At 44.9% G+C, this 144179-nt stretch overlaps 2 protein-coding genes and 1 pseudogene across 2 annotated transcripts; 1 reads left to right on the top strand and 2 right to left on the bottom strand.

The window, feature by feature from the left end:
* The first annotated feature begins 30087 nt into the window (after positions 1-30087).
* LOC147427224 (uncharacterized) lies at positions 30088-127330 on the top strand. Its single transcript, XM_086498798.1, has 17 exons — positions 30088-30534; positions 30622-30745; positions 42781-42911; positions 43355-43528; positions 43616-43776; positions 43857-43941; positions 44026-44105; positions 45659-45797; positions 45880-46113; positions 46647-46706; positions 124265-124347; positions 124456-124637; positions 124733-124824; positions 124907-126028; positions 126117-126406; positions 126486-126647; positions 126729-127330. The coding sequence occupies exons 1-17, from the start codon at positions 30238-30240 to the stop codon at positions 126844-126846; spliced, it is 3534 nt and encodes a 1177-aa protein (XP_086354924.1). The 5' UTR covers positions 30088-30237; the 3' UTR covers positions 126847-127330.
* On the bottom strand, positions 35599-36490 carry LOC147427226 (uncharacterized). The gene is made up of 2 exons (XM_086499307.1): positions 36330-36490; positions 35599-36292 (listed from the first exon to the last, which is right to left on the bottom strand). Exons 1-2 carry the CDS (start codon positions 36488-36490, stop codon positions 35599-35601), a joined length of 855 nt encoding a protein of 284 aa, XP_086355433.1.
* On the bottom strand, positions 86633-86833 carry LOC147427225 (copper transport protein ATX1 pseudogene; annotated as a pseudogene).
* Positions 127331-144179: the final 16849 nt, after the last annotated feature.

Below are 144179 nucleotides of genomic sequence, written 5' to 3'. Positions count from 1 at the left end.
CATGTAGTAAGGAAGATAATGAGGTAAGGGAAACATGCAACTATGCTCACTTCTCATTCCAGAGGTGGTGAATCTACACACCTTAAGATACAAGTAGCAAGATGATAGGAATATGAGAGGGGGAGAGAGAGTGTGTGTATGGTGGCAAATCTGTACACCTCAACATAAACAAAATGGAAAGAAATAAGCATAAACCATACTCACAATGAAGTATATCCCAAATGACACAAGGTATGGCACCAAGATGAAGTGTGTTGATTACTTGCAAAAGATGAATACAATAGGTAGCATAGGGCAAGAAAATGAGAAGGGGACAAGACCGTAGGATGCATAAAGAAGGGATGGGAGTTGATGGCGAGGAACATCATGAGTGTAGCCATCATTGTTCTTCTTGAAATCATGCCTTCAATCCTTCATTAAAAGTGTGTGGAGATATGGTGCTCATTTTGTGCATGGTGATGGTGATGGTGCTGTGATTATGTGATTAGGGTTCATGCTACTAGCATGTAGCACAAGGGTGTGTATGTGTAGGTGTGTGGGTATGTGGATATGGGATAGTGTGCATATGGGGTAGTGTGTGTGTGTGTGTGTGTGTGTGTGTGTGTGTGTGTGTGTGTGTGTGTGTATACAGTGTAGTCTCCTTTACAAAAGAGAAGGCCTTTATTTATAGGCCAAGAGAGTGATTATGGAAGAGATTATGATCAAGAGGAGTTATTACAGAGTAACCTCCACTAGAGGCATTCCCCCAATGAGAGAGCTCCATGTGCCCTACTTAATGATCAATTTCCTCTTAATCACCTCCATCATGGGCGAGCTTTGTCTCCATGCCACCTTCCATAGCTTGAGTCCAAGAGTTCCTTATAATATTTGAGAGAATTTTGATAAAGTCAGAGAAAATCAAGCAATAATGGAGAGAAACCTAGAAAAAATTATGTATGTGGAGTTGGATAATCATGACTTCTTCCCATGTGGACAGATAGGCTCCACCAGCTTGGCCATATCAGCTCAACGCCTACAACTTTGTTGTTGAAAACTTTTTCCAATTTGGAATGGAAAAAATAAAGAAAAATCCCACAAAAATATGTCTTTTTGCCTCCAAAAGTCTTCCAGGTGGTCCCCTCTTGACTTCATGTGCAATCCTTGTGTCCACAAGTGAACTAGGCTTGAATTTGATATTATTTTGTTGATTTCAACTCCATAATTCATAAGATTCTCTTCCCTTTCACTATTGACTTTTATTCTTCATCTATAATGACCGTCAAGTAGTAATCGTCGACAGGTAAAATCAGCATCCAATGATTTTTTTCTTTTTCGTAGGGTTTGTTCCTACCTCTCCTTATTTCCAAGCTCCAAATGTGTCGAAACCATAGCTATGTACAAAATATAAACATAGATTTAATGCATCGGGTCCCTCCTCCTCCATAAAGCCTTGAAACCTTGCCGTCAAGTGTGTACCAAGAGAGAGGTGGGCCAGAATTTGAAAAGCGGCCCTCCCCATGAAACTAGAAGCACTCATGCCTCTAGTTCCATACTTGAATTAAACTATAGCAAATGAGTTGATATCTAGTTGCGTTTTGAACTAGCCATTTCTTGTGGCCATTAGTGAGATCTTTGGGACATTCACCTGTTTTCAAGAAAATAAATATGTCCTGACAAGGCTCCCTGGCTAGAGCATCAATGATCAACAAGTCAAACTGACTTTAAGTAAATGGGAAGCCTACATTTTCCAAAATTTTGTGCCAATATCCTAACAATAATACTTCTTGCTTCATGCCAAAAAGGATAAAATTTGTAACCACCATAAGTAAAAGGATAATTGAGTACGTTAGCTCCATCCAAGACAATACTTAGGATCATGATCCCAAGATTGTACCAAGAGTCTTCCATCTAAGGCTTTCTTGCTAATGTGGCAAGTTCCAAATGTCTTAAGAACCTAGCTTACCGCTATTACTGAAGCGAGTAAAAGAGTCACTATCCTCTTGGGTGCTATCAAAAAGGTCCATTGCCTTTTTTGACATTGGTAATAAGTCACGAACCTTGTAGCTCAAAGAAAAGCTTGATGCATGTTGTACCAAAGTGCATAGCATATACAAAAGATAGGTTGCAATCCACATGTTGAAAAACACTTCATCTAGATTATATGCATGCAGGACCATACTGCCATCTTTCTCATGTTGAGATCCATTTTCTATGACCCTTATGTAGTGCTAAGGGTTCTTTAGAGATTTCCTTAAATGCATCAAACATAATATATATATATCTAGGTTTCCAAACGTAGATTGCCAATAAATTGCCTTTGTATCCATTTGCTTAAGAATCTCCTTAGGGTGGACTTCACAATCCCACTCCTTGGTAACAACCATTCCATTTTGGTATGCGATTGCTTCCTTTGATTGGTGTTGGGGTATAAAGCCCAATGTGGTCGCCCACGTAAGTGGGCGGGCCGCCAGGTATGTACACATATTCTTTTGTAAAAACCTAATAAGAACTCACTATGCTCTACACATTGTGTTCTCAGAATTTCATTCTGAGGTCATCTCGGCCACCGTTCGGCTTCGACAAAGGTCTGCGCAGGCCATTTTCGACTACGTGGTCTCAGCGGGTGCAGATCCGACTCTGTAAATTTGGGGTTTTCGGCCTACGACTGCAGGTGCTGAGGATATCGACATTCCCAGAGTGTTGATTTGTGGCTGTCTACACATCGAAGGACGGCTCACAGTTCTTGGAGGCGTGTCACATACGACAAGGGCACATCTACACACAGACTGTAGGCAACATCCACTAGTTCATCAGGTAGCTTGTGTTTGTTGCTTGATATTCCAGATTTCATCCTGACATTGCAGGTACTTCCACATGGGATGTATTGTCAGAGATGATGTATGTTTGTTGAGGGTTTGCTGGCTGTGAGTCACGCAGCAAACAACCGCCGCAGTGGTTACAACATATAGTGGGAAATTTGTGGATGTATGACTTTGTGGGAAGTCTATGTACTGTCAGATTTACTGCAGCCTTTGTTGAGGGTCGAGTGAGGTTTTATTGAGCTGGGGGATTCTCGAATGTTGAGATCCTTTCGGTGATACAGGTCTTGGAGCGATCCCTCGAGCACCCTTAGATAGGCAGCTAGGATGTATTGACTGTGAGTTAGACAGTTGGGATTGCATCTTTGCTTTACTGCCATTGAGGCATTGTCACAGTCTATACTTATAGGACAGTGAGAGACAGTACAGGTGCAGGACAGGTTTACCCGCAGCTTACAGTGTCAGAGAGACAGTGTTTTTTGAGCTGTTTTTTAGTCTGTTTTTTGAGTACACCAGAGCCATTTTACAAAGGAGACTTTGCCGAAATTTATGCAGAATCTGAAGCTTTCTTGGTTCATTTGACAGGTTTGATATTGGTTCAGAGGTCAGTTTACAGGGGAAACTCTGCCTAATTTTTCCTAGGAAAGTAAACCACTGTGAAGCGTAGCTATGGCTGGATCACAGGACACTGCTCTTTACAATATCAAGAAGCTGGATGGAACCAATTTCCCATTGTGGAAGAAGCAGATTTGGCACGTGTTGGTACAAAAGAAGCAAATAAAACCTATAAAGCTCAAGGGGATAAAACCAGAAGATATGGACGAAGATGAATGGAGCGAAATGGATGAATTGGCACTTTCTACCATTATGCTGACTTTGGCAGAAAGCGTTTACATGAATGTAGCAGACGAGATGTTGGCTTATCAAGCATGGTTAAAGCTGAGTGATCTTTATGAGAAGCAGAGTGCAGCTTCACAGGTATACTGGCTTAAGAAGCTTGTTGACTTGAAGATGAAAGAAGGGACACCTATGTCCAATCATCTGAATGAATTCAACACAATCTACAGTCAGTTGTCAGCTCAAGGTGTCAAGTTTGATGAACCTGTTAGAGCTATGTTCTTGTTGATCACATTGCCGGAAAGTTGGGACACTTTTCGCACAGCTTTGAGTAATTCTGCACCTCCAGATGGTTTGAACATAGCAGGTGTAGAAGGAAGTCTGCTTACTGAAGAAACCAATAGAAAGACAATGGACAAAGGCAAAGGAACAGCCTTAGTTGTCAGGGGAAGGACCAAAGAAAAGTACAAAGGTGGAAAGAGGAATCAGTCTCGTAGCAAGTCCCGCAGTGCTAAAGGCAAGAGTGACATAGAATGCTACCATTGTGGCAAGAAGGGTCACATGAAAAGAGACTGCAGAGAATGGAAAGCAGAAAAAGGCAAAGAGAAAGCTGAAGACCATGGTGAGAAGAACAAGTCCTCATTGAAGATTCAAGAAATAAATGTGACAAACACTGTTGCAGAGGATGACAGTCTAGTGTCAGGAGACATCTACTTCTTGAAGAATACAATGGACTCAGCTCTTCTTACAGCATCTGATGGAAATGCACTGAGTGACTGGATTATAGACTCAGGGGCATCACTTCATGTGTCTCCAAACAAGGAGTGGTTTACCTCTTATGTGACCACTAAAGATCATGTTCGGCTAGGCAATGGGCAGGCATGTGAGATCTTAGGTGTTGGAGATGTTCAATTGAAGTTTCAGAATGGCTCTTCTTTCACGCTGAAGAATGTGAGACATGTTCCCGCAATTACAAAGAGCTTGATCAGCACAGGTTTACTTGATGATGCTGGCTACGTCACCACTTTTGGACAGAACATGTGGAAGATATCCAAGGGTTCTATGACAGTAGCACATGGAGTAAAGTCTGGAGGAATTTACATGATTTATGTATCAAATGTCTCTAAAAATGTAATCAATGTAACCGAGCAGCCGAACGTTTCTTTGTGGCATAGCCGGTTAGGACATATGTCCAAGAAGGGAATGGAAATCTTGTCTCGTTCTGGTTATTTGCCTGGCTTTTCATTTAATGATTTTGAATTCTGTGAACATTGTTTGTATGGTAAGCAAACACAGCAGCCACATAAGCATAGAAGCAGTAGAAGAGATACACAGTTGGCACTTGTTCATAGTGATTTGTGTGGACCTATGCCTAACCTATCTCTAGGGGGAGCTTCTTACTTTATGACATTTATAGATGATTACTCGAGGAAAGTATGGGTTTACTTTCTCAAGCACAAGGATGAAGCGTTTAGTGTTTTCAAAACGTTTGTGACACTTGTGGAGAATCAGAGTGGCAAGAAGCTTAAATGCTTACGCGCTGACAATGGTGGAGAGTATGTTTCAAAGGCCTTTCAGGACTTTTGTGAGTCAAAAGGTATAAAACGTGAACTTACTGCTCCTTACAATCCTCCTCAAAATGGTGTTGCTGAGAGGATGAATAGGACCATACAAGAGAAGGAAGTATGTTGTCTAATGCACAACTGCCAAATGGGTTTTGGGCTGCAGCTGTATCAACAACTGTTCATCTTGTAAATAGATCTCCGAGCAAGGTTTTGCAGAAGGATTCAGTGCCAGAGATGGTATGGTAAGGCAAAATGCCCTCATACAAGCATCTCAGAGTCTTTGGCTGTGAGGCATATACTCACGTTCCAAAGGAATTTAGGAACAAACTTGAGCCAAAGAGTAGAAAGTGCATCTTTCTAGGCTATGGTAATTCTGGTGAGATGGGGTACAGACTTTGGGATTCCGAATCCAGAAAGGTTGTCCGCAAGAATGATGTTCACTTTAATGAATCCAAATATCATTATAAACCAGAGAGGGTTGAGGAGATTAGAAGAGTTGTCTTCCAAGAAGATGGACCTGCACGTGCAAGACAAAATGTCAGGGCTCAAGAGGAGCAAGGACAGGATAGAGTGGAACCACAGGTTGTGGCTGAGCCTGAGCCACCTATTGTGCGTAGATCTGGACGTGTCACGCGACCTCCTGATAGGTTTGTTCCATCTATGAACTATGTCATGTTGACTGATTGCAATGAGCCTTCATGTTACAAGGAAGCAGTGCAAATGAAGGACTCCGGGAATTGGCAATTGGCCATGCGGTCAGAGATGAAAGCTCTGCATAAAAACCAGACATGGAAGCTAGTTAAATTACCACGGGGCAAAAAGGCTCTACCTTGTAAATGGGTTTACAGGTATAAGATCACCGCTCATGATAGTCAGCCAAAGTACAAAGCAAGGCTTGTTGCCAAGGGCTTTAAGCAAGAACAAGGCATTGACTTTGATGAAGTCTTCTCTCCGGTGGTCAAGATGACTACATTGAGATGCTTTCTTGCATTGGTTGCCATATTAGATTTGGTGTTGCACCAAATGGATGTCAAGACAACGTTCTTGCATGGTGATTTAGATGTGGAAATTTACATGCAGCAGCCAGAAGGGTTTGTTGAGAAAGGCAAGGAAGATTGGGTATGCCAGTTGTTAAAGAGTCTTTATGGCTTAAAACAATCACCGAGGGCATGGTACCATAAATTCCACAAGTTTATGCTTTCTCAAGGCTACAAACGTAGTGAGTTCGATCACTGTCTAGATACAAAGAAGGCTAAGGATGGTAGTTGGCTGATCCTTATTTTGTATGTGGATGACATGTTGATTGTTGGCAAGCACTTGGAAGAAATTTCAGCTTTGAAGTCAAAGATGGCAAAATCGTTTGACATGAAAGACATGGGTGAGGCAAGTCATATACTTGGTATGCGCATTGAGAGAGATAGATCAAAGAAGTTGATTTGGTTATCTCAAACAGAGTATATTGACAAGGTTTTGCAATGTTTCAATATGGAGAAGGGAAAGGCATTGAGTGTTCCATTGCCACCATATGTGAAACTTAGCAAACAAGATTGTCCTGTGTCTGAGGAAGAACAGGCTGAAATGGATAAGATTCCATATGCGTCTACAGTGGGTAGTTTGATGTATGCAATGATTGCTACTCGCCCAGACATTGCATTTGCAGTGGGAATAGTAAGTCGATACATGTCAAACCCAGGCAAGAAACATTGGGAGGCAATGAAAGGAATATTGAGATACTTGAAAGCTACAAAGAGTATGTGTATATGCTATGGGAGTCAGGAACTAAGTGTAAAGGGTTTTACAGACTCAGATTATGCAGGTGACTTAGACAACCGAAGGTCTACGTCAGGGTATGTCTTTACATTGGCTGGTGGAGCAGTATCATGGCGCTCTAGATTACAAGATTGTGTTACTCAGTCTACTACAGAGGCTGAATATGTTGCAGCATCAGAGGCATGCAAAGAATCAATTTGGCTTAATCGACTAGTAACAGATTTGGGAATCAAAGAAGAGATGCCTGTGTTATATTGTGATAGTCAAAGTGCTATACAATTGGCTTGCAATCCAGTTTATGACTCAAAGACAAAGCATGTGGATGTGAAGTATCATTTCATCACGGAAATGCTCGAGGATAAGCAACTTCAGCTTGTCAAAGTTCACACCACAGAAAATCCTGCTGATCTACTTACAAAAGGACTTCCCTCAGAGAGCTTTGCGCATTTTCGCAAGCAGTTAGGTGTAGGGTAGTACATCACTTCTCTACATCTCTTGTATATTAGCTTGTATAGTAGCTTCTCTCACACTTAAAGTACCACATTGGACTTTAAGTGGGAGGTTGTTGGGGTATAAAGCCCAATGTGGTCGCCCAGGTAAGTGGGCGGGCCGCCAGGTATGTACACATATTCTTTTGTAAAAACCTAATAAGACACTATGCTCTACACATTATAGTAGAGCGAGTTCACCATATCGTCGTGCTCTTCTTCTCGCACTCTCTCTCGCGTCGCACTTCCGCTCGTACTCCTTCAATTGGTGTAGTGCCAAAGGCTTCATGCTTCCTTCTTGCAATTGTATATCTGATGGATCCACCTTATTGTGGCCTGTGAGAAGAGATCCATTATTTCAAGAGAGTTGTCACTATCATTCATTGTTGTATATTCTTCCTCCTCTGATGTTGTAGTATAATTTCTAGAGAGTGCACTAGTCTCTAGGTCCATCCCTTGTTGCTTACTGGCCTTCGTGTTGTGTGGGATCTCCTTGTCCTTTCTAGCTTGCATATTGAGAATTCTTGTGTCCAACTATTGATTTGCTCTCATGGCCATGAGCCATGGTCTGTCTGAGATAATTGGGTAGCCCTCCCCCTTAGGGATTCTCATGCCCTACATAGAAACATCATTCGCAAGATCACAAGATTCTATAGACTCACCAATTGTGAAATCTGAAATGCCAATTTTTTATCGTGGCTTAGACTTCCTCTTGATTGACTCTCCCTTGGCCTTCATCTTTTCTTCCTTTTGTGAATCTTTCTCATACTTAGAGTGCTTAAATCCCATGCTGTCTACCTCTTCAGCCTTGGTCTTACTCTCCTCTACTCCCTTGATGTGTTTCTCCACTTTCATCTTGTTAAGACTAATGACACTCACTACCTGGTTTCCAGCTAGTGGTGGTGGTAAAGGTGGAATGAAGGTATGTGGTGGTGGTTGTGGTTGCACAGGTCATTGTAGGATTTTCACATGTGGTGCTTGTTGTGGTGGACTTGGTGGTTGTGGTCTTGCTCTCGGTTGTGAAATATGGTTTTGTCTAGCTCCTCTATTGAAACTTTGCCTCCTTGGGTGTGGGCAGTAATACATGCCATGGCCATCTTCTCCATCATTATAGCAGTAGTACTCCTGGTTTTGCCTTTGTTTTCCTCTCCCTTGCTCTTGATTGCAATTGTGTGCATGCTCTTGCTGCACCAAATGCACAGATGGATTCTCAAGTTGAGTAGTGATGCGACTCAACATGTCTTGCTACTCTTCTGATGCCTCTTGTGGTTGGGTTCTCTGAGTGGCTGTCGCAGTTAGTGGGGTTAGTCGGATTGAGCTTCATTCCTCTGACTCATTGACTCTTGCTTTCATACACGGTTTCTTATCTTTAAGTCGGGCTACTTCCATTGCCAACTCATACGTTGTAGGGAATCTCCCCTTTACCTTCTCCTTAAGCGGCGACCACAAGCCACCAATGAAACAATCCTTCTTCAGGAAACTAGGCACTCCTTCACCTTCCTCCAGTGAGGCAACCCATCGCTCCCACAAATCCACCAACTTGGATTTGTAAATGGCATACTCTAGCAGACAACCCTGCTTTAACTCTATCAGTAGCTGCCATAACTTTTCTGAGGTTGTCACTCCACCAAACCTCTTCACAAAGGCAGCATGTAGTAAGTCTCATGCATCCTTGGTAGCTTGGGGCAAAGCATTGTACCAAGACTTGGCCTTTGCTTTCATCAATAGAGGAAGATTTGTAGCCATGAGGCGTCGTCATCGTTGTTGGAAACCACACAAGCGATGTCAAAGCTATCCAAAAAATCAGTGGTGATGTCTTCTCCCTTCTTGCCACTGAATGTGGGAAAAGAGACACTTGCCATGGTAGTAAATCAATGAGCAGACAATTACAAACTTTTTTTTTTTTTTTGGAATGACTTAGCGATTCATAAAGGTTTATACATGGGTGGAAGACTTGAGCAGGAGCTAAGAAGAGTGCAAGGCTATAATAGAATAAAGATGCTTACATCAAAAGAGTGGTAGTAATTAAGAATGGTCAAGATGGTGGGACGTGGGGATCTAAGGATTTCATCAAGCATCTCTGCTCCGAATAGGAAAACAATCTTTTGCTAGTAGAATATCTTCCTATCAATGTACACGTTTACATGCATGTGTTGCAAGAAACGAAAAGGAAAGACTTCTGGCCTATTGTTATTATCCATGTTCGATGTCAAGCAAGGTTTTGACCACTAGAGTTTCATACCTTAAGTGTTGACAAGGTGACACCTTCACCACAAGACTCTACCTATTTTTGAATTCCACATAATCCTCCATATTGGGTTCAAAACAGACTAGGCGAGAAGAGTCTACCTCAATTGGCTTTCCATTTTGCATGCGGCAGCAACGCTTGGGTGGTCATACTTGACTTGAACTCTCTAGGCCTAGAGAGAGCGTAGGCCCACTTGCTTCCACCAAATGCTTTAAGCTTTGTGGCTTGGACTTTGTGGTTGACGTAGTTGATGCCTCTTCTCTGACCGTTGAAGAGAAAACACTTGTTGCTCTTGGATATTGATGACACTACAACCTAGCAGTAGCACTTTGATGAAGGCCTTGAGTGCTTCTACAGCCTCCTCTTCTTCAGTCCTTCAATTTGAAAAATCTTGTAGCCACTCATCCATGATTGATAGCATGCATCACTACTATTTGTTGATTGAAGGTCTTTGCAAAGACCTCCACCGTGGGGGCAACAAATGAGAGGTGGAAGTGCAAAACAGACCGGGTGGCCTCTACACCAAGACTATCCACGATGGCCTCATCATGGGAGGTACGCTTTAGGGGCACCACCTAGCAATATATGTAGCTAGGACGCATACATATACACAATCAGACATGCCATGGAAAACAATTTCAAGATCCACTCCCAAGTCTGGGATGGGGTGGTCGGAAAACAAGATGAGAGGAATGATGAGTGAGTTAGAATGGGCTTGCTACTCGTGCATGTAGTAAGGAAGATAATGAGGTAAGGGAAACATGCAAGTATGCTCACTTCTCATTCCAGAGGTGGCGAATTCGCACACCTTAAGATGCAAGTAGCAAGATGATAGGAATATGAGAGGGAGAGAAAGTGTGTGTGTGTGGTGGCAAATCCGTACACCTCAACATAAACAAAATGGAAAGAAACAAGCATAAACCATGCTCACAATGAAGTATATCCCAAACGACATAAGGTATGGCACCAAGATGAAGTGTGTTGATTGCTTGCAAAACATGACTACAATAGGTAGCATAAGGCAAGAAGATGAGAAGGGGACAAGACCGTAGGATGCATAATGGAGGGATGGGAATTGATGGCGAGGAACGTCATGAGTGTAGCCATCATTCTTCTTCTTGAAATCGTGCCTTCAATCCTTCATTAAAAGTGTGTGTAGATGTGTGCTCATTTTGTGCATGGTGATGGTGTTGTGATTATGTGATTAGGGTTCATGCTACTAGCATGTAGCACAAGGGTGTGTATGTGTAGGTGTGTGGGTATGTGGATATGGGATAGTGTGCATATGGGGTAGTGTGTGTGTTGTGTGTGTGTGTGTGTGTGTAGTGTAGTCTCCATTTACAAAAGAGAAGGCCTCATTTTATAGGCCAAGAGAGTGATTAGGGAAGAGATTATGATCAAGAGGATTTATTACAGAGTAGCCTCCGCTAGAGGCATTCCCCCAATGAGAGAGCTCTGTGTGCCTTACTTATTGACCAATTTCCTCCTAATCGCCTTCATCATGGGCGAGCTTTGTCTCCATGCCACCTTCCATAGCTTGAGTCCAAGAGATTCCTTATAATATTCAAGAGAATCTTGATAAAGTAAGAGAAAATCAAGCAATAATGGAGAGAAACCTAGAAAAAATTATGCGTGTGGAGTTGGATATTCATGACTTCTATACATGTGGACAGATAGGCTCCACCATTTTGACCATATCTCCCAAACCGTAGCTCCAAAAATGATTTTAAAAAATAGGGGCTGAAAGATCATCTCAACGCCTACAACTTTTCTGTTGAAAACTTTTTCCAATTCGGAATGGAAAAATAGAGAAAAACCCCACAAAAATATGTGTTCGTCTTTTTCCCTCCAAAAGTCTTCCAAGTGGTCCCCTCTTGACTTCATGTGCAAGCCTTGTGTCCACAAGTAAATTAGGCTTGAATTTGATAATATTTTGTTGACTCTGACTCCATAATGCATAAGACTCTCTTCCCTTTCACTATTGACTTTTATTCTTCATCTATAGTGACTGTCAAGTACTAACCGTCGGGTAGAATCAGTATCAAGTGGTTTTTTTCCTTTTTTTATAGGATTTGTTTCTACCTCTCCCTATTTCCAAGATCCAAATGTGTCAAAACCATAGCTATGTACAAAATATAAACATAAATTTAATGCATCAGGTCCCTGCTCCTCCATGAATCCTTGAAGCCTTGCCGTAAAGTGTGTACCAAGAGAGAGGTGGGCTAGAACTTGAAAAGCGGTCCTCAATAGATCGAGCATTATGTTGAAATGTGAATCTGGGATCATTCGCGTTCAGAATAGGCCATAAATCCAACCATTATAAGTCAACATAAAATGATCCCATGATTGGCGTTCCACATGAAGCATATGAGAGTGCCTAGTAGTATTTCTGCGATATTCGGAGCGTTATCAAAATCCCCATAGAGAAAAGCATTAGAATGTCAAGAATACACTCGACAAGCGTGCTCACATGCTCAATCAACAAAAGTTGTGTATGCTTATAATCCCCCAAATTCAAATACTTCCCCATTAATAATACATTGGACAACCATCCATCTCCCATATGGGTCATTGAAGACGAGTGTTGGGAAGAGCTCATGTCAAACGAGCATAAGCACTCCAAAAAAACGAGCCAATCCTGCATAAGCAATCCAATAACCCACAAATAGGAGTTTTTTCCAGAAAAATGGTGTTGGCAATGCTCTTGAAGAACAACTATGTCCGCCTTACATGTATGTACATAGTGCCAGGTAAGTCATCACTTGTCATGGTTGCATAACCCCCGCACATTATATGAAATGCAATTCAAAGAACTATGCATTCTGCATAGTATATACAGTGGGCAAGGAAACCATAAAACGAGACTCAAGCATTGGTGCCCATTGACACATCCTCATCGACAATGAGCATATGAGGTAGCACAACATGACCAAGACTGGGAGTGCTCAAAATAGGGCACCATGCGATGAAGAGGCTTCACCTGTAACCACTTCTTTATAGGAGCAAACAACGTTATCCCAGGCCTCAGCCAAAGAAGTGTTATCATTACAAGGGAGTTTTTTTAAAGGGATATTTTTCAATGGGGACACATAGTTACGAGAAGATGCCAAAGTGCGGGCTTTAACAATTTTCTTCGGCACCAGCCAAGCCTAAGAAACTACAACCTATTCTTTGCCTTTATCTTGACCATTCGGAGAAGTAGGGATCGATCACAATTGTGCTTGCTTTCCTTTGCCTTTATTCGTCTTAGCCATGGCGGTGGAAGCCTACAAGCCTTTGCTCAGAGGCTCAACATAAGATTTCAAAGGTTGTGGAGACGGAGTGGAAGGGACAATTGAAGGTGGTGGCTGTACATTTGGTTCCAAACATTCAGATATGCCCAAATTTGCCACAACAAAAGCAAGAATTGGCAAACTTACCCCATTTGAGTTTGAACGGGCACTTTCCAACCACTGTATCCCCCGAGTCAACTGAGATACATGCTTGTGTAGGGATGTTAGTGTCCCACAGAATACAAAACCAATTTGTGATGGCATCCAACTTAGGAGGGCAAATGACTTTGCCCAACTGAGCATCCAACAAGGGGAAAAAAATGACTCCAAGTACAAGGAAAATCCACCACCTCGACCCACATACGAAACTTATGATGACGAATAAAACTTTGATAATCCTTGGTGAGAGTCCAAGGCAATACATGACTCATCTGCGTATTGAAGAAAAGAGGAGGCATTATGCGCAAAGCATCCGTGTCAGCAAGCAATACTTCATAAAATCCTCATGTGCCAAAGTAAACTCCCCAGACTGCTTGCCGTTTGAGCAGGAAATCCACCCATTGGCCTACATCCTGAGCCGTAGGCATTTTCCTGGGAAAGAAGAGAATCACTATGTTAAGGGCATGTTGCACAACAAGATCCATAAGCTCTTGCACATGTATCAAATTGCATGTGATGCACATAAAAAATAAATACAAATATCAATCAATTCATTTGCTTCTCACAAGTAAATCTAATTGAATATGATGTAAATTCAATATAATTAACTCTTGATATCTTTTTCTTTTAACAAAGCTAATCACATATGATGCATGAAAAGAAAATTGAAGATTCATAAAACAAAAAGTTAAACACATAAGAATTTGGAACCATAATAGCTCTTACTTTTTTATTGTTTTGCTTCAAAATGTATAGAAAATAGTTACCAATTTGTTGAAGACTACTCTTGATGTAGAATTTGATGAACCTATCATGAAGAGTCCCCCAAAATCTTAAGGACAACTTTTCAAGCACTAGAATCAAAGTTTTGAGCAAAAAGTTATGACAATTTTATGTTTTGCTTAATTGTAGATTTTTCCTACATGTGCACTGTGTGAAGCCATGGGAGGTCAAAATTGCCCTATTTTTTTGAGAAAAAAACAACCACACCTTGATATTATGTTGAAAAGACACAAGAAAACATGATATATATATTATATATATACACACACACACACACACATATATATAAAGTGCAACACGATGTACTTTCAATGACAAGCATGTGTGGTTGCATCCCTTGTCTATGATCTATAAATGATTGCTTAGTAGTATATTGGGTGGTTGTATGATCAGCTGTACTTACTTTTAGCAGTTGCTCCCACCAAAATTGCTTCAAAACAATCTCTTTTTTGTTACTTGTATATCCCTTTGACTTTCCTGCAACTTTTAAGAGGCAAGGTTTGATGACCACACAAATATTTACTTACAAACACAATGGAAAGTCCCAATCGTCAATTTTTTACACCAAAATGGAAATTTAAGTGTTCAAGGACTACTTCGGTTAATCATGCCATACACTATCAGAGCATTATGACCTTGATGAACATTCACTTATAACTTTATTTGAGTTTCTTTGTTTGACTTGCCATTTCGACCATCAATTGTGTATTTGTTAAGTAATTTAATTTGATTTATTGATATTTTTTGAATCGATAAGTTATTATCATTCATCAAAAACAAAAGCTCGTAAATATAAAATCCCCACCAACTTCCAAGTTTGATTCTTATGTAGCGAGTACATTTCTGATTGCATAACTTTCTCCCACTTTGCCTTGTCATCCATTGACATGACTTCCTTATAGCAGGAGGGCTCTCTGCAATCTGTCAACATAATGTAGTCCAATGAGGAAGTAAATCTATCAGGAGGCCTTGAAACTCTTATAGATCTTCTAATAACTGGTTGAGCCGGTTGTCCCTCAAAAACATCTTGTATTGCTGGCCTTGTTGTCTACCATTAGGCACTTCAACCCTATTGTGAACAACACAATCTTCTTGTATGCACAGGCTTCTTATGCATCTTCTCTTCATTGAAGTATACGTCATTTGCTGCAAACAATCTTTTCAGTTTCAGGATCCCATAACCAAAATCCCATCTCGCTAGGATTTCCATAGCCAAGAAATATGCATTTCTTTGACTTAGGAGCCAACTTGCTCAGGAGCTCCTTTTGAACATGGAAATATGCTTCGCAGCCAAAGACTCTATGATGCTTGTAAGAAGGTGGCTTCCCATATCAAAGTTCTTCGGGTACCTTCTCATCTAAAGCCTTGTTATGAGATCTATTAATAAGATGGCTAGCAATTGCTAACGATTTTGCCTAAAAGCCATTAGGCAACTCTGCATTAGACATAACTTCTCTTGTATGGTACAGTTCATCCTTTTAGCAACACCATTTTTTGGAGGGTTTTATGGAGAAATCAAATCTCTTTTCATGCCATTGGAATCACAAAAAATATTGAAAGGCTTTAGTGATATACTCACCACCATTGTCTGACCTTAAGTACTTGACTTTCTTGCCAGACTGATTCTCCACTAATGCCACAAAAATTCTAAATTTTTGAAAGGATTTCATCCTTCTTTCTGAGAGGATATACCCACACTTTCATTGAGAATTCATCTATGAATGTAACAAAGTACAATGAGCTTCCCATGGATACGTTAGGCATAGGTCCACATACATCACTATGCACTAACTCTAATGGTTTACTTTTTTGAGTGCCACCCCTTTTGTGTGCTGACTATGTCTGTTTACCATAAACACAATGCTCTCAAACTAAAAAGTCTTGAGAAATTGAAGCCAGGAACATAACCAAAATGAGACAAGATTTTCATTCCCTTTTGAGACATATAGCCACAAAGAAACGCTTGGCTGCTCGGTTACACAAATTACATGGTTTTTAACATTAGATACATGTAGCATATACAAAGTTCCAGACCTTGAATCATGCACTACTACTAAAGAACCTTTGGTGATCTTCCACAAACTATCACCAAATGTGCAGTAATATCCTACTTCATCCAATTGGCATGTAATAATCAAGCTTTTGGTAAGCTTCAGCCCATGTCTCACATTCTTGAGCATGAATGAAGAACCACTCTAATATTTTAGTTGCACATTGCCGACACCAACTATGTTGAAAGCAAGATCATTGCCAAGACGAACAAGACCTTTACGGGATGCATCATATGTACTGAACCACTCCCTGTGAGAAGTCACATAAAAAGATGCACCTAAGTCAAGAACCTAATCCGCTAAAGCATAGTCATCAATTGGAAGCCAAAAATGTTGAATCTATGGTAGATGCAAGATGGATATCTCCATTAGAATATTAAAAAAAAATGATCTCTTCAATCTTTATTCTTCTTTCTTTATAAAAACTTGCCTTCTTCTTGCTTCTTGTCTTTACCTTTCTCTTGTTTCCAATTTTGACAATCTTTCTTCATGTGACCCTTTTTGTGACAATGATAGCACTCAATTTCTTTTTGGCCTCGTGATTTTCTACGAGATTTTCCTCTTGCCAATCATACTCATCCATATTCTCAAGTTTTATTCCCTTCATCTTTATCAATCGGATCTGCTTTTTTTTGTACTAAGACATTATAAATTTGTTCCTTCCAAAATGGGAAGTTAGTGCCATACATATCCTCGGGCTTTATCCCCTTCATCTTTATCGATCGAAACTGCTTTTTCTATACTAAGACATTGTAAATTTGTTCCTTCCAAGATGGGAAGTTAGTGCCATCTAACTTCTCAATGTTGAATAAGGAGTTCTCCGATGATGAAGCCATCACTCGATAAGGAACAAAAGTGATAGATCTATTGAACTAAACAAGATGATATAAAACTTAATTTTTTCTCCGTTGCAAAGCTGACTTCTAAAACAATAAACAAATGTATACAATAATTAAAACGTTGATCAAAGTAGCTAAACTGGCAAGATAGAATCTCAAGAAACTATCACCGTCAGTGTCTCCAACTCTAGAAGAGTGTCTCTGACCAACTAAACACAATGAAATGCATACGCATAAAGATGACAGCAATGCCAACAATGGCCGGTCAACAGATGCAACCCAATACTCTACTAATTGCATAAACATACATCCATCCAAATCCCATACAACGGGCATCCACATCTTCAACCATCAATCCAAGCAACCAACAGTTTGCATTTTCAAAGATCAACATGATTGCAGTAAGCACCATTCCTCAACCATCACCTGCTACACATGTGGTTACCCCTAAGGATAGGGTGTTGCAAGTGGAGCCCATGAGTGTCCTCACTAGGTCACAACAAGCAACCCTAGGCCTCGGTCTCCTTGAAGGTCCAACTCTTCTATTTCCTCTTCAACAACCTAGTCCATGTGTAACATCTGACAAGCCACCTCCCAATGCCAACAGCGATCGACCTCTATCCTATCTGAGATTGATGGAGACTTCCTTGGAAGCAATGGCCAACCTACAACAGATTAAGGTACTTGAGAAACCACTAGTAGAAAAAAAAAAGCTTACAATCGAGACAATCTTGAAGAACACCTTCCAACAAGTGTCACTCTATGACATGTTGCGGCTAGATGCAAGTTTTCAAAGTGACACCCTTGCACTTATTCAGTCCCTTTACCCCAGAGCAGGTCTTAGTGGAGGGCACCTCCGAGTGCAACCATCAGAGTCAAATATGATATCCTATCCCACTGCTCCCCTCACTGATTATAAAAGCCATCATCTCTCACGTGTCCATCTTTGGGCATCAATTCTCATAATTCATTGTGAATGGTGGATTTAGAATCGACATGATGCCTTAGTTCACTATGTTGGTCTTAGGTATGCAACCTACCTATCTTGCTCCCTTCATAGTTATGTTGGCTAACCATAGGATAGTCTATCGCTGAAGGAGGATTTCCCTTGCTTATCGGTAGACCATGGTTGCGGCGCACTAAAGCACTGCATGATTGGGGACATAATGCAATGTGGATACATATTCTTGGCTCCCCAATGAAACCCATTCAGCTTGAAGGAGGAGGCATAGATCTAGTGTTGCAACATAGTTCCTTGTCAATGGATTTCAACCCTGAACTGGAGCAACCAACTCCACCTAATGGGTCAGAACAAGACCTGTCAGAGTGGTCGGAATCTACCAAGTCTATGCCTTGTTATGGAGTCTCTATTCAATATTCTCATGAGGATACACCTTCTTCCAAATTTTATACATTACCTGAGCCTAGTGAGCCACTTGAGCCAACAACAAGTGTGGAGGATCTACAGGAGTTCACACACACCTCAATCTCAGTCCCATATGTGTCTGACTCTCCGACCAAGCCAAAGTTCTCTTCTGTGTCTGGTGAACTACCCTTCACCAAGTTTCCTTAGGATGGTTTACAACAAAACGATATTGATTTCAAGATTGAGGTAAACCAACTCATGATGTCTCTATGCTCATCGATGCGGCACCTTCTTTACCTACAGAGAAATCTTCAGCAATGTCATCTCCATACCTAGTAAAGGAAGCCAAATTCAGGGATTCTATTGATGCACACCCGGCTCTGCTAGACCAGAGGCTGAGCAGACAATCATGTTGGATGTGGTCTATGTTACAGAAGATAAGATAAACCCCTTTGGAAGTTACAGAAGAGTCAAGCTCCGATGAGTTTGCAAGAGCTTGGTTTGACAAACTATTGGGAAGACCAATGAGTGTACCGCTATCTGATCCTCCCATATGGAATTGGCATACCACAAAAAGCAGGTTTCCTTCAAAACCTGTAGGTTAGCTTCAGTTTTCTCCTCCAACTTCTCTATTTGCCTTCTATGAAATACCTCCCCATCCCCTACTTTCTCGCCCCTACTCACCCCCTCACCATCCCTCACCCATACCCTTTCTCTCCCCTTGTCCCTACCCATCCCTCCCCTCGCCCCTACCCATCCCTCCCCTTGCCCCTCACCACCCTTCTCTTGCCCCTACCCCACCCCTCACACACTCTCGCCCCTACCTACCCCTCGCCCCTACCCACCCCTTCTCATCCCTTGCCCCTACACATCCCATGTCCCTCACCCCTACCCATCCCTTCTCTCACCTCTCACCACCCCTCTCTCGCCCCTACCCACCCCCTCACAGACTCTAGTCCCTACCTACCCTAAACCCCCTTGCCCCTACCCACCAAGCTTGTCCCTACCCACCCCCTCTCATCCCTCTCCCCTACCTACCCCCTCACCCCTCTTCCCTAATCACCCCCCTTCCCCCCAACTCCCCCTACCTACCCCCTAGTCCCCCTACCCACCCCCCTCACCTTGCCCCACCTCCCCTTCTCGCCCCTCACCACCCCAGCCTCTCTCCTCACCTTTACCCACCCCCTCACACACTCTTGCCCCTACCTACCCCTAACCCCCCTCGTCCCTACCCACCCTAGCTCGTCCCTACCCACCCCCCTTCCCCCTCACCTCACCCCTACCAACCCCCTCTCGCCCCTCACCACCCCTCCCTTTCTCCTCGCCCTTACGTTGTTTCCCCACTATGCTCATGCTCATCAAAAGAGCCCCCACCACACAACATTCATGTATGTAGAAGTACAACCCATCTTTCTTGTTTATGCGTCACGACTAGGTGTGCTTGTAGTAGTTGAGGAGGAGTAGTTGGTGGACAGTACCAGATTCCAAGCACCCTTCCCTTCCCTTGCCTTCTTCACAAGCACAATTGTTTTTTTCTAAACCTTCCTGTGAAAAGAGATACATGGTATCCTATGAGCGTCCTTCGTCCTTGTGCTACATTCACACTAGCTTTTGTGACTTGGGGGGATTTTGCTGCAAACTAGCATCTTCTTTTGTTAATTCAAATCTCTTCTCCACACGGCTCTTCATTTGGGTTGAATTGCATTTTTTACTGCACACCCAGTATAGAGAGAACGACACTCTTGTTTAGTGTGCTCTCTCACCGGCACGATGAATGGTCTTATGGCAGGAAACTTATAGTAGGTCTACAGTGTCACTAGCACATAACATACAATTAGTTATAGTTGGGTTGGAGTTCACACTGGACGACGGACTCTCGCCTAGGCAGCGAAACGTGGCAAGTGATACGGATGGTGGTCTAGTGGACACCGTTGTCGGGGGATATGTGTTTGAAAGGTAAGATGGGAAGGTCCGGGGCCTCTGGTTGTGACAGGTGTGAGAGAGAGAAAATAGTAGACATAACTAGCTCTGACAAATCATCGTAATCATCAATAAAACTTCAGTAAAGCCTTGAGTATAGATTAATCATCAATAGCCAAGGTGGGTCGTTAACAATTCCATCACTTGGATTAACTTAAAACTAAGGAGCTTAATCTCCCTTTATAAAGATTAAGTGGGCCGTTAATGGCTGTGACTTATCAACATGATTAACAAAATTTAAGCTGATGACGGTAATCGAGAACTCCTCCATGTTGCTCTCCTTGCTTCAGTTGCCAACAATAAGCTTCAAATTTCTCCTTTGATTGTCTTGATCTGGTTGCCCTTATGCCCTATATTCCCTTGGTATTCCCTCTTTCCACGCTCAAGAGAGAGAGAAAGATTCCTTCTCTTGAATTGTCGTGCCTCCTCTCTCCAAGGTAGAGAGAGAGAGAGAGAGAGAGAGAGAGAGAGAGAGAGAGAGAGAGAGACTTCCCTTCTCTATGCCTTGCAAGCTTGAGCTCTTCTCCTCCGATCCCCCTTCATCCTCCTATGCAACCCCTTGGCGGCTTTCTCCAAGGTCAAGAGAGATCTTAGTCGGGAGACCTTGGTCGAGAGAGGGAGAGAGATCTTCTTTGCCTTCTCATCTCTCTTCTTCCCGTCGTTCTACCTTCTTCTCATCATGTAAATTCTTCATTTTTCATGCCTTCATTCCTCTCCAATAAAATCCCCTATCTCATCTTCTATTTTTAGCTATCTTTCACTTTGGTTGTCACGCCGCCGTGACAAGGCGTGTGAGCCTCGTTAATAAGGGACATGGGCAAAACTCATGGGTTCAACAGTTGGATATGGATCAGTCGTTGATCTCCAGCCAATGTAAATATAAATTAGGGTTCCCCTCCTGCGTGTCGGCCCGTCGAACCCACGACCTCCCCCTCCACAGCCTATAGGCCTAACCACCTGCTCTATCGCTCATTGCTAAAAGCTATGCGCCTTTGCGCAATCAAAAACCTGCCCCCCCCCCCCCCCCCTTGCTGTGTTGATTCGACGGCCCAAATCCGCGCTCGACCATTAAATTGCCCCGGCCGTAGATCCCGCAAGTTTGACCCCCTGTCACTTATAAACAAGGGAATGTGAGCCTTGGCAATGATGTGGCAACCCGACGTGGCAACTAGCATGAAAATGGATGCCTCTTGAGCCAAATAGGGTTGCCATGCCCTACTGAGAAACTCTCACATCTACTACAAAGTCGTTCGAGCAGCGTGGTGCCCGTTGCGAGCGCAAACCCGACAATGCATTCTCCCTTGCTCGTTGCTTGCACGCCACCACTTCCCATTCATTAACCTTTGGGCCCCTTTTTGGGCAGCCATTGACCCTTTTCCTTAGGCAACGAGAATGTCGGGCGGCCTTTCTCAAGCCTTATGGACACATCATATTTGGCATATATATCTACCAAGGGATTGCCTTGCACAAACCTCATTTCCAACAGCCCCTAACTAACAATATCATCGTGAATTTTGTTGCCCATTTCAGTGTCTTGGATGGTGCCGCTTGCCTTCATGATTCAAGAATAGGTGATTGCTTTTGGCAAAAGGTCTTCCCTTCGCATTTGATTAGATTTTCCCACAAAACCTTGCCACAACGAGGTTGGGAATAGCTTGCAATTGACGTGTTCCAAGAGACCACATTTTCAAGAAATATCTCATCAAGAACTTTACGTGCTTTCGTAATGGCACCTAGTTTAGCATACATAATGACCAAGGCATCACTTGACCGCCTTCCACTGCCATGTTGAGCATTCTTCACAATCAATGCATTGCAAGAGATGACATTCTAGACTAGATGCTCCTTGAGCACCTTTTGCCTCTATTAAGTGCACCATATTTGGCATACATATCATTGAACTTGCTTGTTACCGAGCCCTGATCACTGCTCGATAAACATATAGGCTTCAAAGAAGATTAACTTGCATCCCTTTTCCCTTTTTCCCATCATGGAAGCGAAGTGGCACAACATCGTGGCCATATCACCACCATCGCGGTTTGAAGATAGGCTTAGCTGGATTGGGATATTTTGCTAGCCGTTGATGACTCTTGAGGAGATACATATGTGGTTGGTTCTAGTCTTTGGACGCTCTATCACTATCATCATCGTCATGTATTTTATATGGTTGAGCGTCTTGAGTTCGTGCACATCACGTCTTCACCATCCCTACACATTTTGAGCCTCGACACTCCCATTGTACTCGTGAGTTTTGGGCTTGAAGCTGAGTCTGCTGCCATGCCAGAGTCTGTACTGGTTCATTTGAGTTAGTCGAGCCCCATGCTGTTCAAATTCTACTTTTGAGTCGCTGTGTTTGCTCTGTTGTTCGTTGTCTATAGTTTTTTCAGTGTTTCATGTTGTTGGAGTGAGATTTCACGCACATTGCACTAAGGATCACCCATTGTAGAGAGCATGATACAATATCTTCGCTACTTTATAATAAATCACTTATATCATGTGCATTTAAAGGGTATTAAAAAAGCCCCTATACCTAGCTCTCACGTAATAAAACAACCCCTTTTTTCCTCTCTTTTTTTTGCCATACTCACAATTGTGAGTTGAGAGACTTGATACTAACTCAAAAAAAATACAATTTTCCTCAAGCACTACATGTGCCTTGAGGGGCTAGGGTTCCAACAAAGGCTTGAACATAGAAAAAGATACTCTTACCCTCTTGAGTGTTCTAAGCAGCTCATTGCAAACCTCCATTCTTCACCCTTGTGAGCTGCCCCTCTTGCTCCTTTACCATGCATGAGCTCAGTGCTTTGACACACAATATCGTCAAAATGAGCTACATCCATTTTGCCCTCAAAAACTCGAGGGTTCCTAGTTTTCCAAACTTGGTTCAGGTAGCAATATCTAATAATTTGTGTGCACACCAAAACGGCTTGGATTTGGATACCACGCCCTTCCAAGATCAAGTCATTTGCATAGAAAATGATCTTCCAAGTCCTTCTAACCCATTTATAAACCTTAGCGGCTAGCCCTCGCAAAGTAGGCACTGGCCGAACAGATGTAGGGGGGCTGCATCGAATGACATTATAAGGATGCAAGGAGCTGAGTAACTCAAAGTTGAAAGGATCGAAGACATCAAATATGTATTTTGGCCCTTTAATCTCCCGAATGTTATTACCACTCCTTTACTAGCGTTCTTCTGTCCAATTTTTCATCCAAATTCTATTGAGTGGGGAAAACCAATCCATTTTTTACACTAGCACCTTATAGGTACTCCAAGTCTTGGGAAGTAGGAACACCTTGTCTTTCAGCCAATGCTAGGCTCTCCAATCTAATTATGCTTCGTCGGCAGGTGGAAATGAGGATGAGAGCACTTCCAAGAGTCAACCAATCAAAAGCCTTTTGTATAACCCCAACTTATGATGCAACACATTAAGCTTCCAACAAAAGCTTTTGCCATCCCAAAGATGAGAGAGTTTAGAAATTCCTTTGTTAACCAACCATGGAGGGAAGTTGCACGGTTGTTAACCAACCATGTAACTTTCCTCCAAAAGGGGTTCAAGGAGTCCCTTCCAAGTTTGGAGAGCTAGGTAGACCAATTGTGGGAGGAATCCTTGAAATATCTAAAGTTCTCCCCCCATTCTAGGGTTGAAGCTGCTTTGTTACACTTTCATGGTAGTTCTCCTTTGCAACCGCCAAGCTTCAGGGATGTCTAGAAAGGTGTTAAAATCTTGTCTGGCACAGTTGCCTTCTTCCATATGCCCCCTTTTGAGGCAAGTTGTGCATCGTTTATCGTATCCCATGCCATGATAACCCATTCATGTTTTTGGTCCGTCCAAGAGACAACAAGTTTGGCACATGAGGCTTCTGCATGCACCATGGGGTCCATAATCCCGATTCTTCCTTGATTCTTGGGTTTCGCTACCCATTCCCATTTCCTTCATTGGCAAGAGGTTGTGGATTTCATGTTTCTTTTCCACAAAATCCGTTTGATAGGCTTCAAGAATTCTTTCCAATTGGATTTGTTCAGTTTTAACAGCGAAGACACAAATGCAATGTATGATATCATGAAGGCATTAATCACCGTGACTCTACTATGGAAGGGGAAGAGTGCAAACTTCTATCTTCTCATTTTATTGTTTATTTTGGTCAACATCTATTCAATTCTTTGCTTATTCATAATGCCCACACCAAGTGGAGCACCAAGGTGCCTGAACATAGTGCCCTTGCTTATAACTTATCATGACCATCTTGCGGGGTTGAACAAGTTGCTTCTTAGTACTACACATTGAGGCAGAGGCAGAGGCAAAGGCAAAGAGCTGAAAATCTCAAGGGCTCTTTTTACTGTTTTTCACTTGGCTTAAAGAAAGAGCAACGAGTCATCCACAAAAAGCTTTGCAAGGAGTTGTTTACCTCTAGGCAGTGAGAGACCTTAAATTTCCCCTTTTTCCGCACTGTCCTCAAGTGAAGTCATTAGCAGGTGAGAGCATTAGCACAAAGAAGCGAGGCTAGGGGGGACAACCTTGCTTGATCAAACACTTGACCTCAAACCCTCCCACTATCTTGTTGTTGAAGAGGAGCTCATAGTGACTTTCTTCCCCCAGCGTGTGAACTATCACACACATTCTGGGTCCAAAGCCTAAAGCTTTCATGACTACCTCAATGTAGGACCATGTGATTCTATCATAAGCCTTATCTAAGTCAAGCTGAAGGAGGATACATTCTTGCTTGGTGAAAGAAGTGTATTCAATGCCAACCATGGCAGCCAAGATGTTGTCATATATTGACCTTCCTTTTATGAATCCATGTTGGTGGGGGGTGATGATTATGTTCAAGGTTGGAGCCAGTCTTAGAGCAATCACCTTAGCAATGATCTTGTACGCAACTGACATCATGGAAATAAGCCACAGGTGCTTTAGCAAAGACCAACACACCAAATTGGGAATATGTTTGATTAGCCCTCTTTTCAGGCTGGCATCCAAATGCCCTTCCAGTAGAGCCCTGTTAGCTAGGTGTGCTATCAAGATTTTAATATCCTCCCAGAACTCTTTGAAGAATGCTGCAGTTAGTTCCATCCCACCCGGGGGAATTTTCCTTCCCCATCGTCTACAAGGCACTCCAACATTCATCAACAAAAATTGGACTCTCCAATGGTTTTGATTCCGTAGGTAATAAAACACATTTGATTGTACCAAGCAGAAGGGCTCTGGCCTCCTCGACCTCCTGAGTGCAGACTTTTGGCTGACCAATAATTTGACTGAGATGGTCGAGCATGAGCTTAGCCATAGCATTTTGGTCTCCTACTTTGTTCCCCCTCTCGTCAATGATTGCTACAATAGAGTTCCTTCTTCTTTTAACTTTAAGAGCATAAAAAAATGAGCCTAGTTAGCAGCTTCCAGCTTGAGGGCCAGCTCTCTGATTAGCAGTCATATCTTATTGATCTTCTCGGCTTGCAAATCTGTGAGACGCACTTTTGGCCTCTAGACATCTTTTGTGCTCTTCCTCAAGAGCTCTTCCTTCTTGCTTTCTTCTCGCTAGTTCCTCTACTTCTTTCTTCAGCTCCCTGTTTGCATCCTCTTGAGTCTTTTTTACTTTGGGCCCTGCTTGTTTTATTGCCGATTGGATGCTACGCACCAGAGCGGGCTAGGCTCAAAGGTTGGAGGTTCACATCTTGCCTCAACTTGCAGAGGGCCATCTTGGTTAAAGACCTGAAGAGATGCTCCCTTGAGACTAACATTTTCTTCTTCCCCTCCGAGGAATATTCATCATTCTTGACCGTGGCTATGTGTAGATTAAGGGCAAAGTGATCCGACATACTCTTGGAGGTATCAACATCTAGCGTCACAAACGAGGGAAGCTAGTATGCTTGGTGGGAGATGTAGCACATTTCTAGAAGGGACGTCGTGTTGGCATATTGAAGGCTTGTGTATGTCAAGCCTAGAGAGCTACTCCACGGACCTTTGCTCCACAAATCAAGCACCGCCTATTTCTTGCAGAATGCTTGCCATTTGAACTGTTCAACACCAGCCAACAGACTAGCTGATTGTGTCTTGTCCTTGCGAGCTTCAACCATGTTGAAGTCTCCTATGATGCACCAATCACCTTCAATAGGTTGTTCCTTGAGATCCACCTAGAGTTTTTTCTCTCCCCTCATCATCACAGGGAGCATATACATTGATTATGGCGAAGGACTGGCCTTCCCACTTGATCCTTATTGCAAGGACCCTACCTGAGACGTGGTTAAGAACAACCTATGGCTCCAAATCCCTGTCAAAATTGGAGAGCACCCACTGAACCCCAGAGTGCCATCACCATTGAACACTAACTTCTTCCTTATAGCCTGCTTCTTGCAATGGGAAGTGTCAAGATGGTGCTCTTGGATTAGCCAACAATTTGTCATTGCTTTTTTGACCTGTTCCCAGAAGAGAGTACTTTTCTTTGCAGACTTTATGCCTTTCACATTCCAGGACTGAATATGTAAGTTGTCCATTAAGGGGAGAGTGAGTCAAACTCCTCCATGTTTGAAGAGCCATCTCTTGCCTCTCTTTCACTGTCCACCTTTGCCACATTTACCTGAGAAGCGGATAGCTCCAAGGTAAGCATGCCCTTTGAATTTCAATCCTGAAGCACCTCAAAAATGTTACCTGGATTAATGGGGGCCTCTTGATGATCTGGGGGGTTCTCCTTGCAATGGAAGTTGCTCCGCACCAATGTTTTTACTCGCTTGCACTTAATCACTTAGATTTATTGGCATCCCTCGTCAGAATCAACTTGGGGGCCGTGGGTAAGACAATTTTTTGACGCGGCTTCATTGCATTGAATTGCAAAGTTGGTGAGGCTTGGTTGTCGTTACCATGTTGAGCAATCGAATGCTCCTGTGGGGAGTGTCCTTATGAGTTCCCATCTTGCTAGACTCAGGCACTTCATTATCCTTGTTGCTCTCACTTTCTGCTTGCTTTGCAGTTTCAACGTCCATGTTGGATATTGTAGATTCTTTGTGTGAGGTCGCTTGTGCCTATTCAACTTTATCCTCTTCCCTAGAACCATTTATATGGCAGTCTCTAGCAAAGTGGACAAACCCATTGCACTTAAAGCATGCTCCAAAGAACATATCAAATCTAAGAGGGATCACTTTCAAACTAGCACCTACATTGATTACCATGATTTTTGGAGGGGATTTACGTATATCCCAACAGATGCACATCTTATTTGTCGTTGTGCCCAACTTCGTGTGCGCCGATACGAACGGAGGAATACCCAAGGTGCTTGCAAGGTCTTCGAGGTTATCCCACAACCAAACAGGTAGGTTGACAAACTCAACTTACACAGGACACAAATCCTTGAATGCCTCCGAGGATTCAAAAGCCGGGTTCCATGGTAAGACACAAAATGGGAGTGGTCGAGGTACAACGGGCTTTTTTGCTAAGATCTTGTCAATCACAACTGAGCCATTGAACCTAACAGTGTAGATCCTTTGGTTAGATATTGAATATAATCAATTGTTCGGCCATGGTTGAGAAATGTCAGGCTAGAAATGCATCTGATGAGCTTTACCTGTGAGGGTACCCTGCCCATAAAACCAAATTCCAGAGACAAACTGGCCACTACCGCCAACTGTCAGTGTGGAAGGGATCGACAGCGTGCACGCGTTACCCACTTCAATCACTTGCGGTAAACTTTTTTTTTACGTCTTGAAAAGCCGTCTCCCTGATTGTAGGGATTTGGTGGGATTCACCCCTCCTTGCCCCTTCAATAGGTCTCTTGAGGTGACCCTCTTGTTGCACCATGCCTCTTTCTAGTTCACCTCTAGTGGGCCCGTGCAAAAGGACCTCAGGTTGGCGGCCCTTTATTGACCCTCGCCCCTCGACCAGTGCCTCAATGTATGAAGGCTTAGGTGTGTCTCCATACTACTTATTCGTCATTGCGTAGAAGTTAAGTTACCATCGGGGACTCTGGTGGGAGCATAGGTGCTTGGTGTAAGGTCAGTGGGAATGACACCCAGGTGCTAATGGCCTAGCACCATAAAATAAGAAACACTGAAGATGGGGTAACACTAAAGATACTTTACTAAGTAACACTAAAGATGGGGTATTTAACGCGCTAATTATGAGAAGATGATCACTCTCAAGATGAAATGAGAGACGAAAAGAATATGCAGAACTAGATGCGTCGAAGATAACATGCAAGAGCCGGGCAAAAATGGTCGCAAAGAAAAACTAGTCGCTATACGAGCTGCAGTAGGAGGATCCAAAGCCGACTCGCAGCTGGAGAATCCGCTTGACAAACTGCCTACTAAGCAAAGAGCAACGATAGAGGAGCTCACACTGTAGAGGGTTGCAAGGAATTAACACTGGCCCCTGGATCAACCCGCTTCAGCACCCAAACCGCACTTAGTCACAACCCTCTTAACTTAGATCAAGCCCGCTCACCTCCGCTCTTGCTACGCCATTGCTTGCCAAAACCTACCCATAGATATGTTCCTAGCAGTGTATGCATCATTAAGAACAAACAACCCTTTTTTCTTAAGAAACACACAATTTTTTTTTCCAAAATGAAAAAAAACCCCTTTTGTAATTGTAATTTTGTTAAATCTTCTTAATATAAGAAACCCTTTATGTTGGACTCGCGTGCTATATTAACATATCTATGCGTGACCCCCTTTGAGCTGTGGGGATAGGATTTGAATCTGCAATTTTCACGTCATGAGCCTGATGAAGTAGTCTATCACTTCATCAAGTATGTTTTTGGTTGCATTTTAGCTCTTTTTTCATTTGTTTGAATCTATGGACATAATGCTGGGTGGTTGTGATAGGGTCTAAGTGCACCAATTCCTGCGTAAAAAAGCTTATGCTTGGGTGATTTGTCTCAATGATATGATGGTTTAATTCACACAAACAAACTTTCAATGTTTTTTATGGTTGCTCTGTACACGAGAAAGTGATGAAGAAGGTAAGCTAACCTAGCTAGTTAATCTAGCAAAACCATTTCATTTAAGCTTAGCCTTGTAATCAATGAATGCACGCAATGTTTCAAACTCAAGGTAGTCAAATTGGAATGATAGCAATTGGTCGATATTGGTGCTGAATTGAACATCTTTAGGTTGAAGTTGTTTCTATTGGATTTTTCCTTTTCAAAGACGAACCCATATCGAGCCTAGCACCTTGACGATGATAACTTTTGTTGTTTTACAGAGGAGGTTCCCAAATGTCGATGGCGCAACGTTTATTCTGATTCTTGAGCTCCCACTATGCCACTTTTTGATACTTCTGCTTAGTCAAGGAATGATACTTTCTTTTGTGTCCAAAAAAAACGTTGGAAAAGTAAATTCTTTACAAGACTCATCATAAAAAATGCTGAGCGAGCTAAAATCTTCACAAAGTGCAACACTCTTAGCACGTGCCTTATGGTCAACAACCTGTTGTGTTGAGCAAAGGCTATGCACTAGAGAATTAGTGGCATCAAGCAAGTCATTAGGTCATTGCACTAAGAAGACATCATGAAAGAGGCATTTTTTTGGCCTTGATTTCTTGTGAGAAAATCGGAGTTTATTTTCTAATCTAAGATATATACTCGGATTTAAACTAAAATGCTTACTAATAAACAATGCTTAATAAATGAATCAATTCACACTTTAAGGTAGAACACTTCTTTATGTAGAGATGAAAAGTCCTTTGACCTTCCAATTCCATGAGGCTTTTCACTTCCTAGGCTCACCTTTCACTTATGCATTTGAGATGTTTTGAAAGAATTTTTATTTTTATTTTTCCGAGATTGGGGATCCCTACTCAGCGACGGTCAGCGTCTAATGAATTTACAGAAGGGATTTGGCATTTTCACCTCGAAAATCTACATTACAAACCGTCCAAGGAGATGGACAAGTGCACTTCAGTGTGAAAACAGCATTGTTGGCGCCAGTTTTTGTAAACATGAGCTGAGACGTGTGTATTGGTTTATGGAACTGCCGAGGCTAGCCGTGGACAGAACGCAGAGTTCTCTAGCGAGCAGCACATACAGAACTCGCTCCTGGTTTAAAAACTGCTAAAGAATCCCATGGAGCCTCTGTTCTTGAAACTGAGATTCTCTTGAAATGATGGAAACAAAAGCCCATCGGCACCGATCACACAAACCCATTTCCAGCTGCCTTCCGTTCACAGCAGCGGCTCAGCCCCTTCTTCCTGATGCGCCGAACTGTATGCGGTGCTCCACGGAGCTTGTGCCGCTTGAAACAACTCGTGTTCCTCAAGTCAAGAAATGTGCTTACGGATCTTCCATATCTTCAGTATTGTGTAAACGACCTTCTGCTCAAAAGGCAGCTCTTGAAGCATCTTGTGCTCCCAAAATCAAGAAACGTGCAATTCAGTCAGGGATCATGGACTTTCTTGCAGTTCTGTCTTTTTTCTCTCTTTTTTTTTTTGTTTGCAGAGGATGATCTGTAATGTGACGGCTTATTTTAAGACTTGTAACTTAACAGGTTCCCGACAAAAAACTAGCAGCTGTACAAGACAAGGCATTGGCAAAGAGCACTGAGATTAAATCGATACAAGCAGTCAGCAAAGTGGGGCTGAACGACTGTACAGCAGTTGGGAAACCTCGAGGTTAGAAGGAACTCAACATTATTATCTCAACCATGAATTTGGCTCTTTGCAAACTTGGAAGTGTTATGTTTTCTAGAAGCTTCATTTTATCTCTGTTTTTCTGGGCAGAAGGAACATTATTTACCAGTAGCTAATATTGGCAGAATAGGTATACCAACAGTGCAGCTAGTGGTAAAGTTAATAATGACATGCACTGTGTTCAAAATGACCATTATGACATTGATGATTTTGACTTGCGACTTGTGAAGAAAAGGGCCTTGCTCTTCTATCTTATAAGAATTTGTTATAGTTTGGCATCTCTTTGGATTTGTCCAATCGGTCTTAGTATCTCCCAAGGACAGGTGATAGGAAGCGAGGGTTTTTTTGTGGCTGTGTCGTGATGGAGTGAGGTAGTTTTCTCACGTCTGGTTATGTTTTGCCATGTTAGTGTCAAAGTGCAGTAGAAGGTGCGGTGACGAGGAAACACTTGGGAGAGAGAGAAGAGAAGAGAAGAGAAAAGACGCTAGAGAGAGAAGATATGGAGAAAGAGTGACACAAGCCCCGCGGTGCTTTGTAATAACTCAATGCCAGTATGCCCCCTCTCTTCTGGCAGCCAGTGGTGCATCTAGGCGCATGTCTTTATAGAATAGTCCTTTCATGCATCCTATGCATGTGTCAACATGGCATTGAATTTCCGAATTCTACTTCAGATGGTAAAGTAATTGCTTCTAAGTGCCCTCTCCCTATGTAGGAAAGTAACACTAGTGCGCGACCCACCGACCCACGTCTCAATAACCCATCTCAAATAAAATGGGAACATGCAGGGTCAAAAACGTAAATATAGGGTGCCCAACAAAAAGGCCACAAGTGGCACAACGGATGTTATGTGCAATGCAAGTGATTGATGGTGAATGCTCAGGATGAGTGCTCAGTGAGTACTCAAGGTTCCTTTTAATGATTGAGAGACTTCCTTTTACTTCATGAGTTGTGCAAGACTAGACAGAGAAAGAGAATGATACAAAGAGTGACTTGTAGCGCTAGCTGTGAGGATGACTCAAGTGCTAGCCGAGCATATCTGTCTCTGGGAAGGTCCCATAAATTATGCATGAAGGAGACTGATTTAGTAAGGGCCTCAACTAAGAGAGGAGGGGCGGGCAGCTAGCTCAGCCCGAATAATCTCATGTGGCACTGAGGCCTTAGCCCGAATCATCCGGGAGATCATAGAGACTAGAGGCCTCTCCATACATCTCCATCCATCAGTGCTACGAGATCTACCCTGGTGGTCCACTGAGGGCCCCCCAAATCTGAACCCCATAGAGCATAGCTGAAGCCACTAGAGTGTCAAAAAGCAACAGCTTTGTTTGAGGTTCCTGAAACTGAACCTGCGAACTCATCTTCTCCAAACCTCCCAAGGTTGCATAAGCTCTCGTCAATCTAGTCTCTCCTGCTCTCTTCAATGAAATTGCCGGTCCACTGAAGACTACCCCAAGATAGGTGTATGCATCTGTATACTCCACCGTCTCTTGGCCATATGTAAAAGTAGGTGCTGACCTCCTGACCCACTGTGGTGTGGTGTTAAAACACCATAACCTTGATTTTCCCCAGGTTAACAGACAATCCACTATCGTGGGCAATTGTGTACAAAGCATCTAAATGACGCTGCATCCCCTCCGGGGAGTCGGAAATAAACACAATATCATCAGCATCTAACAGTAGTGGGATTCATGTCCCTGCTAACTATGCTCCTCTATCACCATCTCTCTCAATGTAGTCATCAACCTCATCCACCTACTTGCCAAATAGTGTAGGAGATAGCGGGCAGCCTCGTTTCACCCCAATAGTGGAGTGAATCAAATCAGAAATCCCCTTTGGAGTGTGTACATGCCCCACTACTGACTTGTATAAGTCATGATACCCCAAATCAACTTTTTTGGAACCCCCATCTCTTGCAGTCTCTGCGCATCAATCTAGCTTTGGGCATTGTATCGAAGGTTTTGCGGAACTCCACAAAGCAACAATAGACCCGTCTCCTACGTGATCTCCCCTCAATAATGGCTCTGAGTGTCAAGATATGATCAAAAGTAGCGAAACCTCTCCTGAAACCCGTCTGTCTTGCTGCCCGTACACCCTCTCTCTCTGCCCATCTACTCAATTGCTGCTCAAGAATGGATGTGTACAACCGTGCCAATGTGTGTCCAATCAAGATAGTGCGGTGCGGTAGTTCCCAGACTCCATAGGGTCCCTTGACTTGAAGATATGTACAATCGTGGACAAACTCCAAGTATCAGGTAGGCCCTCGCACATGGCACTGTTGAACATCACTGCTAGTAGCTCTGCAAGCAAATCTTTGGCATGTATAAAATGCTTTGCTACCGGGCCATCGTGATCATATGCTCTCCTAGTCTTCATCCTGTCAATGGATTTCTTTACCATCTTCGCGGTAAAGAAAGCACGTGTGTGGGCATGGCTCTGGTGGATCTGGAAGAGGTGGCTGCCCCGAGACGGTGTAGAGAGATGATGCATACTGACCCCATGCCTCCGTAGAAGTGATGACCGGTGGGGAGGAGTGCTCACCATGCCTCGCTTGAATCGTGGCTCAAAAACAATTGATATAAATCCTGCTCTCGCCGAGCTAGAAACGCCCTCTTCTTTGGTCGTACCAAACACCGAGAAGCAATCCGTAACTGCTTGTGAGTCTATATTATGGACTGGTGTACCTGCTAAGTCCGATCCCTCTCCGCCTGCTCGTAGGATGTAATCTGAGATCTTGTCGATGTAGAGACCAAATAGAGTCGGGGAAAAGGGGCATCCTTGCTTCACGCCAATGGTGCTAGCAATGGGATCTGATAGTCCACCTGGGCATCGCACTCTAGCTATGACCTGTGTATACAAAGAATGAATGGCCCATATCATTTCAGATGGTATCTATAGCTCTTGGAGGTGCTGAAAGAGTCTCTCCGGGGATGGTGTCAAAGGCTTTGCGGAAATCCACAAAGCAGCAGTAGAGTCTCCTCTTTCGTGCTCTCGCTCCGTTGATGAGGCAGCGAAGCAGGAAAATGTGGTCGATAGTCGAGAAAGTGCGTTGAAAGCCTGCTTGTCGTGATGCGCGTAGCCTTGGTGCCTCTGCATATGGGCTAAGCTCTGCCTCAAGAACTGCCCCATACAATTTGGCCAATGTGTGACCAATCATGATAGTCCTGTAGTTCCCTGGATCCAAGGTGTCGCCAGATTTGTGGATAGGCATAGTCCACTCCTCTGGTAGTCCCTCAACCGAAGCGCGGTTGAAGAGACGTGCAATCAAGGGGGAGAGAGTGTCTGCTGCATATATCAGGTGCTCACTCTGTAGTCCAATGTGATCTACTGAGTGGCCATGCTGAAAGCGTCGAATGGCCCTCTCCACCATACTAGATGTGAAGAAAGTCGAGATGATAAGTCGGGGATCAGATGGCTTTGGGATCAGTGGCTGCCTAGGTATCTGGTATAAGTGCTCGGCATAGTCATGCCAAATCTGGGGGTCCTCCATGAGGGTGGTGGGGTGTGGCTCTCTCAGAATCCTCCATGCTGTGGCGCAGTCTGTACTCATGAGAAGGTGGTAAAGATCAAGCTTGTGCGCCTCCTCGAAGGCCCGCCGTTTACGGCGTGTGATGGCCTTCATTTGTCGCTTGACCTCACTCTCGGTGATCTCCTCCAAGGCTCGTCGACCTTGTAGCTGTCTGTAAAGATCTTTGCACCCCCCGTCATACCATCGGTTCTGGGTTGTCCCAGAGGGTGGGGGTCGACCACTATGGGTAGTGTGTGGAAAGCAACAGAGGGCTGAGGTGTGTAAAACTGTAGAGAGCTGGCTAGTGAGTGTAGAGTGGTGTGTCTGGGTCGAGAGTGTAGATCCCCTCATATACATGTGATGAGTAAACTCAGGCTAGCTCATGTGTGAAGTGTATAGTGGTGTGTGGTGTGGGTGGAGGTGGTGTGTGTGAGATAGGTGAGCCAGTGAAAGAGAGGGCGAGATATGCGTGGTCAGCTCCAATAGGTAATGGTGGGATGGTGAAGGATGTGAGCAGGTGGGCTGCCTCCTTGAAGCCGATGATGTAATCCACTGTACTACCTTTGCTGGCTACTGATGGCGGTATGCAAGTCAAGTTGTTGGAAGATGGCCATTGCACCATCCCATTATAAATAACGAGACGGTGCTATGATCTCAGGCGAAGTAGGTATCTCCCATATGGTGTGGGTGTGGTGGTATCTTTGGAGATCCTCTCTGCCCCTGTGTCCTCCATAGTGGAGAGTAGCTTTGGGTCGTCGAAGTTGTAAATATCACATTGTCTACTCTGTGTCCTTGCGTTGAAATCCCCCGTGAGGAAGGCTTCACCCAGTCTAGAGTACTCCATGATCTCCTCCCTGAGACATGCATATGGTGAGTGTGTATTGTCCTCCTCCCCTTCTCTGTGTGTATGAACCTCCTCCATCTCCCCTCCGCCTGTCTGTGCAAACCTAGATCTGCTGGGTGCAAAGTAGCAAATGGCAATGTAGTGGATGTGCTCCTCGTATAGCCCAATCCGTATCCACATGTAGCGCGCCTTTGGATCGCGGGCTACTATCTGTATCCTGCTATGAAGTGAGCGGCGATAGAGAACGACTACTTCGCCAGATCCTTTGGAGGTGTTGTGTCGTGTACACTTCCTGTGTGTAGACTCCCACTCATAGTCCTGTACTCAAGGTAGACCTCTCTTTGAGCTCTCGCGTGTCTCTGTAAGTAGGATGATGTCTCTACCATGCATCACCTCTTCCAGTCTCCCTGGGTGTGTCCATAGAGAGCCGTTGCAGTTCCAAACTGCCATGTGTATCTCCTCGTAGAGTGTCCCATAGGCCACGAGTCCCTATGCTATGGTCTTGCCATCAATGATGACTCGACCATCTCTATATGAGGCCCTCTTCCCCTCCTTGCGGGCTTGGTGTACTCTAGGCATGCATGTGCGCCGGTGTGCCACTTGCATGGGTGTGAGATCGTCATCGAGGTAGATGGGTGGTCCATCAAGCCCTCTTAAGATCACCCTCTTGCGAAGGAAAGTAGTCCGTGCTTTTTTGGAGGAGAAATGTAGGATGAGGGCTCTCTTCCTTGTAAGGTCTTTACCCGCTCTCCAAGCTTTGATGAAAGGGGGTGGCTCCTCTTCATTATAGCCGAGTTTCTTGCATAATGCCTTTCCATCGGACTCGGGGGTGGAGCCTTCCTTTTCCATAATGCCCGTGACGCGGATGTTGAGACGTCGGGCTTGTCTCATCTTCTCCTCATCAAGGGTAGTGTGCACAATGAGGACTTCCTTTTGTGCCTCCTCTTTTGCCTCCTTGATGTTCTTCTTCACTACCTTGACCCACCCCTCTTTAGTGGCTTCTAATTTGTCCTCGATGCTAGCGGTCAAAGCCTTGGTGAGTTCCTCTTTGAGGGCTTCTTTTGTGTCCGTGGTCATCTCTCCTGCTTCGGGGGTGAGAGATGCGATCGAGGCTTTGAGGAGCTCGATTTGTTCTCTCATGTCCTCCCTCTCTTTGGTCCATTCTTCTTGCCTCTTCCACCATTCCTCCTTCTCTTGTTCCCTCTCCATCTCCCATCTCTCCTTCTCTTTCTTTGTGGTAGGTTTCTCCCTTCTCGAGCTTGGAGAGGCGGTTGATGATGGTGTTAAGGGCGGAGTCCGTCATCCTCTTGTTTTCCTTGATTGTGGCGTGTATTTTGTCGTCCATCTTCGACATTTCTTCCTTTGTTGCTCCCTTTGCCATGTCGAGGGCCTCAATCTTTGCTTCGAGGGGTGATCAAAGTGATCAGGATGATCAACAAGACAAAGGCAAGAGGGCCATGAAGGGGGGGGGGGGGGGGGGGGGGGGGGGGGGGGTTGTTGTATGTGTATGTGTAGGTGTATATGTGTATTTTTGTGTGTGTGAGTGTGAGGGGAGATGTGGGCGTGTATTTATGTATGTGTGGGTGTGAATGTGTGTGTGTACGCGCGTGCGCGCGTAGCAGGGCTGAAAGTGGGTGGGCTGGGTGTGGGGTGTGTGTGTTAATGCCTACAGGCGGGGACTGCAGCACAGAGCATAGACGGGAGGGGTGCAACCCAAGTAACGTGGCCAGCAGCAGGGGCAATGGCAGTCGATGGTGATGCAGCAGGCAGTGGGCGCGCAGCTCAGCAGCAGGTGGCGCGAGTAGGCAGGGGGTGGTGGGTGCTGGTGCAAGCAGGCGGGGGGGGTGGTGGGCGAGAAATGAAATGAAATGTAATATTAACGTCTTCAAAAGGCCAAAATGACCTATGAGAGAGAGAGAGAGAGAGAGAGAGAGAGAGAGAGAGAGAGAGAGAGAGAGAGAGAGAGAGAGAGAGAGAGAGAGAGAGAGAGATGAAATAAAATGAAATGTTATATTAGCGTCTTCAAAAGGCCAAAGTGACCTATGAGACCAGAAAGTTACAATGTGGTGGATCTGATACAAAGTCAGAGTCAGGGTAACAAGATGACAACAATGACAAAAATGAAATGACAAATGTCACAATAAAATACTATGGAATCCTAAACTACTATTGATAGCAGAGAGAGAGAGAGAGAGAGAGAGAGAGAGAGAGAGAGAGAGAGAGAGAGAGAGAGAGAGAGAGAGAGAGAGAGAGAGATGATGAAATGAAATGTAATATTAACGTCTTCAAAAGGCCAAAATGACCTATGAGACCAAAAGGTTACATGTGGTGAATCTAATACCAGGTCTGGGTACAAAAAGTACAAAGAATGAAAAGAAAATAGTGGGTAGGGGTGGGGTGAAAGCTGATACAAGGGGAATACAAAGGGTGAGTTGATACAATGGAGCTCTCAGACAGTCGAGGCATCATATACATATACATCAGTATCCAAAAGGCTATATAGATTCAATGTCCTCTAAGGTAGGCACTCTGTCAAGATGGCTCCTATGTCGCGCCAGTATGGTATGGATTCTCTGTAGCAGTCTACGTCGATGTCGAGAGGGCCCCCTCATCCGTGGGCGACGGGACCGCCCCAACTCTATCGCCCGATCAAGCAGTATGCCTATGGTGCCTCTGGTGTTGTTATGCTGTTGGGGCTGCTTAGACTCCTCTGTCTGTGACAAAGAAATCTGTAATCTTCGGCTGTTGCTGGATCTCTCTCATTGTGCCCCTCTTTCAAGAGGTCTTCTCTGAATCTCTAGTAAGTATAATCCGAGGCATCTCTGATCCTGGTATCTCATGACTCTAGAAAGTGGCCCAAAACCCTCTCTGAATAGACAGTGAAAGCGGCCTCGTATCTCATAGTATACTGGGCAGTGACATGTAATGTAGCTCTGTCTCTGGCTCTATCTGGTACACCTGACAAATCTTGGACTCAGCGGGTACTCCTCTAAATTTGCGTGTCTCGATCTCTAGCTGATGTGAGGATGTGCGTATCTGACCATAGCACATCGTATCTCGTGGGATAGATGAGTGTCCATGTATCCTGGTCTAAGTTCTGATCACAAAACCATCCTCCGTGAGTTGGAGAAGATGCTCTCTATAGAAAGTCATCTTCGAACCTAGCTCATGTGTAGGTTGTATCCATGTCCTCTTCGTATCCAGCTGAATCAAGTCTTGTCTGATGAGCCTGGTAATCTCTGCCCTAGTGAAGGAGATGGAGGGTGCATCCAAAGAGTACTGAAATGGGGGTAGCCGATCCATACTAAAGCCATGTAACTGAAACCAAGATGCCATCTTTGCATACCAACATGATCTATCTCCCTGCAATGCCAGCTGTCGCGAAGACTCTAGTGCTAATCGAGCATATCTGTCTGTAGGGAGAGCCGAAGTGCTATACATAAATGAAACTGATTGAGTGAGTGTCTCCACTACCAATGGAGGAGCAGCGAGCTCCGCTCTAATAATGTCATGTGGTACTGAGGCCTTGGCCCTAATCATCCGAGAAATCATAGACACCAAGGGCTTCTCCATACATCTCCATCCATCAGTATTGCCAGCTCTGCTATGATGATCAACTGAGGGGCCCCATATCTCCACTCCGTACAGCATGGCCGAAGTGACCAAAGTGTCAAAGAGCTAAAGCTTTGTCCGAGGTTCGTGGAACTGAACCTGCGAACATATCCTCTCAAGTCTCCCCAATGCTGCATAGGCTTTGGTCAATCGTGTATCTGCTGCACGCCTCAGGGAAAATACTGGACCACTGAAAACCGCCCCAAGATAAGTGTATGTATCTGCATACTCCACAGTCTCTCGACCATATGTAAAAGTGGGGGCGGACCTTCTTACCCACTGCGCCGTGGTGTTAAACACCATTACCTTGGTCTTACCAAGGTTCACAGACAATCCACTGTCCCGGTGCAAATACATGCAATTCATCCAAATGACGCTGCATCCCCTCTGGAGAATTTGAGATCAGCACAATATCATCAACATATAATAGCAACGGAATCCATGTCTCTGCAAGCTGAGCACCTCTATCACCCTCTGCCTGTACATAATCTGAAAACTCATCTACATATACCCCAAAGAGAGTCGGAGATAGGGGACAACCGTGCTTCACCCCAATGGTGGAGTGAACCATCTCGGACATGCCCTGAGTAGTGCGTACCTGTCCTACCACTGTCCTGTATAAAGCTAAGATCCCCCAGATCAGCTCTGTAGGCACCCCTATGTCTTGCAATCTGTGTATGAGTCTGGCTCGTGGCACTGTATCAAAGGCTTTGCGGAAATCCACAAAGCTACAATATATCCTCTTGCCATGGTGTCTACCCTCCTCAATAATGGTTCTGAGTATCAATTTATCAAAATCTGGTCAAGAGTGGAGAAACCTCTCCTGAACCTTGCTTGTCCTGCTGCCGTATGCCCTCTCTCTCTGCCCATCCACATAACTCATGCTCAAGAATTGATGCATATAGCCTAGCCAGAGTGTGACCAACCATGATGGCTCGGTAATTCTCGGGAAGCATAGGATCTCCCGACTTGAAGATAGGCACAATAGTGGACATACTCCAAGTCTCAGGGTAACCCTCGTACATGGCTCTATTAAACATCATAGCAAGAGGATCTGCAATCATATCTTGCCAAGCAGGATTCCGTGCTAATGAGGAACGCATAGGGCAAGTTGCATGCCTGAAGGAAATAGTGAAACTCAGTCATAAGGATGGGAAATTAACCTGTGCGGCCTACATTGATTTCAAGAAGGCATATGACACAGTACCGCATGAGGCGCTGTTCCTGAAGCTCGCTGCGGCTGGCCTGCAAGGTCGAGCGCTTAGATTTTTCCAAGCGCTCTACAGGTCCACCTTTGTTAAAGTCCGACGCATGGAGCATCTGTCGGATTCGATCCCGGTGCAGCGAGTAGTCCGCCAAGGATGCCCGGGATCGCCCTGTCTATTTAACATATATATAAATGATATTTTAGACGGAGATGGGGAAACATGGGGCCTAGAAGTATCTAACCTCCTCAAGAGAATTAAAGGACTCCTTTTTGCCGACGACCTGGTTTTGCTTGCTGACTCTCTTGAAAGCCTAGAGACGAGCCTTGATAAGGTAAGTGAATGGGCCAAGACCTGGGGCATGACCTTTGGAATTGAAAAATGCATGGTCATGGTGTTCCACGGGGACCTGCAGGATCTCTCTATGAGGATCTTTCTTCTGGGTGGTGAGATGGTTGTAGTGGGTGAAACGTACTGTAAGGATTCTAGGTACTAATCCTTAATTAAGTACTTAAACTCATGATTAAGACTTAAGAAACTTGAATTGAACTCAGAAACAAGACTCAGAAGACTCTGTGTTGATTGATTGAATGACTGACTTGTTGAAAACTGAGTACAGTAGGTCCTTATATAGGAGACGAAGAGACACAAACGAAAAGACATGTCTCATAGTGAAGAGACGCGACTTTAAACGTAAAGACACATTCTTTCAGTGAAGAGCTGCAACCATTGGGCGAAGAGTCGCACACGTAGAGCGAAAGGGTGTGACCAGTCGTCGAAGGAGTGTGGCTTTTGGCGAAGAGGTACGTCTCTTGAGCGAAGTGGTGTGACCATCCAAGCGTAGGGGTCCTCCTTGGCATGGCACTTTGCGTATCTGCAACTAGGAGTAGATGTAATACTGTTAACATAGTCACAATCGTGACACGTACAAGTACCTTGGCATCTACGTAGACTCGACCTTCTCCATTGAACGCATCGTCAAGGAGCGAACGAACAAGGGTAGGAAAAGCCTATTCGCATGTCAACACCTGTTGGCAAACCGAGCAATCCCAATCTGATCTTGACTAACTGTTTTTAAGGCGTGCGTGTATCCAGTAATTTGTTATGGCGCGGAAATTATGGGGGTCCACGATCAGCATGTCCTTCACTCTTTGCAGCGCCTCGTCGCCACCGGGATGCGAATGTTACTCGGGAAGGGAGCAAGGATGACCTCTGAAGGGACGGCAACTACCACGAGTTTAACATCCCACCCATACCTGCTTTTTGTGGGGGACAACGAGCAAGGGCTTTTGACAAGTACCGTTCGGTTTCATCCACTTGGATTGGCTCCTTGGTAAACAAGAAGCCTAAGAACCAACCGTTCAAGAAGTGGACTTGGACGACAAGAACCCAGAATTGGATCAATAAGTATATCCGAGCGGTTGACTTTAGCTCAGACGCATGGGACAAGTGGGATGAGAGGCATTCGTGCCTGGCGTTGGAGCCCTATAAGACGGCCGGCTTTGAACAAACACGTGGATACCTGCTTCAGCTCAATAGGAGCACTATCATGAATAGGGAAGAAGAGAGAGTGCTGGCTCTCGCGAGAGTAGGCGGACTCAAACTGGCTTATAGTTGGAGGCCCGGGCATAGTATTTGCTTGCTGTGCTTCTAGTTAGAGGGTCGTTCGTTTTCGCATTTGCCGGTGTCTTGTTTGGCGATTGATCATTCTAGGGGTGTTGGCTAAACCGATTCAACTCCACCTCAACGATATTGACCCGCCGTTGGACCCTGAAGAAAGGACCATTATCCTCCTAGGTGGGGAGGCTCGCAGGAAGCGGCTGCCCTTTTGGGTACACCATGATCCGCACTCGAGGAATGGAACCGTAGGGCACGTGTCTGTGGCGAAGTTCCTCGGTGAGGTTGTACCCCGGTACTTGGGTGCTCTGCATAGGCGGATGGGGGGATAATGCCCCCTTTCCTATGCTTTATTCTTTGATCCGATCTTTTTTGAGGGAAATGACGTCATTCACCCCAAGCAAAGCCAAATGAGCTACAAGAGCGCCCAAGTGCCTTGCCCCCCCCGGGGGGTCAACCTCACCTAAAAGGGGTTGGGAGGTGCAAAGGGAGACACCACCAACCTTAGCCGACGCCCTTCCAAGCGGGTATGGCATTTCCTAGGGGAAAACCGTCGGGTTACAAGGGCAGTCTAGTGAGGTGAGTGATAAGTTACCTAGAGGAGGCAACTCCAAAGGGAATCCGAAGCAAGTCCTGCAGTACTTGGGCCTCTGAACAGAGGTACTTGGTTGCTGTCACGCCCATAACTAGTCAGCGAGATGGGTCTCTCAAGGGCACTGCTCTAAGAGTGTAGGTAATTCTGGTCTCACGTAGTCCAGAGGAAACTAGTGACAAAAGTGTGTGCCCTAGGAGCCTGGGTGCATAGTCCCGGTCGTTCTTCTTGTGCACTTTTTTGGTGTATGAGGGGAGCGGCTGGGAGTGCCCAACCCGACTCCTAAAACAAAACAAAACAAAGCTGCCACTTTGACAATGCTGGACTACTTCCCATCTCTTATGCAACTCATCTAGAGCAGCCTTTCCAAAATACCTTACCTTGCTCCTTTTTTCTCTTTAAACTCACCGTAAAGGCTACAAACAATCTGAGCAGCTAGCCAGAAATATAGATGCTGAGCTGCATCATAGGACTAAGATAACATTCATACTCACTTTTTGAAAAGAGTAAGTGTAATCTATTTAAAGGTTTCTTTGCTAACATAGTCTGCAGCATTTATTTTAAAGCTTCAAGCTAGTTTGTTTCAAGTTCTCTTTTTCTAAGGATCGAAGCTACCTGCAATTACTTTGCTTGTAAAATCTGTAGATTTCTTCAAACCATTATCAAAAAAGCAGCAGAACCAGTCAACGAATAAACTCACTGCTAAGTGTTTGTCAAAACCTGAGATCAAAGAGGTACAAGTCGATTTGCAGATGGAAGCAAGGCTTGCAGCAGAGGTATTCTGGTGAAATTGATTTTCTTGATATGAGATGCGAGCTTGCTCAAAACTCTTTACTGGTCTGAATCAACTCTAGTTTTCTCTGAGTGTCCTTTATCATTAATAAAAATTTGCTGGTCTTTTAAGATTTTCCTACTAGCAAGGTCAATAGGCACATGAAGTTGGTGCTTTCTTACGTAGGGGCAAAAATTTAAGTTTTTGCCTTAATTATCAGAAAAATAAAAATAAAAACTGTGAAGCTTTTCGTTATCTTCTGGTTCTTTTGCTTGCAACAAATCTGGATAATATTTTGACTAGATCTGCTCGATGATCTGTATTAAGGACTTCGTTTGTTAAACACATGAGTATTCATCGGAGGATGTATGACGGTTTCTCCTTTTGAAGGTGACTTTTGTTATGTTGCTGCTGCCCATATTTAAACATTTGCTTAGCATTTTTCAGGAAAATGCGCAACTTGCTGCTGGAAAACCAGCACATCCATTCTTTTCTCAGCAAAATGTTCGGCTCCGAGCATTTTCATGTGATAGCAGTATTGACTGTACCTTTTCTGCACCTGTAGCATCATCTGAGTGTTTGAGTCCTGCCCCACCTTTTCATATAAATCAGCTGTTAGAGGTGGTTTTTGCTAGAATTATCTTTATTTCCGTTGTTTGCAATGTTATTGGAAAGCGCAAAGATAAGTTACTGCTTTATTTTCTATAGGTTCATACTTGCAAAGTCGGAAGTCAGATGTGGAATGGCACCTCACTTTGGTGTGAAAGAAGGAAAGATCAGCGTGTCTTGACCCCAGGGCTTCCTGTGAAAGAACTTGATATGCTATTGAGAATACCTTTCTCTGGTAGTAACCCAAGGATGACATCAAAGTAAGCAAAGATCAGCCTATGATTTACAAATAATTTCACGGGTGTTGTGAAGCACATACCGATGACCATCTTTCTTTCAGGTCAATTTCTCAATATATAACTGAAGAAATCTCACTTCAGCCACTAGAGAGCACTAGTGTCCAGTATTTGGAAGCGTTTCTAGAGGTGCTTCTTGTGTTTGATATGACACCCACATAAATTTTACACTATTTGTATTGTTTGGTATTTATTGTACTTTTCTTGTCTCAGGATCTTGAGGAGGACAACAAGCATAAAGATAAAGGAGAGAAGGGAAGCTGTGTGTTTACTGAGGCCGTCCTAAAGCAGAGGTAACGTAGTAGAAAAAACCCCATATAGAGTGGTCAATGCGAGACAGTAGTACTGAGACTGTCAGCGCAGTGAGACTCTAGATCGATCCTTTACAGGTGGCTTGGATAAGTAGTCTGTGTACTTTGCTTGTGACACCTTAGAGTTGCAGGGAATGGCCATTTTCGGGGTCCTTGTTTCCTATTCCAGGTTCCCTTTTGCCGTTCTGGTCCCCTTTCCATGTGACAGTAGTGAGTACATCGCCATAGGGAATGGAAATTCTTGCTCGTTCCCGTTCCGCATTTGCTGTTCCCACTCTTGCGTTCTATGTGCCTATGATATTATACCTTACTTACTAACCCAGACGGCAACTTGTATATTGCCATTCATGAGCACTGGGGTGTCTGCCTCAATTGTGGAGCTCGAATGTGAGGCAGAAGCACTTGAGGTAGTTAGCACTATGAGAATGCTAGATGCATTAGCAGGTGGCCTTGGATAAAGTAGTCTCCTTGTGGTGGCTTATGTACCTACCCAACCTAGGCTGCAAGCTTGTATGCTGCCATTAATGAGCTCTTGGGGATCTTCCAAACCTCAATGGCACGAGATAACGCACCACCCAATTCAATCGACCCATGCAAGCCTTTCTTTGACACTTCCCTAGATACTTACCTACTGAGTTTATCGTTTTCTTTATTGTTATTTTGTACACACTTTTACTGTTTCACACGGACTTTGTATCAGATCCACCATAATTGTATCAGTTTGGTCTCATAGGTCATTTTGGCCTTTTGAAGATGTTAATATAACATTTCATTTCATTTCTAACATTCTTCCCCATTTCCAAAGATTCACCGTCTTCAATGTCAAGGAAGGAAAATGTATAGAGCGGACGCTTGAGGTTCACATGTACCGTAAGCAGCTAGAAACTCCCAATAAACTGGCCATTTAGCTGTTTTTGTCCCTGACCTAGTATTTTCTAGACTGTGAGAAAGATTTTATCGTTTTTGTAGAGTAATCATTAATCAAGGTATTCTCTCTAGAGATAAACTTCTTGTGTCACTAACATGGAACATTGGATGAACTGGGTAGTGAGGAGGTAATTCTATTTGTAAGCCACATCTTCAAGCTTTCAATGATTTTTTAAAGGACCGTAATACCTTGAAGAAGGCTTATGACACTTTTGAGTGGATATGGACATAGACCTTGAAGGCACTTGGAAAACACTTGCTCTCCCTCTTCAAAACTACTTTTGTATTCTTTTACAATGCTGCTCTTGGGGCGCAGCACTCCAATTTAATTACCTCCGTACCAAAGGGGTCATACAGTTGTTCATCTCAAAGGGTGAGAAAGTTGTTGCTTGCCTCTTTTAAATAAGGAAATGGCTTCCAACACTTGATAACCCTCATACTGCTTATTGAGAGTTCCAGATGCATTTATGTCAATGTCTATTTTGTTATATCCTCTAAAATCATTTGCGGTTATTGATTGGTCTGCAGTGTACCTCAAAGCCAAATTGTATGCCGTCTTTCTTTGCTACTGGATGAGTGTGTTGCTGCTGCTTGTTTGCCTTTGACAGGTTGAAACTCTTCCAATCTGGCCTTGGTAAACAATGCTCTGGAGCTTCTTTAGGTACCATTCCCAGGCTCATGACATCAGAGAGTACCTCAATTAACTTGTTATGGGCGGATGTATACCAGCCGTACTCCCTGGAGCAGGTCCTGAATTTTAAATCCCGGACACTACTTTTCAATCAGGGTCTATTTTGGCATTTCCTTGACATTGTGTATATCATTGCAGGTATGGGGCAATACAGAAGCAGTAACGTCTCTTAGTATGTGGCTGCAAAGCTGGCTAACCAGGAGTATCCCATCTTTCCATTGTCTTGATGGAGAGATGTCCCACCCACAAACTGCTAGTTGTGATGATGACAGAGTTGAGGATAGCGGATGGTCTGAAGATGATTCAGATTGTAGTGGGAATTCAAATGGATGCTTTCTACAAAATGTGCTTGTTTTGACGGGACCCGTTGGGGTGTGTTGCTGTACCATTTCTAGTATTATCTTCAAACACTTTGGAGATCAAGGGTGGTTTCTTTTATCTACTGGCTTCTTAATGACAACAGCTGATTGAATGCTTTACATCTTTACCTTGACAATTATGTTCTTGTCAAAAAGAGAATGTCTCAATCAAACTGTGTACAACAAAAGAGGCACTATACTTGCAATGAATAAGGGTAATGGACAGGATATAACTCTTCGTCCTAGAAGCAAACTTTGCTTGTAAGAATTTTCTTCCTTGAAGCACAGCATTCTGTAATTGTGAAATTTAACTTCTAGTCTAACGAAGTGTTTCTAAAACGCTTGTGTGTGTTATTTTTCTGGTTTTGATGTCAATAAGTATGCGTGCTGAAATGTAATGAGATCTTTGCTACAAATTTGCGCTCAGCTTTTGAGTTTCAGAAGTACATTGCTGTATTACTCAACATTTAAATGAATGTGTCATTGAAGGATCCCTTTGCTTTAATCTTTTCTAAAACTTTTTCAGCGCTTTTATTTCTTCTGTAGTGTGGAAAGACGGCGGCAATTTATGCCTGTGCTCTGCTCTATGGTTATAACGTCATTGAGGTATGTCAGCCTTATCCAAGAGCTTTGCTTTTAAGTTTTACCTTGTCATACTGCAAAATCGAATGGTTTTGACTACACATCGCTTTGAAGGCCCCAAATGCGTGAAGCTTGTTGTATGCAGACAGCTTGCCTTCCGCTTCCTCAGTTCATTTTTGTAGTAGGGCTACAGTGTCACTTGCATTGGATAGGCAGTTGCTATTGGTCTCGGGTTCACACTCGCCTGAGCCGTGACACGTGGCAGACACAGGGAGTGGTGGTCTAGTGGACACCATGGCCAATTCACTACCACCACAGTTCAGAGATAGATGTAGCTGGCTGTCAAGGATATTTGTGTTAGCTGTTGGCTGCTCTTGATGGTTGTATATACGCTCAATTGGTTCTAGTTGTTGTATGCATCCTAGATGTCTTATGAGTCATTGAGTCTAGAGTCTTGTGTTCAGTCTAGCACTTGCACATTTGCACTCTCTTTGCATAGTTGAGCCTCGAGACCCCCATTGTACCTGTGAGTCCAGAGGCTTGGAGATGAGTGTGTTGCCAGCTAGAGTCGGTACTGGTTCCTTAGTTAGTTTACTGTTGTGTCATTTGAGTTTTCTTTGTTCCAGTGTGTCACAAAGTGATGATGTGTCTGCCCGAGAGCATGCGGGAAACCCTAACCCTGATTGCTACTGAAAACCCTAATTCTGGAAACTGTAGCCGGCTACAGTGTCACTTTCACAGGACACACAGTTAGTACAGTTGGCCGAGGCTGGTTCACACTGGACTGGACGGACTCTCTTGACTGGGCAGTGACACGTGGTAGGGGATACGGACGGTGGTCTAGTGGACATCGTGGCCAGGTCACCACCACTCAATTACCACTCAGTTGGGGATAGATTTAGATGGCTGACATTTATGAGCCGTTGGTGGCTCTTTATGATTGTACATATGAGTAGGCTGTTGGGTCATCGGATCATCTTCTAGATATATGGTCCAACGTCGTTGTCTAGGGTAGTGAGTCTATACATACAACACTGCTTCACCATCCTTGCACATCTGAGCCTTGACACCCCATTGTACCTGTGAGTCTTGGGCTGGAGCTGAGTGTGCTGCCACGCTAGAGTCTGTATTAGTTCTTTGAGATAGTCGAGTCATATGTTGTGGTCTGCTGTTGTTGTCTATTTGTTCCTTTGTTTTCAGTCTGTTTGAGTGGGATTGTCATGCACATTGCACTGAGGAGCACCCACTGTAGAGAGCACGACACACTATCCGCGCTACAGGTGCTCTCATTTTGGCGATCACGGTGGGACCTCAATTGAAGTCTCACTCTCTGTTGAGAATAGAAACAGTGAAGCTAGTGGTTTTTACCTAGCTTCGCCTATCTTGCCTTGCATTGTGTGGTCTGCTGGTCTGGTCTCCTCTCGCCTTGGTCCAACTGGTCTAGTCTTCTCTCGCCCTTGTCCAGCCAACCCTCGTCCCTGGTCTAGTCCTCCTCGTCCGCCTTGGTCTAGTACTTGCCTGGTCTAGTAGAGTCTAGACTTGTCTTCAGCCTATTAAAGGTCTTCTTGCCCAAAGCTTGGTTGGATCGGTGGTCGCTGCATGACACATACAAGGCGGTCAGTCGAGCGTCAAAGCGCACTACTAAGTCCTCTGAAGTACTACAACAGAAGACGACCCTTGGTACCTAGTAGAAGTCCATCAACCTCGTCACCCAGACCTCCACATACGACATCACCCATTCCTCCATCAGGTTCCACATCTTCCCGATCAGCTTCCCTAGTAAAGCTCTCTCCTATTCTGTTTTACAACAGGCTATTGAGCAACGGGCTCCTGAGCAAGGCGTCATGGAGGCGTTGGCTAGTGTTTCGGTTAAGGTAAACATCAAGTTTCCTACCTTCAAAGGACTCTCTTCAGCAAGGACCCAGAACACTGGCATAACCATGCTGTGCGACTTTGGCCTAGAATAGAGGGCATCAATGACTCTATTAGGTGGACTGAAGTTCGAGAGGTATGTCGCAAGATCAAGCGACATAAAGCAGCTGGGATAGATGGCATTCCCCTTGAATTTTTCAAGATCCTTATGCAAGATAAGGGAACTAGATCGGATCGATTTAAACCAAATACAGACATGGGAAGAGCAGTCTTCAAACTGCTATGTACTTGGTTTGATTCAGGGAAGTTGCCGGAGGCATCATCTACCTCGGTAGTGGTGTATATCCCGAAGAAGGGTGATCTTTCTAATCCGGACAACTACAGAGGGATATCTCTTATTCCAATCTCTCTGAAACTCTTGACCTCACTCGTGATCAATAGGATCTTAGTGAAACTTGAGGAAAGAAACTTCTCCTTGCGTGGTCAAGCCGGATTTCGGACTCAGGAGGAGTGTGTGGCACAAGTGATTGCCTTGAAAGAGATTGTGCTCAGACGAAAGGTTGTTAAGAAACCGACGTTTGCGGCATATATTGACTTTGAAAAGGCGTACGATACAGTGCCACACGAGGCGCTCTTTTTAAAGATGGAAGCCATAGGGATTGGAGGTCGTTGCTTGAATTTCTTTCGAGCCTTATACCAATCTTCCAAGGTCAGAGTGCGGGTGGGAGCGAAGTTGAGTGAGGAGGTCCAAATCGCCCGTGGCGTGCGTCAAGGGTGTCCCGCATCGCCTACTCTCTTGAATATATTCATTAATGACATCTTGGATGAGAGTGCGATTGACCTTGGGGTGGCTATTCCAGGCCTACTCCTGAAGATCCAGGGCCTGCTTTTTGCAGATGATTTAGTTTTATTTGCGGAGTCTAAGGAGGAGTTGCAGGCTAGTTTAGATAGATTGCATAGTTGGGCGGAGAAGTGGGGGATGAAGTTCGGCATAAAGAAATGCCAGGCGACCGTGTTCAACGGGGACCTTGAGGAACTTATTGCCTTCAAGCCTCACATCGGACCTGAGGAGATTCAGGTAGCTTCGGAGTATAGGTACTTAGGCATATTAATAGACAACGAAGTCTCGATCGATACTATCCTTAAGGATAGGATTGAAAGTGCACGTATGTCCATAAACATCTTCTGTGCTCTAAGAAAATTCCGATGTGGTCAAGGTTGGCCTTTCTCAAGGCGTGCGTCTTCCCAGTGGCGACTTATGGAGCGGAGATTATGGGTTCACATGACATGAGGAAGTTGAACCCAGTAGAGACGCTTATAGCAACTGGAATGAGGTGGGTAGTCGGTAAGGCCGCGAAGTCGAGTTCTGTGGCAGCAGCAACTCTTCACCGGGAGTTAGGGCTCCCCTCCGTACCAGCTTACTGTGCAGGACAGAGGGTACGAGCTTTTACCAAATACGCAGGTCTAAAGACTTGGATTGCAGATTTGGTTAACAATATACCAGACTGGAACCAATTCAAGAAGTGGACTTGGTGTAAAAGGACAAAGTTTTGGGGGGAGAGGTATATCAACGGCGCTTCTGTTGAAACCGCAAGACAGGAGAGCTGGAAGCTTTGGGAACACTCACATCAATGTGTCTCCCTTGATCCTTATATCGAGAGGAAGTATGAGGACACGCGTGGATACCTCTTTAGGCAGAGCATTGGGAAGAACCCCGGTGGGATGAAGGAGAAAGTCTTGTTACTAGCAAGAGTGGATGGCTTAATGCTTAAGGATAAGATTGAACGGGCACAGTCGAGGACTTGCCCGTTGTGCGGAATGGAAGAAGGTTCAAGGTCACTTACGCACCTGTTGATACAGTGCCCTGAACTGGACAATCTCAGAAGCTCAATACGACCCTGTTTGGAACATGCTAGACGGCTGTTAAACAATCCTAACGGTGAAGATACCGAAGTGTTACTCCTGGGAGGGGAGATTAGCGGAAAGCGATTGCCAGGTTGGGTTGTCCCTCGTGGGGCCCATAATGGTCGTCGTGGACCGCAGCTGAGGAGTGCCTATGCGGATAACGTTGCAGCATTCCTCTGCGGGGCCGTACCGCGATACTACAATGCTCTGGCCCATGAGGGTGTTTGAAGCTCGTAGGGCTTGTAGTTATTGCGTACGGTGCGGTCTCGCCTAACATGGTCCTGGGGCTTTCCGAGCGGGCCTTGGTGACCATTGTTGGCCGGATCGGGATGCCTCCTTTGAGCCGACGCCCACTTTGGGTATGGCAGTCCTACCGGACATCCGCTGGACGGGGGCCTTTTTTCTACCAGGTGAAAATCTTGGAGTACCTGGGCAAGATTCAGCACGATCTGTGAGTTACAAGGGTATGTCCCTCTCTCTCAGCCTTGGTCCTTCAATGCATCACTGAATTCGTTTGGTGATTTCCCGACGCTACCCTCGGGTGGTGTGACTAACAAGGGAACATGGAGTGACTAACATGGCATGAAAAGACTTTTTACTCCCCCGAGGGGGAAACCTGCTTCCATTCCCGGTTGACATGCCACGATACAGCATGGAGGCGTTTTTCCCCTTGTCGGCAAGTCCGCAAGGTAATTTGTCTTTGACTTGTTTGCGTACACGCGAAGCAAAGGCAGTTCCTTGCTGGCTTGCCGGCTCTAGCCCAAAAAAGTAAAAAGTAAAAAGTAAAAGTAAACTGATGACCATGCAAGGAGGTTTGTATCTCTCTGTAGGGGTCGTGGTCTTAATAGAGAAGATGCTTATTTGGTACTCGTTCCATCTACCTTGGAGGGCTTAGCAGACAAATGGTACAACCAGTTTGCAGAGAATCATTTTGCAACTTGGGCAGCCTTAAGACAACAGTTCTGTGCAGCACTCAGGCCAGGTGACTACCAGGAGAAGGTTTTGGATGAGTTGGCCAACATGGTGCTCCAGCCAAAGGAGACTTTTGCAGAGCTTATGACTAAAACCAAGTCTTTGGTTGCCAAGCTTCCCCAGCAACCAGGTGAATTTATGGTTAAGAAGTGGGTGGAGAAGGCACTTCCCAAAACTTCTCAGCAAAAACTACGAGAGTCTCCGACCCGACGCCACTCTGGAGGAGTTCATCGTCGCAGCTGCTACTAGGATAGAGGGGGCTAGGAAGCTGTTCAACCACTCCCCTCACATAGAGACCCCCTCTATGTCTTCGGAAAGTCTTACTAATCCATTGACTTCTTTACGTAGAGAACTTGAAGCCCTAAAACTACAACGCGCTCTTCAAGAGGAGAAATCAATCTCTCTTCGCCAGGAGAAACCACCACATCTTGAGGCTTTGGATCAAATCAAGAGAGAGCTAGAAGAGCTCCGGTCTTAGCAGGAGACTAAGGCTATGGTATGGTGCAGCTCGTGTCGCTCTCCAGGACATCCTCCACAGGACTGTCCTTCGGGCTTATTGCCACTTCTGTGAAAAATCAAGGCATGAAGACAAGGATTGCTACTATATCAAGGGATTGCGGCAAATACAACAAAGTCTAGGTCCTTCTCTCCAACAAGGGATAGTACCTGCATCTAACATGGTTTCACCCTATGGCCATCAAAATCCGATGCCACCTCTGCTGACAACACCTCCTATGCAAGCTATGCAAGGTATGCACAACCCCAACTTTGCATCCCCAAGCTTTTATCATGCTAGTACTCCTTCAGGTTCCCAAAGCTTCTACACGTCAGCATCCAACCCCATGTAGCAAGAGCCGAGACCACCTCGCCCCTCCAATAGGCCATTTTTGTGCTACAGGTACGGGGAGTATGGACATTATCAGAGCAAATGTCCGTTGCCAAAAGGGTCCCCTCCTTGCCGACATTGCCTTGAAGCTAAGGATCACAATAGTAAGGATTGCCCAAAACAACGTGCATCCACATCTGCAAGCACAAGCCAGAACCAACAGGAGTTTACATTTCCAAAGGTTGACCTCATCACAGTAAGCGCCATTTCACAGGCCCCGCCTTCCACTCTTGTAGTTGCCTCTCGCGATGGGTCAAAGCAAGTGGAAGAGCCGTCTGGTGTGCTCACACGGGCACAGAGAGCTACTCTTGGTCTCAGCCTACCCGGCGGTCCAATTTTTTCATCACAAATGAGTCAAACTCCCTTAGTAGCTGACAAACCAGCAGGTAGTGCCAAGAGCCAACCTACCTTTCTTCTATCAGATATTGATGGTGCTTTCATGGAAGCAGTAGAGGACTTGCAAAAGCTTAAGACACCAGAGCAAGATTTAATCAAAAGAGAGAAGCCTACAACAGAGTCTATCTTGAAAAACACCTTTCAGCAAGTGTCATTGTACCACATGCTTCGACTTGATGCAAATTTTAGAAGTGATGTCACTTGACACATCCAACCCTATGTGTCCGTGGACAAGCTACAGCAAGATCAAGGTTCAGTTAGTCCAGTCAGTTTAGATTTAGAAGTGATTTGGCACTTTTGTGAGTCTATCCGTAGACCATGCATGCCCAGTCACTTAGTGTAGATGCATATCCTCTGGTTGCACACAGCATGATCATCAGAATTCCCATCAGAATCCATTAGAATCAGTTAGGAGAATTTTTCAGTGCATTTAGTCTATTTTCCCTATTTTTGGTATTTTTCACTTATTATTTTTAAGTGACTTTCCAACAAAAGTAGGTAGGGCAATTTTGCTAAATTTGTATATAAGCAAACCCAAGTTAGCACTAAATGGCAGAAGAGGCAGCAGGAGCTCCCCGCTCAATAGGCATCTTCTCAGCAAGAACCCGCAGTGCCCCCCAAGCTTGGCGTTTTTTGTCTTCCCATCCTCGCCTACACTCAGCCCTAGTGTTTTTACATATCGCTAGCACCTCCCACTTGACCCTGGCGTTTTTCCATTGTAGTCATCGCTAGCACCTCCCAATTGGCCTAGCGTTTTTGCCAGCGTTTCCAGGAGCAGATCAGCGTTTCCATTTTCAGCCTCACATGCAGCAGATGGTCAGCGTTTTCAGCCTTCTTGGACAGCAGCAGATTCAGCACTAGATGCATGCAGAAGACCCCCATTTTCAGCCCTCGAAAACGCAGCCAAAACAGTCATTTTCAGCCACCGAAACAGCCTCGAAATTCAGCAGATAGAAGACCGCAGATTTCAGCCCTAAAGTCGTCGTCATCACCGTCGTTGTCATCGGCATAGTCCCAAGTTGCATCAGTCCATTGCATCCGCATTGTAACACTTTGTGCAATCAATAAGTAGACTACTCTCACTGACGAGAGTGGGGCCTTCGGAGGAGGGTTTTACAACGTCTCTGGTGTCGTATCTCTCTTCTCTCTCTATCTCTCAGCCTCATACACTTGCACGCACAGTGTCCATTCACTTTGTTTGTGATCATAGCACTTTCCATTAAGAATGGAAGGCTCTCCCTTCCATAAGAACTAAAAGGAACCTTGAGCACAACTCGGAGCACTCATCTTGAGCAAAGTGCAAACAATCATTCCGCTGCATCTCACATTGGTATCAGAGCTTTGGCAGTGTTCTGTACCACTCAAGGAAAGAACCACAAATTTTTTTTTTGCTTGTTGCAGTCGCACAAACCCAAGTTCGCTTGGGCATGTCGATTCCTAATTGTGTTTTTGAAGAGTGACAGGAATCCCAGGAAAGAAGGGCTTGTCCAGTCTCCCCTTGTGTCTCTTTTCACTCATTGAGAGCAGACCGTGCACTTAGCGGCCGGCCAATTGACGTGAGGTGGGAAAAAGCAACCTTGGTGTGAGCGCAAGGCCGCCAAGGGGTGCGCCCGCGGAAAGGAGTAGAACTCGGGTGAAGAGAAGATCCTTCTCAAACACGGTTTGCAAGCGAAAGAAAACCTCAAGAACCTCAAGACCCACAAGAACCCAAGTTCCTCGTGAACTTAAGAACCAAGACCCCCCAAAACCCAAGTTCCTCGTAAACTGAAGAACCCAAGACCACAAGAACCCACAAGAACCCACGACTTCAGAATGGTAATCACTCGAAGCAGAATGGATACTTCGCTTGGAGGTGATGAGCATGAGAGAGGCGAAGAAGAATTTTCCCCACCAGGAGGTTTTTCCGACCCTCCCCCTTCACCACCTACGACAAAGATTGCACTAACTCCTATGGAGAAGTTGAAGCAGTTGTTTATGGAAAGGAAGTTAGAACGTGAAGAAAGAAAAGCAAAAAGAGAAGCAGAAAGAAAGGCCTATGAAGAACAAAGGGCAGCCATAGATCGTGAATACAAAGAAGGAATGGCAGCCATATAGCGTCAGTACGACTTGGAAGAAAAAGAAAGTCAAGCCAAATTTGATCGCGAGAACAAAGAAAGACAAGCAGAGAACAAAGCAATACAAGAACAGAGCGACCGACAAAACAAAGAGTTCTGGCGACTATTCTCAAGTTGAGGCACAGATGCAAGAGATATGGAGAAAGGAGACTGTCTCAGTCTCTTCTTCTCCAAAGCATGATACACAAGATTTGCATGATTGTGTGAAGCATGATGATGATTTGATTGACAATGATTTGCATGATGATTTGAATGACAACGATAAGCATGATGATTTGGATGCCAATGATGAGCATGATGATTTGCATGATCAAGATGTGATTTCTCACGAGCATGATGATTTGCATGATCAAGATGTGATTTCTCACAAGCATGATGAGTTGCATGAAGAAGATGTGACTGTTCACAAGGATGATGTGTTAGTGGATGCTTTTTCTAGCGAAGCTAACCTCGTTGCAGATTCGATCAATGACGAAGAAGCGATCTTGGCTTTCGAGCCTAGGTCTCAAGAACCCTCACAAGAAGTATTATGTGTTCACATGATTGATACGCACGCATGGTTCGAGTGTTTCATTCATGATCGTTTTCTATATTTTAGTCAGCATCGTTATGGGATCTCTTTTCCTAGGCATGACATATTGTACGTTGAGCACGTTTCACTCATGAATGAGCACGAATGTATGCAGATTTTTCATGAAAAGCTGAAAAGTATGCATTGAAGGAAGTCACATTCCATGTCTCTTCCTTGGTATGACACGTTCGTAGAAAGAGCACATTTGCCACAGTTGATTGCTCTAGATCATAAGCGAAAGATTCGATCTCATTGTTTGCGTTGTGAGTGGGATGAAAACACACAAAGCGCCTCTATAATGACCCGACACACACTCTTGGAATGATACACACACACACTATGGGGCACCACTCGGCTTAGACAACACACCTGGCCGAGACAGGGAACACACCTCTGGAGTGAGAGGAGAGAGACTATCCACTTGCCCACTCCACACAGACACACACACACACACACACAAACTCAGCTCAAAAGAGGAGAACTTCTGATGTTTAGATACAAATGAGCTTGGGCCAACACCAATGGGGCAAACAGCTCACACAATATGGGTAAAAGATGCCAGATACAATCACAAATTGGAGAAGAAGCTTCACTCACCGGAGAAGATTACACAGAAAAACAGTAGAAAAAGAGTGAGGAATTTGGCAAAATGGACAGCGCCATCGCGTCCGGAACGGCCTAAAACCCCAATCTACAATGTCAAAGTGCTCAAATCCGACCTCGGATGAGCAGTTTACGGCCAAAACAGGCTCCAAAATGAGCAAAAACACACCTGCGGCTGTTCCTCCTCTCTTCTCCACGTTTTTTCTGGTCTTCTCTCTGTTTTTTCAGTTCCCACACTTAGCTTTATTAGTTGGACACCCTTGGCCTTTTAGATGACCTCAAACGGACCCCGAACAGGCCAAAAACTGACCTCGCAGTGCATAGTTGTCACCTTTTTGCATCATTCGCACACCTGGCACTCAGCTTTTTTCCAATAATGCATCTCGCCACCACGTGAAGTAGCCCCAAAAAGTGGTCCTAATGATGACCTTTCTGCATAACTCTCATCAGAAAACACCCACGTTGTGTCCGTCCTCATCTGTGTGCAAATATTGACCTCGTTCGCCCTCCTGACGCCACTAGATGCCATTTGACGCACCTGCTGACCTCACGTCGTCGGCCCGCGGATAGCTTCCTCGAGAAGTTTTACGCGCTACCAACTTCTCATTATTGTATAAAAAACACACTGGTACTGGTAATAGTGAAAATCGCTGCACTATGTACATGCTGTCCTACCTGTACACATGTGGGCCCCACATAACCACCTGGCTAAGGAAAATGGGCAATCCTTTATTTGATGCACCATGCATGTATATGTACATATGCGCAATCCCTTGCTCCAAAAAACTCCTGACATAATTTGCCCATCCCCTTGCCTGCTTGATCATTCATGATCAGCAGCAGCAAAGAGAGATATGAGACTCGCCGCATCACAGGTCTCCTCATCCCTCACAGACATCATTCGCTCTTCAGAAAACTCATCTTGCTCCACCATCATCAACCTGGCATGATACAACTTAAGACGCAATCCATTTACCCTTGACGTATGTAAAATCCCATCCAGGTTAGCCAACTGATATGTACCATTCGGGAAACACTCCACTACCTCGAAAGGGCCTTCCCACTTAATTTGAAACTTCTTTTGGAAGGTGTTGTCCAGTTTGCTGTTGTAGCGCAAAACCAAGTCATGCTTCTTGATACCCTTACTTTTGACCTTTTCATTTATCTTTGCCAAAGCCTTAAGCTGCATCTGCCCATAATGCTCCAATGCGCTCATCCTATCCAATTGGACCTCTCGTAACTGCAAGAGCCTCTCTTTGAATGCATCACTAGGCGACCCAAGCAACTTCTCTAACATCTTGACCGCAGGCAACTCTACCTCCACAGGCAATAGTGCTTCCTTTCCATACACCAAATGAAATGGAGTAAACCCTGTATCTGTCTTCACCGAAGTACGGTAAGCCCATAATGCACTAGGCAATTCCAAATCCCAATTCTTTCCTTGGTGCTCTGTCACTTTAGAAAGAATTTGTACCAACTCACCATTGAATCTTTCATTTAAGCCATTACACTGCGGGTAATAAGGAGTGGTATGCTGGTGCCTAATCTTCATCTTTGTGCATAAGAAGTCTAGCAGTTTAGCTCTAAATCCTGGCCCCTTATTTGAAAGTAGCTCTAATGGCACCCCAAACTTGCAACATATTTCATCATACACAAATTTTGCCACATCCTTTGCAGTGATTTGTTTTACTGCTATAGCCTCTGCCCATCTAGAGAGATAGTCCACTGCCGTCAAGATATAGCTTTTGCCCCTGCTTGTGATAGGTAACGGGCCTATTGCATCAATCCCCCAATTTTCAAACACATCAAACGCCATAATGGTTTTTCGTAGCTCTGGCTTCAACACTCTCTTCCCAAATGCTTGACACCTATTGCAAGACCTACACCAATGGTGAACATCCTTATGCAAACTAGGCCATACATACCCCTCTTGCAAAATCTTATGCAAGGTGATCTTTAGAGCAAAATGGCCACCACATGCGCCTTCATGATTCTCTTCCAACACTTTGTAAAGCTCCTCCCGCCAAGGTACACGTCTCAACACGAGATCAGCCCCTTTCATGTATAAGACATCACCAATCAATTTGTACCTGTATGCTCTACGCACAAAGCCATACTTCTTAGACTTCTGAATCTCTTTTGGAATGATTCCTGTTAGCAAAAATTCCTCGTCTTGAGCCAAAGTTTGCCGGCCATGATAAAGAGGTAAAGTGGTCCTCAACACGAATAGCTCCCCAATCATGCCTTGAGCTGCTTCATGTGCCTCTCCATTTAGAGCACGTTCAATGTGTCTGATGCTCCATGCTTCGAACTTTTTTAACAGGCCTTTCATTCTGAAGCACATTTCCTTCAATGAGCTGTTCTTGCTCTTCCACACACCCAACACTTGCTTCACCACTAACAAGGCATCACCTTTTATGCTCAACCTTCGAACCCCATGCTTCAAACAAATGTGTAATCCGGCTTCCAATGTAGCATATTCAGCCTCATTGTTACTATGCGCATCCAATTTGAACCCTCTCTTGCATACTAGCTTCCCCTCTGGATCATAAAGTGCTATACCCCCTGAAGCTGCATCATGGCTCTTTCTGTATGAACCATCAAAGAACAACACATGTGCATTGCTGATCTGTGGCACTTCTTCAACTACCTTTCTCACCACCTCTTCCGTAACAATAAGGGGATTCTCCTTGTAGGTCAACAAATCAGCTAGGGTAGCCCTTGTACTATCTTCCACTAGAAAAGAGAACTCAAACTCTTGCAGCTCAATTACCCATTTCTTCACCACATTTGACATGTTAGTACCATTAATTAACTGTGGCAAAAAGGCATAACTCGTCAAGAAAACAAAAGGCCGTGGTAGCAAGTAATGACGAAATCGTCGACAAGTAAATATTACACTGGCCATCACTAGCTCTACTTCCGATAACTTTCTCTCCGCTACCAACTTCACTCGGCTTGCACAATACACTGGCCTCATATAATGGCTGCCCTTCCCTTTTTGCAATAGCATAGCTCCAATGGCATCATCCCCTACTGATGGATTTACATAAAAAACATTCTCCCAATCAGGAGCCTGCATGGCTGACAAACCCCCTAACACCTCTTTCACCTCTTGAAACACTTCTTCACACTTGTCATCCCATTGCAATGGATCATGCTTTGCCACTTGCTGTAATGGATAAAGAAGCTGTGAAGACAATGGAATAAACCGTGCCATGTACTTCACTTTGTGTATAAAGGTTGCCAATTGCTTCGTACTCATAGGTGATGGAAGAAGAATAATAGACTTCACCTTATCTGGATCAGCCTCAATGCCATTTTCTGACACCATATGGCCCAATAACTTCACCCTTGGCTGTGCTAGATGACATTTCTTTGGATTTAGTTGTCCTCCACATTCATCATATCGAGCCAATACCATTGCAGCTTCTCATGGTGATCAGCCCTACTGCTATAGACACAGAAGTCATCCATAAAAGCTTTAACACAACTACCAATGAATGGTTCCAACACCCAATTTGCTCTCTCTTGATAGAAGGAAGGTCCATTTGACAACCCAAATGGCAATACTGTGTAGCAATAGCAGCCCCATGGCGTAATAAAAGTGGTCTTTGTGCGGTCTTTAAGAGCAATCTTCAATTGAAAATAGCCTGAAAAACCATCACACACTGTACCTCTCATAACCTGCCACTGAATCCAAGATCTTATCAATGAATGGAAGAGGATATGGGTTCTTCTTAGTGGCTGCATTTAAGGGTTTAAAATCTACACAGATCCTCCACTTCCCATCCTTCTTTGAACTGACTACTACTGGACTCACCCATTGTGTGCTCTCCACTGGAACTATGAACCCTGCCTTCAATAACTTGTCCACCTCTTTTCGCAAGGCTTCCATTTGCTCTTGACCCATCCTTCTTAGCCTTTGCCGCACTGGCTTAGTACCTTCTTTCAGCTCTATATGCATCTCTTCACCCTTGAACCCTCTGATCTCTTCGTATGAAGTAATGAACAAATCAGGAAAACTAGCCAGCATATGCAAATATATATCCTTCTCCATAGTTGAGAGGTCTCCACTAATCATTTGCGTCCTTAATTCCTGCTTCTTTGACAACTCAACCTTGGTTTGCATCAACCCTTCAATCACTTCATAAGGCCCTTCACTTTCATCTTCAACTTCATTCGCAAATGCGACTAAACCACACTCCTGGATTTCTTTATCCATCAAAAGAAATGCAACATCAGCATCCTCATCACTGCTGGTAGTGCTATCACTGTCCTCATCTGTCACCGTGGAAGAGTCTTCATCACTAGACTCATCCTCATCTTCATAAAGCTCCTGTAATCGTTTCCTTGTGTCCATATTATAAAGCTTCTTGGTACCTGTCTTTCCATAGAGGCTAATCGTACCATGTCGCCAATCTTGAACGACTCCCACTGCACGTAACCATGGTCTGCCCAGTATAATAGGATATGCTCCCAACCCTGCTGGCATCACATGAAAATCAACCACTGCCTTTGCATCATATGCCTCCACCTCTAAGCTCTTTACAACACCCAAGCATTTTACTTTTTGATGGTTTGCCAATCTGATCCGAAAACCTGACACCCCAGCCACTGTGAGACCCATCTTCTCAACGCATGAGTGTGTTATGACGCATATTTAGGCTTCGCCATCCACATAACCTTGTCCCAAATTTTTCCTTTTATGCCACACATCTACTATTGGACAAATGTCTGGTAGCTCATCCATTGCCAACACCTTCACTGAACCTCTCTCTGGCTCTTTCTCCATTGGGTTAACCATCCTCTTCCACTATCGCTTTAGCTTAGACACCATCTCTATAAGCTGCCCAATAGTAACATCTGCCTTCCTGCTCGTCAGATCCTCCTTCAAGTCATAGCTTAATTGCCCATCCCCTAGTGGAAAATGTGAAACATGAAACTTTCGACGAGCTCTCCTTTTCCTCTTGGCCTTGACATCCTCGCCTTCATGGCTCTTTCCTTTCTTCTTACTAGGACCTGGGGCACTTCTTCCTTCCTTATCCTCTGTGGTCCTCTTCCCAATAGGCATCACTAATGTATCCTCTAGCTTTGATGCCTTCTCCAAGGTGACTACACTTAGCACTTTTATCTTTTCCTTTTCCTCCTGGGTCAGTCCACTGCTTCCTTCGTCTCCCTTAATTTCGATGCCATAATCATTTGACCTAGTTAGCACCTGTCTTGGCAATGGATACATGTCTCCCCCCATCCTTGGTGGCTTATCACATTGCGGGCTGATGTGACCCAACTCTCCACAATTATAACATGTGGGCGTCTGCCTCCAAAACCTACCATTGCTTTGTCCAACCCCATTCCTAGGCTTTTCTTCACCTCCTGGCTGATTTGCAAACCTCCCTCGACCTCGATTATTTCCCACTTGACCTAGCATGTTTAGGTTGAGATTCTTCATCAAATCAACCACTTGCCTCATGTCTTGCCTTAGGCCATCATCTTGCACTGCTGTAGTGATCACTGCTGGCATAACCTGAGTAGTAACAGGAACCACTGGTTCATGATGAACCCCTGACATACGACCTTGTAAAGAGTCCATAGGCTGAAATTCAGACCTCATGGGCAAAGACTCCACCCCTAATTGGCTCATTTTCCTCAGCTTCCACTCTTTGTTCCTTGCTACCTCTAGTGCATCCTCATATGTCCTAGGGTTCTTTAGCTCTACTCTCCAACGTATATTCTCCCAAAGACCAGCCAAAAACCTGTCCTTCTTCATCATGTCAGGCGGGGGTACCTGTGGTGCTAAAGCCTTGCACATTCGCTCCCATGCCAATGAAAACTTACGTATGTACGCATCTACTGGCTCACCTTCCTTCTGCACCAAACCTTGTACTTCTTGCCACACTTTGTCATGATCTTCTATCTTCACAAACTCCACTGCCAATCCATGCCTTAGATTGTCCCAACTCAATCTTATAGGTGGATCTGCTGCACGCAACTCCTCTTCAAATGCCTTGGACCAAACTCGTGCATCACTCTTCAAACAAATTTGGAGAAGGCGTAACATTTGCGTAGGGTCATGAATCTAGTTGCTAATGCAGACAACCTCCATCTTTTCCAAAAATTCTTCCACATCTTCATCACTTCTTCCATGAAACTCCGGATAAGAGAAAGCCATGGCTACCCAAGTTACAATGCTTTGAGAACCCCTTTGAACACATGTGCCAGAACCCAAAACTTTTCACTTCCCAATCCCCAGAAACTTCAATGGAGCTCAGCTTTAGATAAGGACAAACACATGCACATCAAATGAGTTTTCATAGTTGATCATCGGAATGACAACAGGCAAAGGACATTCCAGGATCTCTCTCAATCTTCTTGGCCCGAACATAAAGACTATGCGCTGCTGGAAAAAAATCTTCCTGGACACATGAACATTTATCTGGATTCTTTGAGTTAAATGAAATGGAGTGAATTGAGGGCCATTTTGATCATCCATTAAAGCCAACCATGAAGCTCCCAAGAAGGCACACCTGACTCAACCTCTGATTTTGCCAAAATTTTAGCAGCATAACAGCATAAATGGCTCAAAATACCAAAAAACCAGCCATCATAACTTGGGAAAATTTCGACAGAGTTTCCCCAGAAGTAGAGCAATGAGAACCCAAAATATAGACTGTATCTGTATGCATAAACTGCCAACAATAGAACCCGAGCATCAAATAGGACTCACTAGTACATAGCCTATGGCGAGGTCACAAAAAGGGTGCTCCAGCTACTTGTATCACCGAAAGGATCTCCACATTTGAGAATCCCCTAGCTCAATAAAAACCTCACGCTATCGACCCTCACACGAAGGATAATGCAAATCGCGTATAGTCAAGTCTCAGAAATGACTATCTTCCAGACCAAGTCTCAGAAATGGCTGGGACTGCCAAATACAACCGAGTATGGCTCCACAAATGCGTACAATGGCAGTTTCCACAAGTAACGTACAATCCAGCAGACAATGCGCTCAAATAGGCGCCAAGTGATGCATTCCCACAACAACTGCAAGTGACATCACTGCTAGTATATCACTGTACTCCAACTACCTGTACCTGTGTGAATCACCTGTACCTGTACCTGTCCCTGTAACCTGTAACCTGTAATCTGCAACCTGTAATCTGCAATCCCGAAGCTCGAAGCTCGAAGCTCGAAGTAGAAGGTACTCAAAGAAGATCCTCCGTGGGGGCACCAAAAGAATGTGAGCGGGATGAAAACACACAAAGCACCTCTATAACGACCCGACACACACTCTTGGAATGATACACACACACACACTATGGAACACCACTCGGCTTAGACAACACACCTGGCCGAGACAGGGAACACACCTCTGGAGTGAGAGGAGAGAGACTATCCACTTGCCCACTCCACACAGACACACACACACACACACACACAAATTCAGCTCAAAAGAGGAGAACTTCTGATGTTTAGATACAAATGAGCTTGGGCCAACACCAATGGGGCAAACAGCTCACACAATATGGGTAAAAGATACCAGATACAATCACAAATTGGAGAAGAAGCTTCACTCACCGGAGAAGATTACACAGAAAAACAGCAGAAAAAGAGTGAGGAATTTGGCAAAATAGACAGCGCCATCGCGTCCGGAACGGCCCAAAACCCCAATCTACAATGTCAAAGTGCTCAAATCCGACCTCGGATGAGCAGTTTACGGCCAAAACAGGCTCCAAAATGAGCAAAAACACACCTGCGGCTGTTCCTCCTCTCTTCTCCACGTTTTTTCTGGTCTTCTCTCTGTTTTTTCAGTTCCCACACTTAGCTTTATTAGTTGGACACCCTTGGCCTTTTAGATGACCTCAAACGGACCCCGAACAGGCCAAAAACTGACCTCGCAGTGCATAGTTGTCACCTTTTTGCATCATTCGCACACCTGGCACTCAGCTTTTTTCCAATAATGCATCTCGCCACCACGTGAAGTGGCCCCAAAAAGTGGTCCTAATGATGACCTTTCTGCATAACTCTCATCAGAAAACACCCACGTTGTGTCCGTCCTCATCTGCGTGCAAATATTGACCTCGTTCACCCTCCTGACGCCACTAGATGCCATCTGACGCACCTGCTGACCTCACGTCGTCGGCCCGCGGATAGCTTCCTCGAGAAGTTTTACGCGCTACCAACTCCTCATTATTGTATAAAAAACACACTGGTACTGGTAATAGTGAAAATCGCTGCACTATGTACATGCTGTCCTACCTGTACACATGTGGGCCCCACATAACCACCTGGCTAAGGAAAATGGGCAATCCTTTATTTGATGCACCATGCATGTATATGTACATATGCGCAATCCCTTGCTCCAGAAAACTCCTGACAGCGTGTATGTGGTGAACGGTTTGTCACTCCGTCTCTATGTTCATCTACATTGCATACACAGTCTTTAGCGAAGACAAGATTTTTTCCACTCACTTTACATGGAGTAGATATGTTCATGGTTTTGTGTTGGAAATGGTTTCAGGAATTTTCAGCCATGGAGATTCTTGAAGAATGACTCTAGACGAAGTTTGAGCATCGAAGGAGCCATAGAAGACTTTGTGTCGCTTTCGGCGCGGCCCAAGGAAGCAAGCGTTGTAGGCCTTTATGAAGTTCAAGTACCGCACGACCCACACATCAGAGTGGGCGGGCGAAAAGTCCCTTCCAGGATTCCGGATGCTATTGGCGATCTCCCTCGACGCCATATAGTTCGGTACCAGTACCTCACTATGAAAAGGAGGGGATGTCACGTGACACATCCAACCCTATGTGTCCGTGGACAAGCTACAGCATGATCAGGGTTCAGTCAGTCCAGTCAGTCTAGATTTAGAAGTGATCTGGCACTTTTGTGAGTCTATTCGTAGACCGTGCATGCCCAGTCACTTAGTGTAGATGCATATCCTCTGGTTGTACACAACATGATCGTCATAATTCCCGTCAGAATCCATTAGAATCAGTTAGGGAAATTTTTCAATGCATTTAGCCTATTTTCCCTATTTTTGGTATTTTTCACTTATTATTTTTAAGTGACTTCTCAACAAAAGTAGGTAGGGCAATTTTGCTAAGTTTGTATATAAGCAAACCCAAGTTAGCACTAAATGGCAGAAGAGGCAGCAGGAGCTCCCCACTCAACAAGCATCTTCTCAGCAAGAACCCGCAGTGCCCCCCAAGCTTGGCGTTTTTGGTCTTCCCATCCTCGCCTACACTCAGCCCTAGCGTTTTTACATATCGCTAGCACCTCTCACCTGACTCTAGCGTTTTTCCATTGCAGTCATCGCTAGCACCTTCCACTTGGCCTAGCGTTTTTGCTAGCGTTTCTAGGAGCACTCTGAGTGGTTATCACCCATGGTGATAGCGCCTAAGAAGCAGTCCAATGAAATCCGTGTGTGCGTCGATTACCGCGCTCTGAATAAGGTAACTATCCCATATGGTTTCCCCACACCTTTCACTGAGCGTGTGCTCGAAGATGTAGCAAGACATGTATTGTACAGTTTCATGGATGGGTTCGGTGGATACAATTAGTTTGGCATCCATCCAGGTGATCAGCTTAAAACGGCCTTTGTGACTCCCTGGGGTATTTTTATCTACATGAGGATGTCGTTTGTGTTGAAAAACGCTCCACCTTCCTTCAATCAAGCAGTATATCTTATATTCTGTCCTGTACTTACGGATCATCTTCGCATCTTCATGGACGATTTTTCGACCTTCTCAGGTGTCCAATGTTCAACCCCAGTGGAAAATCTAGAGGAGCACCTCGCTCAGCTCTCTGCTGTCTTCCTAAGGTGCAGAGAGGCACGGCTAAAGCTCAATCCTAACAAATGTCACTTTTTGGTCACCGAGGGCACACTTTTAGGCCATGTGGTGTCTGCCAAAGGTTTAGCACCTGACCCAAAGAAGATCATGGCTATCTTGAAGTTACCACCTCCTATCAACCCGAAAGGTGTTTAGAGCTTTGAAGGCCACACAGGCTATCATCGCAGGTTTATACGAATGTATGCACAGGTGGCTCAACCATTGACCCGACTCACTAGTGCTACTGTACCCTTCAAATGGTCAAAACCTGAGGCTGAAGCATTTGCATACCTCAAAAAACGCCTCATTGAAGCACCTATCTTAGTAGGTCCAGATTGGTCTCTCCCTTTTCATGTGTATACTGATGCCAGTCAACTGGCTGTGGGTGCTGTGTTGACTCAGCCTAGTAAGGAGTACAACTTGGATCGCCCTATTCACTATGCAAGTCGCCTGCTCACCAAAGCAGAGCGCAACTACAGCACCACAAAAAGGGAAGGTTTGGCTATGGTGTATTCTTTACAAAAGTTTCTTCATTACTTGTTAGGGGTTCACTTCACTATCATCACAGATCATCATGCGCTACGCTATCTTCTGAATAAACCCCAAGTTGTAGGAAGAGTCTGGAGGTGGCTATTGATATTCAAGGAATTTGACTTCGAAGTAGTTCTTAGTCCAGGCAAGCTTCACGTCATGGCCGACCATCCCTCTCAGGTGAGCCGAATACTGGGGTTGATAATGACTTTCCTGATAGTCATCTCTTTAAGATCGACACGACCCCAGAATGGTATGGAGATGTGTTACATCTGCTCTCTACTGGCCTATATCCTGAGAATGCTTCTCCCTTGCAAAAAAAAAGACTCTTGCTTAAGTCTAGACCCTTCTCTTTGATTGGCGGACAACTCTACAAATCTGGGCCAGATGGTGTGTTGCGCAGGTGCGTCTCCCCTCATAGAGTAGACCACATTCTGGAGGATGCACACAGTGGTCCTATAGGTGGCCACTATCCTGGTCACATCACGGCGCAAAAAATCTTACAGACAGGCTTATGGTGGCCCTATATATTTAGAGATGCTATTGCTCATGTCAAGATTTGTGATGTCTGTCAGCAATGTGCGCCCAAGCCTAGCAAACAATCCAATCGCCCTCTATAGGTATCTATGGCGTGGTTGCCCTTTGAGCGATGGGGCTTGGACTTTGTTGGTCCAATTATTCCACCTGCTCAACCCTCGTAAGTATCTCCTGGTAGCAACGGATTATGCGACAACGTGGGCTGAAGTGGTGGCTACCATCGACTGTACAGCGGCCACTGTCGCAAAATTTTTGTATGAAAATATTTTTTGTAGGTTTGGGTGTCCTCAAGAAATCACCAGTGATCGAGGTAGTCATTTAGTCAACGACCTGATCTCCAGGGGGTTTCTAATCATTGTGCAAAAAGAATCGAGCGAAGACAAATACGAGCAAATTGATACAAGAGCAAAAATGGTGAAAGAAAAAAATATGGCATGCACATTACTTTCACTACCACAAATCTTACACTCAATCGACAAAAAAAGAACCATTATGAAAATTGAATACTCGAGACGCAAGCATTCTCATACTCGAAACATGTATAGTTTATTCCATGTGGAATATCTCCTCTCAAAAGTAGTCCATCAAAATTTTGGCACCTAGGTTTTGCAAACAAATCAACACACAACCTCGTAAGGCTACCATCCTATCTGAGAACTTCCTAAAGCTTGAAACAACTCCACTTTTGTAAGCAAGCAGAAACAAGTGCATAAAGCAAGCAGAAACAAGGGTACTCTCTCTCTCCTGTCAGCTTTGCAGTGCAACACCCTTGAGCTGCGCTCCATTTCCCCTTGCCAGCTCATCATTGAAATGGTGGAGAAAATGAGAGCAGCAAGCTGTGGATGCACCCACTGCAACTACATCGATGGCGTATGCAATGGTGATGATAAAGTGATGTGCCCAATGCACGATGAGCTCAAGCATATCCAATTGCCTCATGACCATCTCAACGAGATTCTCGAAGTATCATTTTTCACTTGCTCATGTGAAACAGGTAGATGTTTAGCGGTTGCTTTGCTAAGTTGCATCAAAAGTTGATTTACAGATAGTGACATTCTTTAATGGAAGCTTGGAAGTGCAAATTTCTTGCCTAACGAGTCTATCGTGATTAGTAAATAGAAATGATACAACCCATAGCCAAATAAAAGTTCTTATGAATAGGAAAGGCCCAAGTCTCAGGTGTATTTGCCTGTTGCATGCAGATATAAAGTCATGAAGCAACAATTTTGTAAATGCTCCTATATTGTGAGTGCTATCACTGCTGAAAACACCCAAGGTCATGACACAACTAGAGAATTATCTAATTCCAAGAGATCCAAGCCAATATTGAAAGAATATTTTAGTCCTAGCTCACATAACGGAGATTTACAGCTTCCACAGCATGCCCGATCTTTGTGGTTGCTCTCTAGGCACTCATAGACACAATAAAAGAGGAGAGAGAGGTGCAAATTTAGTTGTGCTTCCAAGCTCTCTCTCTCTCTCTCTCTCTCTCTCTCTCTCTCTCTTTCTCTCTCTTAGCCGTTTTTTGACCTAGTAGACAGCAGTTCACTCTTTTGACCATAACTTGCTCATCCGAACTCCGATTTAGGTGATCTATAGCCTCAATCGAAGAGCACGAAGCCCTCTACGCATTGATGTAAAGACAGAATTTTTCTGTGTAATGGAAGGCTTTGCTGTAACAGCATCTCAGAACTGAAAAAAACTGTCAAAACTTTGCGTTTTTGTTGCCGACTTGAAGGCAATGTCAGACAAAACTCGCAAGGGTGGAAAAGCCACACTCGCCATGGAGAATGATGCAAAATCTCCAAGGAATTTGGATGCTAATCCAACCACATCATCTACAACAACGGAAGCAATGATCATGGCTTACTTGATCTCGTCACAAGAAACCGTCAACAAACAAGGTGAAGAGTTGCGCGCACTTGCAATGGAGAATGGTACTTTAAGAGTTCTCGTTGTGGAGAATGAGCACCTGAAGAAGGTTCTTGAAATGCAAACAACACGCTTGATGCATCTTGAGAATGAAGTTCAAGAATGTAAACGCTCTCTTGTTGACATGAATGTATTGAAAGAGCGCTTGAGCAAAGTTGAGAGTGATCATGTATTGAAAGAGGAAACAATAGATACAATACGACATGATGTATGTGAGATGAGAAATGCATCCAAATCATGGGCTGATATATGTAAGGATAATGTGGTTTCTACATCTCCTATCACGCAAGCCGTTGTCCAAGCAAAGAATGTAGAGAATGTGGACACTCAAGAATTGCACGAACGACAAAAACGCTCAAAGAACATCGTCATTCGTGGAATCAAGGAGGAAAGCATGGAAACACCCCAATCTCTTGCAGTTGCTATTGAAGAGTTTTTTGCTACACACTTTGGCATGTCAGGAATCATGGCTTATGGTGCACATCGAGTTGGAAAACAAGGAGTCCCTCGCTCGGGAGAAAGACCTGTTGTATGTACCATGGCTGATGAGGTAAAGAGAAAGATCATCCTTGACAATGGTTGGATCTACCTCAAAGGAACAGGTTGTAATGTATATGAGGATCGCACTATTATGCAACAAAATGTACGTCGCAAAGCATATGAGGAAAGAAGCAAGAAGGTTAAGGTATCACCTCAAGAAGAAAAGCCACTTAAGGAGGATGCAAGTCCACCCAACAAATAGGGACACATGATCTATGAGACCAACTCACGCTTGCGAATAAGCTTTTGGAATTGTAATGGGTATCCATGGAATGCGGGAATTGGCATTGATGAGCTTACCAATGACTCCGATGTGATACTTCTTGTCGAAACATGGGAGCATGATACGCAACGAATTCTTGGATTTGCAAATACGATGTGCATTCTTTGATGTGGGCCAAAAATGCAAAGCAACAAAGAGGCCAAGGGGGCGTAGCATGTATGACCAAAAAGGGTTTGAAAGATGTTTCCATTGTCAAAGAAGATAAGTATAAACACTACTTATGGCTGAAAATCAGTCCACCAAATGGTCAAGTCATGTTTGTGGCCGGTTGCTACATTCCTCACTATGACTCCAACTTTTATGCTTGCTTGAATATGGATAGAGATCAGCCCTTTGTTGAACTAGAGGAAGACATTGCTCATTACAAGGATCAAGGTGAAGTCATTGTTTTTGGAGACATGAATGCTCGCACAAATATGCTACAACACGACACACAACAAGTAGATATGCCGCATGTCTCAAGAAGAATGGATGATTCATACATGTATAATCGAGTTCTAATGATGCAAAAGAAGTGGATCACTATGGAAAGTCACTTCTACATATGTGCAATAGTACCGGAATGCTCATTGCAAATGGTGTATCTCTATGGCAAGGCACCAATGACTTTACATGTAGAAAGCACAACGGTGCTAGCGTGATTGACTATATGTTGTTCTCGGAAGCCACTCTAGAATGCATACAAAGCTTTACACTTGGTGAATGGAATCCGGAATCAGATCATAGGATGTTATGTATTGACCTCAAGTGTAGTAAACGGCCCGAGCATGTAGCCTCCAATCATGATGTGAATCATTTGTACCTACGTTGTCAGGAGTTTTTTGGAGCAAGGGATTGCGCATATGTACATATACATGCATGGTGCATCAAATAAAGGATTGCCCATTTTCCTTAGCCAGGTGGTTATGTGGGGCCCACATGTGTACAGGTAGGACAACATGTACATAGTGCAGCGATTTTCACTATTACCAGTACCAGTGTGTTTTTTATACAATAATGAGGAGTTGGTAGCGCGTAAAACTTCTCGAGGAAGCTATCCGCTGGCCGACGACGTGAGGTCAGCAGGTGCGTCAGATGGCATCTAGTGGCGTCAGGAGGGCGAACGAGGTCAATATTTGCACGCAGATGAGGACGGACACAACGTGGGTGTTTGCTTGTGAGAATTATGCAGAAAGGTCATCATGAGGACCTTTTTTTGGGGCCACTTCACGTGGTGGCGAGATGCATTATTGGAAAAAAGCTGAGTGCCAGGTGTGCGAATGATGCAAAAAGGTGACAACTATGCACTGCGAGGTCAGTTTTTGGCCTGTTCGGGGTCCGTTTGAGGTCATCTAAAAGGCCAAGGGTGCCCAACTAATAAGGCTAAGTGTGGGAACTGAAAAAACTGAGAGAAGACCAGAAAAAACGTGGAGAAGAGAGGAGGAACAGCCGCAGGTGTGTTTTTGCCCATTTTGGAGCCTGTTTTGGCCGAAAACTGCTCATCCGAGGTCGGATTTGAGCACTTTGACATTGTAGACTGGGGTTTTGGGCCGTTCCGGACGCGATGGCGCTGTCCATTTTGCCAAATTCCTCACTCTTTTCCTGCTGTTTTTCTGTGTAAGTTCCTCCTATGAGCGAAGTTTCTGCTCCAGTTTGTGATTGTATCTGGTTTCTTTCACCCATAGTGTGTGAGCTATTTGCCCCATTGGTGTTGGCCCAAGCTCAATTGTATCTAAACATCAGAAATTCTCCTCTTTTGAGCTGAGTTTTTTGGGTGTGTGTGTGTGTGTCTGTGTGTCTGTGTGGAGTGGGCAAGTGGATAGTCTCTCTCCTCTCACTCCAGAGATGTGTTCCCTGTCTCGGCCAGGTGTGTTGTGTAAGCCGAGTGGTGCCCCATAGTGTGTGTGTGTATCTTCCCAAGAGTGTGTGTCGGGTCGTTATAGAGGCGCTGTGTGTGTTTTCATCCCGCTCACATTCTTTTGGCGCCCCCACGGAGGATCTTCTTCGAGTACCTTTTGCTTCGAGCTTCGAGCTTCGAGCTTCGAGCTTCGGGATTACAGGTTACAGGTTATAGGTTACAGGAACAGGGACAGGGACAGGTACAGGTGATTCACACAGGTACAGGTAGCTGGAGTACAGTGATGTCACTTGCAGTTGTTGTGGGAATGCATCACTTGGCGCCTATTTGAGCGCATTGTCTGTTGGATTGTACGTTACTTGTGGAAACTGCCATTGTACGCCTTTGTGGAGCCATATATGGTTTTATTTGGCAGTCCCAGCCATTTCTGAGACTTGGTCTGGAAGATAGTCATTTCTGAGACTTGCCTATACGCGTTTTGCATTAGCCTTCGTGTGAGGGTCGATAGCGTGAGGTTTTTATTGAGCTGGGTGATTCTCAAATGTGGAGATCCTTTCGGTGATACAGGTAGCTGGAGCACCCTTTTCGTGACCTCGCCATAGGCTATGTACTAGTGAGTCCTACTTGATGCTCGGGTTCTATTGTTGACAGTTTATGCATACATAGACAGTCTATATTTTGGGTTCCTACTGCTCTACTTCTGGGGAAACTCTGTCGAAATTTTTCCAAGTTATGATGGCTGGTTTTTTGGTATTTTGAGCCATTTATGCTGTTATGCTGCTGAAATTTTGGCAAAATCAGAGGTTGAGTCAGGTGTGCCTTCTTGGGAGCTTCATGGTTGGCTTTAATGGATGATCAAAATGGCCCTCAGTTCACTCCTTTTCATTTAACGCAAAGAATTCAGATTAATGTTCATGTGTCCAGGAAGATCTTTTTCCAGCAGCGCATAGTCTTTATGTTTGGGCCAAGAAGATTGAGAGAGATCCTGGAATGTCCTTTGCCTGTTGTCATTCCGATGATCAACTATGAAAACTCATTTGATGTGCATGTGTTTGTCCTTATCTAAAGTTGAGCTCCATTGAAGTTTCTGGGGATTGGGAAGTGAAAAGTTTTGGGTTCTTGCACGTGTGTTCGAAGGGGTTCTCAAAGCATCATAATTTGGGTGGCCATGGCTTTCTCTTATCCCGAGTTTCATGGAAGAAGTGATGAAGATGTGGAAGAATTTTTGGAAAAGATGGAGGTTGCCTGCATTAGCAACCAGATTCATGACCCTACGCAAATGTTACGCCTTCTCCAAATTTGTTTGAAGAGTGATGCACGAGCTTGGTCCAAAGCATTTGAAGAGGAGTTGCGTATGGCTGATCCACCTATAAGATTGAGTTGGGACAATCTAAGGCATGGATTGGAAGTGGAGTTTGTGAAGATAGAAGACCCTGACAAAGTGTGGCAAGAAGTACAGGCTTTGGTGCAAAAGGAAGGTGAGCCAGTAGATGCGTACATACGTAAGTTTTCATTGGCATGGGAGCGAATGTGCAAGGCTTTAGCACCACAGGTACCCCCGCCTGACATGATGAAGAAGGACAGGTTCTTGGCTGGTCTTTGGGAGAATATACGTTGGAGAGTAGAGCTAAAGAAGCCTAGGACATATGAAGATGCACTAGAGGTAGCAAGGAACAAAGAGTGGAAGCTGAGGAAAATGAGCCAGTTAGGGGTGGAGTCTTTGCCAATGAGGTCTGAATTTCAGCCTATAGAGTCTTTACAAGGGCGCATGTCAGGGGTTCATCATGAACCAGTGGTTCCTGTTACTACTCAGGTTATGCCAGCAGTGGTCACTACAGCAGTGCAAGATGATGGCCTAAGGCAAGACATGAGGCAAGTGGTTTATCTGATGAAGAATCTCAGCCTAAACATGCTAGGTCAAGTGGGAAATAATCGAGGTCGAGGGCGGTTTGCAAATCAGCCAGGAGGTGAAGAAAGACCTAGGAATGGTGCTGGACAAAGTAATAGTAGGTTTTGGAGGCAGACGCCCACATGTTATAATTGTGGAGAGTTGGGTCACATCAGCCCGCAATGTGATAAGCCACCAAGGATGGGGGGAGACATGTATCCATTGCCAAGACAGGTGCTAACTAGGTCAAATGATTATGGCATCGAAATTAAGGGAGACGAAGGAACCAGTGGACTGACCCAGGAGGAAAAAGGGAAGACAAAAGTGCTAAGTGTAGTCACCTTGGAGAAGGCATCAAAGCTAGAGGATACATTAGTGATGCCTATTGGGAAGAGGACCACAGAGGATAAGGAAGGAAGAAGTGCCCCAGGTCCTAGTAAGAAGAAAGGAAAGAGCCATGAAGGCGAGGATGTCAAGGCCAAGAGGAAAAGGAGAGCTCGTCGAAAGTTTCATGTTTCAGATTTTCCACTAGGGGATGGGCAATTAAGCTATGACTTGAAGGAGGATCTGACGAGCAGGAAGGCAGATGTTACTTTTGGGCAGCTTATAGAGATGGTGCCTAAGCTAAAGCGACAGTGGAAGAGGATGGTTAACCCAATGGAGAAAGAGCCAGAGAGAGGTTCAGTGAAGGTGTTGGCAATGGACGAGCTACCAGACATTTGTCCAATAGTAGATGTGTGGCATAAAAGGAAAAATTTGGGACAAGGTTATGTGGATGGCGGAGCCCAAATATGCGTCATAACACACTCATGCGTTGAGAAGATGGGTCTCACAGTGGCTGGGGTGTCAGGTTTTCGGATCAGATTGGCAAACCATCAAAAAGTAAAATGCTTGGGTGTTGTAAAGAGCTTAGAAGTGGAGGCATATGATGCAAAGGCAGTGGTTGATTTTCATGTGATGCCAGCAGGGTTGGGAGCATATCCTATTATACTGGGCAGACCATGGTTACGTGCAGTGGGAGCTGTTCAAGATTGGCGACATGGTACGATTAGCCTCTATGGAAAGACAGGTACCAAGAAGCTTTATAATATGGACACAAGGAAACGATTAGAGGAGCTTTATGAAGATGAGGATGAGTCTAGTGATGAAAACTCTTCCACGGTGACAGATGAGGATAGTGATAGCACTACCAGCAGTGATGAGGATGCTGATGTTGCATTTCTTTTGATGGACAAAGAAATCCAGGAGATTGGTTTAGTCGCATTTGCGAAGGAAGTTGAGGATGAAAGTGAAGGGCCTTATGAAGTGATTGAAGGGCTGATGCAAACCAAGGTTGAGTTGTCAAAGAAGCAGGAATTGATGACACAAATGATCAGTGGAGACCTCTCAGCTATGGAGAAGGATATATATTTGCATATGCTGGCTAGTTTTCCTGATTTGTTCATTACTTCATATGAAGAGATCAGAGGGTTCAAGGGTGAAGAGATGCATATAGAGCTGAATGAAGGTGCTAAGCCAGTGCGGCAAAGGCTAAGAAGGATGGGTCAAGAGCAAATGGAAGCCTTGCGGGTAGAGGTGGACAAGTTATTGAAGGCAGGGTTCATAGTTCCAGTGGAGACCACAGAATGGGTGAGTCCAGTTGTAGTCAGTCCAAAGAAGGATGGGAAGTGGAGAATTTGTGTGGATTTTAAACCCTTAAACGCAGCCACTAAGAAGAACCCATATCCTCTTCCATTCATCGATCAGATCTTGGATTCAGTGGCAGGTTATGAGAGGTACAGTGTGTGTGATGGTTTTTCAGGCTATTTTCAATTGAAGATTGCTCTTAAAGACCGCACAAAGACAACTTTTATTACGCCATGGGGCTGCTATTGCTACACAGTGTTGCCGTTTGGGTTGTCAAATGGACCATCTTTCTATCAAGAAAGAGCAAATTGGGTGCTGGAACCATTCATTGGTAGTTGTGTTAAGGCTTTTATGGACGACTTCTGTGTCTATAGCAGTAGGGCTGAGCATCATGAGAAGTTGCAGATGGTATTGGCTCGATATGATGAATGTGGAGGACAATTAAATCCAAAGAAATGTCATATAGCACAGCCAAGGGTGAAGTTATTGGGCCATATGGTGTCAGAAAATGGCATTGAGGCTGATCCAGATAAGGTGAAGTCTATTATTCTTCTTCCATCACCTATGAGTACGAAGCAATTGGCAACCTTTATACACAAAGTGAAGTACATGGCACGGTTTATTCCATTGTCTTCGCAGCTTCTTTATCCATTACAACAAGTGGCAAAGCATGATCCATTGCAATGGGATGACAAGTGTGAAGAAGTGTTTCAAGAGGTGAAAGAGGTGTTAGGGGGGTTGTCAGCCATGCAGGCTCCTGATTGGGAGAAAGTTTTTTATGTAAATCCATCAGTAGGGGATGATGCCATTGGAGCCATGCTATTGCAAAAGGGGAAGGGCAGCCATTATATGAGGCCAGTGTATTGTGCAAGCCGAGTGAAGTTGGTAGCGGAGAGAAAGTTATCGGAAGTAGAGCTAGTGATGGCTAGTGTAATATTTGCTTGTCGACGATTTCGTCATTACTTGCTACCACGGCCTTTTGTTTTCTTGACGAGTTATGCCTTTTTGCCACAGTTAATTAATGGTATTAACATGTCAAATGTGGTGAAGAAATGGGTAATTGAGCTGCAAGAGTTTGAGTTCTCTTTTCTAGTGGAAGATAGTACAAGGGCTACCCTAGCTGATTTGTTGACCTACAAGGAGAATCCCCTTATTGTTAAAGAAGAGGTGGTGAGAAAGGTAGTTGAAGAAGTGCCACAGATCAGCAATGCACATGTGTTGTTCTTTGATGGTTCATACAGAAAGAGCCATGATGCAGCTTCAGGGGGTATAGCACTTTATGATCCAGAGGGGAAGCTAGTATGCAAGAGAGGGTTCAAATTGGATGCTCATAGTAACAATGAGGCTGAATATGCTACATTGGAAGCCGGATTACACATTTGTTTGAAGCATGGGGTTCGAAGGTTGAGCATAAAAGGTGATGCCTTGTTAGTGGTGAAGCAAGTGTTGGGTGTGTGGAAGAGCAAGAACACCTCATTGAAGGAAATGTGCTTCAGAATTAAAGGCCTGTTAAAAAAGTTTGAAGCATGGAGTATCAGACACATTGAACGTGCTCTAAATGGAGAGGCACATGAAGCAGCTCAAGGCATGATTGGGGAGCTATTTGTGTTGAGGACCACTTTACCTCTTTATCATGGCCGGGAAAGTTTGGCTCAAGAAGAGGAGTTTTTGCTAACAGGAATCATTCCAAAGGAGATTCAGAAGTCTAAGAAGTATGGCTTTGTGCGTAGAGCATACAGGTACAAATTGATTGGTGATGTCTTATACATGAAAGGGGCTGATCTCGTGTTGAGACGTGTACCTTGGCGGGAGGAGCTTTACAGAGTGTTGGAAGAGAATCACGAAGGCGCATGTGGTGGCCATTTTGCTCTAAAGATCACCTTGCATAAGATTTTGCAAGAGGGGTATGTATGGCCTAGTTTGCACAAGGATGTTCACCATTGGTGTAGGTCTTGCAATAGGTGTCAAGCATTTGGGAAGAGAGTGTTGAAGCCAGAGCTACGAAAAACCATTATGGCGTTTGATGTGTTTGAAAAGTGGGGGATTGATGCAATAGGCCCGTTACCTATCACAAGCAGGGGCAAAAGCTATATTTTGACGGCAGTGGACTATCTTTCTAGATGGGCAGAGGCTACAGCAGTAAAACAGATCACTGCAAAGGATGTGGCAAAATTTGTGTATGATGAAATATGTTGCAAGTTTGGGGTGCCATTAGAGCTACTTTCAGATAAGGGGCCAGGATTTAGAGCTAAACTGCTAGACTTCTTATGCACAAAGATGAAGATTAGGCACCAGCATACCACTCCTTATTACCCGCAGTGTAATGGCTTAAATGAAAGGTTCAATGGTGAGTTGGTACAAATTCTTTCTAAAGTGACAGAGCACCAAGGAAAGAATTGGGATTTGGAATTGCCTAGTGCATTATGGGCTTACCGTACTTCGGTGAAGACAGGTACAGGGTTTACTCCATTTCATTTGGTGTATGGAAAGGAAGCACTATTGCCTGTGGAGGTAGAGTTGCCTGCGGTCAAGATGTTAGAGAAGTTGCTTGGGCCGCCTAGTGATGCATTCAAAGAAAGGCTTTTGCAGCTACAAGAGGTCCAGTTGGATAGGATGAGCGCATTGGAACATTATGGGCAGATGCAGGATAAGGCTTTGGCAAAGATAAATGAAAAGGTTAAAAGTAAGGGTATCAAGAAACATGACTTGGTTTTGCGCTACAATAGTAAGCTGGACAACACCTTCCAAAAGAAGTTTCAGATTAAGTGGGAAGGCCCTTTCAAGGTAGTGGAGTGTTTTCCAAATGGCACATATCAGCTGGCTAACCTGGATGGTGTTCTACATACGTCAAGGGTAAATGGATTGCGTCTTAAGTTGTATCATGCCAGGTTGATGATGGTGGAGCAAGATGAGCTGTCTGTGGATCAAGCTGTGTTGGTGAGGGATGAGGAGACCTGTGATGCGGCGAGTCTCATATCTCTCTTTGCTGCTGCTGATCATGAATGATCTAGCAGGCTAGGGGATGGGCAAATTATGTCAGGAGTTTTTTGGAGCAAGGGATTGCGCATATGTACATATACATGCATGGTGCATCAAATAAAGGATTGCCCATTTTCCTTAGCCAGGTGGTTATGTGGGGCCCACATGTGTACAGGTAGGACAACATGTACATAGTGCAGCGATTTTCACTATTACCAGTACCAGTGTGTTTTTTATACAATAATGAGGAGTTGGTAGCGCGTAAAACTTCTCGAGGAAGCTATCCGCTGGCCGACGACGTGAGGTCAGCAGGTGCGTCAGATGGCATCTAGTGGCGTCAGGAGGGCGAACGAGGTCAATATTTGCACGCAGATGAGGACGGACACAACGTGGGTGTTTGCTTGTGAGAATTATGCAGAAAGGTCATCATGAGGACCTTTTTTTGGGGCCACTTCACGTGGTGGCGAGATGCATTATTGGAAAAAAGCTGAGTGCCAGGTGTGCGAATGATGCAAAAAGGTGACAACTATGCACTGCGAGGTCAGTTTTTGGCCTGTTCGGGGTCCGTTTGAGGTCATCTAAAAGGCCAAGGGTGCCCAACTAATAAGGCTAAGTGTGGGAACTGAAAAAACTGAGAGAAGACCAGAAAAAACGTGGAGAAGAGAGGAGGAACAGCCGCAGGTGTGTTTTTGCCCATTTTGGAGCCTGTTTTGGCCGAAAACTGCTCATCCGAGGTCGGATTTGAGCACTTTGACATTGTAGACTGGGGTTTTGGGCCGTTCCGGACGCGATGGCGCTGTCCATTTTGCCAAATTCCTCACTCTTTTCCTGCTGTTTTTCTGTGTAAGTTCCTCCTATGAGCGAAGTTTCTGCTCCAGTTTGTGATTGTATCTGGTTTCTTTCACCCATAGTGTGTGAGCTATTTGCCCCATTGGTGTTGGCCCAAGCTCAATTGTATCTAAACATCAGAAATTCTCCTCTTTTGAGCTGAGTTTTTTGGGTGTGTGTGTGTGTGTGTGTGTCTGTGTGGAGTGGGCAAGTGGATAGTCTCTCTCCTCTCACTCCAGAGATGTGTTCCCTGTCTCGGCCAGGTGTGTTGTGTAAGCCGAGTGGTGCCCCATAGTGTGTGTGTGTATCTTCCCAAGAGTGTGTGTCGGGTCGTTATAGAGGCGCTGTGTGTGTTTTCATCCCGCTCACAACGTCTAGACTTCAAACGAGCACTTATATATGCTGATATGGTGGACCAAATGTTAAGCATGATAGAGCATCAAGAGAGCCCAACGTTAGAATGCAAGTGGAAAGTTTTCAAAGAAGTAATTTTCTCTTGTGCGAAGGAATGCTTTTCGGTGAAACACATGTCTTGCAAAAGGTCTAAGAAGAGTAGCATTAAGAAGAAATGGTTTGACATGGAATGTAGTCAAGCCCGAAAACACTTGCTAAGATTGGATGCAATCAAAGACAAGGAAGTTTACTTGGAATGTTCACACACATACAAAGCACTTGTTCAAAAGAAGAGGAGAAGGTGAGAAGTCGAAAAACAACTTCTTTTAGCACAAGAGAAAGCACATGCATGTGGCAAGTTTTGGCAAAATCTAAAAGGCAAGCGCGTTGAGAGGTTTGGTGACTTGACTCTTGAGGATATGTATATGCATTGTAAAAATCTCTATGAGCAACCCAATGTTGATAAGATGGAGTGTTGTAGCTCCCTTCCGTTTATGTCTCCCTTCTTTACCATTGAAGATGTATGCCGCGCGCTTGAGAAACTTGCTACTCGTAAGGCAGGTGACCTTCAAGGTGTCAAGGCTGAAATGATTAAATGGACAAGCAAGAAAACACGATATTGGATATGCGATATGTTTAACCTTGCACTTCAGTATGGCATGCCTCATGATTGGAGTGTAAATTGGATCAAACCTTTGCACAAAGGAGAAGATGTAAACAATGTGAACAACTATCGCACTATAATGGTTGTTTCTTTAATGGCAAAGTTATTTGGATGTATCATGGAGATTAAGATAAGTGAATGGGCTGAAAAGAATGGCAAACGTGCACTTGGCCAAGCAGGTTTTCGAAAGCATCATAGCACTATTGATCACCTTGTCACTCTTCGAGTTCTTATGGAAGCGTCTCGATTGAAAGGAAAAAAGTTGTATTGTTGCTTTGTGGATTTCAAGAAAGCTTTTGACATGGTACCGCGAGAAAATCTTTGGAGACGTATGCAAAGCCTTCAAGTGCCGAGAGAATTTATGCATGCAGTCTTTCGCATCTACCAAAAAGTGATATGTCGATTACGTATGGGAGATGGAATTTCAGAATTTTTTGCAAGCACTATTGGTGTCAAACAAGGATGCCCACTTTCCCAACCCTCTTTGGACTGCTCATTGATGAATTGGAATGCATGGTTCTTGACTTTATGCAGCAAGAAGGCATAGAAGAGGTTAAGATTGGAAATGCGGTGATCATGCTTTTGCTTTATGCCGATGATGTAGTGCTCTTAGCACATACCTTAGAAGATGCACAAAAGCTTATGAGTGTCTTGGAACGCTTTTGCCTACATAGCGGGCTGATCGTGAATGGATCCAAAACCAAGGTTATGCTTGTAAAGACCCTCAATGATGAAAATCCATGCATTGTATATAACAATGAGAAACTTGAAGTGGTAGATCACTTCAAGTACCTTGGCTTGAGGTTCCATCCAATCATAAATGGAAGGATTGTGCAATGCGTCGCTTGGAAGCCGAAAAGAGGGCCTATTATGCATTTGAGAACATGTGCAATGCAGGAGAGATCAAGTGTTGGGCTCTCAAAAAGTACCTCTTTGACACATTGGTGACACCGGTGCTTCTTTATGGAGTGGAGGTGTGGGGTGGAAGCTTCGGGAAGTCTACTTGGAAAGAGTTTGAGAATGTCCAAAAGCGTTTTCTCACCAACTTTCTCCAAGTCAAAACACAAACACCCTACATGCTCTTACTTCTTGAGTCCGGATTGCTTCCCATTGAGGTCTTGGGCATGCAAAGGGTTGTGGAGTACATGCGTAAGACACAACGTAGCCCTTTGCATCAACTTCCTAGAATCGCATATGAAGCAAGTCAAATGGTTCAAAAGACATGCAAGAGCAAAATACTAAGTTCGGGGTGGATGCTTGATATCAAGAAATGGTTTGGAAGATGGGATGCATGTCACTTGGTCAAGGATGCGTCGATCGACTCCCAAGTTAATGAGGCCTTCTTACAACGCCAATGTATCACGGCTTGGGAGAAATCCGGAGGTTCTCGCTTCAACCATTACACCACACACGTTGCCCCAAACTACAAATCTCTCTTCTTCTCGGAACGAGGTAACCGAACCCATTCCTACATCCTTGAGCCCATCCCGTTGAGTGCGATCCGCACCATTGCCTCCATTCGTCTTAGCTCTCACTCTCTACGCTGCGAGACAGGACGTTGGGGCACTGGCGAGGAGTGTCATCGACTTTGCACCTTATGCCCTCGTTAAGTGCGAGAGAGTGAGTACCACACACTACTTGAGTGCTCAGCTTTTGACCACATTAGGTCCTCTTTTCCCTATATATTCAGCCATGATCTCTCCCTACATACCTTCCTCTCCCAACCACGATGTGGACTCTCTATTGCGACGCTCATTTCAGCCATTTTTGAGCATCGAGAGTCACTTATGAACTCCACTCACACCACGTGACATGTTCATTTGGTCCCATAGGTCATATTTGACCTCCCAGGACGATAATAGAACTATCTATCTATCTATCTATCTCTTAAAGGGGAACTTGTAGCGTGCAAAATTATGCCCAAAACGGAAGGGGGAAATCAACCCTCGATGTTAAAAGAGCTCGAAGATATTAGGGAGCATGTGAAAACTCTGCGCGAAGGGGAAGAACTAAACTCGAAAGAGGCTTCCTCATGGGCGGAGCGCATTTCTAAAACACAGGATAAAGTTGACGAAGCAGAAAAATGGATTGAAGGTGCAAAGAAAGGAAAGGCCCGGATGCCAGAAGCCGCACAGACTTTTACCATCATCAATATGACCATTGAGGAGGAACAGAAGAGGAGGACTAGAGCCCTCCATGTGCGTATTACTGGTATCAAAGACACCGAAAATGTAGAAGACGAAGTGAAGGAACTCTTGCAGCGCATGGGCATCCCGGAACCTATGCACACAGGTGCTTGGAGAGTAGGAAAGAAGGGAGTGGATGAGAAGGGAAATGTCAAAGAGAAAGCACTTATTTTGCGTTTCCCGACTTTGGAAACAAGGAAGGTATTCCTGAAGAAGAGACCAGCACTTAAGAAAACTGGAATATTTATGGGGGATGACCTTACTTTAGCACAAATAGCACATATGCAAGAGTTGATGCCAGAGATCAAGGCAGCAAGGGAGAAGGGAAAAATTGCCTTTTACAGAGGAGGGAAAGTAGTGGTTTTGGAAAAACGCACAGCATGACGGTGCGAGACTTATGGGACCACACTCCGGATGGCGGCATGGAATTGTAATGGTTCATATAGGCTGGATGTGGGTGCCTTTGAAGATAGCTTCAGAAATAGAGACATTGTCTTTTACTCGGAGACACATCAAAAATCTGGACAGTTGATGCCAAGTGTGACTGGCTATTTATGGGAGACAGCTTGTCGGCCAGACGCTAGATCCCAGCATGGAAGTCGAGGTTCAGGAGGGGTAGCAGTCTTATTCAAGGAAGAGTTGCAGCCGCTATTACAGATTGTCTGGAGAGATGACCAGGCGAGATACATGTGGGTGAGACTGAGAGCTGAGACAGGCAGATTCTTATACATTGCTATATGTTACTTTCCCCCTAGCACATCAGTCTATACCTCACCTAGAGGGCAATCCCCTTTCTCTTTACTTGATGTTGTCATATGGGAGTTCTCTAGAGATGGAGATATCATTCTCTTGGGAGACTTTAATGCCAGGACGGCCAACTCCCAAACGGTATTTTATGATACCTCGGAGGAGATGCTTAGAGAGATGGATATATCGGAGATGGGACTTGACAGACACTCACAGGATAAAGAGCACACAGAGTATGGGAGATATCTCATGGAGATGACAACTACGCATGGTCTGGCCATACTTAATGGTCTAGAGATTTTTCCTTCGTCTGGGGGATTCACATGCTTTCCACACAGACATGGGGCCAGTACAGTGGACTATGTCATGACTTCACCGAGCTTCATCTCTCATATTCAAGATCTCAGTGTGGGCCCTAGGCCTGTTGGAGTAGCAGTGGACCATGCTTTCCTGACTTTTTCAGTCTCTTTCTAGTATAGTGTCTCTCAGACACCACGGAGGATTGCACACACACGGTATACTTTTACACGAGAGACGGATTCAGTCTATGTGGAAGAGATTTACAGACGGATGGGGGCAGCCGAGCCTGTATATACAGTAGAGGAGATCACCACTTTATTGACGGAGATTTTGCATGGGGCAGCAGTAGAGGCATACCCACACACTCAACTAGATCAGAAAAGACGTTATGGGAACATGCCTCAGAATAGTTGGTATGATGAGGAGTGCAGAGAGATGAGAGTTCAGATTCAGAGCGAGCTTATACTTGGAGTCATTACATATAGACAATCTCGGATTGCCCTTCGGCGTTTAGTGCGACGGAAGAAGCGGGCCTTTTTAGCCCAGATGGAACGTGATTTGTATCAGCTCTTTTTGAGCCGAGATTTAGGTGAGGCCTGGCGTCTCTTCCATGAGCACTCACCTCCTCTAGTGATTACCTCTCCCGAGATTTGGTGTCAATATGCAGCATCATTATATACAGTACCTGGGCAACCACCATTACCAGACCCTCTAGAGCCATGTCCAGCCACTAGTACCTTCTTTACCACTGAGATGGTGAAGAACGCCATTGACAGGATGAGGACTAGGAGAGCATATGATCATGATGGTTTGGTGGCAGAGTACTTGATACATGCTAGAGATTTACTGTTAGAGGTTCTTGCGCGGTTGTTTAACCGTGTCATGTGTGATGGACTGCCAGAGTCCTGGAGATTATCTACTATTGTACCTCTTTTCAAGGCAGGGGACCCCACGGTACCAGGGAACTACCGTACTATTATGATAGGGCACACATTGGCACGGTTGTATGCATCCATTCTTGAACAGCAACTGAGTAAATGGGCAGAAAATGAGGGCATACGAGCAGTAGGTCAGGTTGGATTCAGGAGGGGTTTCTCCACTTTGGACCATATTCTTACACTCAGAGCCATTATTGAGGAGGGTCGGGCACATGGGAGACGGATGTATTGTTGCTTTGTGGACTTCCGCAAGGCATTTGACACAGTGCCGAGGGCCAGATTGATGCACAGGCTACTGAAGTTGGGAGTACCCACAGAGATCATATGGGGGATCATGGCTTTATACAGCTCAGTGACTGGCCAGGTACGCACTCCGGAGGGGATTTCTGACATTGTTCATTCCACTATTGGAGTGAAATAGGGGTGTCCTTTGTCCCCTACACTTTTTGGTATGTATGTAGATGAGGTCTTTGACTACATTGACAGAGAGGGTGACAGAGGCGCTCAGCTGGCAGGGACATGGATCCCTTTATTATTATATGCTGATGATATTGTGTTAGTGTCAGAGTCGCCAGAGGGCATGCAAAGACATTTGGATGCATTGCACAACTTTGCAGAGGATAGTGGACTGTTCTGTGAACCTTGGTAAAACCAAGGTTATGGTGTTTAACACCACACCACAGTGGGTCAAGAGATCGGCACCTACACTCGTATATGGCCAGGACACTGTGGAGTACACAGATGAATATACATATCTGGGGGTGGTATTCACGGGACCGAGGTTTACCTTGAGGAGAGCAGCAGAGACTAGACTATCCAGAGCCTATGCGGCGTTAGGAGGGCTAGAGAGGATGTGTTCGCAGGTTCAGTTTCAAGAACCACGAACAAAACTATGGCTCTTTGATGCTTTGGTTGCTTCAGCTATGCTTTATGGGGTCCAAGTTTGGGGACCATCTGTGAATCATGACAGTTGTAGGAACATGGAGAGACCCTTGGTATTTATGATATCCCTGATGATTAGAGCCAAGGCCTCTGTACCACATGCGATTATTTGAGCGGAGGTAGCCGCCCCTCCTATAGAGATTGAGGCTCTTACCAGATCAGTGCCCTTTATGCACAGTCTATGGGATACACATAGAGGCAGATATACTAGACTGGCTCTTGAGTCCTCTAGACAGTTAGCGATGCAGGGAGATGCATCATGTTGGTATGCACAGACGACCTCATGGTTTCAGAGGCATGGTCTCAGCATGGATAGATTGCCTCCCTTTCAGTATTCCTTGGATGCACCCTCCCTGCCAGTCACACGGACGGAGATCACTAGACTCATTTGTCAGGATCTTATACAGTTGGACACCAGGAGGACATGGGTAGAGCCGATACAGGAGTTGGGCACGAAGATGGCTTTCTACAAAGAGCACCTTCTCCAACTTTCAGGGGATGGGTTTGTGACTCGTCTGAACTACATGGACACTCATTTATCTCATGGTCTGCGATGTGCTATTAGTCAGATTCGCACATCCTCACACCAGCTGGAGATTGAGACGGGTAGATTCAGAGGGATACCACCAGAGTCTAGGATATGTCAACTATGCGGTAGAGAGCCAGAGACAGAGCTACACTACATATGCCACTGCACTGTGTATTATGAGATACGAGGGCGCTTCCATTGCTTATTCAGGGAGGGTTTTGGACCCCTAGATAGAGTCATGAGGTATCAGGACCAGAGATGCCTTGGCTTATATCTACTTGAGCTACACCGACATAGAGACAGTCTGTTGGGGAGACATGGAGTACGACAGTCACAGAGACGGATCACAGATTCCTTTGGATCGAGGGAGCCAAGAGACCAACCACCAGCACAGGGTTGTACCCGCATTCATACCAGAGGCATCCTCATTGACAGGGCGATTGAGCTCGGGAGATCAAGACGACCACGACCGAGACATAGGAGCACACTACATCGACGGAGACTCCAGCAAAGGATCAGAGGCATTCTAGCACGACACCCAGATTGTCATTGAGGGCCTATTCTACATTTTCACATCTCACATTTCACACTTCATTTCAATTTTCATTTTTACTTTCAGTACTTTTGTACTTGTACTTCAGACATTGTATTAGATTCACCACTTTGTATCTGATGGTCTCATAGGTCATTTTGGCCTTTTGAAGACGTTAATATATCATTTCATTTCATTTCTCTCTGTGAGTGTCTCACTCTCTGTGAGGGTTACTGTTGGAGAAAACTCCCTCCCTCCATCTCTCTCTCTCTCTCTGTCTTTTTTTTTTTTGCCTATCCAAAAATCTAATTCTTCACTGGTTTGAGGGGATAGCAGGTAAGATGATTCAAAGAACCATACAAGATCTGGACCACAACGTGATGTGAAAAACGATTGAAATGTAAAAGGCCACAAATTAGTGCCATATAGGATAGTGATATTATTAATCATACCATGGTGCACAAGTTGGCAAGATGGAATAAGATCAGACATGAATGTCATCTAGTATGCAAGAGCTCCTTTTCTAAATCACCAACCACTTCGTGAGCGTAGCTCATGTCACAATAGCCAAAAATCAATTTACAAATGAAACTACGATGATGTACTTCCTTCACTCGACCAAAATGATGTAGCTTTTCCAGTTTTGGAAACAGTAGAAAGAACATCCTCTAGCTTGAAGTTCCATTTCACAGTACGTATCTACCCTTCCATCTTACCAAGCACCCTGTTAACTGCACCAACACAACCTTGGCGACTCATTGCCACTTTCAATTCAACTCTCTGTGTTGAGGTTGCAATGTCCAGCCCACCTTCTCTCTCTCTCTCTCTCTCTCTCTCTCTCACACACACACACACACACACACACACACACACACACACACACACACACACACACAAATAATGATTCGCATCAAACAAGGCGGAAGGAGTTGAGGGCAAGGTTTTCTGCATTCTGAAGGAGCAGACAATGATGAGGCCGTGTGAGCTCGCAGCAGGTAAGTCTTTCTTCCACCCGCATCAAGAGCCTCCCAATATTGCTGCCGTGTCAATGGCTACCATTTTAGCAAGAATGTAAGGTGCAGCAGAATGAATGTTGTATTTTCTCAAGATTAGTGATCTTTATTGCTCAAGGTTCCTTTTAGTTCTTAGGGAAAGAGAGAGCTTTCTGTCTTATAGAAAGTGCTGTGATCACGAACAAAGTGAGTGGATATTGTGTGTGCAAGTGAATGAGACTGAGAGAAGGAGAGAGAAGAGATACGACACCCGAGAGGTTGTAAAACCCTCCTCCGAAGGCCCCACTCTCGTCGGTGAGAGTGGTCTACTTTGATTGCACAAAGGTGTACAATGCGAATGCAATGGACTGATGCAATGGGACTATGCCGATGACGACGACGGCGATGACGACGACGACTCGATGGCTGAAATCTGTAGTCTTCTATCTGCCGTTTTTCGGGACTGTTTCGGTGGCTGAAAATGACTGTTTTGGCTGCGTTTTGATGGCTGAAAATGGGGGAGCATCTGCAACCGTCTTGGGGTGGTTCTTCTACTGTGCATAAGGCTGAAAACGCTGTGGTTTGATGCAGTTTAGGGCTGAAAACAAAAACGCTGGCTGGATATGTCTCTTGTCAAAAAATCTAGGTTGATCTGCATCTTCAAAGCAAAAACGCTGAATGGCTGAACTGTGGGGAAAACGCTAATGCTTGATGAATCCTGGCGATGGCAACAACCTGCTAACGATAGGGTGTCGAGGTTGATGGCGATGACTACCAGTGAGGAAAACGCCAGGGATGAGGTTTTACTGTTGGGAACAGAAAACGCTAGGGGTCCTTGAGGGGTACTGGTGAGAAGTTGCCTGTTGAGCGGGAAGCTCCTGCTGCCTCTTCTGCCACAAAGTGCTAACTTGGGTTTGCTTATATATTAACTTAGCAAAATTGCCCTACCTACTTTTGTGGAAAGTCACTTGAAAATAATAAGTGAACATAACCAATAAATAGAAAAATAGGCTAAATGCACTGGAAAATTCCCCTAACTGATGCTAATGGATTCTGATGGGAATTCCGATGATCGTGTGCAACCGGAGGATATGCATCTATGCTAAGTGACTGGGCATGCACGGTCTACGAATACTCACAGAAGTGCCAGATCACTGCTAATCTAAACTTGACTGAACCCTGTTGTGGTGTAGCTTGTCCACGGACACATAGGGTTGGGATGTGTCATGTGACAAAGAAGCTCACCTCCAAAGACAAGAAAATCAGCCTCTGGGAAGACGACCTCTTGGACATGCACCAATGCCCGCTTCCGAGGTGTTTCTCAAGCTTCGTCGCCATCATTTGGCCACCGACTGCTGGTGGAGGCTCAACGTCGTCGATGTCGTTGCAATTTTGCGTTTTTTGCAACTATGAGGCACAAGAGGAGGATGATGATAATGACATGCTAAGCTATTTCCCTCCCTGCCGCAAACTGTCGCGTGGGCCCCTTTCTCTAGACCTCCCTGGTCTACTGCTCCAACCAGTCCGCGGCGGCGCGGACCGGTTGTAACAATAGACCAAGGATATATTGTAGCATGCCTAGCTGCAAACATTGCATATGGAGCTGGTAGTCTCTTAATATTGTAGCATGCCTAGTTGCAAATGCTGCATATGGCGCCGGCAGTTTCTGCATATGGCACGAGGCTGAGTTTGGGTTGGGCAACACTGAAGCAGTGGTGATGGTGGACATGATACGAGAAGTGATCACAACAGCTCTCGCCGAAGAGATGATGATGAGCTCTCACGGTTACAGCAGCAAAGCCTCTACAGTGGAGTCCACACTATCTCGCACGGAACTGACGAGTAGAACGAAGCGGACACCATGCCGGAAGACTTGGCACTGATCATGGCGTTGAATTCGACTGCAACTGACTCTCAAACCACATCACCCTGTACTACCATCTTCGACTGTCTGGCCATTATCCCTGTAAAATCGTGTTATTAGCACAATGCCCTTAACCCTGCGATTGCCTCGGGCCTGCTGCACCACAAAACCAAGCTGCTCTGCTTCTGTGCTACATCTTTCTACCCCTTGCCATGCACTGGTTGCCCCTGTAAAATATCTTGTTGCAATGAGAAAGATTGAAACACTATTGTCACGCTACAAAAGGCGATTCGCATCAAACAAGGTAGAAAATTTTCCTAGCGCCCCTTTCTCTATAGCTCCCTTGTCTACTGCTGCAACCAGTCCGCGCCGGCGCGGATTGGTTACAACAATAGACCAAGGATATATTGTACCGTGCGGCACCATATGCAGCGTTTGCAGCTAGGGTAGTTTCTTTATAAAAAAAGCGTTAAAATGATATGGTAGCTTAAGAAGTCATTAAACTTAGAGCTGCATCCCATGTAGGCAATGTTTGGGAAAAGCATTTTTTGAAACATACAAAGTTCCTTTCCTTGGATTTTGCAAGAGGAAGTTTTATTTTTCAAACATTTAGAGTATTTTTCTCTATTTTGAGGTGGATTTTATCCTTTTCCTTGCCCCATCAACAAACATTTCGAAAATTGAAACCGGCATGATATTAAGGTAAGACACATTTTTCTTGAACACTAGCTGCAGGACATGAAAGCCATGCTCTGTAAAAGAGGCTTGGGATGTTGGGAGACGCTCAAATATAGCCAGTTTTGCAACGTCTTTTGTGAAGCATTGTGGAGTATTAATGTTTTGCTTATTTTCGCAAACTTTATGGCGATTGTAGTGCTTCAACAAGCCCTCATAACCATTGCACGCACTCCACGAGACCGCAATGCTCAACCCCCATAGCTCCTACAAAAATTGATGGGCACTTGGGCGGGATGGGGCTCTCATAAACTTATTTAATCCAGTTTGTCCGCAAACGATAAGGAAAGCTCTCAAATGCTAGGTACTCTCAACTACTAATTGATTAAGTTTTTTCTCACTAATGCTTAGGCCCTTGGTTGGGGTTGCACACCTTCTACTTTGAGGTACCTTTTAACACTTTGATGAATTTATACCTATAGGAGAGTGAATGCTAGAGCCCGACGCTAATGGTATAGACCACTATAGAACACTATGTTGTAAGCACTTGGGAGTCATTTGATAGGTTGGGAAAGTGGCCTTGGAAGAATTTTGGAGACTATAAATGGAAATGTATTCCAAGCAGATAATACATATGGAAAATGCTAAAACAATAGACATAGGTGCCTTCAACTTATCACACGCATCGACGGCTCTGTCGTAACAGTACTCCCACACTAACACGGAATGGTTTCAACACTTGCAGCAAGCTGGGCTTTTTTTGTTTGTTCCATGATTGAAGGGTTGGGACATGTTCCATTGAATAGATTTCTCTCTTTAATGTGATGAACTTTTTGATGTTATGAATGCAACAACTTGTCTTCTTTCTCGATGATTTTGTTTATAAGTAGAGTGACAATAGTGTTTCTAGCTTAGAAATTCTTCAGAGCTCCCAAATAGCTAGCAATTGGTAATCACATTGAACGCTTGAACATGGGAAGATTTGTGATAGGGATAGGCTAGTTGATGAAGGGACTTGCTCGATTATTTTGTTGCTTAGAATTTCTCGCTCGCCAATTTGTATAACCCGATCTCCACACTCCTCACAAACTACAAGATTTTTCATCGCAAGTCTTGCTCTTACTATCCTAGAGCAAATGGGCAAGCTGAGAGCACTAACAAAGTGCTAATTGCGCTTCTCAAGAAAGCTTGTCACCTGCATCCAACATCTTGGGCTCAGGCTATCCTCGGCACAGTTTGGGCTTATCGTACCTCCTTCAAGGCAACCACCAACTACACCCCGTTCCAGCTAGCTTTTGGTCTAGAAGCAATTGCACCATATGAGTTTAACTCAGGTTCAGCAAGAGTTGAAAGTGTTCGTGTCACAGCGGGGATTGCTTCCGCAAACCTCTCTCGTCTCTCAATGTTAGAAGAAAGCAAGATGTTAGCTTCACATGCTCTCCAAGCCGAGCAACTTCGTCGCAAAGCGTGGCATGATCGCCATCTCCAAAAGCCGAAAATAACGCAGGGTTCCCTGGTTCTACTCTATCAAGCGAAGTATCTGAAAAAAGCCAAGAAGCTGGTCCTAGCCTGGCAAGGGCCATTCATGGTACAAGAGATTTTGCCACAGGGGTTGTCCAGTTAGTCACTCTGGCAGGTGTTCCTTTGCCATTGGTAAATGGATCAAGAATTAAGTGCTATCACTCACTTCCCTGATCTTAGAAATCTGGGTATTTTATCCATCCCACCAACAACCTTATGACTGTATCGTCCTCAGCTCTCTCTGGCTTTCCCTTTTGCCTATTCGCAAGTCTTCCTCATGTCAGTCGCCTCTAATTTGTAATCGGTGTTATCTTTAAAATTCTCCTCGTTTGACTGAGTGTATAAGTTCTGCTCTCCTCTCAATGATAGAATTGGGCTATTTGGAGTCTGCTATGATCCAACCTTATTGCTCTGGTTGTTTCTACTACCTCTCTCTCCTCATTGATTTGTTGAAGGTCCCAGTTTTAGCTGTCGTCGATAGATCTTTGATTTTGGTATGTTTTCTAACACGTTCAAACCTAATCTGCTGTATCTCCTTTCCCCTCTCTCTTGTGGTAAGCTCTCACACATACACATCTAGTTCCTTGTCTTTTTGGTGCGACCTCTTTCGTAGCTTCACTGCTGCCAAACTAGTTCATTGCTCTTTCCCTCTCTCTTACACTTACATTCAAGTTTGCTAGCAGTTGTGAAGGGTTGCTCTGGCCTTTCTGATTGCCAGATCCTAGTTATAGGAGCATACAAATTTTATGCAAATTTTGATGCTGGCAGTACTAAACAACTTTTGTTATCTCCCTTGTTCCTTTTTCTCCTTCACACTACAACTTAAATTCTCTCCTTTCTCTCTGATGCACTACTTATCTTCTGTTTATCTTCCTTACTTTGCTTGCACCATTTATCTTCTTTGCTGCTAATCACCCTACCAATTCCATCTAATTTCTCCCTCGTCCCTACTCACTAATTCTCCCTCTAAAGAACCCCCTCTCCCCTACCTCTAAACCCCCTCTTGCACCTACCTCTGCTACCCTCGCCACTAACCACACCCCCTCGCCCCTACCCAACCTACCCACCCCCTTGCCCCCTAATCTAGACCTCGCCCCTATCTTACCTGGATACCCCTACCCAACCCTTGCCCCCCTCTCTACACCTCGCTCCTCGCCCCCTATCGATCCCTCGCCCTCCTATCGACCCCTCGCCCCTACCCAACCCCTATCGGCCCCTCGCTCCCCTATCGACCCCTCGCCCTATCCCCCCCCCCCCCCCCCCCCCCCCCCCCCCATATAACCCCTTGCCCGCGATCAGATCTTCATGTCCCTCTCTTGCCCTCGCCCGTAAGTATTTTCCCTCACCGCTGACCAACATCGTCCGCCGCCTGTCTCCTCTCTGGGCCTATCCAAGCAGCTCATCTCTCGACCTATTCAAGCAACAACCTGTCTATACCGTACTGTCAACATTTGTATGATCAGTTGGCTGTCTCGCTTAGTTGATCCTAAATCCTCGGCCTCTCTCCGATTTTCACCCTGCTAGTTTCTCAGAAGCACAGATCGGGATAGTGCTGTTTGTAGAGTTGCAATTGTATTTGGGACAGAGTTGCAGTTGAGTATGAGACACACAGTGATGTGCTGAGAAATGTATGAGTTGGGGATATTTTCTATGTATGCTCTTGGGGACCTTACAGAATCTACTCTGCAATAAGTTTGCTATAAGCTGTTGGATTTTATAAAGGACACTACAGTAGTGTGTACAGTCAGCAATCAGTGGCTATGACAGGAGGCAAAAAATTGTTGCCGAGAAAAAAGCCTTAACCACATAGGGAGGCAATTTATGAAACTGAAGAGGAAGCAGAACCTAGCAGTCATGGGGTCACGGACATGACGTCTAGTGCTCCATTTGACGAAAGTTACAGGGCCTCCGCATCAGAGGCAGATTCCAGCTCAGCCTCGGATAGTGGTAGCGCCTCCGACAACGGTAGCTCAAGTGATAAAGAGAAAGATCCAAAAGGAAAAAGAAAAGTCATGAGTCATATGATCAGTCATGAGGTTGTGAGGCCTGAAAAAACAAAACACAAAATCAAAGTTTTCACTAAATTTTCACATGCAGCAGCACAAACCATCTCTTATAGATATTCTCTCACATGACTAATTGGATAACTTGGGTATCAAATCGCTAGTTGAAGCTATTCTTCCTGATGACATACCTGTCAGCATGGTTCATCAGATGTTGAAATTTTTTCCTTAAGTCAGAGGGCACACTTTGACAGCTGTGCGTCTAGGACATGCAATGGGGATGACCAACTTTCCCTCCTTGCAGCCTAGTACTAGGTCCTACTCAAAGCTCTCCAATGCTGATACCATAAAGGCATGTAAGGCATTGTTCGAACCCGATCATCTTGATCTGCAGCATCACAAAGCTTTCTTAGCAGTTTTCAGATATTATTTTTTAGTGAGAGATGCGCAAGGACCAAAGGGGAAAGTAGAAGTACCTATCACGTTCCCACTACGTGATGGTCTTTACTGCTTAATAAAGAACATACCTTGTCGGTTTCATCAGATCCTCTTTACATCATTGCAGACAAGGGCGAAAAGGTTTAGAGCACAAGTGCAGTCACCTCAATCCAGCTTCCAATGTTTTGCCGCGCCATTGTTGGCTTGGGTAATCAACATCTGTATCAACCAACCTTCTGGAAGTGGATGAGGATACAGTAGTGCCACTGCAGGTAAAAAGGAAGTCTCTCGGCACAGATGATCAGAAGAAGAAACAAAAGAAAAGAGTCAAAGTGGTCAAAGATACGGCAGAGACACTATGACCTCTGCCATTTTCAGAGAGTCAGACTAGGGTGACAATTCCTCCACGAATTTTTTCTTCTACCTCCATCCCCGTCTCTACAGTCTCTACAGTGCCGGAGGCCGTTGTGAGCTCCGCTGTTCTTGGTACGCCCACTCCTGTTACTGAGGCGGTCTCTCTTCCACAGGTATCTCTCTCCACTGCTCCCATCTATACTAATGCCACTGTTACCACACCATTCTCGGCGGCACCTATGGTACCCTCGTCATTCTTTCCCATCTCCAGCTCACCCATTGAACCTGCTACCATTGTCACCCTGACCACTGCAGTGCCTCTTGGACACCCTGCTACTACTGTCACCCCGACATCGACTTGAGTACCTCGTGGGCACTCTACACCTCCAGGTGCTACTACTTCTTCTTCTACTGGAGGTGACTCTACTTCGTTGTTCAAAATCTCTAAAGAAAACCTGCAGGAGTCAAGAAATGTCATTGCAATGATTGAACTTGGTGCAAAGAAATTAGCAGTCACCCACCAGAAGCACTCGGCCACATATGCGGCCATGGAGGGCTACTTGAGAGTTGCAGAGAGTGCCATTGATGATAGAGATGCTACCATTTTTGCCTTGCGTCAGGCTCTGTACGTAAAGTCACAGATAATTGATGATCTCAAAGCTCAAATGCAAGGATTTCGGGACATGCTAGTCCAAGGGGACATGCAGTTTTAGCAGCAGCCTCAAGCTACCATGGGGTACGGGTGGGTTCGTCCAGCTAGATCAGTATAGACGTCTATGGGATATGGTGAGTACAGTCATCGACAATTTGGGGGAGGTGCACCTTCAAAGTTCAGAGTAGCAGTTTGACTACTACCCTTAGGGATTTCAGCAGCTTGGCACCTTTGGCTCCTTATTGCACATGTCATCCTCACAAACGGCTCCTTGTGACGGCTTCGCAGGCGCACATCGACATGGGTGTGCGAGTCAGCGGCCTCAATACACTTTAAGCCAGGTACTCCCATCCGCCGAGCAATAGGTGGCTGCTCCTTTCGCTGAGAGTCGGTTTGTGGATAGCACTCATAGAGTCCGGAGTTTCCCATCGATCTGATGGCTCCACCTCCAGAGGCTGATACTTCAGGTGCAGCAGTGGCCGCAGCTCTATCTCTTGGATGACAGATTCAGGAGCTCACCATTGTACATATGCAGTATCTAGTGGTTTTCTTTCACAGTTTTTCAGTCTTCCTCTCACTGAGACGGTGAGCGGTTTTGTGGCGGGCAACCTGTAGTAGCAGGCTACAGTGTCACTTTCACAGGACACACAGTTAGTACAGTTGGCCAAGGCTGGTTCACATTGGACTGGACGGACTCTCTTGACTGGGCAATGACACGTGGCAGGGTATACGGATGGTGGTCTAGTGGACATCGTGGCAGGTCACCACCACTCAGTTACCACTCAGTTGGGGATAGATTTAGATGGCTGACATTTATGAGCCGTTGGTGGCTCTTTATGATTGTACATATGAGTAGCAATTGTTGGGTCATCGGATTATCTTCTAGATATATGGTCCAACGTCGTCGTCTAGGATAGCGAGTCTATACACAGCACTGCTTCACCATCCCTACACATCTGAGCCTTGACACCCCTTTGTACCTGTGAGTCTTGGGCTGGAGTTGAGTGTGCTGCCACGCCAGTGTTTGTATCAGTTCTTTGAGATAGTCGAGTCATATGTTGTGGTCTGTTGTTGTTGTCTATTTGTTCCTTTGTTTTCAATCTGTTTGAGTGAGATTGTCACGCACATTGTACTGAGGAGCACCCGCTGTAGAGAGCACGACACACTATCCGCGCTACAAAAACCCTAACCCTAAAACCTACAAACCCTAAAATCTTCCAGAAACCCTAAAAACAGCAGACCCTAACCCCAAAAAGGGCAGTAGACAGAATTCGGTGATGATGACGTGGCAAGATTTCCGTAAATTGCGGCGCATGTTGCATTGAGAGTGAGATTGCTTTTGGCGGCAGAAACTTCTTTTCTATACGCAATTGAAGAAAGAGAGAGAGAGAGAATACTTTTTGCTTTATTGACAAAAGCTCAAGAGAGCTTGTGAGAGAGAGAGAGAGAGACTTTGCTTTTGATATGAAGCTTTTGGGGCTCTGCTTTTGGCATCCCTTGTAAACAATAAATAAGTGATGAGGGCTCACACTCTGCAGAGCATCTGGATGCAGAGTCTGAGAGTGAGACCCGAACCACTCTTGTACTTTGAACACTGATTAATACATAAAGAAATACCGAAAGGGGCGTCAGTCTTTGGGGCCAATATCTCTAGGCACGGAACTCTGTTGGGCCAATGCAAATCTATTGTGAACTGTGAATTGTTTTGAAGTGGTTATTTGGTGCTGTCGTGATTGATTCTTGACTTGGAGTGTCCAAGTCTGTTACAGTGGTATCAGAGCACGGTCGATTTCTCTTCTACGGGAAATCCGATCCCATTTTTTTTTTCCGTGGCACCTATGGCTTTATGCAAGGATCAGTCGACTCCCTCTGCATCCGGAGATGTGGGCATGGATCACAACGAAGATTTTGGCAGAGAGTATGGCCTGCCTCGGCCTACTTAGGCGGAGCATCGAGAGATGAAGCATCGTCAATTGATTTGCGATGCGACAAAGATGATGCTTAGTTTTGCAAAGGACCCGAAATTGGCAAAATACATGAGCGAGACTTCTTTCCAAGAAGTGTACGAGCAGTGGCAGAAAACCACAACACCATCCTCGAAACCCGCTCTCAAGAAACCTTCTGCTCACAAGAAATATTCAGAGGAGGAATTAGAAGAGGTGGTTGATGCACGGATTGCTCAGCTTTTTGACGTGCAGAACAAAGCTAAAAAGCACGGCAAAAAGCAGAAGAAAGGCACTAATTTCCCGGGATATTTGGGTCGTCAGTCGACATTTCACAAAGCAAAGAAACAAAAGAAGCGTGTTCGATTTGAAGGAGTACCCAATTCTTCATCTTCTTCTTCTTTTGACAGTTCTTCTAGCTCTTCAGATTCAAGCGAAGAAGACAGAAAAGGCAAAAAGCGAAGCAAGAAATAACGCTTCCGAAAGGGCAAGAAAAAGGCAAAAAAGTCTAAATCTTGCCCAATGAGTGACAGTTCTACAGAGGACTCGTCTACAGACAGTTCAGACTCTGATGACGGAAACTTTTATGCGAACAAGAAGAATTTTTATAAAGCCAACCAGTATGACTTTCTGGAAGATAAAAGCAAGAAAGTCCGAGAGTTTAGGAAGATGGACAGTCGATCAAATTTGACACTTTTTCAGGATATAAAGAGGCTTCAAAGGCTTTGTCTTTTATACGGCAGTTTGACATCGCTTTCACGGGAGGACGCTACTCAGAGCACTCCAAGATTCGGAGAGCTGCCTCTTATTTTAAGGGGAATGCTCGAACTTGGTGGTCCACGCTTCTTTTAAACAAGACTGCGCTAGTTAAATGGCTGAAATTTAAGAAGCTTTTTATTTCTTCTTGGTTGACTCAAGAGTATGAACGCGATATACGAGCTGCTTGGAACCATCTTCGGATGACCAAGCGAGATACAGTGGATGCTTATTGCGAGAGATTCTAGAGCTCTTTTCTACCCGTCTCTTCATTCAAGAAGATCTCGTTCAGAGAACAGATTGAGCGGTTTACCTTGGGTCTACCTATAGAGATCCGAGATCACTGCTTGGAACAAAAATCAGCTTCTATTCAGGAGTTGATGAGTCATGCGAAATGGGGCTTTGCCATTCACTTTGGCAGTCTGACCTGCCTCACCGATGAGGTCATGACACAACGAGCCGAACAGACTTCAGCGAATGAAAGTAGAAAGAGAAAGAGCAACCCAGAAAGGAAGGATGCACGACCTAAGCTTACTCCTCAGGAGAGAGCTCGCTTTATCAGAGAGGGGAAGTGCTTTGGATGCGGGGAACATGGACATATCTCTGCGGAGTGCCCCGTGCCCTAAAGGCACAGAAAGAACTGAATGACAAGGACGACGACAGGCCTGAGAGTTCAAGAGCAGCTGAGGAACGTGGAAGAAAAGGCAAGATGATAACAGGACTGGTTCCAGATTGTGTGGGTACCGATCCCAACACCATGGACGAGAGTACAGAACTTTGTCGAGCTTGGGGCAAAGTGAAAGACCAAGAGGCCCTGATCTTCTTTGATGGAGGAGCCAAGGCCAACTTCATTTCACCGGAATTGGCGGCGCGGCTCGAGATCACTCCCGATCGGATGGGACCACTTGCAGAGGCAGTTCTAGTGGCACCCGGCAGGGACGTAGCCATTACACCTGTCATTGGCAAACTTTGGTTGCATTGTCAGGGGTATTTGGGGCATGAAGACTTTTTCATAATGTCTTTGGAAGGTTGTGATGTTCTCTTAGGGATTCCCTGGTACCACAAGAACAACGCCGTGGTCGATTATCGGGCGAGGAAAGCGACATTGACTAAAGAGAAGGGCAAAACCATTGTACTTGATATTAAACCGAAGGGCGAGTCTGTCCCTATTGTATCGGCTTCGGCTATTTCTAAATTAATGAAATCCGGTCTGCTTGTTTACTCGATCTTTATGAAAGAATTGAGCGATAAGGATAGGACAAATATGTCTAAACTTGATAAAGAACGCCAACATTTTCTCCACTCTCACGCCGATTGCTTCTTAGAGGGCCTACCAGGTGAGTTACCACCTGCTCGTCCTGAAGATCATACCATTGATCTGATACCTGGAAACACACCACCGAACCGGCCACCTTACCGTGTGAGCCGAGCACAAAATGAAGAGATTATGAACCAAGTGAAAGACCTCTTGGAAAAGAGTCTTGTCCAACCTAGTACTTCACCATATTGCTCTCCAGTGTTGTTGGTTTTGAAGAAAGATGGATCTTGGAAAATGTGCATCGATTATAGAGCTCTCAACAAAATCACCATCAAGAATAGATTTCCGATTCCTAGGATCGATGATATACTCAACCGATTACAGGGATCCTCGTGCTTTAGCAGGATTGATTTGAAGAGTGGATATCATCATATCAGAATCGCATCGGGGGACGTCTACAAGACAGCTTTTCGGATGACTTTTGGGTTATTTGAGTTTTTGGTGATGCCTTTTGGCTTGACCAATGCTCTTGTGACATTTAACTGGATGATGGACAAAATTTTTCGAGAGTACAGGCTATTTGTTGGCACTTTCTTTGACGATATCATTGTTTTCTCCAAGAATGAGGCAGAACACAGAGTTCATCTGCTTCAAGTATTTCAGGCATTATGAGATCACAAGTTAGTGATTAATGCAAAGAAAAGTGAATTTTTCCTACTAGAGATGTACTTTTTGGGACACATTGTCTCAGCAGCAGGAGTGCAAATGGATCCGGCCAAGATAGAGACTATCCGTGATTGGCCCGATTTAAAGAATGTCCATGAAGTTAGAAGCTTCTTGGGATTATGTTCGTACTACAGGCGGTTCATTCGAAAGTTTGCAGAGGTTGCTTCCCCTTTGCATATCTTGACACAAAAAGGAGTCCCTTTCTCGTGGTGACCCACAGAGGTGACTGCCTTTCGGACATTGAAAGAGAAATTGACTACGGGTCCAGTTTTGACTGTGCCGGACTTGCAGAAGTCATTTGAAGTATATTGTGATGCTTGTGGTCGTAGTCTGGGTGCGGTCTTAATGCAAGAAGGCCATGTCATTGCTTACGAGAGCCGATTGTTCTCAAGGCCAGAAATGACAACACAGATTTATGAGAAAGAGCTTTTGGCGGTTATCCATGCTCTTACTCAGTGGCGGCATTACCTACTCGGAGCGGATTTTACTATCTTTACAGACCATCAGAGTTTGCGCTACTTCTTGTCACAGAAGCAGCTTTCGGAAAAGCAGATGCGGTGGGCGAACATCTTGTCACAGTTTCACTTCCAGATTTTCCATGTTCAGAGACAGAAGAATGTAGTGGCAGATGCTTTGTCTCGGAAGCCGTTGGTTCTGGCTATTTCGGCGATACATCATAGAAGCTTCGAGGATATGGTCGACCAGTATGCCACAGATACAGAATTTGTAGACGTTTTCACACGGATACGGGATGGGGAGACAGTAGCGGGATATTCCATTCGGGATGGCTACTTGATGAGAAAAACCATGTTGTGCGTTACACAGCCGTTGAGGGAAAAGGTTTTGATTGAATGCCGCTGTCCACCTTTTACGCGTCAGCACGGCATTGCTACCACCATGAAAGGGGTAGAGAGATACTTCTTTTGGCGGAGACTCAAAAAGGATGTGGAAGAGTTTGTGCGCAGTTGCTTAGAATGCCAGAAGGTCAAGTTTGACAGGCATAAAGCACATGGATTGTTATAGCCTTTACCCATACCCACCCGCCCCTGGGAAAGTATTGCAATGGATTTCATTTTTGATCTCCCGAGAACACAGAGCGGTCACGATGGTATCTGGACTGTTATTGACAGATTTAGCAAACATGCTCATTTCATTCCAGTGAAGAAGACAATCAAGCCGGATCACTTAGCGAGACTGTTTGTGGCCCAGATCTTCAGATTACATGGCATGTCTGAGACGATTGTCTCCGACAGGGACCCTAGATTTACGAGTTTGTTTTGGGAGGCAATTTGGGAGAACATTGGCACGCGGTTGCAGTTCTCGTCATCGTTCCACCCGCAGACTGACGGGCAATCTGAGATTGCCAATTCAGTGGTTTTAGATTTAGTGAAGTCTTATATCTTGGATTAGAAGACTCAATGGGAAAAGTACTTACCTTTGGTGGATTTTGCCTACAATAACACGATACACTCTTCGATGGGGAAGGCGCTGTCAGGAGTTTTTTGGAGCAAGGGATTGCGCATATGTACATATACATGCATGGTGCATCAAATAAAGGATTGCCCATTTTCCTTAGCCAGGTGGTTATGTGGGGCCCACATGTGTACAGGTAGGACAACATGTACATAGTGCAGCGATTTTCACTATTACCAGTACCAGTGTGTTTTTTATACAATAATGAGGAGTTGGTAGCGCGTAAAACTTCTCGAGGAAGCTATCCGCTGGCCGACGACGTGAGGTCAGCAGGTGCGTCAGATGGCATCTAGTGGCGTCAGGAGGGCGAACGAGGTCAATATTTGCACGCAGATGAGGACGGACACAACGTGGGTGTTTGCTTGTGAGAATTATGCAGAAAGGTCATCATGAGGACCTTTTTTTGGGGCCACTTCACGTGGTGGCGAGATGCATTATTGGAAAAAAGCTGAGTGCCAGGTGTGCGAATGATGCAAAAAGGTGACAACTATGCACTGCGAGGTCAGTTTTTGGCCTGTTCGGGGTCCGTTTGAGGTCATCTAAAAGGCCAAGGGTGCCCAACTAATAAGGCTAAGTGTGGGAACTGAAAAAACTGAGAGAAGACCAGAAAAAACGTGGAGAAGAGAGGAGGAACAGCCGCAGGTGTGTTTTTGCCCATTTTGGAGCCTGTTTTGGCCGAAAACTGCTCATCCGAGGTCGGATTTGAGCACTTTGACATTGTAGACTGGGGTTTTGGGCCGTTCCGGACGCGATGGCGCTGTCCATTTTGCCAAATTCCTCACTCTTTTCCTGCTGTTTTTCTGTGTAAGTTCCTCCTATGAGCGAAGTTTCTGCTCCAGTTTGTGATTGTATCTGGTTTCTTTCACCCATAGTGTGTGAGCTATTTGCCCCATTGGTGTTGGCCCAAGCTCAATTGTATCTAAACATCAGAAATTCTCCTCTTTTGAGCTGAGTTTTTTGGGTGTGTGTGTGTGTGTGTGTGTCTGTGTGGAGTGGGCAAGTGGATAGTCTCTCTCCTCTCACTCCAGAGATGTGTTCCCTGTCTCGGCCAGGTGTGTTGTGTAAGCCGAGTGGTGCCCCATAGTGTGTGTGTGTATCTTCCCAAGAGTGTGTGTCGGGTCGTTATAGAGGCGCTGTGTGTGTTTTCATCCCGCTCACATTCTTTTGGCGCCCCCACGGAGGATCTTCTTCGAGTACCTTTTGCTTCGAGCTTCGAGCTTCGAGCTTCGAGCTTCGGGATTACAGGTTACAGGTTACAGGTTACAGGAACAGGGACAGGGACAGGTACAGGTGATTCACACAGGTACAGGTAGCTGGAGTACAGTGATGTCACTTGCAGTTGTTGTGGGAATGCATCACTTGGCGCCTATTTGAGCGCATTGTCTGTTGGATTGTACGTTACTTGTGGAAACTGCCATTGTACGCCTTTGTGGAGCCATATATGGTTTTATTTGGCAGTCCCAGCCATTTCTGAGACTTGGTCTGGAAGATAGTCATTTCTGAGACTTGACTATACGCGATTTGCATTAGCCTTCGTGTGAGGGTCGATAGCGTGAGGTTTTTATTGAGCTGGGGGATTCTCAAATGTGGAGATCCTTTCGGTGATACAGGTAGCTGGAGCACCCTTTTCGTGACCTCGCCATAGGCTATGTACTAGTGAGTCCTACTTGATGCTCGGGTTCTATTGTTGACAGTTTATGCATACATAGACAGTCTATATTTTGGGTTCCTACTGCTCTACTTCTGGGGAAACTCTGTCGAAATTTTTCCAAGTTATGATGGCTGGTTTTTTGGTATTTTGAGCCATTTATGCTGTTATGCTGCTGAAATTTTGGCAAAATCAGAGGTTGAGTCAGGTGTGCCTTCTTGGGAGCTTCATGGTTGGCTTTAATGGATGATCAAAATGGCCCTCAGTTCACTCCTTTTCATTTAACGCAAAGAATTCAGATTAATGTTCATGTGTCCAGGAAGATCTTTTTCCAGCAGCGCATAGTCTTTATGTTTGGGCCAAGAAGATTGAGAGAGATCCTGGAATGTCCTTTGCCTGTTGTCATTCCGATGATCAACTATGAAAACTCATTTGATGTGCATGTGTTTGTCCTTATCTAAAGTTGAGCTCCATTGAAGTTTCTGGGGATTGGGAAGTGAAAAGTTTTGGGTTCTTGCACGTGTGTTCGAAGGGGTTCTCAAAGCATCATAATTTGGGTGGCCATGGCTTTCTCTTATCCCGAGTTTCATGGAAGAAGTGATGAAGATGTGGAAGAATTTTTGGAAAAGATGGAGGTTGCCTGCATTAGCAACCAGATTCATGACCCTACGCAAATGTTACGCCTTCTCCAAATTTGTTTGAAGAGTGATGCACGAGCTTGGTCCAAAGCATTTGAAGAGGAGTTGCGTATGGCTGATCCACCTATAAGATTGAGTTGGGACAATCTAAGGCATGGATTGGAAGTGGAGTTTGTGAAGATAGAAGACCCTGACAAAGTGTGGCAAGAAGTACAGGCTTTGGTGCAAAAGGAAGGTGAGCCAGTAGATGCGTACATACGTAAGTTTTCATTGGCATGGGAGCGAATGTGCAAGGCTTTAGCACCACAGGTACCCCCGCCTGACATGATGAAGAAGGACAGGTTCTTGGCTGGTCTTTGGGAGAATATACGTTGGAGAGTAGAGCTAAAGAAGCCTAGGACATATGAAGATGCACTAGAGGTAGCAAGGAACAAAGAGTGGAAGCTGAGGAAAATGAGCCAGTTAGGGGTGGAGTCTTTGCCAATGAGGTCTGAATTTCAGCCTATAGAGTCTTTACAAGGGCGCATGTCAGGGGTTCATCATGAACCAGTGGTTCCTGTTACTACTCAGGTTATGCCAGCAGTGGTCACTACAGCAGTGCAAGATGATGGCCTAAGGCAAGACATGAGGCAAGTGGTTGATCTGATGAAGAATCTCAGCCTAAACATGCTAGGTCAAGTGGGAAATAATCGAGGTCGAGGGCGGTTTGCAAATCAGCCAGGAGGTGAAGAAAGACCTAGGAATGGTGCTGGACAAAGTAATAGTAGGTTTTGGAGGCAGACGCCCACATGTTATAATTGTGGAGAGTTGGGTCACATCAGCCCGCAATGTGATAAGCCACCAAGGATGGGGGGAGACATGTATCCATTGCCAAGACAGGTGCTAACTAGGTCAAATGATTATGGCATCGAAATTAAGGGAGACGAAGGAACCAGTGGACTGACCCAGGAGGAAAAAGGGAAGACAAAAGTGCTAAGTGTAGTCACCTTGGAGAAGGCATCAAAGCTAGAGGATACATTAGTGATGCCTATTGGGAAGAGGACCACAGAGGATAAGGAAGGAAGAAGTGCCCCAGGTCCTAGTAAGAAGAAAGGAAAGAGCCATGAAGGCGAGGATGTCAAGGCCAAGAGGAAAAGGAGAGCTCGTCGAAAGTTTCATGTTTCAGATTTTCCACTAGGGGATGGGCAATTAAGCTATGACTTGAAGGAGGATCTGACGAGCAGGAAGGCAGATGTTACTTTTGGGCAGCTTATAGAGATGGTGCCTAAGCTAAAGCGACAGTGGAAGAGGATGGTTAACCCAATGGAGAAAGAGCCAGAGAGAGGTTCAGTGAAGGTGTTGGCAATGGACGAGCTACCAGACATTTGTCCAATAGTAGATGTGTGGCATAAAAGGAAAAATTTGGGACAAGGTTATGTGGATGGCGGAGCCCAAATATGCGTCATAACACACTCATGCGTTGAGAAGATGGGTCTCACAGTGGCTGGGGTGTCAGGTTTTCGGATCAGATTGGCAAACCATCAAAAAGTAAAATGCTTGGGTGTTGTAAAGAGCTTAGAAGTGGAGGCATATGATGCAAAGGCAGTGGTTGATTTTCATGTGATGCCAGCAGGGTTGGGAGCATATCCTATTATACTGGGCAGACCATGGTTACGTGCAGTGGGAGCTGTTCAAGATTGGCGACATGGTACGATTAGCCTCTATGGAAAGACAGGTACCAAGAAGCTTTATAATATGGACACAAGGAAACGATTAGAGGAGCTTTATGAAGATGAGGATGAGTCTAGTGATGAAAACTCTTCCACGGTGACAGATGAGGATAGTGATAGCACTACCAGCAGTGATGAGGATGCTGATGTTGCATTTCTTTTGATGGACAAAGAAATCCAGGAGATTGGTTTAGTCGCATTTGCGAAGGAAGTTGAGGATGAAAGTGAAGGGCCTTATGAAGTGATTGAAGGGCTGATGCAAACCAAGGTTGAGTTGTCAAAGAAGCAGGAATTGATGACACAAATGATCAGTGGAGACCTCTCAGCTATGGAGAAGGATATATATTTGCATATGCTGGCTAGTTTTCCTGATTTGTTCATTACTTCATATGAAGAGATCAGAGGGTTCAAGGGTGAAGAGATGCATATAGAGCTGAATGAAGGTGCTAAGCCAGTGCGGCAAAGGCTAAGAAGGATGGGTCAAGAGCAAATGGAAGCCTTGCGGGTAGAGGTGGACAAGTTATTGAAGGCAGGGTTCATAGTTCCAGTGGAGACCACAGAATGGGTGAGTCCAGTTGTAGTCAGTCCAAAGAAGGATGGGAAGTGGAGAATTTGTGTGGATTTTAAACCCTTAAACGCAGCCACTAAGAAGAACCCATATCCTCTTCCATTCATCGATCAGATCTTGGATTCAGTGGCAGGTTATGAGAGGTACAGTGTGTGTGATGGTTTTTCAGGCTATTTTCAATTGAAGATTGCTCTTAAAGACCGCACAAAGACAACTTTTATTACGCCATGGGGCTGCTATTGCTACACAGTGTTGCCGTTTGGGTTGTCAAATGGACCATCTTTCTATCAAGAAAGAGCAAATTGGGTGCTGGAACCATTCATTGGTAGTTGTGTTAAGGCTTTTATGGACGACTTCTGTGTCTATAGCAGTAGGGCTGAGCATCATGAGAAGTTGCAGATGGTATTGGCTCGATATGATGAATGTGGAGGACAATTAAATCCAAAGAAATGTCATATAGCACAGCCAAGGGTGAAGTTATTGGGCCATATGGTGTCAGAAAATGGCATTGAGGCTGATCCAGATAAGGTGAAGTCTATTATTCTTCTTCCATCACCTATGAGTACGAAGCAATTGGCAACCTTTATACACAAAGTGAAGTACATGGCACGGTTTATTCCATTGTCTTCGCAGCTTCTTTATCCATTACAACAAGTGGCAAAGCATGATCCATTGCAATGGGATGACAAGTGTGAAGAAGTGTTTCAAGAGGTGAAAGAGGTGTTAGGGGGGTTGTCAGCCATGCAGGCTCCTGATTGGGAGAAAGTTTTTTATGTAAATCCATCAGTAGGGGATGATGCCATTGGAGCCATGCTATTGCAAAAGGGGAAGGGCAGCCATTATATGAGGCCAGTGTATTGTGCAAGCCGAGTGAAGTTGGTAGCGGAGAGAAAGTTATCGGAAGTAGAGCTAGTGATGGCTAGTGTAATATTTGCTTGTCGACGATTTCGTCATTACTTGCTACCACGGCCTTTTGTTTTCTTGACGAGTTATGCCTTTTTGCCACAGTTAATTAATGGTATTAACATGTCAAATGTGGTGAAGAAATGGGTAATTGAGCTGCAAGAGTTTGAGTTCTCTTTTCTAGTGGAAGATAGTACAAGGGCTACCCTAGCTGATTTGTTGACCTACAAGGAGAATCCCCTTATTGTTAAAGAAGAGGTGGTGAGAAAGGTAGTTGAAGAAGTGCCACAGATCAGCAATGCACATGTGTTGTTCTTTGATGGTTCATACAGAAAGAGCCATGATGCAGCTTCAGGGGGTATAGCACTTTATGATCCAGAGGGGAAGCTAGTATGCAAGAGAGGGTTCAAATTGGATGCTCATAGTAACAATGAGGCTGAATATGCTACATTGGAAGCCGGATTACACATTTGTTTGAAGCATGGGGTTCGAAGGTTGAGCATAAAAGGTGATGCCTTGTTAGTGGTGAAGCAAGTGTTGGGTGTGTGGAAGAGCAAGAACACCTCATTGAAGGAAATGTGCTTCAGAATTAAAGGCCTGTTAAAAAAGTTTGAAGCATGGAGTATCAGACACATTGAACGTGCTCTAAATGGAGAGGCACATGAAGCAGCTCAAGGCATGATTGGGGAGCTATTTGTGTTGAGGACCACTTTACCTCTTTATCATGGCCGGGAAAGTTTGGCTCAAGAAGAGGAGTTTTTGCTAACAGGAATCATTCCAAAGGAGATTCAGAAGTCTAAGAAGTATGGCTTTGTGCGTAGAGCATACAGGTACAAATTGATTGGTGATGTCTTATACATGAAAGGGGCTGATCTCGTGTTGAGACGTGTACCTTGGCGGGAGGAGCTTTACAGAGTGTTGGAAGAGAATCACGAAGGCGCATGTGGTGGCCATTTTGCTCTAAAGATCACCTTGCATAAGATTTTGCAAGAGGGGTATGTATGGCCTAGTTTGCACAAGGATGTTCACCATTGGTGTAGGTCTTGCAATAGGTGTCAAGCATTTGGGAAGAGAGTGTTGAAGCCAGAGCTACGAAAAACCATTATGGCGTTTGATGTGTTTGAAAAGTGGGGGATTGATGCAATAGGCCCGTTACCTATCACAAGCAGGGGCAAAAGCTATATTTTGACGGCAGTGGACTATCTTTCTAGATGGGCAGAGGCTACAGCAGTAAAACAGATCACTGCAAAGGATGTGGCAAAATTTGTGTATGATGAAATATGTTGCAAGTTTGGGGTGCCATTAGAGCTACTTTCAGATAAGGGGCCAGGATTTAGAGCTAAACTGCTAGACTTCTTATGCACAAAGATGAAGATTAGGCACCAGCATACCACTCCTTATTACCCGCAGTGTAATGGCTTAAATGAAAGGTTCAATGGTGAGTTGGTACAAATTCTTTCTAAAGTGACAGAGCACCAAGGAAAGAATTGGGATTTGGAATTGCCTAGTGCATTATGGGCTTACCGTACTTCGGTGAAGACAGGTACAGGGTTTACTCCATTTCATTTGGTGTATGGAAAGGAAGCACTATTGCCTGTGGAGGTAGAGTTGCCTGCGGTCAAGATGTTAGAGAAGTTGCTTGGGCCGCCTAGTGATGCATTCAAAGAAAGGCTTTTGCAGCTACAAGAGGTCCAGTTGGATAGGATGAGCGCATTGGAACATTATGGGCAGATGCAGGATAAGGCTTTGGCAAAGATAAATGAAAAGGTTAAAAGTAAGGGTATCAAGAAACATGACTTGGTTTTGCGCTACAATAGTAAGCTGGACAACACCTTCCAAAAGAAGTTTCAGATTAAGTGGGAAGGCCCTTTCAAGGTAGTGGAGTGTTTTCCAAATGGCACATATCAGCTGGCTAACCTGGATGGTGTTCTACATACGTCAAGGGTAAATGGATTGCGTCTTAAGTTGTATCATGCCAGGTTGATGATGGTGGAGCAAGATGAGCTGTCTGTGGATCAAGCTGTGTTGGTGAGGGATGAGGAGACCTGTGATGCGGCGAGTCTCATATCTCTCTTTGCTGCTGCTGATCATGAATGATCTAGCAGGCTAGGGGATGGGCAAATTATGTCAGGAGTTTTTTGGAGCAAGGGATTGCGCATATGTACATATACATGCATGGTGCATCAAATAAAGGATTGCCCATTTTCCTTAGCCAGGTGGTTATGTGGGGCCCACATGTGTACAGGTAGGACAACATGTACATAGTGCAGCGATTTTCACTATTACCAGTACCAGTGTGTTTTTTATACAATAATGAGGAGTTGGTAGCGCGTAAAACTTCTCGAGGAAGCTATCCGCTGGCCGACGACGTGAGGTCAGCAGGTGCGTCAGATGGCATCTAGTGGCGTCAGGAGGGCGAACGAGGTCAATATTTGCACGCAGATGAGGACGGACACAACGTGGGTGTTTGCTTGTGAGAATTATGCAGAAAGGTCATCATGAGGACCTTTTTTTGGGGCCACTTCACGTGGTGGCGAGATGCATTATTGGAAAAAAGCTGAGTGCCAGGTGTGCGAATGATGCAAAAAGGTGACAACTATGCACTGCGAGGTCAGTTTTTGGCCTGTTCGGGGTCCGTTTGAGGTCATCTAAAAGGCCAAGGGTGCCCAACTAATAAGGCTAAGTGTGGGAACTGAAAAAACTGAGAGAAGACCAGAAAAAACGTGGAGAAGAGAGGAGGAACAGCCGCAGGTGTGTTTTTGCCCATTTTGGAGCCTGTTTTGGCCGAAAACTGCTCATCCGAGGTCGGATTTGAGCACTTTGACATTGTAGACTGGGGTTTTGGGCCGTTCCGGACGCGATGGCGCTGTCCATTTTGCCAAATTCCTCACTCTTTTCCTGCTGTTTTTCTGTGTAAGTTCCTCCTATGAGCGAAGTTTCTGCTCCAGTTTGTGATTGTATCTGGTTTCTTTCACCCATAGTGTGTGAGCTATTTGCCCCATTGGTGTTGGCCCAAGCTCAATTGTATCTAAACATCAGAAATTCTCCTCTTTTGAGCTGAGTTTTTTGGGTGTGTGTGTGTGTGTCTGTGTGTCTGTGTGGAGTGGGCAAGTGGATAGTCTCTCTCCTCTCACTCCAGAGATGTGTTCCCTGTCTCGGCCAGGTGTGTTGTGTAAGCCGAGTGGTGCCCCATAGTGTGTGTGTGTATCTTCCCAAGAGTGTGTGTCGGGTCGTTATAGAGGCGCTGTGTGTGTTTTCATCCCGCTCACAGCGCCATTTGAGATTGTTGAAGGTGCTGCGAAGGTTCCACCCTTTCTAAGCACGAAAGATAAGATTTGTAAGGTGCAGCCGAATGAATGTTTGAACTTTGCTCAAGATGAGTGCTCCGAACTGTGCTCAAGGTTCCTTTTTGTTCTTATGGAAGGGAGAGCCTTCCGTTCTTAATGAGAGAGTGCTATGATCACAAACAAAGTGAGTGGACACCGTGCGTGCAAGTGTATGAGATTGAGAAATAGAGAGAGAAGAGAGATACGACACCAGAGACATTTTAAAACTTTCCTCCGAAGGCCCCACTCTCGTCGGCGAGAGTGGTCTACTATTGATTGCACAAACTGGTACAATGGGAATGCATGTGACTGATGCAAGTCTAGGCTATGTCAGTGTCGACGACGGGGATGGCGAGACCAATCTAAGGTTGAAATCTGCGACTCCTTATCTGCTGTCGAAAAACGCTGCTGGCTGAATTCTGCTGTTGCCGAAAACGCTAAGGAAAAGGCTGATTTTGCTGGTTTTTTTGGCCGAAAATCTGCATCTACTGTGGGGCTGAAATGGCTATGAAAACTTGCTGAAAATGACCTGCTGAAAATCTGGAAAGGCTGAAAATCTGCAGCAGACGATACCTGTAGGAAAAATGCTAGGTTGGCTGATGCTTGGCGATGATCATTTGCTGAAAACGTTGTGAGCGGGATGAAAACACACACAGCGTCTCTATAACGACCCGACACACACTCTTGGGAAGATACACACACACACACACACTATGGGGCACCACTCGGCTTACACAACACACCTGGCCGAGACAGGGAACACACCTCTGGAGTGAGAGGAGAGAGACTATCCACTTGCCCACTCCACACAGACACACACACACACACACACACTCAAAAAACTCAGCTCAACAGAGGAGAATTTCTGATGTTTAGATACAAATGAGCTTGGGCCAACACCAATGGGGCAAACAACTCACACAATATGGGTAAAAGATACCAGATACAATCACAAACTGGAGCAGAAACATCACTCATAGGAGAAACTTACACAGAAAAACAGCAGGAAAAGAGTGAGGAATTTGGCAAAATGGACAGCGGCATCGCGTCCGGAACGGCCCAAAACCCCAGTCTACAATGTCAAAGTGCTCAAATCCGACCTCGGATGAGCAGTTTACGGCCAAAACAGGCTCCAAAATGAGCAAAAACACACCTGCGGCTGTTCCTCCTCTCTTCTCCACGTTTTTTATGGTCTTCTCTCTGTTTTTTCAGTTCCCACACTTAGCTTTATTAGTTGGGCACCCTTGGCCTTTTAGATGACCTCAAACGGACCCCGAACAGGCCAAAAACTGACCTCGCAGTGCATAGTTGTCACCTTTTTGTATCATTCGCACACCTGGCACTCAGCTTTTTTCCAATAATGCATCTCGCCACCACGTGAAGTGGCCCCAAAAAGTGGTCCTAATGATGACCTTTCTGCATAACTCTCATCAGAAAACACCCACGTTGTGTCCGTCCTCATCCGCGTGCAAATATTGACCTCGTTCGCCCTCCTGACGCCACTAGATGCCATCTGACGCACCTGCTGACCTCACGTCGTCGGCCCGCGGATAGCTTCCTCGATAAGTTTTACGCGCTACCAACTCCTCCTTATTGTAGAAAAAACACAGTGGTACTGGTAATAGTGAAAATCGATGCACTATGTACACACTGTCCTACCTGTACACATGTGGGCCCCACATAACCACCTGGCTAAGGAAAATGGGCAATCCTTTATTTGATGCACCATGCATGCATATGTACATATGCGCAATCCCTTGCTCCAAAAAACTCCTGACATAATTTGCCCATCCCCTAGCCTGCTAGATCATTCATGATCAGCAGCAACAAAGAGAGATATGAGACTCGCCGAATCACAGGTCTCCTCATCCCTCACCAACACTGCTTGATCCACAGACAGCTCATCTTGCTCCACCATCATCAATCTAGTATGATACAATTTAAGATGCAACCCATTTACCCTTGACTTATGTAGAACACCATCCAAGTTAGCCAGCTGATATGTGCCATTTGGAAAACACTCCACTACCTTGAAAGGGCCTTTCCACTTAATTTGAAACTTCTTTTGGAAGGTGTTGTCCAGCTTACTATTGTAGCGCAAAACCAAGTCATGTTTCTTGATACCCTTACTTTTAACCTTTTCATTTATCTTTGCCAAAGCCTTATCCTGCATCTGCCCATAATGCTCCAATGCGCTCATCCTATCTAACTGGACCTCTTGTAACTGCAAGAGCCTCTCTTTGAATGCATCACTAGGCGACCCAAGCAACTTCTCTAACATCTTGACCGCAGGCAACTCTACCTCCACAGGCAATAGTGCTTCCTTTCCATACACCAAATGAAATGGAGTAAACCCTGTATCTGTCTTCACCGAAGTACGGTAAGCCCATAATGCACTAGGCAATTCCAAATCCCAATTCTTTCCTTGGTGCTCTGTCACTTTAGAAAGAATTTGTACCAACTCACCATTGAATCTTTCATTTAAGCCATTACACTGCGGGTAATAAAGAGTGGTATGCTGGTGCCTAATCTTCATCTTTGTGCATAAGAAGTCTAGCAGTTTAGCTCTAAATCCTGGCCCCTTATATGAAAGTAGCTCTAATGGCACCCCAAACTTGCAACATATTTCATCATACACAAATTTTGTCACATCCTTTGCAGTGATCTGTTTTACTGCTATAGCCTCTGCCCATCTAGAAAGATAGTCCACTGCCGTCAAGATATAGCTTTTGCCCCTGCTTGTGATAGGTAACGGGCCTATTGCATCAATCCCCCACTTTTCAAACACATCAAACGCCATAATGGTTTTTCGTAGCTCTGGCTCCAACACTCTCTTCCCAAATGCTTGACATCTATTGCAAGACCTACACCAATGATGAACATCCTTGTGCAAACTAGGCCATACATACCCCTCTTGCAAAATTTTATGCAAGGTGATCTTTAGAGCAAAATGGCCACCACATGCGCCTTCATGATTCTCTTCCAACACTCTGTAAAGCTCCTCCTGCCAAGGTACACGTCTCAACACGAGATCAACACCTTTCATGTATAAGACATCACCAATCAATTTGTACCTGTATGCTCTACGCACAAAGCCATACTTCTTAGACTTCTGAATCTCCTTTGGAATGATTCCTGTTAGCAAAAACTCCTCTTCTTGAGCCAAACTTTCCCTGCCATGATAAAGAGGTAAAGTGGTCCTCAACACAAATAGCTCCCCAATCATGCCTTGAGCTGCTTCATGTGCCTCTCCATTTAGAGCACGTTCAATGTGTCTGATGCTCCATGCTTCAAACTTTTTTAACAGGCCTTTAATTCTAAAGCACATTTCCTTCAATGAGGTGTTCTTGCTCTTCCACACACCCAAGCACTTGCTTCACCACTAACAAGGCATCACCTTTTATGCTCAACCTTCGAACCCCATGCTTCAAACAAATGTGTAATCCGGCTTCCAATGTAGCATACTCAGCCTCATTGTTACTATGCGCATCCAATTTGAACCCTCTCTTGCATACTAGCTTCCCCTCTGGATCATAAAGTGCTATACCCCCTGAAGCTGCATCGTGGCTCTTTCTGTATGAACCATCAAAGAACAACACATGTGCATTGCTAATCTGTGGAACTTCTTCAACTACCTTTCTCACCACCTCTTCTTTAACAATAAGGGGATTCTCTTTGTAGGTCAACAAATCAGCTAGGGTAGCCCTTGTACTATCTTCCACTAGAAAAGAGAACTCAAACTCTTGCAGCTCAATTACCCATTTCTTCACCACATTTGACATGTTAATACCATTAATTAACTGTGGCAAAAAGGCATAACTCGTGAAGAAAACAAAAGGCCGTGGTAGCAAGCAATGACGAAATCGTCGACAAGCAAATATTACACTGGCCATCACTAGCTCTACTTCCGATAACTTTCTCTCCGCTACCAACTTCACTCGGCTTGCACAATACACTGGCCTCATATAATGGCTACGCTTCCCCTTTTGCAATAGCATTGCTCCAATGGCATCATCCCCTACTCATGGATTTACATAAAAAACTTTCTCCCAATCAGGAGCCTGCATGGCTGACAACCCCCCTAACACCTCTTTCACCTCTTGAAACACTTCTTCACACTTGTCATCCCATTGCAATGGATCATGCTTTGCCACTTGCTGTAATGGATAAAGAAGCTGCGAAGACAATGGAATAAACCGTGCCATGTACTTCACTTTGTGTATAAAGGTTGCCAATTGCTTCGTACTCATAGGTGATGGAAGAAGAGTAATAGACTTCACCTTATCTGGATCAGCCTCAATGCCATTTTCTGACACCACATGGCCCAATAACTTCACCCTTGGCTGTGCTAGATGACATTTCTTTGGATTTAGTTGTCCTCCACATTCATCATATCGAGCCAATACCATCTGCAGCTTCTCATGGTGTTCAGCCCTACTGCTATAGACACAGAAGTCATCCATAAAAGCTTTAACACAACTACCAATGAATGGTTCCAACACCCAATTTGCTCTCTCTTGATAGAAGGAAGGTCCATTTGACAACCCAAATGGCAATACTGTGTAGCAATAGCAGCCCCATGGCGTAATAAAAGTGGTCTTTGTGCGGTCTTTAAGAGAAATCTTCAATTGAAAATAGCCTGAAAAACCATCACACACACTGTACCTCTCATAACCTGCCACTGAATCCAAGATCTGATCGACGAATGGAAGAGGATATGGGTTCTTCTTAGTGGCTGCGTTTAAGGGCTTAAAATCTACACAAATCCTCCACTTCCCATCCTTCTTTGGACTGACTACAATTTGGACTGACTACAATTGGACTCACCCATTCTGTGGTCTCCACTGAAACTATGAACCCTGCCTTCAATAACTTGTCCACCTCTACCCGCAAGGCTTCCATTTGCTCTTGACCCATCCTTCTTAGCCTTTGCCGCACCGGCTTAGCACCTTCTTTCAGCTCTATATGCATCTCTTCACCCTTGAACCCTCTGATCTCTTCATATGAAGTAATGAACAAATCAGGAAAACTAGCCAGCATGTGCAAATATATATCCTTCTCCATAGCTGAGAGGTCTCCACTAATCATTTGTGTCATTAATTCTTGCTTCTTTGACAACTCAACCTTGGTTTGCATCAGCCCTTCAATCACTTCATAAGGCCCTTCACTTTCATCTTCAACCTCATTCGCAAATGCAACTAAGCCAATCTCCTGGATTTCTTTGTCCATCAAAAGAAATGCAACATCAGCATTCTCATCACTGCTGGTAGTGCTATCACTGTCCTCATCTGTCACCGTGGAAGAGTCTTCATCACTAGACTCATCCTCATCTTCATAAAGCTCCTCTAATCGTTTCCTTGTGTCCATATTATAAAGCTTCTTGGTACCTGTCTTTCCATAGAGGCTAATCGTACCATGTCGCCAATCTTGAACGGCTCCCATTGCACGTATCCATGGTCTGCCCAGCATAATAGGATATGCTCCCAACCCTGCTGGGATCACATGAAAATCAACCACTGCCTTTGCATCATATGCCTCCACTTCTAAGCTCTTTACAACACCCAAGCATTTTACTTTTTGATGGTTTGCCAATCTGATCCGGAAACCTGACACCCCAGCCACTGTGAGACCCATCTTCTCAACGCATGAGTGTGTTATGACGCATATTTGGGCTCCGCCATCCACATAACCTTGTCCCAAATTTTTCCTTTTATGCCACACATCTACTATTGGACAAATGTCTGGTAGCTCGTCCATTGCCAACACCTTCACTGAACGTCTCTCTGGCTCTTTCTCCATTGGGTTAACCATCCTCTTCCACTGTCGCTTTAGCTTAGGCACCATCTCTATAAGCTGCCCAAAAGTAACATCTGCCTTCCTGCTCGTCAGATCCTCCTTCAAGTCATAGCTTAATTGCCCATCCCCTAGTGGAAAATGTGAAACATGAAACTTTCGACGAGCTCTCTTTTTCCTCTTGGCCTTGACATCCTCGCCTTCATGGCTCTTTCCTTTCTTCTTACTAGGACCTGGGGCACTTCTTCCTTCCTTATCCTCTGTGGTCCTCTTCCCAATAGGCATCACTAATGTATCCTCTAGCTTTGATGCCTTCTCCAAGGTGACTACTCTTAGCACTTTTGTCTTCCCTTTTTCCTCCTGGGTCAGTCCACTGGTTCCTTCGTCTCCTTTAATTTCGATGCCATAATCATTTGACCTAGTTAGTACCTGTCTTGGCAATGGATACATGTCTCCCCCCATCCTTGGTGGCTTATCACATTGAGGGCTGATGTGACCCAACTCTCCACAATTATAACATGTGGGCGTCTACCTCCAAAACCTACCATTGCTTTGTCCAACACCATTCCTAGGCCTTTCTTCACCTCCTGGCTGATTTGCAAACCGCCCTCGACCTCGATTATTTCCCACTTGACCTAGCATGTTTAGGCTGAGATTCTTCATCAGATCTACCATTTGCCTCATGTCTTGTCTTAGTCCATCATCTTGCACTGCTGTAGTGACCATTGCTGGCATAACCTGAGGAGTAACAGAAACCACTGGTTCATGATGAACCCCTGACATGCGCCCTTGTAAAGACTCTATAGGCTGAAATTCAGACCTCATTGACAAAGACTCCACCCCTAACTGGCTCATTTTCCTCAGCTTCCACTCTTTGTTCCTTGCTACCTCTAGTGCATCCTCATATGTCCTAGGCTTCTTTAGCTCCACTCTCCAACGTATATTCTCCCAAAGACCAGCCAAGAACCTTTCCTTCTTCATCATGTCAGGCGGGGGTACCTGTGGTGCTAAAGCCTTGCACATTCGCTCCCATGCCAATGAAAACTTACGTATGTACGCATCTACTGGCTCACCTTCCTTTTGCACCAAAGCCTGTACTTCTTGCCACACTTTGTCAGGATCTTCTATCTTCACAAACTCCACTTCCAACCCATGTCGTAGATTGTCCCAACTCAACCTTACAGGTGGATTAGCCACACGCAACTCCTCTTTAAATGCTTTAGACCAAACTCGTGCATCACTCTTCAAACAAATTTGGAGAAGGCGTAACATCTGCGCAGGGTCATGAATCTGGTTGCTAATGCAGGCAACCTCCATCTTTTCCAAAAATTCTTCCACATCTTCATCACTTCTTCCATGAAACTCCGGATAAGAGAAAGCCATGGCTACCCAAGTTACAATGCTTTGAGAACCCCTTCGAATACACGTGCCAGAACCCAAGACTTTTGACTACCCAATCCCCAAAAACTTCAATGGAGCTCAACTTTAGATAAGGACAAACACATGCAGATCAAATGAGTTTTCATAGTTAATCATCGGAATGACAACAGGCAAAGGACATTCCAGGATCTCTCTCAATCTTCTTGGCCCAAACATAAAGACTATGCGCTGCTGGAAAAAGATCTTCCTGGACACATGAACATTAATCTGAATTCTTTGAGTTAAATGAAAAGGAGTGAACTGAGGGCCATTTTGATCATCCATTAAAGCCAACCATGAAGCTCCCAAGAAGGCACACCTAACTCAACCTCTGATTTTGCCAGAATTTCAGCAGCATAACAGCATAAATGGCTCAAAATACCAAAAAACCAGCCATCATAACTTGGGAAAATTTCGACAGAGTTTCCCCAGAAGTAGAGCAATGAGAACCCAAAATATAGACTGTATCTGTATGCATAAACTGCCAACAATAGAACCCGAGCATCAAATAGGACTCACTAGTACATAGCCTATGGCGAGGTCACAAAAAGGGTGCTCCAGCTACTTGTATCACCGAAAGGATCTCCACATTTGAGAATCCCCCAGCTCAATAAAAACCTCACGCTATCGACCCTCACACGAAGGATAATGCAAATCGCGTATAGTCAAGTCTCAGAAATGACTATCTTCCAGACCAAGTCTCAGAAATGGCTGGGACTGCCAAATACAACCAAGTATGGCTCCACAAATGCGTACAATGGCAGTTTCCACAAGTAACGTACAATCCAGCAGACAATGCGCTCAAATAGGCGCCAAGTGATGCATTCCCACAACCACTGCAAGTGACATCACTGCTAGTATATCACTGTACTCCAGCTACCTGTACCTGTCCCTGTAACCTGTAACCTGTAACCTGCAACCTGCAACCTGTAACCTGTAATCCCGAATCTCGAAGCTTGAAGCTCGAAGCAGAAGGTACTCGAAGAAGATCCTCCGTGGGGGCGCCAAAAGAATGTGAGAAGGATGAAAACACACACAGCGCCTCTATAACGATCCGACACACACTCTTGGGAAGATACACACACACACTATGGGGCACCACTCGGCTTACACAACACACCTGGCCGAGACAGGGAACACACCTCTGGAGTGAGAGGAGAGAGACTATCCACTTGCCCACTCCACACAGACACACACACACACACTCAAAAAACTCAGCTCAACAGAGGAGAATTTCTGATGTTTAGATACAAATGAGCTTGGGCCAACACCAATGGGGCAAACAGCTCACACAATATGGATAAAAGATACCAGATACAATCACAAACTGGAGCAGAAACTTCGCTCATAGGAGAAACTTACACAGAAAAACAGCAGGAAAAGAGTGAGGAATTTGGCAAAATGGACAGCGCCATCGCGTCCGGAACGGCCCAAAACCCCAGTCTACAATGTCAAAGTGCTCAAATCCGACCTCGGATGAGCAGTTTACGGCCAAAACAGGCTCCAAAATGAGCAAAAACACACCTGCGGCTAATCCTCCTCTCTTCTCCACGTTTTTTATGGTCTTCTCTCTGTTTTTTGAGTTCCCATACTTAGCTTTATTAGTTGGGCACCCTTGGCCTTTTAGATGACCTCAAACGGACCCCGAACAGGCCAAAAACTGACCTTGCAGTGCATAGTTGTCACCTTTTTGCATCATTCGCACACCTGGCACTCAGCTTTTTTCCAATAATGCATCTCGCCACCACGTGAAGTGGCTCCAAAAAGTGGTCCTAATGATGACCTTTCTGCATAACTCTCATCAGAAAACACCCACGTTGTGTCCGTCCTCATCCGCGTGCAAATATTGACCTCGTTCGCCCTCCTGACGCCACTAGATGCCATCTGACGCACCTGCTGACCTCACGTCGTCGGCCCGCGGATAGCTTCCTCGATAAGTTTTACGCGCTACCAACTCCTCCTTATTGTAGAAAAAACACAGTGGTACTGGTAATAGTGAAAATCGATGCACTATGTACACACTGTTCTACCTGTACACATGTGGGCCCCACATAACCACCTGGCTAAGGAAAATGGGCAATCCTTTATTTGATGCACCATGCATGTATATGTACATATGCGCAATCCCTTGCTCCAAAAAACTCTTGACAACGCTATGTCTTGTGGTGGCCTAGCGGTGAAGACCTGCTGAAAACGCTATGCTGAGGGAGGCTAGGCGATGCAAACCAAAAACGGTAGGACCTTCTTGATGCTAGAGGGAAAATCGCCCCCAAGGGGTTCTTGCTTGAGAAGTAGCCTGTTGAGGGGTGGAGCTCCTGTTGCCTCTTCTGCCAATTAGTGCTAGTTTAGGTAAGTTTGCTTATATACAAACTTACTCAATTTGCCCTACCTACTTTCCACAAAAGTCACTTAAAAATAATAAGTGAAAAATGTCAAAAATAGGTAAAATAGGCTAAATGCATTGGAAAATTCCTCTGAAGGATTCTGAGCTGTGTGCAACCAGAGGATATGCATCTACACTAAATGACTGGGCATGCGCGGTCTACAAATAGACTCACAAAAGTGCCAGATCACTTCTAATCTAGACTGACTGGACTGACTGAACTCTTGTCGTACTGTAGCTTGTCCATGGACACATAGGGTTGGATGTGTCACGTGACATCTTGTCCTTTTCAAAGTGAGGTACTGGTACCGAACTATATGGCGTCGAGGGAGATTGCCAATAACATCCGGAATCCTGGAAGGGACTCTTCGCTGGCCCACTCTGATGTGTGGGTCGTGCGATACTTGAACTTTATAAAGGTCTGCAACGCTTGCTTCTATGAGCCGCGCCGAAAGCGACACAAAGTCTGCTGTGGCTCCTTCGATGCTTCAACTTTGTCGAGAGTCATGCGTCTACCTTCTTCAAGAATTTCTGAGGCTGAAGATTCGTGAAACCACTTCCAACACAAAACCATGAACATACCTATTCCATGTAAAGTGAGTGGAAAAAATCTTGTCTTCCTCAAAGACTGTGCATGCAATGTAGATGAACAAAGAGACGGAGTGTCAAACCGTTCACCACACACACGCAAACAATGAGATCAAATCATTCTCTTTTGATCTAAAGCAATCAACTGTGGCAATTCACAATGGAAATGCCCATGCTTGATGCTCATACTTTTATGTGCTCTTTCTACAATTGTGTCATGCCAAGGAAGAGGCATGGAATGTGACTTCCTTGAATGCATACTTTTCAGCTTTTCATGAACAATCCGCATACATCCGTGCTCATTCATGAGTGAAACGTGCTCAACGTACAATATGTCATGCCTAGAAAAAGGGATCACATAAAGATGTTGACTAAAATACAGGAAACGATCACGAATGAAACACTCGATCAATGCGTGCTGACTAATCATGCGAACACATAGTACTTCCTGTAAGGGTTCTTTGGACCTAGGCTCGAGAGCCAAGATCGGTTCTTTCTTAAGGGGTTCTTTGGACCTAGGCTAGAGAGCCAAGATCGATCCTTCGTGATTGATCGAATCTGCAACGAGGTTAGCTTCGCTAGAAAAAGCATCAACTAACTCATCATCCGTGTGAACAATCACGTCATCTTCATGCAAATTATCAAGAGTGCCAAGGGCGGACCAACTTAGAGGGGATAGCTGATCTACAACGTATCAAGGTATCAGAGAAGGCAGTGATCCAAGGAGAAAAACCTACAATAGAGGAGATCTTGAAGAAGTTGAAAGAACACCTTTTTACTCTATTCAATCTTTGCACCCAGGTGCAGGCCCTCGTGGCGGGCACGTCCTTGTGCAACCATCAAAGTCTTACATGATCTCCTATTCTGCTGCTCCTCTCACTGATTACAGAAGCCCTCGTCTCACTATGTCTACTCTCGGGCACCAATTCTCAGGGTGATAGTTGATGGTGGATCTGGCATCAACCTCATGCCTAAGTTCACTATGTTATGGACAAGGTGCCTATGTAGGTACAAGGCTTCACCTTCAACTTGGATTTTGTTGTGGTTCTCCTTCCTCGGGTCGAGGGTGACTTTCCCTTGCTCATAGGTAGACCATGGTTACGGCACACTAAAGCGCTACAGGATTGGGGAAATGACGCGATGTGAATTCATACTCCTGGATCCCCAATGAAACCCTTTCACCTTGAAGGGGGGATGGATCTAGTAGTGCATCATAGTTCTTTGTCGGTGGAGTCTAACCCCGAATTGAAACAACATACTCCACTTGATGGGCCAAAGGAAGACCTGCTTGAGTGGTTGGAAGCTACCAAGTCTATACCTTGTTATGTGGTCTCTATTCACTGAGGATACCCCATCTTCCAATGTCCTTACAATAACTGGCCCTCGTGTGCGGCCTAGCCCAGAAGCAGGTGTCCTGGTCATAGAGGCTGATGACTCAGATGCTCCTAGAGTGGAAGCCCTTGGGCTGGGTGAGCCGATGGATGACCATAGAAGAGGAAAGAAATCTCCTCTGCAAGAGTTTTCCCAAATCCTTACCTCTTATGTATCTGACTCTTAGACTAAGGTTCACCTGTCTGATGGACTACCCTTCGACGAGCTTCCCCAAGGATGGTTACAAGAAGCATATGCAGATTTCAATATGATCAAACACTAGCTCATGATGTCTTTATGCTCCAAGAAGCGGCAACTACTTCACCTATAGAGACATCTTCAACACCCTCTCCAGATCTAAAAAAAGAAGCCAACTTGGGTGACTTTGACGATCACCCATGCGGCTATACCAAGTACATTTATCAAAGTGGGAAATCGAAGATCCATATTCACATGACTTCTTTTTTGTTAAAGTGGACCCAACCTGCCCTTCTCTACGCAATCCATTCATAGGAAAAACCAATAAAAAATGTCAGCTTTCAACAATCTTTAACAGCTCTAATGTGGTGACAACAATGAACACTATAAATGTTTTCATTAATCAAGAAGGTAATTGTATCATGGTGAAATGGCTGGTGGTGCCGAGCTTTGGATGTGGCCAGAAGGAGACTCTTGCTATTGACAGGAGATTTCTGTCCTGCAACTTGGGTCCTGTTGCTGGTGTAGCTGCAGTTGTATCACAGAATGGTTCTCTGCCTTCACATTCAATTGAAAGTACAGTCCTATGTCCACTACCATTAGTGGATTGCAGGTTTCCAGGAGCAATTTGTGTTGCTTCATTGTGTCACATGATTGATGTAGGCATGTGTTTCCAAACTTTCTAGCAAATGAGATTTCTGTAAAGTCTCACCAAGCAAGCCTAGCCATACACTTGATGGGGAATCAAGAATTAATGGCATGTGTTCAGGAAGCATATGTATAGCTTTTTAGTGAATCAATGTTGGTGGAACAAGAAAGCTCCTATCTAGCCACCCCTCTCTCCCTTGTCCACCTCTCCTTGCCCCTACCTAGCAATGCCTGGTTCAATTCTTGCGGGGCTGCGGGGCAACTGGAGATGCTGAAGCTCATCTCTTGCTGAATGGAATGTATGCAATGTACATATCATTAATGTTCTTGCAGAGTCAGTTTATAGCTTACCACCACTCTCGGGGATGGTGAGTGGGCTTGTGGTGGGCAACCTGTAGCAGGACTAGAGTGTCACTTGCACTGGAAAGGCAGTTACAGTTGTTCTCAGGTTCACACTTGCGTGGGCCGTGACACTTGGCAGACACAAGAGTGGTGTTCTAGTGGACAACGTTTCCAGTTCACCGCCAGCACAGTTTGGAGATAACGTAGCTGGACTGTCAAGGATATTTGTGTTAGCCGTTGGCTGCTCTTTTGGTTGTATAAACTCTCAATTGGTCCTAGTCGTTGTATGCATCCTAGACGTCTTATGAGTCATTGAGTCTAGAGTCTTGTGTTCAGTCTAGCACTTGCACATCTGCACTCTCCTTGCATAGTTGGAGCCTTGACTCTCTTATTGTACTTGTGAGTCCTAGGCTTGGAGGTGAGCGTCCCGCCAAACAGAGTGTGTATTGTTCCATGAGTTAGTTGAGTTCCATTCATTTTGGAGTCTAATGTTGTGTCGTTTGAGTTTGCTTTGTTTCATTGCTCTATAGTGTTCGTTTTGTTGGAGCGAGGTTTCCTGCACATTGCACTGAGGAGCATGGCACGCACAGTAGAGAGCACGCCATACTTTTCCTACTACAATTTTAGTGGTCCCTCTTCCGTCTCATACCCTACCATGATCTCTTCACCCCATCACCTCCCTCCATCACCCTTACGTCATGTCCCACCTCCAAACCCCCTTGCTTGAGCCACACCTCTACTTCAGTTTCCTTCTGTTTGCATGTTGACACGAATATCCCAGAGACCACGCTACATGGACACATGCATGCCACATAGCTCACGAGTGGCGATTGGTCAGCTCCGAGTATCATCACAACAGCTAGAGATAGAGGCAAGAAGAGCGGCGAGCTGAAAGCTTCTGTTAACTTTGCACAAAGAGGGTGATTGAGGACGAAGAGCACTTCGGCTACATTTCTAGAGCATATGAGAGTAATATGAGGCTCTTTTCATAGGACAGCCACCCTACGACATCATGGAGTCTAAAGACCAGCGCCAACTTGACAGTTTTCTAGTGGAGATACATAGACATAGAGAGACAATCACAACTCACAGACTTGTTCTAGAGGACCACAACCCTACTGCCACTCGTCAGAGAGACACAGAGAGTGGTCACCCTAGAGTAGGCTGAGATTTTCAAACAGTCAAAGCTAGGAGATGCCCCCGTGAGACTCCAGTACGTACCAGATCTTACACCCCCAGTTTGACATAGGATGGAGCCATCCATATCCCTTAGAGATAGAGCTCCACATCCCCCTTATATACCATGTATCTTGTATCCTAGCCTCCCATGGATCATTCCCTCTCCCCTTACCATAGGACCACATTTTGCTACTTTGTACCTTTGTCCTTTCCGGATAGATAGAGGACACACATGTATGTTTAATTTGTTTCGTAGGCCAACTTTGGCCTCTAATAGATGTAAAAAGATCTTTCTTTCTCTCTTTCTGGTTCGAGGGTAGTAGTAGCATGTCCACACATAGAGCCAGTGTGCATGTGACTAGTGCATGTTGTAAGCATAGACCGTGGCCCGCGGGGGGGGGGGGGTGTGTTCATCGTCGAGCAATTCGAGTCATTGATCATGTCAATTTCTGAATGATCTATACCAGGACATTGAGTACAGTGTGTGTTGAATGGTAGTATCTCTACTGTATTTATCAGAGAATATTCTCATACTCTTCAATGTTTCATAGTACATTTTTATCTTTATTGGTCGAACTGTTGCTAGCAAGCCTTTCATCTACATTATACAGTCGGAATCTGTTTTATCTTTTAGCTTACACATCAGATGCATCAATCACTTGCAAAGCAAACTGTTTATTGGTCATACTGTTGCTAGCAAGCCTTTCATCTACATTATACAGTCGGAATTTTTTTATCTTTTAGCTTACACATCAGATGCATCAATAACTTGCAAATCAAACTTTGTTGTTCTTCAGTACTGCTAGCTTTTCTAATGTTTGAAGTTTTTGGGCTTTACCCCTACAAATTTGGCAGGTGAACTGCTCTGAAAATCGAAGCGGCCCACTTATAAAGCAAAAGTTTGGTGAATCTGTGGAGTCTCATCGTCTTGGCAGTTGGTTGGTTTTAATGTTTTGCTTTTCTATGCTATCTAGCTTGCAAATACGCCTTCTATTGGTGAGACCTATTTGAATTTTGTAAGCGTTTATGTTTTTTTAAAAATTCAGGACTGCTGATGGCATGCTTGATAAAGAACTAGGGGATGACAATGAATCTGGAGACAAGAAAAATAGGGCTATATTGCTTTTGGAGGATGTTGATGTACTGTTTGACGTTGACCGTGGTTTTATGGCAGCTGTTGCTCAAGTAGCTGCAACTGCAAAAAGGCCTATAATTTTGACAACCAATGGTACAAAAAAAGAGAATCTCTGTTTGTTTCCTTCTTGTATATGAATGGGTTTCGACATGATACGTGACTGAGGGGAATCTTCTGCGGTCTCGCAGACACTAAGCTTTGCATTCCTCATAACCTGCATGCGCGTCTGCTGGAGTTCAAAAGACTATCTACAAAAGATCTTGTGGCTCTGGCATACTTGGTATTCCTTTGTTGTAGTACTTGGTGTAGTGCATGGTGAATGTTCAATGACCTCACTTGCTGAACTCTTTCTGCTTGCATAGGTATGCATGACAGAGGGTTTTGTTATCAGTCCACAGTTATTGAAACGAATAGTCAATGTGTGTAATCATGACGCTCGAAAGCTGTTAAACTATCTGCAGTTCTGGTGTCAGAGAGACCATTATTCAGGGCCTCAGCTTACTGCTTCCAAAAAAGCTGTTGTGGAGGTGATGAAGAATGGAAACAACTCTGAAATGTCCTCTCATGTAAAATTTCAAGATGGTGATCCTGCAGCAGTCACACTTCTTTTACGCTTTGAGGCACAACACAGGTTGTGGCCTGTGTACATGTCCACAATTTGTCAATGCGATGTCACCAATTCAGTTGCAAATAAGCTGGCTGAGTTGATTTCTAAGGCCGAGAGAAATTTTGGAGCATATCAGGAAAAGAAACTGGTACAGGGTTTAGTCAGAAAAAGGGTCTTGCTGGACAAAAAGAAAAGGCGTAGGATAGACTCTGGCTTTGATGCAGAGGTTGACCTTTCATTTGAGGACGATGATGAGAAGAATTCATGTGAAATTGCGGACGCAGGATCTAGCCTATCAGAGTCTCCAGTCAACCATCTTCTAGGGACCAAGAACATCTCTCCCTTACCGGTCGCAAGAAAAAGGTTTCCGAGGCTGCTTGCGGTTGTGATGTCTGATTCAGATGAAGATCTACCTTGTGCCGTCCAAGAGCAGCCCCTTCAAGTGGGTTGTCATACGCCCATAAATCAGGAACCTTCAAGCCTCATGTCCATTGAGACCTCCAGGGATACAGACTCTACAAAGTCATCATCCTTTCCCAAGACTGAGGAGGTTCAAACCGTTTTGTATAGGGATCTTTTTATTGTTAGTGCAGATGTAAAGTCAGAAATAATGCACGAGAAAAGTAGCCAATCACCCACACAAACTTGTTCTTCAAAGGATCTTGTAAGCAGCGAAGGGATACCCACAAGTTCTCAAAGTATCACTGAAGCTGTTGACAACTTGTGGTCCAATTTTCGAAAGTGCAGCGAGAAAAATGATGGGCTTGTGTTGAATGCAGCATCAAAGGAATCTTTATCCTTAGTCCGTTCCTTATCTGTCCTTGCAGACAACCTTTCAGCTTGCGATATCATGTCATTTATGCAATGCTGTGCTCAGGTTTGGATCAATCTACCTTTCTTTGAGAACAATCAAATGGTTAATTCACTGATAGCATTTCTTGTATGCCACTGAATTGCCATTGCAGGATGTCGCAAATGATACCTTCAAGTGCTCTGTTTGTGAGGATTCTGAGTGTTCCAACAGGCTGGATGCTTGTGCACAGATTGCGAATAAAGCATTTCAGATGTGTGTACAAGATTCTTGTTCGGTTCCATATTATGTGGGCAAGATTGAGCAAACAGTTTCAGTAGACAATATGTTACTGGCAGTGAATGAACCATTCAGTCTTGGCAAGCTGTTGACTGTAAATGGACATTCTAATCACAACATTATTTGTCAGGCTGTCCCTGCTAGCGAAGAACACAACCTTCAAAGGTTAGCTGCCCTTCTTGAGTATTCTTAGACATGTGTATTTTAGGCCTATGGATAGAACAACTATGACCCATGATTGCAGGGTGCAGAGACGATCCTTTCTGAAGTATAGCCTCTCTAGTGAAATCCCACCCAAGGCTCATCGGCTTTTTCAAGGAACTTCCTTTTATGAATGTGTAAGCTACCTTGCATTAATGGAAAGTTCGAAACAGGAACAGCTGGCTTCGGGTTCATTACCCAAGAGGTGAGAGTCTATTCTTGTTAGAAGGCCAAAATGGTCCACATGAGGGGTTTACATAACACACTTCTTGCTTTTCTTCTGTAGGACCAGGTTCTGCCAAAGTCACAAACATCCTTGGAATGTATCACAAAATGCCATGAACCTTTTGCAGAGCTTTAGTAGTTTTGGTAGGCCTGTTGACCATGAGGGAGGTTCAGGTTAAGCTTGGGAAAAGGCCAACGTGTGTTCATCTGAAGGGTTGGAATAAAGGATTGAATGACCCTTATGCTATCGAATACTGCTTATCCATTTGACAGTATCGAAAAAGCGGTCGCCACAGACTGCGGCTTTGCAGGCAAGAGGTTGATTGCCAGAGGTTGCAGATGCTTTGCTAATCCTTGCCCCAGAAATGAAACAAGGTGCAAGCTGTGTAAGGCTCAAGATGCTGACAAGAACTATGCTGCTTCTCTTTTGCTATTTAGTACTCAGTCTTAATCCTTATAAGCAAGGTGCTTGGAACCCAGTAAGCAAGAGGGCGTCTGCAAATCCATTCCTTGTAACTAAGCTGGGGATCCAATGCATTTCACCACACACCAGCTGCTCAAGGATGGGCAGGAGTTGGCTGAGTGGATGTGGATACCATGCCCCAAAAGGCGGTAGACTCTGCAAATTTATGGCTGGACAAGCTGGCAGCCCCCCCCCCCCCCCCCCCCCCCCCCCCCCCCATCCCTTCCCCCCCGTTGGTGGGATTTAGGCATTGACCCCACCATAAAGACAGTGCCTTCAGCCAAAGAGTCTGACACTCTTATGTGTAAGCACACTGGCCTACCTTAAGAGCTGAAGGGAAGAGTTGCATTTTGTGCTCAGAGACATGTCTGTATGTGTTGATTAGCAATCAAAGAGCAGTGTAATTTTGCAGTTTTGATTGTGTGATGATCCCAGGAATGTAAGTATAGGTTCGGGCTCTTGCTTGTCATTAAGTCTTTTGCTACAATGGATGGAGGTTGCAATTTGTTAGTCTAATCAGTCTTTATGATAAGAGTTGTCATGGATTTTGTTGTCTTCAAAACATGTGATGACAAATCCAGCATCACTTGTGAATCCCATAGATAGGCTGTATCAAGACTTTCTTTGTACATGTGGACACATCAAAATGTAAGCTCCTGTTTCCCCTTGCTCAAGAGGTTTTAAGTTCATTCTCTCTGCCCATTCGGAGGAGAGAGGGAGAGGGACATGTGGCCGGACGATGGGCTCCAAGTGGACGTGAAAAGAACCATCCACAAACACAATGCACATGTATAGAAGTATTTAAACAATGACACATTTTCCTCCTACTTGAAATTCTACAATGTTCATTCTTGAAATTGGCCCCTTGTTTCCTAAGTTATCTCACACAAGGGAACGAGCCTTGATAGTTACCCTCATGTCGCAATACCCTAACCAAAGTGTGGAAACAAACAACCATTGCCAAGAGAAGCTCCCATGATATGTGCCAACTTTGAGAAGCTGATTAGAGGTTTTTTGAAGGCTTTGCACAATACTGTACACAATGTTGTAAAGAGATATATTTCTGAGTTAAAGGGGTTACATAATTTTTGTCAACTTTTGCATTTAGTTAGGGTGTATTATTTCAAGTTAGGTCAAGTTGGTACTATAAAGCTACTATAATAACGTTGAATATAGATAAATTGCTAAAAGAACTACAATCAAAACCCAAAATATTATAAAGCATGGAAAAATCTACCAAAAAAAAAAAAAAACATGAAAAGCATTGGTAAAATTGGCATCCAATATAATGCAACTAATGAAACAATCGTCCATATATGTACAACATGGGCATAACCACGTTTTATGATATTTTGATGTTAATTTTACACTTTCATTTTCTACATAAATAGTAATGGAAAGGGTCGCCAAATTCCACTTCTGTACCAAATTATGCTAAAGGTGAGTACTGAGGCAATTGCACCCATATCAATAGGTGGTTTGCAATCAAAGAGAATGCACATAAGGGCACACAAGAGAACAAAAAAGAAAGGACACCCATCATATGTATCTATAGCCCCGCTTATTGTGTTGCTACGGCTTAAAGTGATGGTTAAACAAAAATCTTCAAAAACACATGATTAATATAATGATAACGTGAAAGGAAGCATGATCACAATTATAAACATAGCCATAAATTCAACCATAGGCTTTAGTGCAAATGTGGTAGGAGTTAATCAAACCACCAAGAGTGTAACCATAGTAATAATAGAAAAATATTTATACATTTTTCTCACTTGGAGGTTGTTTCCCCCGTGCATTGTATATACATCCATCATTCTAGGGCTAACATATCTTTCTATTTGCACACTAAGCAATACAACCTCTGTTGTGTGCCTTAAGCTTTTTCATCTTCTCTAAGTTGTGTGTGCACCCTTGCAACCCTAATTCCAACAATTGGTGTCAGAGCAAGTTGTGTCCTCTCAAGCATAGCTGCTAGCATTGCTAGCACCCCCTACTCACTTTTCCTAGGACGGGTGGCAGTACCCGTGCATGCAATTTTTTCCTTTTGTGCATAATTCAATTTTCTTGCAAAACATGTCCCTCACAGTTCTCTTTGGGTTGTGCTACATAGCACATGTTAGTTTTACTTCGTTTGCAATTGTTACATCAGGTGTAGTCACTCGCCATGGCTGACAACAACACATATGTTTTCAAGATGTTTGTTGCTACTGAGAACAAGTTGGATGGGGATAACTACCCAATGTGGGCTTACATGATGACACATGTCCTTGTGTCAAAGGGCATCTAGAATGTTGTGCAGGGCCTTGATGTACACTCGCCTTTTGTGGATGCAGGCTCTCTTGAAGATGTTGGAGGTCCTGAAATGTATGTTGCTGCTAGAGTTATTTTATGTACAGCTGAGCAATCTCGTTGGATGTTAGAGATGCACACGCTCATACATTGATTGCATTCCTTGTCATGTGCACTATTACTTAGATTCGCTCAACAAAATCAACAAAACAGGCTTGGGATACTCTAGCTAGTCTTTATGCAAACCACAATGAGGCTAAAATTGCATTGTTTTGTAAAGGGTTGAAATCAAAGATTATGCAAGAGGAAGATGAAATGGACACTTTTCTTGCTGATATCAAGGATATGAATGAGCAACTCATCTTTGGAGGTGAAGTTATTTGTGACATTTCACTTGTGCACACTTTTCTCGATGCATTTGAAGGGGATCGGGGAGCACCACAGACGGAGAGTGAGAGAGAGAGAAGGAGACACACACGATGTGGGTGGGGAGACTGTGAAGTGGCAGCTCCCCCTATACAGCATACTCACTATAAGTATAGGGTAACAGTGGGCGGGCGCCCATGACTTGGGCGACCGGTCAAGGCACATAGGCCTTAACCCCAACAACCTCCCACTTAAAGGCCAATGTGCCTTTAAGCAAGATCTACTAGTGTACAACTAATAGAAGGTGAGATATTCTCTCAACCTATGCCCAGTGACTCTCGATGAGCTATGCCGAGATCAGTCATCGAACAACTAATCAACCCTGCTGCAAATGCTCCCACTGCAGCTGCTATGTCGGGCCTCGAGATCAGCATCTCGTACATGAGGACACCGAACGTTGATGCAATCCTGGCAACCTCTGCCACCTCCAACTCAGAACTCAACTCATGGCAATCTTGTCCCCTATCATAGAGACCATGGCACTCTGACTCCGAGCTCTGGAGTGACTCCTCGTGCCCACCACATATCACATGTGTACCAAGAGTATCCATTTGTCCTGAATCTGCATCAAGCTCTGGCATAAGCATATCAAGAAATGACTCCACAATAGCCGACATCTCAGCATCCATGTGAGTCATCTCTGTCATAACCTCTGATGACTCATCCTGCTGTGACTCACTAGAGCTGTCCCGCTCTACCTGTGCATCCGTAGACGCAACCTGCACAACAAGGTCACTGCTCTGCACTCCATGCAAAGCATCCTGCAACCCACAAGCAAAAGAGACTCGCTGCTCTCTCGCTCTCTACTTGGCTGCATGATCACAGAGACAACACCGTCTCTCTCGTGATCCACATGCAATGGGTAACCTGTACCACTCCTGGCACCTCTCGCAATCACTAGCGAACCCAAATGCATCACAAAATCTCGCTCTCGTAGCGAAATCTGACATCCACAATCTCTAAGCTGACCAATCGAGATCAAACTCATTGTCAAATCTGGTACATAGCGCACATGTCGTAACAAGTAAGATGCACCACTCAGTAATGACAGTCTCACATCTCCTGCACCTGCTATCGTAGGCACCGATCCATCGGTCAAACATACACTACCAAGCATCAACTGTCAAAGCAACTGAGTCCATGGTATCACTACATACATCTCTGAGACTGCCATGTCTCCTACGATATCGCATACGACGAAAACAACGCCGTCTAACGTGTCCAGAATGACCACAATACTAACATATCACCTGTCGGCATACTCGTGAATGTACATGTCTCACACGAGTCCTTGATGACTCAGATCTATCATACATATCATGTAATCTGCGCCAAAGTGCTCTCGAAGTAGTCTCATACATAACAAGAGCATATACAGATTCTGCAAGGTGCAAAGAGAGTGTAGATAGTGCCATCTCCTCTAGCTCCTGCCACTGATCGTCAGACATGTTTGAAGGTCTACCTGCATCACCACTCAATGGTCCATGCAACCCTCGCTGTGTCAATGCGTCAAGCATACACTCTCTCCATGCCGCAAAGTCTGACCCATCAAACATGCGCATCTGAGAGAGGTCACAATCTGATCGATCACCCGTCTCTGCCATGAGCACAATGTAGCAAACTAGAAAGCAAAACCACCTCACCAACAACACCTGGAAACTGTCTACCAATATGGCCAGAAACACAATGTAAAACCTGTGAGACACACTCCAAAATAGAGCTCCCGCAATGTCAATACAAGCCTCGCATGCTCTAGTATCACACTGCAATCTGTGAGCTAATCACCAAGCCCACACTGTGCGGTATCGATGCATACACACGCACAAATCTCCCACCTGCAGAGAACACCGCACGCAAATGCTGAGTGCAACCCGCAATCTCTACCTAGATCGCATAAATGATACACATAAAACTCCTGGGAAAATTTCGCCAGAGTTTCGACGCACAATGGCTATCAACACAAAATAACCATTGTCCTGCAAGCTCAATACAATGAGCAATCAATGCGCATCAAACTACGCTCAATATACATGCATAAGCTGTGCAAAACTATGGCAAACAATGCTCGAGATCACAAGAATCTCCCACCTGAGAGCAAACCACTGTCTCAAGCAAAGAAAGATACACAACTCCTCACTCTTGCGAGAGTGGATGCAAAAACACAAAACTGTGTCCAAACTGACAAAACCTGTCAAAGTGAGAGTAAACACTCGATCGCAAACTATGGCGAGAATCTGGGAAAAATCCGACAAAATTTCCCCTGAAAACTGAGCAAAAAACTCAAGTACAATCTCTACCATAAACCATAACACTACTCAATGCCAATGAGTAGAAATGCTAAAATGGCTCCACATTTTCACATACAATGGCAATCCGCACTCAACGTACATCAACGGAGTGACCGCGCATAAGCAAGCGCCAAAAGATTTGCAATACGGAAACTTGATCAATGCGAAAACAATGCTCTCAAGAGAGCTCACCGGCACTTGAAAGTGCTCGTCAAAATGCATGTATAATGGGCATCAACCATGCGCCATAACCATATGCAAACCATCCGCAAAGACCATGAATCCAAGCACAAAATCACTGCCAAAGTATCCTGTGAAAACCAGTGAAAGAAGCTCCACCTGTGTGCTCCAAAAAATTGCGTCTCTCAAGAGACCGTTTCGGTGGTGTGTAAACGCCTCCGTACTTCGTTGCCCAAGTCTACCAAAAAACCCTCAAACCACAAGCTTAACACAAGCTGCAATTGCATCTTCAGCTCAGAATTTATGCACTCAACATCAAGAATTTCCCGTGCTTCCAAAAGTGCATCAAACTCGCACACAATGCGACAACAAAAAATATGGAATTTCTGTATACAGTCAGTCTGAGCTGAATATCAGCAAAACGGTGAGGAATTTGCAAAAAGTTTCTTCTGCAAAGTTGTAGACCACGTTGAAACGGATGGGCTATTAGGACAGAATTGTCAGATCTGCATTCTACAAGGAGAAAAACGAATCTGAAAATAGTGCTGCTGCGCACACAGTTTTAGGGCAGCACCTTCACTTACACACTCCTTTCTGAGCTTCCATAAGAGCATACATCACGCTCAACTGAGCTCACAAGCTCCCATTGCATTCTCACAGCAAGTCTTTTGCTTTCTTAATCTCTCTACCGTCGAGAGAGAGCGAGCTATCGCCTCGAAGCTCTCAAAGCCGTCGTGCTCTCCGCGGTCACCATAGCTCTGATACCAATTGAAGGGGATCGGGGAGCACCACAGACGGAGAGTTAGAGAGAGAGAAGGAGACACACACGATGTGGGTGGGGAGACTGTGAAGTGGCAGCTCCCCCTATACAGTATACTCACTATAAGTATAGGGTAACAGTGGGCGGGCGCCCATGACCTGGGCGACCGGTCAAGGCACATAGGCCTTAACCCCAACAACATTGCAAGACTCTTACCAAACTTTTGCTAGTACTTGGAGACTTATGACCCAAGAAAACCCTCAAGCTGTCAAGTTTGATGCATTATAAACATTGCTATTATAGGACTCATTTTCAAGAAATAATAGGGCTAAACAACATGAATTTGAATAAGCTTTTGTTATTACTCAAAGAAAAGGTGATAATAGCAATGTAGCGGTTCTCCTATAAGTAGCAGATTGCTTGTGTCTAGTGCTTCTTTGTAGCAACTTGTATGGGAATTCTGATAAAAAAGACAAGAAGAAGATGTGTTGAGTTCCAGGTTTGGCGCCTGTAAATGATAGATCATTAGTAAGGGTACCTTCGAGATGGCACCAGAAGGGCGAGGCACCTGGAGAGTGGTGACCTTGCCAGCAGTGAGTGATTGGGGTGAATCTTCCTCAGAAGATTCTCTTGAAAGTTGATGTGAACTAAGAGTATATTCTGATTTATTGTCAAAGCTATCCCCAGAGGAGGCGGAGGACTCTTCCTCGGACTGTAGGTGCTGCTCTCGATTCCTAGTACGAACTATCTTGATACAATATACTCGAGAATCTGCAACTGATGAATTCTTAAAAACCTGTATTCTTAAGTCCTCACTGTAGCAAGAGCAAGGTCGAGATCAAGATGCTGTTATCAAGGAGCATTGAGAGATAGGAACGTCGGAGAGAGAGAGAAACGCCTGGAGATGGATGAGGAACGCCTGGTGATGGCCAGAGATGTTGGTGATAAAAAGTGTCTGAAGGGAGAACCAGCGCTTGAATTTATAGACGTTATCTGATTTTTCTTTTTGCTTTTCGTTGGGCAGTGCTTTTCGCAAGGAAAATTAAAGCATTTTAAGTATGCTTTAGCGTATTATTTGGATTGCTTTAGGCGGTGGAAGCCACGGGCGAGGGCAGCGGGGAAAGGCGAGGAGAGATGGCCAGGTTCAGAGGGCGATGGGAAGAGGAGAGAGGGGAGGGCGAGAGGTGAGGGAGAGGGGAGGTTCAAGGGCAAGGGGAGAGGGTAAGGGCGATGGTGAGGAGATAGGGGGAGGGTGAGGGGAGGGATAAGGGCGAGAGCGAGGGCGAGGAGATAGGGGGAGGGCGAGGGCGAGGGCGAGGAGATAGGGGGAGGGCGAGGGGAGGGATAAGGGCGAGGGCGAGGGCGAGGAGATAGGGGGAGGGGCAAGAGGCGAGGACGAGGCGAGGGCGAGGGCGAGGAGATAGGGGGAGGGCAAGAGGCGAGGGCGAGGGGTGAGGGTAAGGGCAAGGGCGAGGAGATAGGGGAGGGCGAGAGGCGAGGGCGAGGGGAGGGGGTAAGGGCGAGGGGCGAGGGTTGAGAGGAGAGGGCAAGGGAGAGGGTTGGTGGCGAGGGTCAGGGCAGCAAAGCTTCAGGGCGAGGTCACATGGATATTTTCGAGGGAATCAGAAGCAAAGTGAGTGAGTGAGAGGACATCAAAAGCACCAAACAGGCAGAGGGGCTAGCAAAGCAAGAGCATGGAAGGTTCCCGGAATTGGAGATCATCTAACCCCTCTGAAAGAATCTGTGGTAGATAAAATGCATAGATTATATAAATTCCTAGTGAACATGGTACGTTCATAAATACCCAATTCAAGAACACTAAGGCTTATATGCATAGCAAAAGAACTTAGTGCACTTGAGACGTTATAAATCAACAAAATTTTGTGCTTTGTAAAAGGGCATGAGTCGGGTTGAGGTAGTGGGTAGGTTAAGCCCAAGACTAGAATCATTCCTACAGACAGAAGAGGGGTTACATAGGATACAGACAGAGAGTGAAGGAGAGGGTTTTCCCAATTCTAGAATCAAGCCCATTGAACGCAACAGAGTCAGCAGAAGGAGAGCTGTATAAGGAGAGGGTGTATGAGATAGGATGAAAAAGAACAGCAGGGATGTTGAAGACAGTGATCCAGAAGATATTTAAGGGTGCAGGAGTCGGCAAAGATCAACACTTGATTTTAGACCGTTGATCATCAGCTTAAGCATGATAGCATTTGATCCTAGATCCATTGACTAAAGGCAGCGGAACTCCTTCGAGGGTGGCTAATTGTACAGCCCCGTGGGGTAGAATCTCCATCACCTTATATGGTCCTTGCCATGCTGGGACCAATTTCTTTGCTTTTTCCAGATACTTAGCTTGATAAAGTAGCACCAGTGTTCCTTGCGTTATTTGCGGCTTTCTGAGCGATGGCGATCATGCTAGGCTTTGCAACAAAGCTGCTTTGCTTCCAGAACTAGAGAAGCCAAACTTTGGCTTTCATCCAGAAGGAAAAAATGAGAGAAATCTCCATTGGCACGTAGATTTCCGACTCGTAGAGATCTTGAGTTGAATTCGAAGGGTGCTATCGCTTCCAAACCGAAAGCTAATTAAAATGGGGTGTGATTGGTTGTGGCTTTGAAAGAAGTTCGATATGCCCAAAGGGTGCCGTGGATAGCTTGAGCCCAAGTCGAGCCCAAGTCGAAGGATGAAGATGACATGCTTTCTGCAGAAGTGCTATCAGAACCTTATTAGTGCTCTCGGCCTGTCTGTTTGCTCTAGGGTAATAGGAACAAGAATTTTCGGTGAAAAATCTATTGTTTCATTCACAAAGTGACTACCCCTATCACTGGTGATTTCCAAGGGACATCCAAACCTGCACAAAATATTTTTGTAGAGAAACTTGGCTACCGTAGTGCTAGTGCAATTCGTTGTTGCCAGTACCTCTGCCCACTTTGTTGCATAATCTGTAGCCACTAAGAGATACTTCCGATTTCCTGGTTGGGTGGAGGAAGTAATTAAACCTACAAAATCAATGCCCCATCTCTCAAAGGGCTGCCATTCCATAGAGACCTGTAGAGGATGGTTTGATTGCTTGCTTGGTTTAGGGCCACAGCGTTGACACACATCGCATACTTTTACACAGGCAATTGCATCCCAAAAAATATAGGGCCACCATAAGCCACACTGGAGAATCTTCTGGGCAGTAATATGACTAGGGTAATGGCCACCAGTGGGACCCTTGTGGGCATCCTCCAAAATATACTCGACTTCATGAGGGGAGACACACCGCCTCAGAACACCATCCTGTCCTGACTTGTATAGCTGGCTGGCAATCAGAGTGAATGGCCTAGACTTCAACAACAGTCATCTCTTATGCAGTGGAGAAGTGTTCTCTGGGTACACGCCAGTAGAAAGCAGATGCAAAACATCGCCGTACCATTTCAGAGTGGTATCCACCTTAAAGAGACTGCTATCTGGGAAGTCGTCAGCAACCTCTGTTGCTCCTTCACTCGTGTGAATGTGAGAGAGGCGGTCGATAAGGACATGATGTTTGCCGGGCCTGAGTACCACTTTGAAATCAAATTCTTGAAATCAGAGTAGCGATCGCCATACTCGACCTGCAACTTGTGGCTTGTTGAGCAGATAGCACAGGGCATGGTGATCAGTAATAATGTGAAGTGGACCCCTAATAAATAATGCCGAATTTTTTGCAGAGCATACACAATAGCCAAACCTTCCCTTTCTGTGGTCCTATAGTTGCGCTCCTCCTTGGTGAGTAGATGACTTGCATAGTGAACAGGGCGATCTAGGTTGTACTCCTTACTAGGCTGAGTCAGCACAGCCTCCATAGCCAGTTGATTGGCATCAGTATGCACATGAAAAGGGAGAGACCAATTTGGAGCCACTAGGATAGGCGCTTCAGTGAGGCTATTTTTGAGGTATGCAAAAGCTTCAGCCTATGCATTCGACCATTGAAAGGGAACAATAGCATTGGTTAGGCGGGTTAGGGGTTGAGCCACCTGTGCATACATGCGTATAAACCGGCGATGATAGCCTGTATGGCCTACAAAGCTCTGCACCCCTTTTGGGCTGATGGGAGGTGGTAACTTTAAGATTGCCACGATTTTCTCTGGGTAAGGTGCCAAGCCTTTAGCAGACACCACATGGCCTAGAAGTGTGCTCTCAGTGACCAAAAAATGACATTTGTTAGGATTTATCTTTAGGCGTGCCTCTCTGCATCTGAGGAAGACAGTAGAGAGATGAGCGAGGTGTTCCTCTAGATTTTCCACTGGGGTTGAACATTGAGCACCTAAGAAGGTCGAAAAGTCGTCCATGAAGATGCAAAGATGATCCGTACGTAGAGGACAAAAGATGAGATATACCGCCCGATTGAAAGAAGGTGGAGCGTTTTTCAACCCAAAAGACATTCTAGTGTATATAAAAATACCCCAGGGAGTCACAAAGGCCGTTTTCAGCTGATCACCTGGATGGATGCCCAATTGATTATATCCACTAAATCCATCCATGAAACTGTACAATACATGCCCTGCTACATCTTCAAGCACACGCTCAGTGAAAGGTGTGGGGAAACCATATGGGATAGTTACCTTATTCAGAGCGCGGTAATCTACGCACACACGGATTTTATTGGTCTGCTTCTTAGGAGCTATCACCATGGGTGATAACCACTCAGAGTGCTCCACAGGTACAATGATCCCTTCCTCTTGCATTTTTTCTAACTCTGACTTGACCGCCTCAACATACTTTGGGTTGAGCTTGTAACCTCGGCCTCTTACAGGCTTAGCCCCTTCAAACAGAGGTATAGTGTGGACACCCAATTCTGGTGGGTCCTCTCCAAATCCTTGTAGGACTAGGCAAAAAAATCTTTAAAAGGGTGTATAAAAGAGAATACCTGATTGAGTAACACGGGATGCTCCCATAACCAAGAGTATGTGCTGAGGGTTGTCAAGATCTCCCAGGTTGACTTCTTTGACCGGTTCAGGAGGTGTAGCCGGAGAGGGTGCTTCCGAAGATGAGAAGTGAGCTGCCTCTTGGAGCTTTGAGACATCATGTGCTAGTGTTTGATGGATTGGAAACTCCGCATACTCTTCTTGTAACCATCCTGGTGGAAGCTCCTCGAAGGGTAAATCTTCATACCCAGAGCTAACAGAGTGCTTTTGAAGGGGCGGGGAGGCCAACCTGGGAGATGTTAGAGGAAGGGGGAGATCTTTGACGAGTTCATGCAGAGCAAATTTCTTTCCCCTTCGATGATGTGTTATAGGTTCCCCGAGGCCGACGGCTTCCATCAGAGGATCATTTGAATCATGAGGGTTTGGGGCTAACACACTTACTTCTTCGACTGGTCCACTGTCTGCTGTAGGACTTGGGACATTTGTGTGCGCTCGAGGCGTTGGGAGAGAGAGTGTTACTGGCACATGTAAGTTTTGAATGGAGACCACATAGCATGGTATCGATGTGGTAGCTTCCAACCACTATAGCAGGTCTTCGTCAGACCCGTCAGGTGGGATGGGCTGCTCAGGGTCGGGGTTGGACTGTATTGACAATGAGCTGTGATGAGCCACTGGATCCATCCCTCCTTCGAGCCGAATTGGTTGCATTGGGGAGCCAGGAGTATGTATCCACATGGCGTCATTTCCCTAATCATGAAGTGCCTTAGTATGCTGCAACCATGGTCTACCAATCAACAAAGGAAATCCTCTCTCCACCTGAGGAAGACTGACCACCACAAAATCCAAGCTAAATGTGAAGTTTTGTACCCTCAGAGACACCTTCTCTACTATGCCCACAGGGTAGATTGTCCTCTTGTCTACCAATGTAACAGTGAATGGAGCAGGGCGGGTAGGCTGCAGACCTAAGGTCAACATAGTAAATTCTGGCATTAGATTGATCCCAGATCCACCATCCACTATGACGCCTGAGAAGTGATGCCCAAGAATAGATACAGTGAGACGAGGACTTTTGTAGTCGGTGAGGGGAGTAGCTAGATATGAAATCATGTAGGACTCCAAGGGCTGCACAGGTAGTTGCTCACCACTAGGCCTTGTACCAGGATACATAGACTGAATTATTGAGAGGGTGTCACTTCTGAGGGTTGCATCTAGCCGGAGCATCTCATAAAGGGACACTTGTTGAAAGGTGTTCTTCAAGATTGCTTCCGCTGTGGGCTTAGCTCTTACCATATGGGCCTCCTCGGAAACTTTGACCTGTTGCAAGTCAGCCACTGCTGCATGGAAGGCTCCATCAATGTTCGAAAGCATAGAGATTGGCCTATTCTTTTCACCACTTAAGGGTTTGAGAGTTTGATCAGGTTGTGGAAGTGATGGATGAGATGGTCCTGTTGGCAAGCTTAAACCCAGGAGTGCTCTTTGTGCCCAAGTGAGCATGCCAGCAGGCTCTACCACTTGTTGTGGCCGAACTGTATGTGTAGCAGGTGCTGGCTGAGGGGTCGTGTTCAATGTGATTAGATTGATCTTCGGGAATGTGAATTCTTGTTGGTTTTGATTCGGGCCTGAAGATGAGGATGCCCTTTGCTTGGGACGATCCTTACCGTAGTGGTCCTTAGACTCCGGACAATGTCTGCAAGGAGGAGACCCTTCAGGTAAAGGACACTTACTTTGGTAATGCCCATATTCACCACATCTGTAGCATAAGATTGGCTGATTAGACGGACGAAACGGGGGACGAGGTGGTCGCGGCTCTTGTTGTTGCATGGAGCTGGAGGCTGAGGTGTAGAAGCTTTGGGGAACTGAGGAAGTACTATCATGATAAAAGCTGGGGGATGCAAAGTTGTTGTGCATACTTTGCTGCATAGGAGGTGTTGCCAGCAGAGGTGGCAACGGGTTTTGATGGCCATAGGGTGGGACCATGTTGGATGCAGGTGCTAGCCCTTGTTGGAGAGAAGAAACTAGAATTTGTTGTATTTGCCACAATCCTTTGATATAGTAAGAATCCTTGTCTTCGTGCCCACATTTTTTGCGGAAGTGGCAATAAGCCCGAAGGGGACAGTCCTGTGGAGGATGTTCTGGAGAGCGACAAGAGTTGCACCATACCATAGATTTAGTCTCCTGCTGAGACCGAAGCTCTTCTAGCTTTCTCTTGATTTGATCCAAAGCCTCAAGATGTGATAATTTCTCTTGTCTAAGAGAGATTGATTTCTCTTCTTGGAGAGCGTGTTGTAGTTTTAGGGCTTCAAGTTCTCTCCACAAAGAAGTCAATGGATCAGTAGGACTACTTTCCGAGAACACAGAGTGAATCTCTATGTGAGGGGAGTTGTTGAACAGCTTCCTAGCCCCCTCTATCCTAGTAGAAGCTGCGATGAATTCCTCCAGAGTGGCGTCGGGTCGGAGGCTCTCTTGGGGTTTTTGCTGAGAGGTTTTGGGGAGCGCCTTCTCCACCCACTTCTTAACCATGAATTCATTGGGTTGTTGGGTAAGCTTAGCAACCAGAGACTTGGTTTTAGTCATAAGCTTTGAAAAAGTCTCCTCTGGCTGGAGCACCATGTTGGCCAACTCATCCAACACTTTCTCTTAGTAGTCACCTGGCCTGAAAGCTTCACAGAACTGTTGTCTTAAGGCTTCCCAAGTGGCAAAATGGTTCTTTGTAAATTGGCTGTACCATTTGTCTGCTAAGCCGTCTAAGGTAGATGGAAAAAGTACCAAATAAGCATCTTCTCTGTTAAGACCACGACCCCTTTAGAGAGATACGAATCTCCTTGCATGGTCGTCAGCATATTCTGAAGAGAGTCCTTTGAAGGTGGGGAACTTGATGTTTACCTTGTCCAACACACTAGCCAATGCCTCCATGGCTCCTTGCTGAGCCTGCTGCTCAATAGCCTGGTGTAGTAGAATAAGAGAGAGCTTTACTAGAGAAGGTGATATGGAAGATGTGAAACCTGATGAAGGAATGGGGGATGTCGTATGTGGAGGTATGGGTGATGAGGTTAATGGAATTCTGCTAGGTACCAAAGGTCATCTTCTGTTATAGTACTTCAAAGGACTCAGTAGTGCGCTTTGACGCTCGACTCACCGCCTTGTATGTGTCATGCAGTTTCCACCAATCCAACCAAGCTTTGGGCAAGAGCCCAACCCTTGGTACATACTACCGCCCCAGGTGGTGAAGAGCCAACATCGAGGTGCCAAACCTTCCCGTCGATGTGAACTCTTGGGGAAGATCAGCCTGTTATCGAGCCAGTGGCTTAGTTAATCTCACTAGAATTGCACTTAGTGATGAGTCATCAATAATGTGGCCATTGTCTGCAGTGGTGTGTACATTGCCGAGGAAGAGATTTCGTGTGGTCCTCACATTGTCCAACCATTTGTAGCATTGGAGAAACCAATTATCCACCATATCAACTTTTTGAAATCGATTTGCAATTGATTTGTCTGTCATGCTACTGTTCCTTTGCTTTTTTCTCCGTTACTTCCAAAGTAGTAGCTCCAGCTTCATTTACAAGACTCTTCGGTCTAATTTTCCGAAGACCCTTAACTGTGGGTTGAACAACACAGGTCTAGACCAGGACAAGTGAGGATAGTGACTAGACCACCTGCAAATGAGGATAGTGACTAGACCACCTAGTTGAACCAGGATGAGGAGGACTCAACCAGGGCGAGGAGGACTGGACCAAGACTAGCAGGGACTAGACCAGGACCCGTGACGAGGATGAGGACTGGTTGGACCAGGGCGAGAGAGGAACAAACCAGCAGACTATGTACACAATGCAAGTACCTGGGCGAAGCTAGGTAACAACAAACTAGCTTCACGATTTGTATCTCAACAAAGAGTGAGACTTCATTTGAGGTCCCACCGTGATCGCCAAAATGAGAGCACCTGTAGCGCGGATAATGTCTCGTGATCTCTATAGTGGGTGGTCCTTAGTGCAATGTGCGTGACAATCTCACTCAAACAGACTGAAAAGAAAGGAACAATAGACATCAACTGAGCTCACAGAGACACAACAATAGACGAGAACATATGACTCGACTATCTCAAAGAACCAATACAAAATCTTGCGTGGCAACACACTCAGCTCCAGCCCATGACTCACAGGTACAATGGGGGTGTCGAGGCTAAGATGTGCCAGGATGGTGAAGACGTGCTCTGTGTATAGACTCACTCTAGACGACTACGTCCAGATAATCCTGACCAAAATGCTATTACTCATATATACAACCACAAAGAGCCACCAACGGCTCATAAATGACATCACCTAAGTCTATCCCCACTGGGTGGCGGTGGTGACATCACCATGATGTACAGCGAGTCCATTCGTCTAATGTGAACCGACCAAACTAGAGACCAACTGTAAAGTCCAAATTGTACTAACTGTCCTGTGAAAGTGACACTGTAGCCTGCTACAAAAAATCCGACAGGACAAGAAAATATCAACAATGATAAAGATGTACCTTGCAAACCATCCATTAGTGGGGTCAAGGCACAACGTTTTTTTATCTAAACCAACATATGTAAAGATAAGAAGCTAACCAAGCATGTAGGGATATATTAGTCCACCTACGTAAGCAAAATTAAGTTTCAACAATGGAAACTCTCTCTCTCTCTCTCTCTCTCTCTCACACACACACACACACACACACACACACACACACACACACACACACACACACACACACACACACACACACACACACACACACACACACACACGCGTGCACACACACATGCACACACACACACACACGCACGCGCGCGCGCACACACACACACACACACACACACACACACACACACACACACACACACACACACACACACACACACACACACACACACACACACACACACACACACACACACACACACACACACAATCTATTCAATCATGTAATCGTTGCCGCTATGCAAGGTATTTTAGCAAATACATTCCTCACACGAGTGAAAGGTCTAATTATATCTAGTGGGCATTTAATGTCTCGTACCATTTCAATAAAGAAGTCAAATTTTCACTTTATTAAATGCACTACATTCCGGTGGCGTGCTTAGTCTAGCACAATAGAGAGGAAAAGAGAAAGGGAGAGAGAGTATCCTTCATAGAGAGAGAGAGAGAGAGAGAGAGAGAGAGAGAGAGAGAGAGGGGGGGGGGGGGGGGGGGGGGGGGGGAGGAAGGGGGAAACAGAGAGAAATATAGGGAAGATTCAATTGTCACAAGAAGTAGCACTATGGCGCATGGGGAAAACTCTATCGATTGCAAAAAGCCACCCGTGTGCCATAGTGCTACTTCCTTAGAGAGAGAGAGAGAGAGAGAGAGAGAGAGAGAGAGAGAGAGAGAGAGAGAGAAAGAGAGAGAGAGAGAGAGAGAGAGAGAGAGAGAGAGAGAGAGAGAGAGAGAGAGAGAGAGAGACTATAGTCTGGACTATAGTTTGGAAAAAGACAGTTGTTCGAATGACGCATGGGGAAAACTTATAGTAGAGACTCAAAAAGGTGCCCTTATGCCATATTGCCACTTCCTGAGAGAGAGAGAGAGAGAGAGAGAGAGAGAGAGAGAGAGAGAGAGAGAGAGAGAGAGAGAGAGAGAGAGAGAGAGAGAGAGAGAGAGAGAGAGAGAAATGAATTGAAATGAAATGTTATATTAAACATCTTTAAAAGGCCAAAATGACCTATGAGACCAAACTGATACAATCCTTGTGGATCTAATCCAATGTTTGGGTACAAAAATAAAATGAACTAAAGTGAAAGACTAAAACTAAAATACTCAAATCAGTAGCTTAAATCTCATCATCATCATCTTCCATGCCCGAGGATGCTCGACATTAGGTGTTGTTCGAGAAAAGTATTGCATCGATCGCTGAAGAGCTTCATCAATATATGTCCACCTCGGTAAATAATCGTAGTGGGCATCTCCCATGTCGTGCTAGAATAGTCTTGATTCTCTGGTGGAGCCTCCATCAATGTCGTGGTCGCCCCCTTAGACGTGGGCGTCTAGCTCTCCCGAGCTCAATGGATCTGTCCACTAATATACCTCTGGTAGAAGTGGGCTTTGAAGTCTCTTGCGAAGCATGCTCATCCGACTGTTGAGTCCCTACTCTAAAGAAGTTAGTGATGTCCCTTAGTGAATGTCTCCCACTACCTGGTGTCCTCAAGAAACTTTCCTT

Source organism: Adiantum capillus-veneris, chromosome 24 (genome assembly GCF_014529385.1).
Source record: "Adiantum capillus-veneris isolate H3 chromosome 24, ASM1452938v2, whole genome shotgun sequence".
Lineage (NCBI taxonomy): Eukaryota > Viridiplantae > Streptophyta > Polypodiopsida > Polypodiales > Pteridaceae > Adiantum > Adiantum capillus-veneris.
This window is presented reverse-complemented; position numbering and strand designations above follow the sequence as displayed.

Excerpts from the sequence above, each read along its gene's own strand:
- LOC147427224 (XM_086498798.1), top strand. The coding sequence starts at position 30,238 with ATGATGGAAACAAAAGCCCATCGGCACCGATCACACAAACCCATTTCC. Across the intron at positions 45,798-45,879 it reads AGCCGTACTCCCTGGAGCAG|GTATGGGGCAATACAGAAGC; the intron begins GTCCTGAATTTT and ends ATATCATTGCAG. Across the intron at positions 126,407-126,485 it reads GAAGAACACAACCTTCAAAG|GGTGCAGAGACGATCCTTTC; the intron begins GTTAGCTGCCCT and ends CCATGATTGCAG.
- LOC147427226 (XM_086499307.1), bottom strand. The coding sequence starts at position 36,490 with ATGGCAAAGGGAGCAACAAAGGAAGAAATGTCGAAGATGGACGACAAA. Across the intron at positions 36,293-36,329 it reads TACCACAAAGAAAGAGAAGG|ATGGTGGAAGAGGCAAGAAG; the intron begins AGAGATGGGAGA and ends AGAGAAGGAGGA.